This window comes from Prunus persica, chromosome G1, assembly GCF_000346465.2.
Source record: "Prunus persica cultivar Lovell chromosome G1, Prunus_persica_NCBIv2, whole genome shotgun sequence".
Taxonomy (NCBI): domain Eukaryota; kingdom Viridiplantae; phylum Streptophyta; class Magnoliopsida; order Rosales; family Rosaceae; genus Prunus; species Prunus persica.
In genome coordinates this window covers 15,008,977-15,153,155 of record NC_034009.1, presented here as the reverse complement: position 1 = coordinate 15,153,155, position 144,179 = coordinate 15,008,977, and the positions used below count along the sequence as shown (strand labels likewise).

General features: G+C 37.4%; 9 protein-coding genes across 18 annotated transcripts; 2 read left to right on the top strand and 7 right to left on the bottom strand.

Moving 5' to 3' along the window:
• On the bottom strand, positions 6,217–11,829 carry LOC18790299 (probable protein phosphatase 2C 33). 2 transcript variants are annotated; one of them, XM_020554136.1, is made up of 6 exons: positions 11,451–11,829; positions 10,909–11,315; positions 10,425–10,754; positions 10,116–10,233; positions 9,041–9,264; positions 6,217–6,879 (listed from the first exon to the last, which is right to left on the bottom strand). In XM_020554136.1, the coding sequence occupies exons 2-6, from the start codon at positions 11,212–11,214 to the stop codon at positions 6,628–6,630; spliced, it is 1,230 nt and encodes a 409-aa protein (XP_020409725.1). In that variant the 5' UTR covers positions 11,215–11,315; positions 11,451–11,829; the 3' UTR covers positions 6,217–6,627. The 2 variants fall into 2 exon arrangements, with proteins under 2 accessions (XP_020409725.1, XP_007222732.1); XM_007222670.2 differs by having other exon boundaries at positions 10,909–11,261.
• LOC18793233 (CRIB domain-containing protein RIC4) lies at positions 13,704–15,609 on the bottom strand. Its single transcript, XM_007223824.2, has 3 exons — positions 15,321–15,609; positions 15,111–15,236; positions 13,704–14,448 (listed from the first exon to the last, which is right to left on the bottom strand). Exons 1-3 carry the CDS (start codon positions 15,517–15,519, stop codon positions 14,168–14,170), a joined length of 606 nt encoding a protein of 201 aa, XP_007223886.2. The 5' UTR covers positions 15,520–15,609; the 3' UTR covers positions 13,704–14,167.
• LOC18789028 (vacuolar amino acid transporter 1) lies at positions 38,919–41,005 on the bottom strand. The gene is made up of 3 exons (XM_007226824.2): positions 40,692–41,005; positions 39,826–40,433; positions 38,919–39,656 (listed from the first exon to the last, which is right to left on the bottom strand). The coding sequence occupies exons 1-3, from the start codon at positions 40,951–40,953 to the stop codon at positions 39,117–39,119; spliced, it is 1,410 nt and encodes a 469-aa protein (XP_007226886.1). The 5' UTR covers positions 40,954–41,005; the 3' UTR covers positions 38,919–39,116.
• LOC18791763 (eukaryotic translation initiation factor 3 subunit H) lies at positions 64,438–69,851 on the top strand. The gene is made up of 12 exons (XM_007222475.2): positions 64,438–64,657; positions 64,755–64,834; positions 65,147–65,263; positions 65,357–65,460; positions 65,780–65,846; positions 67,353–67,486; positions 67,582–67,630; positions 68,258–68,329; positions 68,416–68,517; positions 68,596–68,663; positions 69,058–69,210; positions 69,544–69,851. Exons 1-12 carry the CDS (start codon positions 64,648–64,650, stop codon positions 69,599–69,601), a joined length of 1,014 nt encoding a protein of 337 aa, XP_007222537.1. The 5' UTR covers positions 64,438–64,647; the 3' UTR covers positions 69,602–69,851.
• On the bottom strand, positions 72,526–76,302 carry LOC18788734 (probably inactive leucine-rich repeat receptor-like protein kinase At3g28040). Its single transcript, XM_007225308.2, has 2 exons — positions 74,390–76,302; positions 72,526–74,289 (listed from the first exon to the last, which is right to left on the bottom strand). The coding sequence occupies exons 1-2, from the start codon at positions 75,940–75,942 to the stop codon at positions 72,813–72,815; spliced, it is 3,030 nt and encodes a 1,009-aa protein (XP_007225370.2). The 5' UTR covers positions 75,943–76,302; the 3' UTR covers positions 72,526–72,812.
• LOC18791841 (uncharacterized WD repeat-containing protein C2A9.03) lies at positions 84,483–89,751 on the bottom strand. 3 transcript variants are annotated; one of them, XM_020554038.1, is made up of 10 exons: positions 89,486–89,751; positions 88,713–88,820; positions 88,455–88,631; positions 88,270–88,356; positions 87,841–87,975; positions 87,471–87,581; positions 85,975–86,066; positions 85,788–85,893; positions 85,609–85,695; positions 84,483–85,185 (listed from the first exon to the last, which is right to left on the bottom strand). In XM_020554038.1, exons 2-10 carry the CDS (start codon positions 88,800–88,802, stop codon positions 84,772–84,774), a joined length of 1,299 nt encoding a protein of 432 aa, XP_020409627.1. In that variant the 5' UTR covers positions 88,803–88,820; positions 89,486–89,751; the 3' UTR covers positions 84,483–84,771. The 3 variants fall into 3 exon arrangements, with proteins under 3 accessions (XP_020409627.1, XP_020409626.1, XP_007222225.1); XM_020554037.1 differs by having other exon boundaries at positions 88,713–88,842; positions 89,486–89,750; XM_007222163.2 differs by having other exon boundaries at positions 88,455–88,622; positions 88,713–88,842; positions 89,486–89,746.
• LOC18791654 (protein ROOT PRIMORDIUM DEFECTIVE 1) lies at positions 92,639–97,988 on the bottom strand. Its single transcript, XM_020554798.1, is given in 5 exon segments — positions 92,639–93,125; positions 93,244–93,502; positions 93,619–96,058; positions 96,259–96,347; positions 97,617–97,988. A coding segment is annotated over 1 exon segment (1,443 nt). The 5' UTR covers positions 96,034–96,058; positions 96,259–96,347; positions 97,617–97,988; the 3' UTR covers positions 92,639–93,125; positions 93,244–93,502; positions 93,619–94,590.
• On the bottom strand, positions 98,362–109,669 carry LOC18793163 (fanconi-associated nuclease 1 homolog). Of its 7 annotated transcripts, none has more exons than XM_020554027.1 (15): positions 109,235–109,666; positions 108,935–109,124; positions 106,895–107,397; positions 106,651–106,755; positions 105,707–105,971; positions 105,545–105,607; positions 103,337–103,411; positions 103,127–103,260; positions 102,513–102,583; positions 102,325–102,412; positions 102,082–102,222; positions 101,789–102,006; positions 100,607–100,880; positions 100,256–100,483; positions 98,362–99,365 (listed from the first exon to the last, which is right to left on the bottom strand). In XM_020554027.1, the coding sequence occupies exons 1-15, from the start codon at positions 109,325–109,327 to the stop codon at positions 98,928–98,930; spliced, it is 2,886 nt and encodes a 961-aa protein (XP_020409616.1). In that variant the 5' UTR covers positions 109,328–109,666; the 3' UTR covers positions 98,362–98,927. The 7 variants fall into 7 exon arrangements, with proteins under 7 accessions (XP_020409616.1, XP_020409617.1, XP_020409618.1 ...); XM_020554028.1 differs by having other exon boundaries at positions 103,127–103,245; positions 109,235–109,531; XM_020554029.1 differs by having other exon boundaries at positions 98,597–99,365; positions 100,256–100,487; positions 109,235–109,668.
• Positions 129,936–131,219, top strand: LOC109946549. The gene has a single exon (XM_020554777.1). The coding sequence runs from the start codon at positions 130,677–130,679 to the stop codon at positions 131,091–131,093; it is 417 nt and encodes a 138-aa protein (XP_020410366.1). The 5' UTR covers positions 129,936–130,676; the 3' UTR covers positions 131,094–131,219.

The following is a 144,179-nucleotide window of genomic DNA, read 5'->3' as shown; positions in this document are numbered from 1 at the left end:
TTTTATTAAGGTTTTCATATGATGAAATACCTGATCTCTGCTTGGACTGAACCAAATTATTAAGAGAAATTAATCTCTTATGAGTTCTAATTGGAATACCTTGTCTAGATTGCAAAAGAATCTTGTTTTCTCTTTGACTGTCTAGCTTTTCTATGAGCGGGATTACTTCCTGAAGAAGATTGCTTGCTTACTTTTAGTTGTTGTCAGATTGTATGATCTTTGGTTGGTTTTGAACTGATTGTTTGTATTAAGTTTTTTGTTTAATTGGTTGGTTGGTTGGTTGGTTGGGTGTCTTCTTTTCAATCCGGCACTCTTATATTTATAGGAGTAAATGTGATGATGAATATGAAGAATCTAAAGCTGCAAAATGGTTTTGTATTGATTCATATTTCTTGTGCAGTGTGTAGTACAATATATATATATACAGCTTTAGTGACAAAATAATAAGAGGTAATAATGAGCCTACACTAATATACAAAGATCTAGTTGTCTACTTGAGATATAAAATGGATTTCGATAGAGGTGTATTAGTGGTGAGTAATTAGCTTTGTCTAGAGATATGATAGTATATGTTTAGTGGATGATGAGTGGGCATGTTTGGCAGAAGCTATGATAACTCTTTAATACGCCCCCGCAAGGTGGTGGCCCCATCGAAGACACCAATCTTGGATTTGAGTAGATGAAAATGTTGACGAGACAAGGGCTTGGTCAAAGCATCAGCTAATTGATCAATAGTAAAAACATAAGAAACTTGAAGAAGGCCACGTGTCACATGATTAGGAACAAATTGAAAATCTATTTTGATGTGTTTCATGCAGGAGTGAAGAACATGATTAGTACACTAGAAAGTAACTCCAACATTATCATAGGAAATAGTGGGACTGGTAGGAAGTGAGACACCAAGCTCACGAAGTAAGGATTGAATCCAGGCCAATTCAGCAGCAGTGTAAGCGATGGCATGATACTCAGCCTCAGTAGAGGAATGAGCAACAGATCGTTGTTTGCGAGAAATCCATGCGATTAAATTGCTACCAAGATAAATAAGATAACCAGTGGTGGAGCTGCGATCATCACGATTACCGGCCCAGTCCGCATCAGAATAGGCTTGTAAGGTGGGAGTAGACGAACGACAAAGAAATAACCCATGATAAAAAGTACACTTTAGATAACGAAGAAGTCTCTTGAGGGCTTGCCAATGAAGTTGAGAAGGTTGATGTATGAATTGAGAAAGTTGGATAACGACAAATGCAATGTCAGGACAAGTAAGGTTGGAGACCACCAACGAGTTGTCGAAACATGGTAGCATTGGTTGGAGGAGAACCATCATGAAGGGTCAGGGGATTGGAGGTGGAAATTGGGGTGCTGACCGCCTTAGCGCCATCCATACAAGTTGTAGCTAAAAGATCCTTGATGTATTTGTGCTGGGAAAGACATAATCCACTAACAATAGGCACTTCTCAACACCAAGAAAATAATGAAGATGACTTAAATCTTTGAGCGAGAACCGCTGGGCAAGGTTATGAAGAAATCGAGACAAAGTAGATGAATTATTTCCTATAACAATAAGGTCATCAACATAGATAAGTAAGTAAATAATAGCATAACTATGACGATAAATAAATAAGGAGGCATTTGAGAGGGCGTTGGTGAATCCATGAGAGAGCAAGAAAGAGCTCAATTCTTTGTACCATGCGCGCGGTGCCTGCTTGAGACCATATAATTCTTTGCAAAGTTTGCATACATGAGATGGAAAATTTGAGTCCACAAAACCAGGGGGTTGAGACATATAGACATCTTTAGAGAGTGAACTGTAGAAAAATGCATTATTGACATCAAGTTGGCGGATGGGCCATCCAGAAGAGAGAGCAAGGTGTTGAACAATTCGAATGGTAGTAGGTTTTACAACAGGACAGAAGGTGTTAGAGAAATCAATGCCAGGGCGCTGATGAAATTCTTTAGCAACTAAATGTGCCTTGTATCTGTCAATATTGTCGTCTGGGTGACGTTTGATGCGAAATACCCACTTGCAACTAATGAGGTTCTGATGAGAGGTGGCTGGAACAAGTTCCCAGGTTCCATTTCGGATTAAGGCATTAAATTCAACTGACATGGCATCACACAAAATAGGATCTCGAGTGACCTAAGAGACTAGAGACAAAGGGAGAGGGTGTTTGGTAGTGACATGAATGTGTTTGGGTGTAAAGATATGGTTTTTGGATCGGGTAATCATGAGGTAATGATTGGTAGGAGGAGATGGATGCGGCGATGGTGGAGAAGGGGAACTAGTGGGAGATGCTGGTGAGAGATCAAGCATGAGAGGACAAGGCTTATTCCAGGGAGAACAAGATGACGGAGATGAGGCACTAGCAACCGACGCAGCAGGAGCTACGGATGGTAAAGTATGGCGATGTGGTGTCGTTGCATGCATGATAGGCACATGTAGGATAAGGGGGATGAGAAAGGACCAGAGCTCAAGGCTGAAAGTGGAGACATGACGAGCAGATGGATTATGTGAAGTGGAAGACAGACTCATCAAATACAACATGTCGAGAGACAAAAAGACGCTGAGAAGAAAGATCAAGGCATTTGTAGGCGCTTTGGTTAAGGGAATAGCCAAGAAAAAGACATGGGCGAGAACACAGAACAAGTTTATGAAAGTTGTAGGGATGTAACCATGGAAAACATAAACGGCTGAAGACACGAAGTTTACAATAGTGTAAGGTGATATGTTTCCAAGAGTAGAGATGGGCATACGATTGATAAGGTATACCGCAGCTTGAAAAGCACGAGTCCAATAGGAGATAGGCATGGGGGCTTGATGAAGGAGGTTAAGAGCAGTTTCAACAACATGACGATGACGACACTTAGCTGACCCATTATGTTTAGGAGTGTAAGAAGGGGAAGTTAGGTGGTAAATACCACTAGAAGCAAGAAAATCTTTGAGTTTGACATACTCATCACCCTCATTAGAGTAAAGAGTAGAAATTTTTGTTTTGAAATAATTTTCAACAAGGAATTTAAATTTGGTAAAAATATGAAGCAAGTTAGATTGAGTTAATGGGGTAGAGCCAAATGTATTTGGTGTAATGGTCGACAAAGATAACATAATATATAAAATCATCAATTAAGAAAATAGGAGCAGGGCACCAAACATCACTATATAGGATATTAAGAGGACCTCTACTCATAAGAGATGAAACACAAAACAGGAGCCGATGCTATGAGACACACGAAGACACACTAGAGGATTTAGACGACACAGAGAGGGAGGAGGAATGGATAATTTTATGAAGAGTACAGTTATTTGGGTAACCAAGGCGTTGATGCTAGGCATGCATAAAGGTTGCTTCACCAACCATAGCAACAAGCTGAACAAAGGAACTAGTGGGAGATTGAGGCCACTCATACATGTCATTCTTATTCGGGCCTCGAAGAAGTGTTGTCCCCGTGCGTAGATCCTTCAGACAAAAGTAATAGGGGAAAAATTCAATTGAGGTATTGTTATGTTTACAGAATTTAGAAACAGATATTAAATTTTTATGTATGGAAGGAACGCAAATCACATTAGATAAGGAAAAAGTAGTAGGGGAGGAAGAAGAAAGGTGCGTAGATCCAACATGTGTGATTTCCAAACCTGATCCATTACCAATGACAGTTTCATCAGAACCTTCATATGGAGAATGGACAGAAATATTTTTCAGATTAGCAGTGACATGGTAGGAGGCACTAGAGTCGATGTTTCAGATTTGCGGAGAGATAGTGATGCCAGAAGCATAGTTTGCAACTGGTGGCTACTGCTGGACAAAACAAGCGTGGGGACAACGCTTGGTGCTATAACTTTATTAATCACAAATTTGACAGAAACCACACTAGCAAGTTCCAAAGGTATTGTGGGAGCGCTGAAATTGAGTAGTACTAGAAGGACTACGATTGAAGGAAGTAGTGCCAGAGGATTTGTGATGGGAACCGATATATGAGCCAAAGTTTGAGCGGGATTGATTGTGGAAACTTCGGCGAGGACTGCGATTCAGGGACCGAGAGGAATGGGGCTGCTGAGCAATGTTCTTAGTAATGACAGGCAATCCAGTATGGGTGTCCTCGCATTGCAGGGCAGCTTCATACTCAACAAGTTTGTCGTGAAGCTCTTCAAAGGAAATGGAGCTTTCACAAGCACGGACCACAGCGGTGAGTTCCTTGAATTCAGGACCAACACCGTTAAGAATATGGATGACAAGATCATCATCAACAACTGGAGCATCAATAGGAGCTAACTCATCAGCAATGGCTTTGACGATTTACAGGTATGCAGTGACAGGTTTGGAGTCACGACGTGTGAGGGTGAGTCTTTCTTTGAGACTCATGACATGAGATCGAGCTCGGTTGGCAAAGAGCTATGAGAGTTTGTCCCAAGCAGCCTTGGAGGTTTTTGCATAAGCAATGAAGGAGATAACTTGTTCAGATAGCGAAGCAAGGATGGCATGAAGCAACAGTTGATCTTGACTTGTCCACAGAGCGTGGGGAGAAGATGGAGAACCAGCGGTTGATGATGGTGGGGAAGTATATAGTTTAAGGGCATTGATAGTGATTAAGGAAGTAGTGTTGTCCGTGGAGCTGGAAGAGGACACAGTAAGACGGGGATTGGGAGGTTTCGGTGGTTGTGTTTAAAGGCAGGAATGAATAGAGGAAGAAAAAAAATACAATGAATAGAAAAAGATGCTCGGTGGAGCTGTTAAAGCTCTGATACCATGAAGAATCTAAAGCTGCAAAATGTTTTTGTATTATTCATATTTCTTGTGCAATGTGTAGTACAATAAATATACAGCTTTAGTGACAAAATAATAAGAGGTAATAATAAGCCTACACTAATATACAAAGATCTAGTTGTCCACCTGAGATATAAAGTGGATTTCAATGGAGGTGTATTAGTGGTGAGTAATTAGCTTTGTCTAGAGATATGATAGTATATGTTTAGTGGATGATGAGTGGGCAATTTGGCGAAAGCTATGATAACTCTTTGATAGAATAGTCCTAGATATTTTTCGATTTTGGACTGACCCTCATTAATGCACAAGTGATAAAAGATTGTGAGCCAATTGCTTTGATGATTTTTGGCTCCTTGCTCATCAATGCTCTTGAATGTCTCCTGATCATTCCTTTTGCAAAACACTAAACTGAAGTGAACGATAATACCCATATTCTTCCAATGTTGGTTCCATAAATACAAATATCCTGGTAGTAGAAATCTGGCTATCTTACAATAAATAGCCGTGATTTCCAATTAAAGCAAGTCTGACTTCAGTTTCTAGCTTTGATGGTCATCAAATTCATTTGGAGTCTAGCTACCAATGGTGAGGAGTCACTCTGACATACTTTAATAGTTAAGAAATTTGTGAGCTGGAGATGAACTAATTCAAATAATTTGATTCTTGGATTAAATTACCATTAGTGGTAACTTATTTCTCAATTATGAAAAGTGATCAAATAATTAATTTAATTCCCCTTTGTTGAATAGTATAGGCCTTCACCATTTTTGGTAAACAAAGTCCATTATCATTTTGGAAAGTGAATCCAATGGTCATTTCAGGCCAGCACACAGATTTCAGGCCCAAACAGTTGGGTAATAGAAAAACATGATGTTTGATGTGTGTGGGTGACTGTAGAGATAAAATCTTAAGAGTTGCGGTGGGCTAATTTCAACCATGAGGGGTGGGTTATTTTTAATTAACCTAGTTTTGACTTACAAAATTAACACTAATTTTTTTCATCTCCAAATTTAGCACTAGGCTAGAGCCCACTCTAGCTCAAACATAGATCAGTCCTTGATGAAAAAGGGTATTGATTTGCAGATCAATGATCTCATGTTCAAACTAACATGACCCCTTAATAATTTGCGTGCGCGTGTGAAATCCCCTATATCTAAATTAAAAGATTTATACATAGGTGTTTGAACAGATTTGACTTATTTTAAGGGAGAAATGTGGTTAAATATTGGTTCAACAAAGCTACCGTTTATTAAAATTACGGTGTTTTGGAAAGAAAAATGTAATCGTTTATTAATTTGTATGTGAGTGATGTAAGTGTTCAATGTGATTAAACAACCTGTAACAATAGCAATTAAAGCAATTATAAGTAACATACCAAAAAAAGATTAACAATTAGTATTTCCTCTACCAAACAAAAAATCAGCAAATAGAAATCAGAGGTAAGGCGACCGGAGAAGAAAAGATACATTGGAATTACAAGAAAAAACCAATACACCAAAGAAGTTAAGTGCAGAAATATAATAACAACCCATGGATAAAATTTCCAACCACCCACCAACGTATAAAATCAGGGTAGCCTTTGTAATGAAGAACAACAAGGCTTCAAGACATGTATTTACAAAAACTCCAATCGACACTGCTAAAGAGAGACAAGGAAATAACACGTCTCTCTTCCAACCAATCTAAATGAAACTCTCAAACCTTTTTCCAAGATTTTATTTAAAAAAATAAAAATCAATAAAATGGTGATAAGAAGGAAAAGAAATATAGACAATGATAACAAAACTAATGCCCTACAATCAACAGGGCTCAGGAGCAGGCAAGTCATAAAAGTATATGCCACTGCTTCTGCTGTTTCTTAATACTAACTCCCATCCTGATATTGGGAAGAATTTCCAGAGCTCATTTCCTCTCCGGTTGGTGAGAAATCGGAACTAATGTCAGATGTACTGGAGGTGAGGAAGAGGCAAACTACAGCACAATCATCAACCTTAACATACGGGTATTTTGATCTCCAAGCTCGAGTTGCTGACTCTACCAGGGCTCGAGCAGCAGAGGCTCGTGGAGCTAATGCTACTATTTTTACCACTTCTTCATTTGAGAGGACATCCCATATCTGCCAGAAAGTAAATTTATATAAGCCAATGCTAAACAATCTGTCCCATGAGTAAATTTATATAAGCCAATGCTAAACAATCTGTCCCATGATAATCTTTCATGTGCATTATGTGAAGCTGAATACTCTAAATCTATGACGTCAATTTGGATTCATATGGTCTTTCTAGTTAATCCATTCTCACAATCCACAAGAGATCTTTACATCCAATTGAATTTTAAATAAGGCTTGGTAACAATTATCAAGAAATCTCCAGAAGCGGATAAATAAACTGCACTTCTGTCCTCAAACTCACATGAAGTACATTAACAACGTCAAGGCCTTTCAAAGTTTTGGATTATCATGTTTACCAGACCAGGACCATGATACTTTCATTCAAAGAGAAACACATTAAAAGGCATAGAGAAGTGGAAGATTAACTACGCAAACGATACAATTTAAGACAGATCAGGACTGCAATAGATGAGGTTAAGCAGGAGCATTACACAGATTATGTACACATACAAAGGTCATATTTTTCTTAATTTGCAAGGAAAAAAGTGGGAAAAGAAAGATAAATGTATAAAAAGAATTTTTTTTACAATTCCATTTTCTTCACAGAATTGACAGCTTGACACAATACGTCCATACGGAAGATGAATAACGAATACACTCAGCAACAAAGAAACAACCATAGTTCCTTTCTGCATACTTAGATCCTGCACAAATATCCGTGCCATATTCTCAGAAACAAACAAACCAACCATAGTTCCTTTCTGTTTCTCTCTAGTGCGCTCCCTGTTCCCGACTCGATATTAGGTCAAGATAAAGCCTTTTCTCCTGTGTCTTGTTTTTCCTCATTCAAAATTTTCCTAACCTATATTAACTCACACAAGGAACCTTTCCTCTTTCAAATAATTTTTTTTAGTAGGGAATTTTCTTAATCCTCTTGATTACACATAAAGAACCACACACAATTTTCAGACTAGTGATATAAAAGACTCAATTCAAGCCTAAACCATGTCCACGGTGCTTCCACCGCATTTGGAAACTCATAAACAATCTTCTATTTGGATTTCGGACACATGATCCTGTCTCTAGCAAATGACTTGCATATTCCAAACACTTAAAGATAATGTTCTTATGGGCATCATTGCCACCACTCTTGCTCCCAAACCCCCTATGTGCATGACTTGCACATGTCAAACACCTCTCTCCTATTCAGTAACATTGTTACCTAATTGCTAAGTTCATTGTTAATAGAGTGAAGCAGATGCTCTTCAAACTTATCAGCCCTTATCAAAATGCCTTTGTTGTTGGGAGATGGATAGGTTGATCTGATGAAGGCCAGATGGAATGGTAGATTGAGTATCATTTTTTATACTTTTACAGCTTTCAAGTCTCTTGCTGCTTATGGTTAATTGATGAGAGTTTGCATCTCTATCTAAACATTCTCCACCTTTGTAAATGGAGAGTTGTGGGCTTTTTCCTCAAGGATGCAAGAACTAGGAGAAGTAGGGGAGCTAAGATTGCTTGGTTGATGTTTGATGTCCTAAAAAGGAAAATGAAAGGTATTTAGGGATCAAATATCTTCATCTCTGGAACAAGGCTTTTATTATGCTTAGGCACTCATGGAAGCCAGTCAAAGATGATGATATATCTTGGCTCGTGGATTAAGGAGTACCATCTGAACGGTGTAGCTTATAGGAGAGTACTCCTCAGGTTTAGAGGAAGTTGCTAAAGCTAAGAACCCTGCCATGACTCCTTAGCACAGCACATCATTGGCATACCTGAGGTGGTGAGATCCCATTACACTCAACTGAAATCCTAGAGTGATCATGACTCTGAACTGTCTACAGATGCCAAGGTCCGCACAATTGCGCAAAGAGACTGTTGGCTATGATGAATGATCCCCTGCTAACTCAAGGGGCCAAATGGATATCAGTTACTCTATGCCAACTCAACTTGAAGGGACGTTATTAAGTGGCTCCCAACCACTACAGGAACTTAGTTAGCTACCTCTATTTCGGAAAAAAAATTAGGGCTTTAGGTGGCTGCCGGCCTTGGCTCATTGAGTAACGACTCTTTCTATACCGCCCCCCAGACAAAAGAAAAATGCAGGAAAATTTGCATCATAACAAGAAGCTGTAACTCATATTATATAAACAAGTAGATTTCTCACCCCATCAGTAGCCAATACTACAAATTCATCATTCTCAGTGAGGCGACGATAAGAAATATCAGGGACAGAGATTAAACCAAAGTCCTTTAGGCAGAAATCTCCAAAAGCCCGTGCCATGGCTAGGCCAGGTGAATTACTGTTGGGCAACCAAACTCGAGCGACCTCAGGCTCGTTTTGGAGAGCAAATACTCGTCCTTTACATCGCATAATCCTCTCTGCTTCCCCTAGATGCATAAAATAATTGTGTTAAAAAATAAGATTAATCATCCCGTATTATTCAACCAAGATTCCTAACTGCATAATAAAGAACAATCCGTATTCCCAACTACTATAACACCAGATTAAAGTGCGTATGCATCAACACGTGCGTGTAGATGGGTGCTGCAAGAGTGCATGTCTGCATGTGAACTTACTTTCAGATCAATTTAAACAAAAAAGCATCTACATATCCATGCACCCAATGTTAAAACAAACTTGCAATCCAAGATCAAGAAATAGAGAAAACATGCTATGTTATTGAGATTATACAACATCTACTCGGACATATTGCATCAATTACACAAATAATGAGAAGATCTCCATTTGAACCTAGTCCATTGCAGAGAAAAAACCTTTTAAAGCACTATGCAGCTGAAGATTTTCAGCCTTGGATTTCTTTACCTCACTAAGCATCACATTAATCAAATTCTATTTACAGAAGTTTTCACAGCACTACTATTTGGTAAAAAATTAAATCCTAAATGACATAAATTTCATAGTATTAGTAGCGACAGCTATTTTATTTAGTGTGCCAGCTGTAACAATAAATTATCCTAAGGAACATAAGCTATCAATGGGGCACTGCTCCTGATTTCTAGATACTATCAAAGATAGAAATCCTCAGCTGGATTCTATTGTAAAAATTTAAAAAGTTTATTATCAATATAAAAAAGAATGAGATTGATATTAAGTCTGAACTATGCATTTGTTTCTAAGACAAGTCGTAACCAAATGCTGTGTATTTTCTGTAAAGTTGGAATCTTCATATCTTTGAACTTTAACCATTTATTATTAAGAGTGGGAGAAAGAAAGCTACTTGGAAGATTTGGTTTGAGGTCTACAGTCAACTGAACAGCAACGAGGGAGCCATCTTCATCTCTGGTGCCTAGTAGAGCTCTAGAGTCCCCAACATTTGCAATAACAAGATCCTGACCCTGTAAACAGCATATACGTATTTAAGACAAATTTACAGGTGCAATCTCGATGTACCAAAACTTAAATAATAGCATCTCAGCTCTTGCATCAGATATTGACCCACTGTAAATCTCAAGTGTCCATATTTCATACAAATACTGCAACTTTATTAGATTAAGACTCTTTGTAAGTGTTCTTGCAAATGAACTACCTGCTTGACCAAGGTAACAGCAGTTGTCCCACTGCAATAGCAATCAATACGAGGATGCAATTTGAGCTCCTTGTCCATGACCTTAAAAGCCTTCAGAAAAGAATCTTTCAATGTCACAAAAAGCTCACAGTGCTCGTTATCCTTGTGGTCTTGATATGAAGCAGCCTCGTTGGTATCATCAGCAGCCCCTTTCTTGGCGTTATTAGTCAATACCCATTGTGAAGTCAACTTCAAAGGTAGAGCATCCCTCACCTTCTTTGCAACCACATGGCCAAAAGGGCCATGCCCATCAAAAACACCACAAAATATAGTATCCGGGGAACCAAAATTCTGTAAAACACCACAAATTCTTTAGTATTGTACTACTCAATAATCCAGATTCAATTTCCATATATATATATATATATATATATAGAGAGAGAGAGAGAGAGAGAGAGAGATAAAATTGAGTAAAAGTAGAAGTTGCAGAGAGAAAGCAAAGTACCTCCCAAGCAATCATGGCGTCCTGATTGACCCCTTTCTTGCCTTGCTTGCAGAACAAGGAAGCAAAATCAGAGGAACCATTCTGGAACTGCCTGCCAGGGACTCTGTGCAGCCACATCTCCAGATTATTGGAAGGCGGCGCCACCACCGTGGCAGAGGAGTTCCCAGTCACCCTCCTCTTCCTCCTCTTGTTGCCCGCCCCCGGGGAGGAAGGGACTGGGCCGTAGGCTGACCCGCCTTCCAGGGAGAGGCAGGAGCCCATGCCGAGTGCCCTGACCAAGTCCAGAAAGCACTCCAACCCCACCATACAGTCGGGGCCCTTCCTTGGCTCCACCGGCGGATCCGTCTTGCTTTCTGTTTCGGATAATTTGGATTGATTTCGAGGATAACGGATAATTTCAGTCAGTTCTGTCAGTAAGTCACATAAAAAGCATTTCAATTTCAATCCCAATTTCCCAAATCACATCAAATTTCATATTCATAAGGATAATTCAATTCATTTTCGACCTCAATAAAAAGATAACCCATTTATGTAAAATTTACCAATTTGCCAATTTGACGTTGACGGGAAAGGAGCAGAGGAGAGAGTTGATCAGACACAACCTAAGCGCACCTTAGATTCTGGTTTCTGATTGCTGAGAGAGACGACCTTTCTATCTGAACACAAGAAAAGTATATATATTTTTTTTTTCCTCAAGTTCTCAAACTGAGGGTAGATGATGGATGTTGAAGAAAGAAGACTAACTTCACAAGCCTGTTTCGATGCTCTCTCTCACTGCACTGCCCGTTAAATAATTGGATTTGTTACTAATACCTAATACTTAACAGTAATTGTATTAGTTTATCTGTTTTAACAGATTGTTCTATTTGTTTGCCGGAACAACAAAATCCAAAATCAGTTTATGTATTTCAACCCCTAAAAAAAAAAAAAGTTGTTGATGTAATGTGGTCGCCAGCGCTATATACATGAAGAAGTGGCTTAGTCTTATCCCTTCTCTCTAACCCATCACTTACTCCAACCTAATCACATAGCGTGATTATCACATTATGACGTGATTCACGTGTTATAATTTTGGTTAAATTTATAATATACTATGACAGTTATTTGTTTATTTATTTGTTTTTTTTGTTGTTGTTTTTTTTTAAAATCAAAGAGAGAAGTTATAAATGGGAGAGGAAATGAATTGGAATTCGATCAACTGAATCCTCTAATTAATTTAATTCATGATTATTCAGGTGTTGAATTACATATTGTGATGTGAAACCTATATCTATATATATAAAGCAAAAGATAGAGAATGGTACAACATTGCAAATACTAGAAAATGTCATTGGTTAATGCAAACATTAAGAATTGAAATTATTAATTAAATGATAACATGGTAAATTCACACTTTTTATGTTAAAAAATTAAAATTAAAAGAAAAATCAGGTAATTGATCTTATTTTTATGAAATACAACTACTCATTATCTTTTCTAATTCTAAAATAAATTTAAATATTTTTTTTAAAAAAGCCTCTTACAGGTGCCGAAGTGCATGCAAAAAGGCTAATAGTTTTTAAAACGCATGAGAAATTATTAATGAAAATAATTCTAATATTCACGTGTTAGTAAAAAAAGAAAAAAGGAAAGTCAAGGATATTAATAATTCTAATACTCATCGGATCTCATTCCGTGTAAGTAAACATACCATTAATAAAACATACATACATTCCCTATTTTTATATCTAAATTCGAATCCCTCTTTTGATAATTTAAATTAAATTAAAATAAAATATCGTTTACATCCAAAATATACCGTTAATAAATAAAATATGAGTTATAAAATAAATGAATTAATAATATCACATCGCAGTATTACGGTTGAACTCGAGAATTTCTCGCATTTACCCTCTTCTGACAAAACTACGTCAAAAGGATTATTGTTGATTTTTCTTGGCTGAGAGGCTGGTCAGTTTGGTAACTTTAGCATGGGTGGGTGGCTATAAGAGGATGCACGTTCTGACGGATCTAAGCAGCGACCAAAATGTTATGAAGAACATGTGTTGGGCACAGACAAGTGGGTGCTGGATTTGGTGGGGTGGTGGTGGTGACGCCTTTAAACTATGTACAATTTCATTATTCTTTAATTTATGTTTTTTTTTTTTTTGGTTTAGAAAATGGAAAAATATTATGTTATTGGAAAGTCGGCTCAAATGGCATATGCAAATTGCAAGACCAATCAATCGCATTACAGTTACACACACAAAAGGTTCCTTTTATCCATAAGATCAGGGTCTGCACAAGGCTGACGCTGCAGGACTTATCCATTTTTTTATGTTCAATAATTGTGTTATAGATTAGATTTTGACCAACAAAAAACAAAAGATTAATAGAGACGTAAACGATATTGAGAAGGGTGGAATCGAATCTAGGACTTTAGATGTAATCATTTAAGCTACAAGTCCTCGCAAAATATAAATAATTTTTAATTCGAACGTAAGCGGGCCAACAAAAAAAAAATTAGGGTCTTTGAAGACAAGTTCAAAACTTTTCAATTTTAAGATTGGCGTTTAAAGAAATTGGTGTCCATAGACAAATTTTGGGTGTGAACGAATGCCTCTTACATTCCTCGGTCTAGTAAGCCCAAAGCTGTTCTTCAAACAAAACCTTCATGTTCATGCAAGGCAAAGTTTATAATATCCTTATAATATCCCAAGTCCAAATTCTCTTCCAAAACTACTTAACCCAATGCCACGTGGCGATAAGAGTTTGGAAGAATTGTCCGATCTCGATGTTGATATATATTAAACTAATTTTAGGTATCAACAATTTTGACTATATTATTGATGTAGAAAATTAATAATTCCGAAATTCGATTAAGTAAGTTTTACACTAAAAACTCATAATCAAATCCATAATCTTGTATCCTTACATCCAAATCAACCCTTGGGCTTTCTTAATTTCTGCAAAAACAATCCTAACACTTTGTGCGGGTGGCCAATTTAATATAGCAAAGACTACGAAAATGATTCAGTATGAATACTCTAAGCTCCACTAATGTCACTCCACGCACCCTAATCAATTTCCATCAATAAAAATTCATCATGAACTGATCTTGACATGATCATCACTCCACCCCACCTCCTCAGAAATTCAGAAGTCCAAACCATGCATGCTTAAATCTGTAATTAATTAGTTGACGTGGAGAGGCATTAACATGATGATTAAGATAATCACAACACATCACAGCATGCTCTAGCTTCAATTACTTATAAAATTAGTTAACATCTGTGGGCGTCTTTGGATCATCAACAAGGAGCGGCTGAGGCTGGTGGGTGGTCTGTGCAGCCATGGCGAACTCAAACTGCTTTAAAGAAATTGAAGGGAAAGAGAGTATTTCTGGAGCACTGTTGAAGTTTTCCCAGCTGCCTTTTATGGATCCAGTTGTATTGGTAGTTGTTGACCCATCCAATCCTATGTGTGTCACATGCTTCACATCTGTAGGCACCCCAATTTCCATCTCTCTCTCCTCTTCTTCCTCAATCTCTTCCTTGTAAACTGAACAACCATATATATATATATATATATATATATAATATAGATATTAAACAACTAATTAGAAATAAAATAACATATGTCATAATATATTTTCATATGGATATTCTTCATTGCATAAATTCCTTAGGATGAGACCAAAACAAAAAAGTTTCTTGGTACACCTAATTTTTGTTTTTGTTTTTTAATATTAGTTGATACGTACAGCTAATGGTCTCGGCCATCTCATGGTTTAATTAAGGATTTAAAACGGGTGGATGTATATGTGTGGTGTATTTGAGTACAACCATGTAGTATAACTCATCCCATATTATAATATAAGTGGATAACTATATTGTACACCCATATTATAAGACGTGAGCAAATTATACCATGTTATCGTATTCCAGTACCATATATATATGCGATCGCTTCAAAGTCAACATCCACTTTTTAAGAACATGATGGACAAAGCAACATTTTTTGAACTTGCAACGCACTCTATAATGCGATTACGGAATGTTTCATTAACACTAAAGCCTTTCTTTTTACGAATCATCTAAGGAAAAAGTAATCAAACATGTTTGGCCTTTTGATTAAACATGCATTTTGAATAAGTAGACACTATTTGAGCATGCACATCTATATCTATAATTAGGAATACTTTCAATTAATCATCGGCTTACCAAATATTTGAGACAAACTTTTGATGCTTCTGATCAATCTTTCAAATCCACTGGAAATGTGACTCTTCCTAAGATTCAGAAAACGATAAGTGTTCTTCACTTTTGCTCCTTGTGCTTTTCCATCGTCTTCCTTATCAAAACACCATATAGTCTCAAATTAGCACCAATATCAACTTGAGGGAGAGAGAGAGAGAGAGAGAGAGAACATACTTGTTACATGTGGCGGTGGGTTTTGTGTTTCTGCTTTTGATTTTCTTGTTTGATCATCACTTGTGCCTATGGCAACGCTGGACTGAGAAGTGCAGCCAATGCCAAAAGGAAGAACAGCAAATCTTTCCATGCGATCCTTCATCCCTTCATAGACAAAACTACAAAGCCTAAGCCTTGTTTTGTTGGACTCAGAAGCCATGGAAACACAATGTGGTGTATTATATTAGTTCGAAATCAGGGATGACTTTAGGAACAAGTTAAGCAAGAATGATTCAAATGTGGAAAATGTTTGATCCAATACTGTTGTTCTAGTTTGGTACGTGGGGAGAAATTTATAAGAAAAGAATGATTATGAATATGATGGAGTGGGTGTTAGAGTTGGTTAAACTGAAACTCAACCTACTTTTTGCTGATTGCAAGTCTAATTTGGAGGATTAAGCATTGAACAGCTGGTCCACAGACCAAACTTTTCTTTCATTCAAGTGTTCCTATTTGATCATTTTATGGTGGGCTCCCCTTCACTTGCCTCTCTTTGAGACCAAGCCACCTCTCTCCTTATTATCATTCCTTTTATAGGCTTTATATGCTTTGATATTTTTATTTTTTGTTTTAGTCAATTTTGTATTTTATGGGGAGGGTTGTTTGTTGGTTCAAATGTTTTTAGAAAAATTTAAAGTTAAAAATATGGGTACAATAAGGAAGTACATTGACGAAAAATATTGAATTTTTTAAACGTTTATTTACTGTAATGTCCTTAAAATTATGGTCAAATCTCACTTTATCCTCTAAAAGTTAAAGTGACCTAAAGTGTTTCCTTGACCATGTTTTGGTGGTTCACTTTGCCCCCCACTATAACTCTGTTAAAATTGTTGACTTGGAATGAATGGGTCTCACTAGTTTGCTGAAATGTATGCCACAAAAGTGCCATGTGTGAAATTTTTAAAATTTAACAAATAGGATATTTTTCTCTCCCTCTCTCTTAGACCCAAGAACCTGTAAAACAATAGATGCTCAAGAGAATGTTGGTGAGCTTTGCATACCATCTAACACGATGGAGCAGCAATATTTATATTGATATGTTCAACTAAAACCAATACATAGATTACATCAAATCCTTATTTACAAGGAAACCATCTATACATTTGAAAATCAAAAGACAACCTATCTCAACACAATTCAAAGACGTCCCAATGGACTAGGACTTCTTATCCACATCAAGTAAACATTTTGAATTTGAATGCTCATATAACATCTGTCTAACATCCCCCGCAAGCTAATAGGCCGTTGAAGAACTGGAAGCTTGGAGACCAAGTAATTAAAACGCATCATGTACAACCCTTTGGTAAACAAATCAACAATCTGATCTTGAGAACAAACACAATGAACAAGCAGTTCACCACAAGTGAATTTTTCGCGAACATATTGATAATCAACCTCCAAAGTTTTGGTTCCAGAATGGAAGACAGGATTAGAAGCCATGGCAAGCGATGACACATTGTCACACCAAATTTGAGGAGGGGGACAACTCCATATCACGAAATAAAGAGCTAAACCAAGACAATTCCGCAGCAGTATGCACAAGCTGCCTATACTCAGCTTCTATGCTTGATTGAGACACAATCTTTTGCTTTTTAGAACTCCACGAGATTATATTCTTGCCCAAATAAATGCAGAAACCACCAGTTGAGTGTCGCGAATCTGGATTGTTGGCATAATTCGCATCAGAAAAGGCATTAAGTTGCAAGTCACCATGACGATAAACCAATCCATGATCATATGTACTCTTCAAGTAACACAGAATCCTCTTCATAGTGGACCACTGAGTGGAAGAAGGATGTTGCATGAATTGACAGACCTGGTTTACAAGACATGCAAGATCAGGCCTGGTGATGATGAGGTATTGCAGAGCACCTACAACGCTTCTATAAGTCGCGGAATCTGAGCTTCTGACCTGTTGGTGTAGGTGTAGAAATCGGCTTGGCAACAGTGAACTTCGTATGAGACAACAAATCCAAAGCATACTTAGATTGAGTTAAGTACATGGAATCACAACTTCTATGCCCAAAAAATAGTGTAGCCGTCCCAAATCTTTCATGGAAAAGGAAGTACAAAGCTGCTGAATAAGAAGAGAAATTTGAGATTGATCATTATCTGTTACGAGGATGTCATCAACGTAGATCAGCAAGACTAAATAAACACCTTTCTAATTATATACAAAAATAGAGTAGTCACATTTGGATTCTTGGAAACTAAGCTCCAGCAAATAATCAGAAAAATGTTGAAACCAAGCCTTGGGCGCCGACTTAATCGATAGAGACTTCGTTGCAATTTACAAACATGGTGTGGGAATTGAAAATCAACAAAACCTACCAATTGACACATGTATACTTCCTCGACAAGATAGCCATGCAAGAAAGCATTTTGAACATCTAATTAGCGCACATGTCATCGATTGGAAACAACCAAACTCAAAATCAACCAAATAATGTTGTGTTTAACAACAGGAATAAAGGCCTGGGTGTAATCAACACCTTCTTTTTGGTGAAAACCATTTGGCAATCAATCTCGCTTTATACTGTTTGATTGAACCACCGAACTTCCTTTTCATCTAAAATACCCATTGTTGGACAGCAAATTCATACTGGATTAACATGAGATAAGAGTCCAAGTCCAATTTGTTTGCAAGACACTGAATTCTTACCTCATAGTCTGTCAGCGCCTGAAAATATTTGTATTTTTAGTTGGAGCCATCTGCATGAAAAAGAAAATTTTTGGACTCAAAATGGTGAGGATTGGAATTTTTGGAAAAATATTCTGATTGATTTTGGAGGAGAGATTGTTACATAAGAATAATAGAGGTGATGTTGAGCTCATAGCATTTTTCGGACCTCAAATAAGTTTTTGAAGTTGTTTCACTTAGGTTATGACACATTTCAGCCTCTAGTTTTCCCCCGTGTGCTGGTGTGGCAAGGATGAAGACAAGGAAAACGAGACACCTGCCTCTTTGATCTCCCACATCTGATCATGTCACATTTCGGGATCAACTCCGCCGTAGCACCATATTGTCCTCTTTGGGCCCTCCCTCTCTGCCCTCACGGTTTTGTTTCTGAGAACTCATGAGCAACTTCCCAGTGGGTCACCCATCCTGGGATTGCTCTAGCCCCAATTCGCTTAACTTCAGAGTTCCCATGACTTCGAAGTCAGTGAGCTTCCAAAAGGCCTCGTGCTAGATGGAGGCGGGCACGTACATATAAGGCACATCACCCACTCTTCGTTAGTCGATGTGGGATGTTACAATTTACACATTCTCTTCCATTTTCCAAAGAAAACTCTCTCAAACTCTTCACAGTCTTCCAAACTCGTCAATTCTGTTGCATGCTTCGAAACCCATTTCTCCTAAGCTCAAAACGAAATGCTTCCTTCTTCAGACTTGTTCATCTGCTTGTCTTCTAGAACATATAAAAAATATAGCCCAATCGAAGAAGTGTAGCTACCTCAAAAGCATGTCTATTTTCCACTGTTCGTCACAGCCTGGTACTTTGTGTAAGGCTCGGGATTGGCCTTGCATGTCTATTTTCCACTGCTCTTATGGTGAAGTAGTCTTCATAAATTTTTTTTCCTTGGTTTAATAGCCATGACATACCCAAAATTCAAGGGAATTGGAGATGTCTAGTTACCTGAGATCGTTTTCAAGGTGCTAGTCTTCTCTTTCTTTTTGTCTGCTGGTTTCACTCTAATGTTGACTTAATCACTCTTGAATATAGCTTTCCTGTGCTCTAATGACATCTCGCCCCTCATGAAAGTTGTTTATATTTGTCTTGACTATAACCTTTCAACATTTGAGCTAAATCTAAGAAGTGTAGGCATTTCAAATCGTGTTGAAGTGTCACCTACTCATTCATGTCTGTTGTATTGATGTAGGCTCCAATTCTTTCCTGCATGTCAATTTGTATTGTTTAGCGTGGTATCAGAGTGGCAATTTTGGAATTGTTGATTCTAGTTTCAAACCCCCGTCTCTGTTATGGGGGTTGATGATTTTTCCAAACTTCATGGAAGTAGCACCACCGACTTCTTCTCTCCTTCTCAACCAACCATAGCCGAGTTGAGTGCCCAGGTGGCTCAGTTCCTACAGATGCAGACTTCGACCCCTAACCCGATCCTGAATCAAGATCCTTTTTTAATGACCCCAACCCGATCCTGAATCAGGATCCTATTTTGATGACCCCGATGACGACCCCCACCCCGATCCCGAATCTGTCTATGATTTCGACCCAGATCCTGACTTCGACTCCGACTCTGACCTCGACTCAAGCTTAGATCCCAATCCGGATTCCTACTAAACCTGTATCCTATGCATCTTCTGCTGCACATATTCTTATTCTGTTAGGAAGTTGTGTTGTTGTTTCATTGTAAACTATGAGGTTTTATTGTAAATTGTTGGGGTTGTGATTTAAATTAAAGTTGTATTTTACAAATTTATTTTATGTTACTACCAAACTTCTTGCCACTAATTGGCACTTGTTTATTGGAAATTGAAAACCTAACAACTGAACTTGCTAGATGACTAAGACGAAAATGCCACTAGTTTGTAGAGACTTTTGTGCTTACAAATGTTCAAAATGGTTTATTGGAGATGCCACCAACCACTATGAAATGGATACAATCCATTGTCACATCTCCTTTGGAAAAACGCCTTCCGAGTCTTGAGGTCCTTCACAACAAAACGATCAGGAAAAATGAGAATGTAACAATGGTTGTCAGAAGTAAAGCGATGGATAGAAATTAGGTTGGTAGAAGGTGTGGGACAATGTAAGATATCATTGAGAGAAAATTTGCAAGAATCAATGTTAACAGTAGTTGAACCGAAATGAGAAATTTGTAAAGTAGAAGCATTACCTACACCTCCAACCTTTTCATTACCATTGTATTTCTTTGGATTCAAAATATTTTGCAAATATGGAGTGATGTGCGCATTTGCACTTGTTTTAAGAAGCTAGGATCCATTTGTTTGATGGGTTATAGTGCTAGGAGATAAGGCCATGGAAGTGAGGTGCTGAACCTGAATTCTACCTTCGTAAGCCATATTCATGCTCTGGAAACAGTCCACAGTAGGATGGCCATCTTTTCCACAGGTCTGACAAATAATTCTTGGGGTAGTCGAAGTAGAAGACTCTCCAAAAGGATCCGTAATCTCGAGTAGCCATACACGCCACAAGTCCATTGTTAGGCATAGGGACCACTTGTTCTAGCATTCATCGCTTAGTTGTCAAAAGAAGAGCCTCAAGAGTATCATATGTGATAAGTGTATTGTGGGAGCAAATTTTCCCACGAGAATATTCGCCCAAGATTCCTTCGTCTTCTCCACCTCTCTTTCTCCCTGCAAAACAGATCGGAGTAAAAGGACCACACCCGGGGGATGTTGGCCAAAGGCCCTCCGATGCCTAAGTTAGGTAGGGTAGTTCAAGGAAAACCTGGTGGCCGGAGCCGTGTGTAGTGGCCGGAGCCTTGTGTGTGAGAGAGAAAGAGAGGAGGTGGCTAGGGTTTTTGAGAAATAATTTATGCAGAGTTTTAGTAGGAATTTAGGCGTACCTTAACCTTTGTGTGTGGCCATCCTTTTATAGTGGTCTCAGAGGCTAGGGTTTCAGAGGAATAATTTCGTAGATGGAAAGGAATTATTCCTCCCCGATCTGGAATTGATTTGATTAATTAGGGATTTGATTCATTAGGGTAAATCAAATCCCTAATTGGGGTAGGTATCAAATCAATTCCTAACTTAAATAGGTAACTCCTCATTTAATTGGGAGTTGGGGTAGGAATAAAATTAATTCTCGACCAGATTAGGTAATATTCTATTTAATTGGGTAATCCCCAATTAAATTGAATAATTTCCAATTAGGTCAAATAATCCCCAAATGGAAGGAATTATTTGACATAGGGTTTTGATTTAATTAGGTTCCCACAAATGGCCCCCAGCTTCTGCGTGGCGTGTGACGGCATGTAGGAGATGTGGATTAACCGTTGGGCCATCCAACTGCAACTGGGCTTTCTTATTTGAATTGGGCTCCTGCGTGGAGGAGGCTTTTTACTCGGGCTGTGCAGCTGTAACTGGGCTGGAGGTGCGCGATCTGCTGCTGGAGCAAGTGGCAGTTCGGGTCATCTTTTTTGTGGCTGATCCAAATTGCTTCAATTCCTTATTCTTTTTGTGCCACGAACTAGGATCAGTATGAGTCAAGGCGATCATGTGCGGAGCAAGGATGTGATGGAGGTTAGCGGCAGATGGGAAGGGGAGTTTGGCGATGGTCCGCTCGTTCCTCTCACCTACTGCGATGGTAAGTCGCATCCCTCTGATCTGCTACTGTTGCCATGGAATTCTTTGTTGTGTCTGACTAACTTTTGTCTCATGCTTGCAGATGATGCCATCCGAAAGAAGCTCGTTCTCGACCCAGATATGACGAAGGTTCGACAAGCTTTGAGCATCCCCGCCAAGTTTCGTGAATGGCGCTGGCTGCTGAGCGAACATCGGAAGGAAGTCGGTGGCCTGCCCCTGCTGAAGATATTGAAAGGTGGAAGTCGCACTGCTTGAAGCTAAGTGACTTGCCAGTTATGCGGGAGGAGTCATCAACTGAGTCCCCCGATGGTGGGAAAACGTGCAGTAGCTCTGCTCGAGATGAAGCTGCAGTTTCACGATCAGTGGATACGTCTCCACAGCGAAGGCAGCCGAGATCTTCTCTTGCCACGAACAAGTCTTCTACAAGGGAGGTCTCGCCTGCTCAGAAGGCCCATATGGGAGTTGCTCCTGCCTCATCTGCATGGATCAAACGCTTCATCAGCGCGAATAGCAAGAAGGCCAACGGCATGCAGGAGGTTCGGGAAGTTCTGCTCAAGTCTTTGCCCGTACTGCCTAAGACCCATGATCTGCCATGCAAGGAAGCCGCTGGGAAGCAAGGATTGGGTCGTCCGTGCTGATCTGGGAATCAAGCTGAGAGGACTGTACCTCTGCCTAGCAACCACGACTCATCTGCGGGGCCACGAACAGTCAAGCGCAGGGCTGACTCAATGTTGCAAGTTGCAGCCAAAAGAGCTAAAGAGTTATCTGCTCGAGCGAAGAGTTCTCCAATTGCATGAACTGCAAGTCCGGGAACTGGTGATAGCTCTGCTGGGGGCGAGCCCATGTCTGGTCTGCTGAAAACAGGCTTTCTGTCAAGTCCATCTGCTTGCGCTAAGCTAGTTGATCACGTGTATCGAGCTGGTGACCTTTGTGCTTTCTCGAGCCTTCCCTTGGATAAGCAAGAAGAAGCTGTCATGTATCACCTTCAAAAAGGAATGGTTTTTGCTGTTGGGGCCATGCCGAACTCGCGTGATGTGGCCCCCTCTTCTGCCCTGCTCGATGAGCTGGTGAAGAAAAATGCCGACCTGACTGACAAGCTCTCGAACGAGCGGATTTGCCACGATGCGAGGATTTCCGAGATGAAGGAGAGTATGTCCGTGCTCAAGAGTTCTGTTGGCCAAAAGGATGGTGAACTCAAGTCTCTTATGGCTGCCCTGCTCGAACGCAAGGAAGCCTACTTCTGCCTCGAACGTAAGCATGCTGCTTTGGCCCAGGATCGTGACAAACTGCTGGTCAAGTTTGATACCCATGTGGAAGCCATGGAGGCATCCAAGGAAGAGATGGCTGCTAATGCGTACAAGCTGGGATACCTGGATTGCCAGAATGGTGCTTCTCCTTGCTGCCCTCTCGAAGATGATGACGGTGAGCAGTCTGGTCTTGACCTGCCCCCCGTTCAGAGTGAGCAGGTGGATGTTGTGGATGCAGAAGCAGTTGAAGAGCATATAGCAGATGAAGCTGCAATTGAGGAAGACAAACGCCAAGGTGGGTCAGCTGATGAGGCTAAGGCGGATGCGAAGGAGCAGGCAGCCGATGCGGTTGAGCAAGTTGTGCCGGTTGGGCAGAATGAGGCTGTTGCCAGTGCAGTTGAGGATGTGATCGGCTAAGGGTCACCTGCTGAAGTTCCCTAGTAGTTGTAGTTCATTTTTGCTATTTTTGAACTTTGTTATTTTCTTTCAATAAGTGGTCTTTGGTTGACCATCTTACTTCTTGTTGAACTTGGCTGATTGGCCACTTTGTTATGGAATTTTCAGTTGTCTTTCGAACTTCAATTCTCATTGTATCTTGTAAGTGTGTGTCCGGAGACATAGCACTTGGAAGATATAGCACTTGAAAGAGACTCCATTGAGTTTGTACTTGTGAAGTAGCTTGCCTGCAATGGAGATAAAGCTCGTCGCCTGTGTGTGTATGTCGGGGACATAACGCTTGAAAAAGACTCCATTGAGTTTGTGCTCCGGGGAGCAGCTTGTCTGCAATGGAGGTAAGGCTCGTCGCCTGTGTGTGTATGTCAGGGACATAGCGCTTGAAAAAGACTCCATTGAGTTTGTGCTCCGGGGAGCAGCTTGTCTGCAATGGAGGTAAGGCTCGTCGCCTGTGTGCGTATGTCGGGGACATAGCGCTTGAAAAAGACTTCATTGAGTTTGTGCTCCGGGGAGCAGCTTGTCTGCAATGGAGGTAAGGCTCGTCGCCTTTGTGCGTATGTCGGGGACATCGCGCATGAAAAAAACTCCATTGAGTTTGTGCTTCGGGGAGCAGCTTGTCTGCAATGGAGGTAAGGCTCGTCGCCTGTGTGCGTATGTCAGGGACATAGCGCTTGAAAAAGACTCCATTGAGTTTGTGCTCCGGGGAGCAGCTTGTCTGCAATGGAGGTAGGGCTTGGGCTTTTATCGCAGTCTTTGGCCGGTAGAGGAGGTCGTATTAGCTTAGCTCTATTGCCCACTTCATGAGCCGCTGAGAAGCATCAGGGCTGTGGAGGATTGATCTCAAAGGAAAGTCAGTCATAACGATGACTCAGTGAGCTTGGTAATAAGGTCGCAGCTTTCTCGCAAAACGATAAGGGCCAAAATGAGCTTATCCAATTTTGGGTAGCGAGTCTCTGCATCGAGGAGAGCTTTTGACGTATAGAATATCGGGTGTTGGGCCCCAAGTTCTTCTCGGATGAGAGCTGAGCTGACGGCCGAGTTAGACACTGCCAGGTACACGAACAAGTCTTCACCAGGAACTGGCTTTGAGAGCAGGGGAGGTGAAGTAAGGTAGGTCTTTAGACTCTGGAAAGCTACTTCGCACTCCTCGTCGCACTTGTCTTTTTGCCCCTTCTTCAAAGCTTTGAAGAATGGTTTGCACTTGTCGGTAGGCTTCGAGAGGAATCGGTTGAGGGCTGCTGCTCTGCCCGTCAGACTTTGTATTTCCTTCACTGTGGAAGGTGACTTCATCTCAAGAATGGCTTTAATTTGGCGTGGGTGTGCCTCTATACCTCGTTGTGTGACTAAGTACCCCAGGAATCGGCCGGATGATACACCGAACGTGCATTTACTTGGATTCAGCTTCATGCGGTATTGGCGGAGCAGGCTGAATGCCTCAGCGAGGTTTTTGAGGTGGTCTCCACGCTTGGGGGCTTTGACCAGCATATCATCCACGTAGACTTCCATGGTTCTGCCGATCTGCTCATTGAAAATCTTATTCACGAGCCTTTGATAGGTTGCTCTAGTGTTCTTCAACCCAAAGGGCATGACCTTGTAGCTGTAGGTCCCTCTCTCGATGATGAAAGAGATCTTCGCCTTGTCATCGTCGTACATCACAATTTGATTATAGCCGGAGTAGGCATCCATGAAGCTGAGCAACTGGTTGCCGGAAGTTGAATCCACGAGCTGGTCGATCCTCGGCAATGGGAAGTTGTCTTTAGGGCATGCTTTGTTGAGGTTGGTGTAATCGACGCACACTTTCCATTTGCCCTTTTCTTGTTTTGCCACCAGAACAACGTTGGCCAGCCATTCTGAGTAGGAGACCTTTTCAATAAATCCGGTGGCTAGAAGCTTGTCGATCTCGGCTTCAATGATCGCGACTCGCTCGGGAGCGAAGTTGTGTCTCTTCTGCACCACGGGCTTGCTGGCAGGGTTGACATGGAGGCGGTGGCAGATGATGTTTGGGTCGATGCCAGGCATGTCAGATGGTGACCACGCGAACATGTCTTTGTTGTTTTGGAGGAAGGTGGTAAGCTCCACCTTCTCGTCTGGGCTTAGGCACGAGCCGATCCGCGCTTTTTTGTCTGGCTGGTTAGGATCGAGGGGTACTAACTCAACGTCTTTCTCAGGCTTCCAACCTTCTTCACGGGAGCCTTCCGGGCGGATTCCCTTCTCTCGATCCTTCTTGTTCGGATTCTGGCGCGAGCCGATCTGCACTTCTTTGTCTGGCTGGTTAGGATCGAGGGGTACTAACTCAACGTCTTCCTCAGGCTTCCAACCTTCTTCAAGGGAGCCTTCCGGGCTGATTTCCTCCTCTCGATCCTTCTTGTTTGGATTCTGGTGCGAGCCGATTTGCGCTTCTTTGTCTGGCTGGCCAAGATCAGGGGGTACTAACTCAACGTAATCCTCAGACTTCCAACCCTTTTCAGGGGAGTCTTCCGGGCGGATTCCCTCTCCTTGATCCTGGCTCATTAATTGCTATTGTGGGGTAGCAGCTCCCTTCTCGTTCGAGCTTGCTTGTTTGCTAGGAGCGCTTCGTGCCTCGTTGGCAGCTTGCATTACTGGATAGAGCAGATGTGATGGCCTCGATCTTGCTGATCCACGGACAGCCCAAGATTCCGTTGTATGGGGAGATCTCGTCGATGACCATGAAGGTTTGCGAGCAGACCACTGGGGGTGAGTGGACGTCAAGGTCGATCGTTCCAACAGTGATTGATGTGGCCCCATTGAAGCCGGTGAGCGACCTGGCAAGTTTGCTAATCTTGGGCTTGTTGGAACCAGAAAATCTATAAGAAACTGAGTAAGAGAAAGTTTGATAGCACTTGTTTTGCAGGAAGAATATCTTATTGAATTCAAAGATAGCAATAGCTTTTAAAAGCCTTACAAAGTAACTGAATGGAAATGCAACAACCCACGATTTTACAGCTCCTTGAATCGTGGTACGTGACTAATCTTTAAACTGAACGTGCAACAATACTTGTTCCTTAGAAACAGGAATTATTAACAGCTACGTAAGTATTAGACCTGAAAAGGAAGTCTAACCTTAGTGACTAAGAAAATCCTAACAACTTTAACATTCTCCCTTAAACTGAATACCATTGTCATTCAGTTTACTACTGGATAAGAGCAGACACCCAGCAAACCTCGCAGCTTTAAGAAAACATCAAGCTTCAAAGGCTTTGTAAAAATATCTGCGACCTGCTCCTGGGTTGAATACTGAACCAACTCCACAATTCCCTCCTTTGTAAGATCACGAAGAAAATGAAAGCGAACATCAATGTGTTTGCTACGACATTGCAAGACTGGATTTTTTGAGAGTTTGATGGCTGATACGTTGTCACAATATAACACTGTAGATTTGCATTGATCATGACACAGTTCCTTTAAAATTCTCCTTAACCAGACTACTTGACAAGCACTAGATGCTGCAGAAATAAACTCGGCCTCAGTGGTGGAAAGAGTGACCACTGGCTGTTTCTTCGAAGACCAGGACACAGCACCTGAACTCATCAGAAACACATACCCCGAAGTGCTCTTTCTGTCATCCTGATCACCTGCGTAATCACTATCTGTGTATCCCAAAAACTCCTGCTTTCCTCCCTTCTTGTAAAACACCCCGAAACCAATAGTTCCCTTTACGTACCTTAATGCTCTTTTTACAGCCTGTAGGTGCATCTCAGTGGGACGCTCCATGTACCTACTAATCAAACTAACTATGAATGTCATATCCGGACGTGTAGCAGTCAGATACATAAGGCTTCCTACAATTTGTTTGTAGAGTGTACTGTCTACCCTTACTCCATCTTCGTCCTTCATGAGTTTAGACCCAAGAGCTACTGGATTATGCACTGGATTACATTGATCCATTTTGAACCTGTCAAGCACCTCCTGTGCATATTTTCGTTGCCCAATGAAAACACCATCTGGTCTTTGCAACACCTCAATACCAAGAAAATATTTCATCTTTCCGAGATCAGTCATATCAAATTCAATCATCATGGATCGTTTGAAATCTTTAAACATAACCTCATCATTTTCAGTAAACATGAGATCATCAACATAAAGACAAACAAACAAAACTTTACCTCCATCCGCTGTTTTGATGAACAAAGTATGTTCATAGGGACACTTCTTGAAACCTTCATTGTCAAAATAAGTCTCTATACGACTGTACCAAGCTCGAGGAGCTTGTTTCAGACCGTACAAGGCTTTCTTAAGCTTGTACACTTTGTGTTCATGTCCCGTTTTCTCATAGCCAGGAGGTTGGGTGACAAAAACTTCTTCATTTAACTCTCCATGTAGAAAGGCAGACTTGACGTCTAGTTGATAGATCGTCCAACCCTTTTGAGCAGCAAGTGAAATCACAACCTGAATGGTGTCAAGCCTAGCCACTGGTGCAAATACCTCAGCATAGTCTACTCCATACTTTTGACTGTACCCTTTTGCAACGAGTCGTGCCTTGTATTTATCTACTTCTCCATTCTCATTGAGTTTCATCTTGTAAACCCACTTCACCCCAATAACTTTGCTGCCAAGTGGTAACTCTGTAAGTTCCCACGTATCATTTCTTTCTATTGCCTCGATCTCGGAGTTCATGGCTTGCCTCCATTTCTCATTCTTTACTGCATCTTCAAAGAATATAGGATCACTGTCAGTGGACAAAGCCAAGTGAGCATTGTTTGATTCTTCTTCCTCAGAAAGACCTTGCCCACTCTCATAGTCTTTCATCCATGCTGGTGGTCTTCGTGTCCGTGCATCATGAGGTGAGTTCTCATTAATCTCCTCATGAGACGAGTTTTCTTGGGCAACACCATGATCCGTTTCTTCACTGTCCTCGTTTTCTTCAGTGCTGCCAGCTTCCAATTCCTCCTCATTGTCGCCAACTTCTGTTCCCTCTCCTCCATCTGTTTCACACCCAAGGTCTGCCACAATGGCTTCCTTATAACACACCTCCCAATCCCAACTTTGATCTTCTTCAAAAATAACATCTCGGCTCACAATTATTTTCTTAGAAATCGGGTCAAATAATCTGTAAGCTTTCGACTCGTCACTTACCCCAAAGAATATGCATTTGAGACTCTTGTTGTCAAGCTTTATTCTTCTCTGATCAGGTACATGAACGTGAGAGATACATCTAAAAATTCTGAAATGACCCACTGATGGTTTAACTCCACTCCATGCCTCTTCTGGTGTCTTACTTCTCACGGCAAGTGTAGGGCTTCTATTTAGAATATGCACAGTCCAGTTAACTGCTTCAGGCCAAAATGTTTTTGGAATGTGCTTTCCAGAAAGCATGCTGCGAACCATGTTCATAATTGTTCGGTTCTTCCTCTCGGCAACTCCGTTTTGTTGGGGAGTGTATGCAGCTGTTAGTTGTCTTCGAATCCCATTCACACTACAAAAATTAGTGAATTCTTGTGATGTGAATTCACCTCCACGATCTGTGCGAAGGGCCCTTATGTATGCTCCAGTTTCTTTTTCCACCATAGCTTTGTAGTTTTTAAAAACAACAAAAGCTTCAGATTTTTCCACCAAAAAATATACCCAAGTCTTTCGACTGAAGTCATCTATGAAGGTGATGAGATACCTTTTTTGCTGTTTGATGTTGGATTGATTGGCCCGCAAATATCAGCATGTACTAACTGAAGAATTCCAAATGCCCTCCATGTGCTTTCCCTTGGAATTGAGTCCCTTCGTTGTTTCCCCACCAAGCAATCTTCACAAACTTTAAGAGGAGCTTTGACTTGTGGCATACCCTCCACCATCTTCTTTTGTTGAAGAACTTTGAGACCATTCCAACTTAGGTGTCCGTATCGACAGTGCCAGAGTTGGGATTGGTCTGTGATAAGGGAGACAAGGCACCTTTGTTCCTTTGACTGACATCGAGCAATGATAATGAACATTCTGTTGTGTGACATGGCAGTTTCCATGATTAAGCCCCTGTTAGGATGAAAGATCTTGCAAGTTCCGTGTTGCATGAGAACTGCAAGACCCTTCTCTTGTAGTTGCCCAATGCTTAGTAGATTGTTCTTCAAGTCTGGCACAAAGAACACCTCAGTAACCATGTGCATGGTCCCATCTATCTCCATTCGAATGCTGCCCTTTCCCTGTACTTTCAAGCTTGCGTCATTTCCCAGTTTGACATAATCCTTGAAGCCTTCATTAAGATCACAGAAAAAATCCTTCTTACCACACATATGGTTGCTGCACCCTGAATCTAGGAACCATAGGCAATCACTTCTAGCTTTGTTGTCATCCACATACGCCATAAGCAGCATTTCTTCACTTGTCTCGGCAAAGTGTGCTTGCTTCTCCTTTTTAGGGCACTCCCATTGAAAATGGCCAAGCCCATGACAATTGTAACACTCAACCGTGGATTTGTCAAACCCAGATCGGCCTCGTCCTCTTCCTCTTCCTCGATAAGAGCCACGACCCCCACTCCATCCTCCTGGCTGAGCTTCATTCGTGACTTGCAGTGCTTGTTCTTCCACAGTATGTCTACTCATCCGTTGCTCATGAACTAGCAAACTGCTTTGAAGTTCGTCGATGGATAGAATGTCAATATCATTTGACTCCTCAATTGAGCACACAACGTAATCAAATTTTGGAATCATGGATCTTAAGATTTTCTCAATGACCACCACATCACCCATCTGTTCTCCGTGAATTCTCATTTTGTTGGCAGTAGTGAGAGTTCGTGCAAAATAATCGTTCACCGATTCTCCCACCTTCATGTGAAGCACCTCAAACTCTTTGCGAAGAGCTTGCAGCTGTGCACGTTTGACTCGGGCTGTGCCTTGATATTTCTGTTTCAAGGAGTCCCAAATATCCTTTGTTGTATCCTTCTTCAAGATCGTCTCCAAAATCGATCGATCAATGGCTTGAAACAGATAGTTCTTTGTCTTCAGGTCCTTTAGCTTGTGATCCTCAATTGTCTTCTTCTGTACCTCTGTAGAATCCACCCCTTCTGCTGCTGCAGGGATCCCAGCTTCCACCAAACCCCAGTATTCCTTGGATCGCAGAAAATTCTCCATTAGCATGCTCCAATGATCATAGTGCCCATCGAACTTGGGAATGGCTGGCTGTACAAAACTGCTTTCACCAGCCATATCGTTACCCCTTCTCACTGAACTGGTGTTTGCTTTAAGACTTTTGATCAGGCCCCGTGGTGGTGCTCTGATACCAAATGTTGGAACCAGAAAATCTACAAGAAACTGAGTAAGAGAAAGTTTGATAGCACTTGCTTTGCAGGAAGAATATCTTATTGAATTCAAAGATAGCAATAGCTTTTAAAAGCCTTACAAAGTAACTGAATGGAAATGCAACAACCCACGATTTTACAGCTCCTAGAATCATGGTACATGACTAATTTTTAAACTGAACGTGCAACAATACTTGTTCCTTAGAAACAGGAATTATTAACAGCTACGTAAGTATTAGACCTGAAAAGGAAGTCTAACCTTAGTGACTAAGAAAATCATAACAACTTTAACAGGGCTCCAATCCCATCTGTTGGATGACAGATAGTTGCAGGATGTTGGCTGCGCTGCCCTCATCCACATGAACTCGCTCGATCACAGCTTGTTCAATCTGAATGCAGATGACTAGGGCGTCATTATGCGGCAGGTCAAGCCCGATCAAGTCTTTCTTCTGGAAACCAATGATGGGTGTATCCATGATGACTGGTCGCCTGCGCGATCTTCCTCTTGCGCTTCTTGGTGGTCAGCCCGGACTCCTGGGAGTAAGCTAGAATGGTGTTGATTCGAATGACCTTTTGGGGAGGTTCCTTGGCAGCCGCATCACGATCCTTGATCTGTTGGATGGCCTTCTTTGCGACGAATTCTGTCCAATGACCTTCTCTGACCTGCTCCTCAAGATGCCTTTTCCAAGCGTTGCAGTTGTTGGTGTAATGACCGTACTCCCCGTGGAATGCGCAGTATTTACTGGTGTCCCTCTTAGAGGGGTCTCCCTTCATGGGTGGCGGTCTCCTCACCCACGGCTTGTCCTTCACTTGAGCCAGGATCTAATGAATTGGGATAGCGGACTCAGTGAAGGTCCCTATTTCTGAGCTTCCCTCTCGGGGCAGCGATCTGCGCTTATCTCGGGCTTTTTGCTCGAACTGGTTGCTTTTTTGGCTTGCCTGCTTCGTCGGGTGATCAACTTGCTTACTAGCTTTCTTTGCGGCGATTCGATCATCGTCCCAAAGTGCGTAGCGTTCTGCCGTCGCGAACACTTCTGCCAAGGTTTGACTTGGTGTTATGGCCAACTCCCGGTATAGCTCGTGCTCGGTTGGCAAGCCCTTCTTGAAAGCTGAGGATGCAACTTGGTCATTGCATCCTATGATGTTAGCCTTTTCAGCCTTAAACCGTCTCAGGTAGTCTCGTAGAGACTCGTCTGGCTTCTTGCGCAGGTTGAACAGATGGTCCGCATGCTTTATGACCATCTTGTAGGAGGTGTACTCCTTGGTGAAGATGAGGGCCAACTCCATGAAGTTTCCTATCGACGCGGACGGTAGAGTGTGGAACCAGTCTTGAGCTGCTCCTCGTAGGGTCATCGCGAACACTTTGCACATCAAGGCATCATCTGCCTTGTACAGGATCATGGTGCTCCTAAAGTGGTTCAAATGGCTCTCAGGGTCAGAGTCCCCCTTGAATGGAGTGATGGATGGCGTTGTGAACCGCTTCGGTGGAGGAGCTCGTTCCACTTTGTCGGTAAAGGGAGAGCAGTCAACTCGATCAATTTCCTTATGCAGGGCCTCCTCTGTGCTTCCTTTAAGTTGGAGAGCTTGGAGTCGGTTATTTACTAGCTTCTCGACGTCCTCTGCTCGCATGACTGGAGTCTCGGGCCGGCGTCTTCGGTGCCTCGAGCGCGACCGGCTAACTTCTTCCTCAGTTCCCAAGGGTCGATCCTCTTGGGTGTTCTGCCCGTGGGGCAGATTAGGAGATTGAGCTTGTGAGGATTCCTCTACATCTTGTCGCCGCGTGTTGGTCCTCAAGCAGGTTGGTGGGCGCCGATCATCATCTTCTGCCCGCAAGGAGGGTCGCTCAGGTCGACGTCTTTGGTGTCTCGAGCGTGACTGGCTAACTCCTTCCTCGGTTCCCAAGGGTCGATCCCCTTGGGTGCCCTGCCCGTGGGGCAGATTAGGAGATTGAGCTTGTGAGGATCCCTCTATAGCTTGCCGCCGCGTGTTGGCCCTCGAGCGGGTTGGTGGGCATCGGTCGTTGCCCTCGTCACGCGACTGCTCACGAACTCGAGCTCCTTGTGGGCCTAAGCGGGCGTGGACATTAGACTGTGGGCCTAGCCTCTCGAGCACATTGGTCTTTGGTCCTAGCCTCGAACGGCTTAGAGTACAGCTTGCGGCTGCCTGCGTCTCATCTGCTCGATCTCGATCTCTCCTCTGACGGTTTGCCTTTGTCTGACCAGCCTGGGACCTCTCGAACTGCTCGCCGACATACTGGTGTGCCCTCATCTCCTCGTCACGGGGTCCAAGGTTAGGGCCTTGATTCAAGTTGATCTGCCTGAGTAGCTGGCCAATCAGGTTGTTCTGATCATCGACCTTCTGTGTAAGTTGATCGACCCGTGAGTTAAGGTCCACCTGACTGCGCGGGTCAAGTAGAGTGCTGTGCATCGGGCCCAACGGCAAATGGGCTAGGGCTCCATTAGACGCGTACACAGGTGCATATGTCGAGTGTGATCGCAGAGGAGGGAGAGAATGGATCTGCTCCAAGACTGGGATGACGTCGGAGTAGCCATGGGGCTGAGCAGCAAATCCGGTAGTTGAGTGGTGTGGCTGCTGCTGTGCTACGACGGCAGGACAGCGAGGCAGAGCAGCTCCTGTAATCGGTGCTGGCAACTGCAAGGTTGTGGAGGTCCCGGGGTTATGTGGCGGCTGTTCTGCAATTCCAGCAGCTGAATGCGGCTGCAAAGCACTGGAGGACGATGATGTAGAACATATGGCAGATTTTATCGCGGTTGAGCTAGAAAAAGGACGTAGTGGGAATATGCAGTTTTGTCGTCCAAGCTCCGATTAGGAAACAAAATACCATTTCGGAAAGGGAACGACGCCACGAGTGTAACACACAGCTTTGCTGTGACATATGATGGATTTTTGCATTTTGAGGTCGTTTGGCCTTCCAAAACTGCAGTTAAAGTTTGGTAGTTAATTTTCCAATAAATTCTGTTTTGGACAGTTTAGGAGTTACGTTATTAAGACTCCAAATTAATCCTGTTTTTTCAGTTTTATGTAATAACTCCCCTAGTAGTTGAAGGGTTGAGGGTTGTTGAGAATTGTGTATTTAGACAGGTTTGTCTAACGTTTCTGGCAACTCAGTTTTTAATAACATTATTCCAAGAGAGCTTCTCTTAATTTTCTGGTGGAATCCAGTTTTTATTGTTACTCAAGGTTTCGCTTGAAACCTTTGTTGCTTGTGCTGCGTCAGACAACTGCAAGGCGTTGGCAGCCACGATTCCGTGCGGTTGCTTTAAGGTTTCCACCACGAAACCATGAGATGGGCCCATCGTGGTGGCGTTACTCTTCGTAAGTCTTGTATCAACCATGGTTGTTTGAAAAAAAAATGTGTGAAAGATGGATTTGGAGCACGCTTTGAATATATCTCGCGCTCTCAATGAAAGCACCAATTTGTGGGAGCAAATTTTCCCACGAGAATATTTGCCCAAGATTCCTTCGTCTTCTCCACCTCTCTTTCTCCCTGCAAAACAGATCGGAGTAAAAGCACCACACACGGGGGGTGTTGGCCAAAGGCCCTCCGATGCCTAAGTTAGGTAGGGTAGTTCAAGGAAAATTGGGTGGCCGGAGCCGTGTGTGGTGGCCGGAGCCTTGTGTGAGAGAGAGAAAGAGAGGAGGTGGCTAGGGTTTTTGAGAAATAATTTATGCAGAGTTTTAGTATGAATTTAGGCGTACCTTAACCTTTGTGTGTGGCCATCCTTTTATAGTGGTCTTAGAGGCTAGGGTTTCAGAGGAATAATTCCGTAGATGGACAGGAATTATTCCTCCCCGATTTGGAATTGATTTGATTAATTAGGGATTTGATTCATTAGGGTAAATCAAATCCCTAATTGGGGTAGGTATCAAATCAATTCCTAACTTAAATAGGTAACTCCTCATTTAATTGGGAATTGGGGTAGGAATAAAATTAATTCTCGACCCGATTAGGTAATATTCTATTTAATTGGGTAATCCCCAATTAAATTGAATAATTTCCAATTAGGTCAAATAATCCCCAAATGAAAGGAATTATTTGACATAGGGTTTTGATTTAATTAGGTTCCCACATGTATCATGAGCTTGGACTGCGCTAACTATCATATCATAGGATGAGCCAAGATTATTCATGATAATTTGGACCATTTCATCATCATTCAGTGTCTGTCCAGAGGTTATCAATAATAGCGTTCATACGATCAAGGTAGTCATTGACAGACAAATCACCTTTGGTTGTGCGCAGTAGTTCATTGTACAAATGCAAAATTCTGTTATGAGAGGTGGAAGCATAACGCCTCTCCAAAGCTAACCAAGTTGTGTGAGCATTCTGATTTGTCGACACAATTGACAAAACAGAGTGTGTAAGCGAGTTGTTGATCTAACAGAGTGTGCTTCCAGCAATAGTTGATGGTGGACAAACACTGGTGTAGTTGACAAACCCCATAAGGTCTCGACTCTTCAAAATGGGAAGGATTTGAGCTAGTCAAAGTGGATAGTTCGATCAATCAAGCTTAATATTGATGACGGTGGGCATGGTGGTATTGACTGCAGAGGGGTTAATGATAATGGAAGCATGTAGGGCATTGTTTGGAGTGGGAGTAGGGCTGTCTTTCGGCCGGATCGGATCGGAAACAGCAATTCCAATTCCAATCCAATATCTTTCGGAATTCAATATAGAGTTCCGATTCCGATTCCGAAAAAATTTGGAAATTTTCGGAAGATTCCGATTCCGAAGCCCTTAACTGACAAAAAAAATTTAAGAGATTTAAATGCCCAAACTAGCATTTTGTAAAAATCTCAACTAAACTTTAATCAAGAAAACCCAGCTTAGGGGTTTAACAACTAGTCCAACAGGAACTTTACAGGGCCAAATAGGTTGTACTTTTAAGTCCCTACACAAAATGACTGAGTTTGAAGATATTTATAAAGGACTAAACACTTGAAGTTTATTCTTGCAGTCGATATGGGACTCCAAGAAGAAATGGGAGTGCAACTTCTCTCTCCACTCTTTTCTTGATTTCTACTTGGTTACTCATCCATCACTTCTCCTCTCTCTTCCGTTTCTTCCTTTCTAATCCATGAATGCCAACCTTCATTTTCTTTCTTACTTAAAACTCTTCAGATATGGAACAATATGTACGGATCCCGTTAGGAAAAAAACAAAAACACTTCTCCAACCAAAAAAGAAATCATTCTTCAATTCTTTATCTCTACTGTTTCTTCTCTTGCATTTTTATTTTTCTGGGTTTGCACTAAATCATTTATCCGATGTATATGTTCTCCATTGAATCCTCATTGGAGCTCTCTTCCCTTGTTGCAATACCCCACACCATCCAGATTTTTTCTTTATCATTTATTTTTCTGTTTCTGCACAAATTCATTACTTTTTTGGTATTGAGATGGAATGAAAACCTTTAATTAAGAAAGAAATAAAATCAAAGAATGAGTTTTAAAAATTTAGAAATGTTTCCTTCTTTTTTTTCGTCACTTCAATTCAATGTAGGATTGGAAAAAAAACGCAGATGGTTTTTTTTAAAAGTTATAATTGCCTTGGACCTCCTCTTTCTGATTATCCTTGGAACCTATTATAATTGCCCAAGGCATAGCTTATTTTGAAAGTTATAGCATGTTTGAATTCACCTTTTATATATATATATATATATATATATATAACAATCTATTATTTTATATACAACAATCTATATAGTATATTGATTATTAATCAAAGTAATTTGTCCTACATATTATATATTTATATTTTGTTCATGTGAATCAAATTTTTTTGATTCCATGCTAAAGATGGATTCACATTCATCAATTGATGCTCAAGACTCAAGTTATAGCCGAGTGACTATCACATTGGTTTTAGATTCTAGTGGGTCATGAACATGCATAAAGAGTGTTAGATGTTAATCATGCTCTAGACAATTGTAATACTACAATTTTCAGGTTGGAATACTACAATTGTTAAAGCTCCAATTAATATACGCACATTATATGTGGTGTTTCATGTATAAAATGATTTTATAATTAAAAGTTTAATTGAAGATAGTTTATAATTTTAAAAATACATACATAAATATAAAATGAAATAGTATAATACTTCCTACATTTACCATATATGTACATAGTACTTATGGATATAACAAGCACACATATGCACCTTTTTGTTATATTAAATCAAGCATATTTGCCAAATATATATATAGTCTTAAAGTTACATACTACTATGTTTAGTTTTTTTTTTTTTTGTCAAGCCTATATTTAGTATGTACAAATATTTGTATGTGGGTACTAAAACTTAACAAATAAGAAATGAAACATATATAAGACCTATAAACTAAAAATAATGCAATTATACTTAGAAACTCGGAATTTTTCGGAAAAAAATTGGAAAAATCGGATCGGAATGGATTCGGAGAACTTCGGAATTTTTCGGATCGGAATTTCGGAATGTTTGGCATTTATTGGAATTTTCGGATTTCGGCATTTTCGGATATCGGATTTATCGGAGTCGGATTTTTTTGGAAAAAATCAGACCGGAATCGGTCGGAATCGGATTTTTCAATCCAACTTACACCCCTAAGTGGGAGAATCAGGGTTGGCTATGGAAGATAGTTGGGTGTTTGAGAAAAGGAAAAAAAAAATAAAAATGGATCAAATGTTAGACAAAAAGGCCTGATACATGTAAAACAATAGATGCTCAAGAGAATGATGTAAAACAATAGATGCTCAAGAGAATGTTGATGAGCTTTGCAATATGTAAATGTACTATTCCCGTGTTCCTCAATTAAGAAATGTATTGGGCTAAATTTGGACGTTGGAAATAGAAGAATATTTTGTTGGTGTGTGAGTTTGTGGGTAAGGGTGTGTCTCGTGGGTAGGTTGTTGTTTGGGTGGCAAGGGGTGGATATAGAGAGAGAGGGAGAGGGAGAAGAGAGAAAAAAGTAATTTTTTAAATATATATTTTTTTACTATTTATTAAAAAAATTTAAAATAAAAATATTTATTGTTTTTTCACACGTGGCTTACATTTCAGTCAAAGGGTGTGATAAATTCGTGCCATATCAATGTTTTTAACAGAATTTTTAACATAGTTAACGGTGGGGGGTAAAGTGAATCATCAAATTTTGGTCAAAGGGATACTCTAGGTCATTTTAACTTTTTAGAAAGTAAAGTAAAATTTGACCATAGTTTCAGGGAACACTACAGTAAATAAGTTTTTTTAAAATAAAGGCATCCAACTAAATAAATAGAATTTTGAAAAGTCAAAACTCATTATTGAAGAGCAACAAGCATTCATCTAAGTTTGATGCAGAAGAGGACGAATTAATAATGATGAATGTAAAAAATTGGTGGTCATATGAAGAGAACTACAATTGGTGGTGGAAGTTCACAGTAAAGCTATGGAAATGAATTGAAGGAATAATATGGTCCTTGTAACAAGAGCTTTGCATGAGTAAACTGGAATTGGGTCTCGCACAGCTCTTGCGAATGAGTGGCTGAGATATCATAGATGGGCAAGTCAGCCCCCTCCTACCTGGTTCATGTTCACTTGAGGGACAGCCTTCCTTGCCCCCCCAATGTTTGATGCGGTTACGTATTTGTACAAGTAGTTTTCTGCTGCCGTTCTTTTACTAAGGTGATCCTTGTAATGTTACTTGTTTTGCTCTCGTCTGGCTTTCAATGAAAGCATCATTTGACCCAAAAAACACATAGGGTGTATCAAAAATAGGATGTTATCTTGGTAACTAGGACTTACTGTTATCGATTTGCTGATGGAATTATGATTCAATGCTATGATTCAAGGATATTTCCATACTTTTTTGGCTTATCAAAATTAAACAAGGATTTCAGAATTGGTAAGGTTTTTTGGCTTATCAAAATAAAACAAAAAATGTTGGTATATATTTCTTGGTGAGAAATTTAATTCCCACACTCATCTTGTGTATTTTTTTTCTTCAGTTTGTTCAGGTTTATGCATTTGTTTTCATACAATTGCTTCCCCAATTGGGAAAACAATTTTTTCGTTTCCCATTTTCAGGAGTACTTATAGGAAACATCTTCTTTTTGAGTGGAGAGGTGTTAGCAACCATCAACCATATGAATATATAACCAATTACCATCTCTCATTCATTCAATCGGGCTGCTTTTTTCTGTTGTCAACAGATTTTGCATGTTGTGTGGTGCGTTGGCGAGCAAAATTTGTGTGATCTTCTGCGCAAGGCCACTGGCTTCATATATATTTATTATTTTGTTATAAAAAGTCCCCAGAAAACAAAAATTATATTGAAAAAAGAAAAAATATATATTTACTGTTTCTGAAAATATTATTCATATGATGACAACAGCAGATACATATATCACTGTAGAGTGTAATCTTCAAAAATACTACACTAAAAATAAAAAAGGTGAAAAAATAAAAACAAAATCAAAGGAGAACAGAGAAGCAACACTCATCCCAGAATGAAAAATGCAAGTCTATTTGCATATCATGGTTCATATTTTCAGCCTGAGTGAGCTCTGTTGAGGTTTTTTATGAGCAACTTTGATGAGGAAATGGTTCCAACTACTCCCAGAAGTAAGCCAAATGCAATGAGAGTGAAGTTAAGGAGCAGGAGAGGCCTTGAAATCTGACCCCAACAGATCTTGAGGTAGAAGGCACAAGGGAAAATGACACAAATGCCAATACTTACAAGGGATCCTGTGAGGCTGAGAACATACTCAAAATATGGGACAGAGAGAGCCAATGCTAGAATCACCAGAAGTAGAACTGAACCCACAGTACCCCTGATGATCAGCTTTGTTCTGGAGCTCATAGAATGAGGAAGGTTGTGCTCAAGCTGGATGGCCATTGGTGCAAATTCCAGAGCATATTTGGTCATTGGTGTCACCACAGTTGCCCACAATGCAATTTTTGTCACTATAAGATGTGGAGGCATGCTTAGAGTGATTTGAGGATTCACTTGGGGACCAAACAACTTGGCTCCCATGAAGGCTAGGGTCGCGTAAAGTATCGTCGCTAAAGTGAAGCTCACTATAGATACCTGCAGAAATTTTTAAACCAGAAAAACAAAGTTAATAACACAGAAAACAAATTGGTTTTGTTTGGAGCACATGTTCATAAAATTCCATGGTCACCAATTGTAGAACAAAATCCAATGATCAGCACTCACATGTTTCATTAGTTATTATAATTTGAGAGATGAAAAGTACCTTGGTGAACTTGGATGGATCTTTCATGGCCTTGTATAAATTGGGGAAAACGATATGTCCTGCATAGCTGAAGATATAAAGGCCAGATATTGCTGGAATATTATGAAGCCGGAGGGCTGGTATGGTGTGGTTAGCTTTCACCCCTCCGAAAATGCCGGTGCATGCCACTGATGTGAAAATGACAAGCGACATGAGAAGACCTCCGAATGAAAGGAAAGATATAGAAGAGAGATCTCTCAACCACAGACTAGGCAGAGCTACCAAGACTGCCATCAAGGTTAAGAGCTGAGATTTTGATAACTTGGCCCATGACACCTTAAATTGTGTCCCCGAGAACACTGTGTTTAGGTTGTCATGCAATGAGATGGTGTAGGATACAAGGGCCATGAAGATCTCCATGTAAATCAAGGTTGCTGCTATAAGTTTTCCTTTGGTTCCAAATGCCTGCTGTCCAATATCTGTGTAGCTTCTTGACTTGGGATTTTTGTCAAGGCATTTTCCAAGTATATGAGAACAATATGCACATATTACCCCAAGTCCTATCATTAAGAATGCAGAAGACCACCCCCCAGTTTCTAAAGCATATGGAGTTGATAACTGCCCCAAACCTGCAGCATCATACATATGCAAAAATCAATTACTTACAATTTTTTCTGAGTCATGTAAACTGTAAATAGAGATTGATGTTTTTCTGTATATAGCTGGACTGTAAATCTATACTGCTTTAAACGTGGTTCTCAGATTCACAATCTGGCAACGCATGCGCACACACATACATATACAAATGCACATGTAATACAAATGATAAAGACACTAAATATTTTTTGAATCAAACAAACTAGTACTCAAGTGTTTGAAAAAATTACCTATGAGCATCCCAGTCATGTTGATCACAGAATGAGTAAAAGAATTGTTGCCCTCTGAATGGTGCTCATCAACACCCGAGACTCTCTTGCAGCTCTCAAAGCTTTGATCACACTTACACGCTTTGTTTTCCTCCAGACAAGCATTGCAGCTCAGCTGCTGCAAAGCCAAGTTCCCACGATGCACCGAGTCACTAGCAACTTGATTTTGGTGTGAGAGGCAGTTTGATTTAAGCCACAATGATTTTCCAATGGTGTTCCACATGTTCAGGTACAAGATAGCTTAATATGGAAAATGAGGATACTCTATAAGCCAAATAAAAGCTTCCTAAGAGATACTTGGTGAACCTTGCTTCAACAATATATTTATACCTAAACAAAGCCAATATTCCTGTAGTGCTACTCACTACTATTTGACAGAATTTTGTGTTAGATAAATTGATACTTTTGCAATCTTGCAAATCTAGAAGAAAACGAGTGGGTATATTTATGACAAAATGAAATTTGTCCCTATTGTCCCTATTGAATTTAATTTTGAATTAAATTACTTTGATGCCCTATTAAGTGTTTTGGGTTTTTTTATGTAGTTTTAGGGTTGGGCTTGTTTTAAGATATAAATGGCAGTTTTGTAATTTAAAAAAAGTTAAAAGTCTCTTTGTTATATTGTAAATGAGCTTTAGGTGTGTTTCTAAAGTCTATTTCATAAAAGGTTTTTTTTTTAATTTGAGTTGCTATATTGAATATAATAATGAATCATCTCGTGGATACTCAGAGAGAGTTTTGGTGTCCACCTGGTTGATACTAGTGGGAAATTTGCTTGGGAAAGTTGGCAAATGGAACAAGTTGTTTTCATTGTAGCTAACGCAGACAGGCCAATATTGGTGTGGACACAAGTGTTGGGAGCCCAGTGACAAATAACCAACCTGACGTCATGAATATTCCCAATTCTTTTTGTTGTGTAACGGACACGCTGGGATTTACTATTAAGTCTAAGATTGCACCGATATTATCTTAAACTTAATTACTTAAATAGGCCTTGGTGCCATAGCAAATCACCTACTTTTAAGTCGTTTATTATTGTACAGCCTCGATCTTTTGGACCACAGGGGTCCAAGAGATTGTGGTTACCCATCGTTGGATGTTAATTTAACGATTCAAAAAAGTTTCTTAAAAGGAGTGCAAGAATAAGTGAACCATTGAATTTACATCCAACGGTGAGTGACCACAAATCTCTTGAACTCCTGTAGTCTAAGAAATCGAGACTGTATTATTGTAATACATCTTTGATGTGAGATTATATACTTATCCCCATCTATGCCTTCTACTAAGCCATACAACCCCAACACTTACTCAATGCATATGCTCTTGGTATTTCTGTCATATATCAAATTTTGAGAAGCTAGGAATTTTGTAGATCGAATACAATTTTTTCTCTAACATTTAGTTTATCAAGTGGAATATATATATTTTTTCATTGGGATTTTTTTAAAATAAATATCAACATAAAATTTGTGATGTTTAAGTTGAAGACAATATCGACAACCCAACTGCTACAATTAAACATGTTCAAAATATAACTTAAATGCAGAAAGACATCTGCCACCAACGCGGAGCATATGGGAAAGAAGATGTGGTTAATTTCATGTTAGAAATGCATTGCATGGCTGCTACAAAAATGGGAAAGGAATCCTACACGAATTTTCTTGTACCCTTTTATTCTCACAATGTGTTATATTCTTTTGGTATCTTTAAGACATTGAATTCCCTAAACTACTGTTGGTAGGAAAATGATACCAAACCAATGAACGGCAGTTGAAAATGTGACATGACCTCATTGGCACATATAGGGCAAAAATTTATGCCAAAAGAACCAGATGCAACTGCGCAAAAACCATCATTCCCCTTGCAGCTTGGAAAGCAAAATCAAAACAGAAAAAAAATAAAATGATACCATTGATATTACCTAAAATGCGTAGACATGGATTCTATAATATCTATTTTTTTTTGGATATGGGGGACAAATGGGTGATTTCATTTTTTTATTTGATTTTTTTTTTTTAATACAAGTAATAATCTAAACTATAAGGGATTGAGAATTTCTCACTTGCACACAACGGACCAAAGTGTTATGAGGATTTATACTTGAGATGAGATCACTGGTCTGCATGCAAGTAAATGCTCTTTTTTATTGGGCTAGACCCGGTTAACATTCCTTGTGCCTTTAATTTCTATAAATCCATTCTTAGCACTAATAATATAGATAAACCCTACACAATTTAATTTTTATAAACAAACCCCAAAAAATGACAGCTGGCTCTATTGAATTTAATTTTGATTATTAAATTACTTTGATCCCTATTGAGTGTTTTGGGCTTTTTTATGAGGTTTTGGGGTTGGGTTTGTTTTAAGAAATCAATGGCAGTTTTGTAATTGAAAAGAAGTTAAGCCTTTTTGTTATGTTGTAAATAGGCTTTGGATGTATTTCTAAAGTCTATTTCATATAGGGTTTTAAAAAATAATAATAATAATTTTTGCTCCTATATTGGGTATAATAGTGAATCTCCCCAGTTATATTTACTTATATTTTTTTTTACACACTCAAATAAAACGAAAGGGATACATTTAATAACAGTAAAAAGTTGTGCCACTGAAATATTCTCAAAGAGATCTTTAAAAAGGGACAATTTTTAAATATATTTGAAATATATATATTAATTTATGTATTTTTTCTATTGCATTGAACTATTGAACAACCATTGTGGATGCTCTTAACAACATAATGCATTAATTGTTGTATTTTTTATTAGCATGTGGGTCCCATAGTTGGCCACAATAGAGGGTTCATCACACTATTGCAAGTGAAATTTTACTATTTTAGTTCAATTTCATGCAATAAAATTGCATTGATCCTAGCCATTGCAGATGCTCTTAATTAATTATTGCATATACTTTTGGGCATTTATCGATCTAAATTCTAAATTCTAATGCATGTCAAGGCTGCTCAAGAAAAAAAGTATATGGGGATCATCGGCAGCATCACGTAAGCGAATTCATTTGGTTCAAAATGTCAATTGCCATTTATGCTAAGTGATCCTGAAGAATGAGAACCCCCATTTGCTTCGAAATGAATTCTTAAATGTATTTGAGAAAAATATATATATAATAAAAAGCTTAGATGCGATTCTTTAATTTGTACGCACTAGCTATTGTCTAAATTTTGACAATTGAAACATATCTAAATCAGACAGCAGTATTTTTAATTTTAAAAACAAAAAACAAAAGAAACATACACAAAAAAGAATCACAACGAATCCCTAAGATCGTACAAAATCTTACATTAAGTCACTGAATTTGAAAATATAGACAAGCAAGTAGTTGGTAATGCTCTATAGCTGCCAATGCATCTGTCACAAAGTTAGCTTCATGGAGAATATGTTGCGTAACATGCACCTTATGGATTCACGTTTTAATATATATCATCCACGATCAAGAAACGTCAAGGTGGAGTTCTATATTATCCATTATTCTTGTCATGTTCACATACTAGGGAGCACCTTATGGGTTCCCCTAAATCACTTTCTTAGAAATTTTAGAGAGGAATTGAAAAAATACAACTCCAATCGTGCTCCCTGTCCACCTCCTTTAAATAGGGAGACCTCTAGGAGCTCATAAATAGGAGGATAGTGAAATGACTCCTAGTAGCTCCCTATAATTTAATGTTGCATTTTTTTATACATTGTTTGGGCCAAAATTCTGCTCGCCTAGCCCAACGCTGGAGGCCCAGAACGACAAAGCAATTTCAGGATCCAAGCAGTTTGGACTTTTCGTTTGATTGAAATCAAGTGCCCAAAATCAAGAGAGCCCAAGCCCAAGTCAGATTTTTTAGGCTACCAAATAGACCCAAGATTGGAAGAAGGCCCAGTGCATGTGATTTGCTCAATCCACAGTCCCAAAACTCAAGATGGGCTTGGCATGATTGAGTGAAAATAGAGAATAGCTCAAAATTGAAGAAACCCAAATCAGTTTTATCAAAACTGCCACTTCTCTATCCAAGCGTGAAAAAAGGTCAAAATTACCACTTTGGGCAATTCAAAATTGATGCACTCAGCCTTGGATCACAAAGAAGCCCAGCCAGATTTTTCTATAAAATCTCACAATTTGATCTCAAACCCAAAAGTGCAAGTCAGCAGATTCTTTTTGGAAAGTCTATTCTCAGAAAACCCACGTGACTAACTGACTTTGAAAAGTCAACAATTTCAACTATCACAAGAGAGTGGATAGGGAATTAATGAAGGCAGGTCTTAACATGAAGATTTCTCCAGTCTTTACAGTCAAGAAAGAAGATCAAAATCCCATTCTATATACAAAAGAAATTCTGCATCGAAACAGGAATCATTTTCAAGGGATAAGCCGACTACATTTTCTAAAGAGATAAGTATGGAGCAGGGAGTTGTTCATCAGGAAAAGCAAACTAACCATCACGGCAGATTGAACTCTTATAAAAAGCAGTTAAAAGTTAAAAAGGAATAGGTTTTCTTTCAAAAAATAGAGAAGTAATAACCATAAGAACTGACTGTTGATAGCTCTTTGACAGAGTAGATAAAAATCCCATTTTTCTTGACATTTAAAAATAAAAGATCTTGCTTTTAGAAAATCTGCCGCCCATTATTAAAAATATAGGAGATACCACTCCAGCATTTTCTATAAATATGAGAGGAGGTGAACAAATCAAAGGATAGCCAAAAAACCAATCAAAAAACAAAAACTCAAAATGATCACTTGATCTCAAAAGCCTTCGAAACACTAAAGCAACCAAAGCTCATTGAGCCACAAGAAATAAGTCAGCTATTAATTCAGAATCTCTAATTTTTGTTCGTTCAGAGAAATAGTCATATAAAGTGTGATTTCTTTCGTTACAAATTTGGTTCAGCATAGCCCAAATCAAGCAGAGTCCGGATTTTTACAAATATGAAAACCTCAACAAATTTATGGAGAGCCCTGATCAAGCAGAACAGGTACTATAGTGCAGTTCCAGCTCAGTAATCATCAAATCCAGCCACTTTTGCCCGTTCAAAAAGGCTTCCAGGGCTTGAAAGATTAAAGCTTTGCCAAACTCGAACGTTGGTATCGATTTACAACTGAAGCTGGATAGTTGAATTTGTTGATAGTCTAATCCAGCACATACATACCTAGTCCAACCCAGATCAGAAACATCTATCCAGACAGAAATTGAAGTCCAACGCTCTTCTTATTTTTTTTAGAGTTGGTCTTTCCTTTTGAGCTTTGTAAAGGCAGTTCTGCTTGAAAACAGTTCACTTTCTTATCATTCATTCTGGCTAGAACTATCAGTCTTGTATTGTGAAAAATTGTGAAGTTATCACCAGTCTGAGGCAAGAAAAGAACTTACTTAGGAGATATTCCTCACATAAATTCACAATCGCTTGTTTAGAAATCAGTAACTTGGGGCGCAAATTATCCATTTTTAAAGAAGTCTGCTAAGATTTTTATTGCTAGCAGTGACACGCTCATACATGAAAGAAAGTTGACTTGTTGACCACAAATGGTTTTCAAGACAATGGGGAACTTTACCCTACAATCACAGGAACAAATCTAAAACGGGTGAACATACATATTTTAAAGTTTTAATGAATGCTAACTATTTTTTTAAATAGAAATGGACCAATTATATTGAATTAAAAATTAACTTTTTTATGTTTTAAACTAAATTTTAACTAAAAAATAGAGAGCATGATTGTATATGCTCTAAGACCATCTCCAATCATGTTAGGGCTAAACTCAAATTTTCACCCTCCAAAAAATAACTATTCATGTATTGCCGAGACTCAAACTATTTTTTTTCTCTAGCCATGCAGACTCATAATTTGAGTCCGCAATTTTTAAAATTGTTTAAGAATGGTTAACCCCAAATTTTTTTTCGTTAATTTCTCTTAACATTATTTTTGTTTCAACATTCGTGATTTAATTTTCTGAACATTTTAACTTAAAAAATTCCAAATTCCAAAACATTTTATGATTTTGTTGTAAAGAAGAATAGGTGAAGCCCACATAGCCAACTCACACCCACCAAACCAAACCACTACCCAATTGATTGAAGAATATTAATGATGTTGTCTACCAATTATATTGTGAGGTGAACCACCAATGTCTTAGGCCTATAAATAGATACCTCCATCAAGAGAAGTGTGAGCATAGAGAAGAGGAAGAGAAGGAAGAAAGAGGGTGAATGAGTTGAGAGGAAAGAGAGCAAGAGAGAAATTCTCCAAGAGAGAAAATTGAGTGAGCCATACATATTGTAAACACTAAAGTTGTAGCCCTATTATTTTACATAGTGGAAAAGTTACTACTGCTGCTCTCCGGGGACGTAGGCATAGCCGAACCTCGTTAAATACTGTGTCTCATCTACTTTACGTGCAACTCAATATTCGCACATATCCCAGTTATTTTACAGCACGTTATCAGCACGAGAAGCTCTCAGGTATAATTTTTGTGTTGTACTATTATCTATACTACTAACCATTATGTTGATGTAAGGAAGAAAAGTAGTAGAGGAGCTGTGGTCTGCTAGAGAGATATACGAGCAAACCAACTAGAAGGATAAGCTCCCTGCCTCTTACTTTTTCTATTATTTTATTATTTCTCTACACAATTTAATACTCATACTAACATCCAAAGCTAGTGAAGTTTGCAAGTGAAAAGAAGAAAAGCCAACATAATTTGTCTAGCTTTCAAACTAATGAATCATGGTGTTAATAAGATTCCAACGAAAAAAAAAAAAAAAAGGGGTTGGAAAGCTTCCTGCAACTTTTAGAATTATTGCCTAAGGTCTTCTGACCATACTAATATATTATATTCATATATATATATATAGTAATTTTATTATTAGCTTTAACGGACGGTTTCACTTTTTATATTTTTAGTGGTGGTTTTTATTCCCACATTTATTTTATTTACTGTATGGTGTAGGTTTATTACCCATACAACAGTATCTATTTAAAAGGGTGGTGCGGGTTTATCGTTCATACCTTTACTTTTATTTAAATGTATGGAGCAGAATTAGTGCCCATACAAGCACATTTACTTTATTAAAGTATGATGTGGAATTAACCCTCATACTTTATGAATTTACTTTACTGCACATTTACTTTTATTTAAATGTATGGAGCAGAATTAGTGCCCATACAAGCATGTTTACTTTATCGCAAATTTACTTTTACTTAAAAGTATGATGTGGAATTAACCCTCATACTTTATGAATTTACTTTACCGCCCATTTAATTTTATTTAAGGTATGGTGTGGGATTAACGTCCATACAGTAAGCAATTTAATTTATGAATTTATTTTACCGCACATTTACATTTATTTAAAGTATGGTGCGGGTTTATCGTCCATACCAGTAATTTATTTATCAGCAATTTATTTTATGGATTAATTGTGCTGTATGATGAGTTTTTACAGTAAGCAGATCAGGACCAGAAGTTCCTTGATCCTCATCATACAATTACATCAGGACTTGAAGATCTTTGATGATGATGTTAATATGAGAGCTGGCAGTCTCTCCGGTACTATATTTGTAAACATGTGATTGGACTTGAGGGTCCTTGATCCCTGACATGTAAATAAGGACCTGGGGTTCCTTAATAATGTACCAGTACCGTATTGGTTAATAGTGCCATACACATGAAAATAATTGTATTGGCAAATGTACTGTACACATGAATAGTGTCGTATACATGAATAGTGATGTATGCATTTTGGGTAAACTATCACTATTCAAAAGGGAACTTGCAGTTTCTTAAACTCATGGATGAGCAATTAAATGATATGCCAGAAGTTCCTCAAGATATAGACAATTATGTAAGGGCTTGAAGTCCAGAAATATGTACAGAAAATTGTAAAAATGTCCATACCATGAGAATATGTGATTTTGGCTTGAGGTTCAAAATCTAACAGTGTTGAGAACCTGAAGTTCCAACAATTAAATGAACAACCCTTGAGGTATTATTGCAAATTGTGGTACGCCACATATTTCTTTGGCATAAGAGAATGATGAATTGAGGCTCCCCACATATTTTGTTATATCTGGGCCGGAAGCTCATGAACCCAAATATATTGCGATATTATCGTGGCTTTTACTCAATTCATATTTCATGTTCATTAGAAAAAGGGCGAATAAATTCTGAGTTTTGTGTTTAGCCCAGGCCAAAAGTTCCGGACTCCCATACGTTGAAATATGAAATTTGGGAGAGTCAATGTGGTTATTTGAACCTATAAGGCACAAGGTTCCAAACCGTCATTTTGAAAAGACGTAAAAAACCACAGGTGCAAGTTTAAGAATGTGCACAATTATTATTACAGGAACATACAACAGATAGATTTTTTCCACCTGCAATGAAGGTGCAGGCCTTGTAAAATCTATAAAAATACATTATGTTCTGGAAGCCTCTAAAGGAAGAGGACGACGCCTCTTAAGCTTAGCCATGAGCCTCTCGTGGTCTCCCAAAATTCTTTCATTGGAGACCTGCAGCATGTCTAGCCTTCTCAGTGTATCAACAGAGTACGAACTCACCAGTTTCAACAAGGCATTATTCTCTCCTTTAAGTTTCTCAACCTCCTGTTGAGACTCATGAAGCATTCTTTGAAAAGACGAATTTTCAGCTGTTAGCCTCTCAACCTCGTTTGCTCTAGCACGCAAACGATCAGCCATGTTAGAAACAGAAGCAGCACTCTGAATGCTAAAAGCCATTGAGTCATCAATAGCCTCTTCCTCAGATCTCCATGTCAACAACATTTCATCCATTGGAATAATGAAATTCCTAGCTACTATGACAGCAGTAGCATCATTCATCATCACAGAATCATTAACTGTGAGATGACGATTTTGGGATACAAAGAATGGACGCCAAACTTTGGCATCATTGGTAGTTGTGGGAGCATCATTTAAATTGAAATAATTTGGGCAGGAAGAAGAGGAAGCCATTTTAAGAAGGTTTCGAAGAAAGTCTTAGAAAAACTAAAGTTTCAGAAAATGAAGGAAGTTGAGTTGAAACGCAGTTGCTCCAATCAAGTCTTGCAAAGGCAATATCTATAGGAGGAAATATGGCTACAGTTTTCAGGATCCCAATATTATCTCAGATCCCCATATTCTATTTTTCTTTTTCAGATTCCAAAACTTCACGCGGCCTCCATTAATGTTTGTCGGCACTTTCGGTGTTTTCAAGTATTATTTTCATCAAAGCCGATCTTGCTTTGTGGATTTCACGGAGCTACTTTTTCAAAAGTGCCCCGAGAATCTCGCAATTTTCCTATGGTTAATTTGAAATTCACCGGTTCTACCTATTCCTCTTATTTGTGTATAAATGTGTTACTAACGAAATTTTCTTTGCAGAAGACATCCAGTTTTCTCCATACCTAGTGATGCGATATCTACTTATTTTTCTTATCAGTGAGCACTCAATATGCCCGAGAAGCAAGACTATCTCTGATCATCCATTTAGGGAGCTTGTTGTTTGCTCCCACCAGCTTCCTTCCTTGATTGCTGAGCTTGTTGTCTGCTCCCACCAGCTTCCTTCCCTGATTGCTTACCTTACCTTGCAATCAATATCACATTTTTTTTGCATTTTTTCTCTTTTTGTAACTCTCTGTTCATAAGAGACTTTATTTCTTTAGAATGAACATCTGAAGAAAGAGTCCATGAAGTGATCCTAACTCTGAGGGTTATTTGTTTTGACAGAGGCAAAAGAGTTGTGATTTTTGCTCTTGCAGGATATAACTAGATCATCAAGCGCTACATTATATTTACTGGGCCGATACGAGCTTGAATGATACTTGAGAAAAGTTTCTCCCACCTAAGGATGTAAGCAATACTTGTATTGTTTTATGCTTATATACTTATTTGATATTTTATCTTGAAAGGTAACCAAATGGGGAGATAAGTCCGTTACAAAAGAATGGCTTGTATGTATCCATAAATTATTAACGCAAATTTTACAGATTGTAAGTTGGATACATTGATAATACACTGCACAGATTAAAGTCCCATAAGAACAGAATATGGGTATAGCAGTGATCAATATGATGCACGCCTGTTGCGTAGCAAATGATGTGGATTGAAGTCCCGAAAGGACAATCCTTTGACATGTCAATATTGATATTGTGCTCGCCTAATGCGTAGCAAATTGTATGGGTTAAAGTCCCAGAAATTAATTGACATGTATGTATTAATCTGTGGCATGCCTGCAGCATGACAGATATATGGGTTCTAAATGTTCCAACTCCCTAAATAGAGATTATCCACGCCCTACTGTAAAATAACGCTCCATTGGAGGTTATAATCCACATTCTCACATAATAAAAGCCCCATGAAGTGGCTTGGGTACCCAAAAGCAAAGAAATGCTTATAATTGATGCATGCGCATGCAAATGAGAATGGTGAGATCATGAATTGATGAATGACAATTTTTGATTTTAGAGTAGCTACTCAAATCATCAATGGGCTGTGTTAATTGGAACCACGTTCAATTATTAAATGTCGACAATATCATTGGCCAAAATGGAATGAGGTAATTCCATTATAGATGAGAATGAACGTGAAAGAACAAACCCACAGTACGAACCCCAAAAGATGTTAATACTAAAACTTATACTTGGGTGTTCGGAATAAAAGAGAATATACCTACTTTGTATGACACAATGTTTCTGGCAGAAACAAGGAATGTTGGGTTTTTTCCATATTTACAGATTCAATTGTGCCCCCTTACTGCACAATTACGGAGACCAACATATTATCTTTAAGGGTTATTAAATGCACGGAGCATATCGCCAGAAGCGATTTCCTAAAGATGTATAAATAGCTGGATTAAAGCTATATAATGTGTCATAAAGTTTAATCCCTTTTAAACAAAATCCGTTGAGAGGATTGACATTGCATAAAGCAAGTCCCTAAAGGACATATGCTTGAAGCACAAAATCTGTACTCAATATTAATATGCATAAATTACCTCAGTGAGTACATTGATTATAATGTGTTTGTAACACATTAAAGCTTCTGCAGAATTCATGTAATATTTGTCTCAACCTGAAAATCGAGCGTTATGCCAATGAGATTTTTGCTAAGAAAGTATTGAAGCATTTTTGTGTGGATTATCCGTTGGGCACTTAAATAATTTTCCGGACGTATATTAGACCGGACATTGTATATTCCAGATAGAGTTCAACTCCATCGCCATCATTTTGGGATGATGCAAGGCACACTTGGTGCTATATCCGCATAACACCATATACGGGCATATGCTTTTCGAGTAAACTTACAAATAGCCCTGATTTTGTTGAAAACGCGGACTCTGGAAATTTCTATGATTTACATAGAGATAGTTCACTAGAAATATATTTACTCACTCAACTATATGAATAGTTGATGGCTACATCCTCCACTCACTCCAAAAGATTTTCGCTCCAAAAGATAATCATGAAGATATTAGGGGGAGATATTCATCAGGGGGAGCATCCAGAACTATGCTGCACTGATTACTGTAATTTTCTTCCTTCCATCAATTTTCTACCTCACTGGGTTTTCTCCAAGCAAGGTTTTAATGAGGCAACCAATCTAGGGACATGTGGTCTCCAAGGGGGAGTGTTGTAAAGAAGAATAAGTAAAGAAGAATAAGTGAAGCCCACATAGCCAACTCACACCCACCAAACCAAACCACTACCCAATTGATTGAAGAATATTAATGATGTTGTCTACCAATTATATTGTGAGGTGAACCACCAATGTCTTAGGCCTATAAATAGATACCTCCATCAAGAGAAGTGTGAGCATAGAGAAGAGGAAGAGAAGGAAGAAAGAGGGTGAGTGAGTTGAGAGGAAAGAGAGCAAGAGAGAAATTCTCCAAGAGAGAAAATTGAGTGAGCCATACATATTGTAAACACTAAAGTTGTAGCCCTATTATTTTACATAGTGGAAAAGTTACTACTGCTGCTCTCCGAGGACGTAGGCATAGCCGAACCTCGTTAAATACTGTGTCTCATCTACTTTACGTGCAGCTCAATATTCGCACATATCCCAGTTATTTTACAACAGATGTCACTTAAAAATAAAAATAAGGACAACAACATTTTATTTCATAGACTTTGAAAGTAAAAACAAGTGGGTTTTTATTTTATTTTTTAATACCTTTTCTTTTACTTCATTGGATTCCTTTATCCACTTGCAATAACCCATGCTCACCTCCATTTGTATTCTTCAATTATTTTCTGAACCCTTTTCCATATTCTGTTGTCTTGTTTCAATCATGTTCTAAACCATGGTTTATCTTTGTTCATTTCACTTTATTGGATTATCTTATCTTTCCCCATCTTTATTCAATCATGATCAGACATGTAGGATATTTTGTTTTGTCATCTTGCCATTATTTCCTCTCATCCTCTTTATCCCTTTGTATCTTATTGTGACTTCCTCTCATCTTCCTTTCCAACCTCATACTCTTATCTAATTAAGAATAGTTATTCTACCCAATCAAACACACAATCTTCTTCAATCTTACTCTCATTCTTACAATGAATTCACGTGGGAAGGCTGTAGAAATTCTTTTTGATGATGAATATGATGATGACCTTCATCAATAGAGGGTTGCAATGGCCATTCAACACCATACGTTTCTGATGGAGCAGTATGCCCAAAAATCCAAATATGGTGGTTTTGTTGAAGGTCGTGAATACAAGAATTAGAAAAGAGAAAAACATCATAAGAATCTCATGGAAAACTACTTCCTTGAACCACCACTTTATCCCCCAATCGACTTTCGTAGGTGGTTCCGCATGCGAAAAGAGCTTTTCATTCACATCATGAATGATTTTGTTGCATATGAGCCCTACTTTTCCATGAAGGTAGACCCTCGTGGATGACAAAGTCTATCCCCAGAGAAAAAGCTAACAACCATCTTTCAAATGCTCGTATATGGAGGCTCGGCAGACTCCACTGACGAGTACTCTAGATTGGGTGAATCTACAGCCCTTGAATGTTTGTGGAAGTCTTGTTATGCTATTAAAGTCTTGTATAGCCAGTGGTACCTCTGTTCTCCAAATTCGGTCGACCTTTATAGGCTCTTGCATAAGGCTAATCATAGAGGATTCCCATGCTTGTTAGGGATGTTATATTCCTATTTAAATCGATGCACTAGATACTAAGTTATATCATGTTTAATAGGAGTTTAAATTAGATTATACCTTGGAGCCCAAGACTTTGTGAAATAAGGAAAGTTTTGAAGCCAATTAAACGTGTCCTATTCATTTCCTTCTGCATGAACCATTGCTTGATGGGCTTAGAGTGTTCGTCAAGTCGGCCCTCGGTGATGAGTAGAGACAACTTGTCCTAGCCCTATATAAGCTTAAGACCTTACTCTCATCAGATATGTTCTCTAACCCTAATCTCATCATAAAAAGAGAGCTGAAACAGTTTTTGAGAGAGAGCAGAAGTCTTAAGCCGTTCATGTCTTTTGCTCGTGCTACTACTGTTGCGATTGGATGAGTTCAAAGATCATGTACTCAAGGAAGATGAAGCTAGGTATGTCGTTTATGTATTTCAGGTTGTGTGAAAGATTATGAACACATATACAGAAAATCTAACAAGGAAGTCTTGACTGCATGCATTGGGAACGGAAGAACTGTCCCACTACTTAGGTAGGCTAGTTTAACGGTGACAAGCATAAGCCAACTGTCGTTCTAGAGGTCGTGACCTTGTATGCCACTTGGATATAGCATGCCTTTTTTGGAGCCGCCGAATTCAACAACGATATCAACACCCTAGCTCATTCCCCATTGTTCAATGACGTAGTCAATGGAGTGGCTCCTAAAATTCAATATGTTGTTAATGGAAATCAATACAATACGGGCTATTACTTGGCTGATGGGATCTACTCTCGTTGTGACACATTGGTTAAGATGATTTCCCAACTTGATACTTTATAATAATAAAAAATAACAATAAAATAAATAAATAAAGACTTTTTGCCAAAAAATAAGAGGCTTATAGGAAGGATGTCGAAAGAGCCTTCAGAATCCTTCAAGCTCAATGGGCAATTGTTAAAGGCCCTACACATATATGGTAAAAGGAACAACTTCATTCAATCATGATGACGTGCATAATTTTGCACAACATGATTGTTGAGGATGAGTATAAGGATCTAGATGTAGAATCTGATGACAATGATAATTATCCATGAACATCTAGAAGAGCGAGAGAAATAGATAGGTGTTGAGGCCCAAAAAATTCACGGGTGGGCCCAAATATATTTCTAACCCAGTATGCCAACTAACTTGGGTATGCAAGAGTTCATCATATGCACTTGCACACGTTCCATGCCAAGCAAATGAGCAACACGCCACGTTACGAGCTTAAGTGGGCCCAAGCCATGCAAATGCCCGGGGCTTGCTGAGTGGGTTGTGGTATGGATGGTAACAAGCTTTCATGAGGCCCATTGATGAGCCGAGAAATGGAAGTTTTGGGCTGCTTGGGAACCCCAAAACTCAAGCCCATTTCTTGAGCCTAAATATGTGGGTAAGCATAAAGGAGATAAAAAAGCCCAATACTTTAGAAAAAATTAGCCCATCATCTCAATAAAATAGCCTATCACTTTAGGAAATTAGCCCATTCTCTGAATGGGTTAACCCATCACCTTAGGAAGCCCCAAGCAACCAAGGAAAATATCTGCAATCTCCAGTACTTAGCTGGAAACAAGGGCAATGATGAAGGCCAAAATGTCCATATATGTAAGTTGCTGGGAGGCTCCATTACATGGGCAAAAACAAACATCAAGGTAGAACACGCAAAGAACCAGGGGGTATTAATTAGCAATCATATGTTGCTAGGAGAAGAGGCACCCTTCAAACCAGCGCCCTTACCCATTTCTTTCTCCCACGAGCTCTTGCCATGAAAAAGGGAAGGAAAGAAGGTGAGGAGGTAGCTGAAAATGAGAGTTCATTACTGAGGCAGCTGCGGGAAAGCCTTAGAGCTCCCAAAAATCTTGTCTTTGTGTGTTTGGACAGAGGAAGATTTCACAAAATGGGATGAGATAAAAGGAGAGAATAGAAATGAAAGGGAAGACTTGGGAAAATTGGAAAGAAACCATTAGGGTTTCTTGGAAAGGAGAAGCTTCAAGCGGCTATAAAAAGGGCCATCTCCTACCCATCAAACAACACACATCCAGATAGCAAGCTTCATCTCTCATCCATGAAACCTCTGCAATCTCGAGCCTCATTCATCCACCTTTTCCCATTTTCTCTTCTGGTAAATCGTTCCAGAGCTTGACAGAGCTTTCGTCAAGCTGCCGGAAACCACTCAACACATCCATTGTTATACCCCCATCTCTTTCTCTCCTCAATGAATCCTCTTAAAATTCCTTCCCCCTTGCTTTGAACCTCTATTTCTCATAAGAAATCACAGCTATCTCTCTTTCATGCTAAACTCATGAGTGCTTAGCTTCCATGCCACAAGCTTCTCAAGCCAAGCCAAGAATTTATCTGTAAGCAACTGTTGGTTTCATTGGCGAAGGAGACCAAGATGTTTCCTACGACTCACTTACCCTTTCGAAACACTATTGGGGTCTGATCCTTGAACTCAGACTCAAGAGGCAATTTCACACATTTGGCTCTTTACAGTAGCCCAAGCCCATCAGTAGCTGCCGGAAACGAAAAAGCTCCTACATTTGACAAGACCAGCCCCAGATTACTCGGAAGCCGGGACGAATCCCATCTTATTTCCGACATCACCCCGATGCCAGGCCCACTTACTAAAGACCGAGACTTTCTACTAAAATTTTGGCAGAGTCTCCCCTGTAAATTGAACATTTCCCAAAATTTCAACATGCTTAAAATTCACAATTTAAAATCTCAACCAACAACATGATTTAAAGCGAATAAACAGTTTACAACAAAGGTCACCGGCCTCATAAATCAAACCCTAGCATGGGCGATAACAGAGCATATCTAAGAAATTTGATTACAACAAAAACATAGTTCAAAGGGAATTAAATGATGAAAAAGTCCTACGAAGGCTCAAGATTTGGAAGCACACAATCTGGCTCAGCTGCGGAGCTCAGTCAACTACTGGCTGGGGGGCGTAAAACAGAAAAGTGTGAGTGGACAAAAATAATGTTCAGTTCAGTATAAACCAACATAATATAACCCCACCGTTTAGAAAACCATGCAAGAAATCCAAATGCATCCCAAAACCAACATAATCAACATAAGAGATATATATATAATATAAATATGACAAACACCTAGTTGTACCAGGGAAACATTCCAACCAGGGGATTGTTTGGCTAGTCCACATGAAAGAGTCCATATGGAAGAAATCTTCAATTAACCATGTGGCTAGGGAATGAGCCGTCTAACTTGGGGACTAACTCTCAGCCAGCACGTACAGCCGAGACCCTCAAAGCTTGTACGCTTGTGACTAGTCCTACGCGCGCAGACTACCCAATCAAGGGTCTATAGTAATACCCCATCAAGGATACCATGGGTTTCGACATTTCCAAGTTTCTCAAGTTTCCGTATCCAAGTTCCAAATCCGGAGAGGTACATTGGGTAGTGCTTATAGTACTCCAAACTGACATTCTATACTCAAATATTTCCACAATCTCATCTCAACAACCCAAGTACCCCACACATAGACAATTATAGATAGAATTTCTCAAAATTCATAAATACATACTCAAGATACTCAAAATATGTCAAAACCCAAAATATATTGCCAAAGCTTTATAAGAACATCAAATTCGACAATCGAATATATAATATATTCAATATACCATTTAAAGCATTATGCATAATTTTTCCATCAATAAAACCATGCTTAACATTTGAAGACAAAGTCCACTCATAGGTAGTCCCACGCTGTTTGACTCTGAGAGGGTCCCGCCTACTGCGTATACGTGGTCGGAGTACTTATTTCAGAATACGAATATGAGATTAATACAAAGCGTTCCAAATGAGAACTTTGAATTAAAATCCTAATTTCCCGGGTTTCTAGTGAGTGTATGAGGAACGAGACAATCTGAAAGTTCTTAAGGGTTCCACAAGGTCCGAAACAGACGATTAGATCGCTCACAATCGTACGATCGGACAGTTATCACAAAACGCAAACTTTAAGTTATTGAATCAGAACATCCGGGGCTCCGATTCACGATCCGCAAATTCCTACACGATCCTAAGAATGTCTGAAGTAACATATATTAAATTCAGGCAGATCCCACAGTTCGAGCCTATCAAACTCGAATAATGCACAATATACTATATCCGTTCGGGGTTCGAACGTCAACCAAATTGGAATCCGAAAGTACCTGCACGCTCATGAGGACCAGGAGATCACATTAGGACACAATGCCCTTTTGCTACAGTGCCCACGAGTCATCACACGCCTCGGCAGCGTACGAGTGTCCAAAGCAATAACACTTCGCCGGAAAATCTCAAAATTATAGTTCAAGACTCCTATCCTAGGTGTAACAACCTATTTGAAGTCACTTTTGTTCTTGGGCCTACCCCAAAAGTGACCGAAAATGGCCGGAATCGCGATCCCAAAATTTGCTGAACTCTAAATCCAAAATTGACCCACTTACACTAGAAATTTCTCAAATCCTACCCAACCATCAGCTAGATGACGAAAAATATGTGGAAATCCATACCTTGCACGTCAAATTTGGTGGAGAATCGAGAGAGAATGAGGGGTAGGAATTTTCTGTGAAAATCGGCTCGTTGTTTACGGATTCTGGCGGCTGGCGGGCGTCTCACGACGGGAGGTGGGCTGGGGAATGATGGTGATGTCTGGCTGGATATTTCAGTATTGGCCTTGTGGCTGGTGGTGGGTGGTGGGCGGTGGCGAAGGTGGTGGCTCGTTGAGCCACCGGCTGGAGAGAAAAATCGAAGGGGAGGGGGAAGCTCACGCAGAGAGAGAGAGAGAGAGAGAGAGAGAGAGAGAGAGAGAGAGAGAAAATCAGATTATATTAAAAACCAACTTCGAGGAAATTACGATTATGCCATTGAACTTGTTTTGATCGTAACTTCTTTGTTACAACTCCAAATTGAGCCCACTAAGTGTCTACGGACTCATCTCGGTACAATCTACCTAAAAGTACTAGCCACTGCCCCAAACTCTTTCTAAATTAAAAAATAACCAAAATACCCCTACCCCAAGGGTAAATTTGCAATTTCACACTTAAGTTTAATTTAATTCAAAATTATTAATATTATTTTCGGTCGGGATGTTACAATCTATCCACCTTATAATGGTGCTTTTTTTTCCTCTTAATTGGTGTGTTATGCAAAGGCAGAATAATGCCTTATTTATAGGCTAAGAGCATTTTCACTGTTCTCCCCCAACCGGGGCATCTTGCCCCGTAGGCCCTCAATCCCGTTTCTAGCTCCCAAATCTTGCAGGGCAAGAGCTGGGCTCCACCAACCTAGGCAAGATTTGTCTGGCCTGCTGCTTAGAGCAACGCCAGCGCAAGCCCCAACCCTGGGGAAAGGCCCCATAGGCGAGCCCAACTGAGCTCTAGCGCGAGAGAATCAACCCAGGTAGCTACTGGGTCCCACGAGCCCGGGCAGGCCCAAGGGCAAGTTCCGCCTGGGCTTCAGCCCGAGTTTTGTGACGTCAGTGCTGATGTCATGCTGACGTCAGCGCACGGTAACTCAAATTTTTTTTTACCGTTTGCGCTGACGTCAGCCCTGATAGCACCCAACGGGCAAGTGCCACGTGTCGCGACAAGGACGCTCCGATGGTTTTTTTTTTCCAGAAATCCGACGGTCCTCTTTTTTTGGCTTAAAAAATTGCAAAAAAATTCGAAAAAATTTTGAAATTTTTTTAAAAAAATACCAAAAAATTATGTATTTTTTCCCTATAAATACCTAACCATTTTATCTACTTTCTACACAAAATCTTCATACAATTCTTCTCTATCCCCATATTGTTTACTCTCCACTCACATTATTCACTTTCCTCACCAATTCTCCATACAAACTCTTCTCCTTCCAATATTTTTTACTCTCCACTCACATTTTTCACTTCCCACACCAATTCTCCATACAAACTCTTCTCCTTCCAATATTTTTTATTCTCCACTCATATTTTCTACTACTTTCCATTTGTATTAAAAAAACAAAAACAAATGGCATCTTCTGTCGAAACCGGAGGCTCGTGGTCAACTCAGGAAGATATTGCGTTGTGTCAGTCTTGGGTGAACGTTAGTCATTACCCTATAACGGGCAATGAGATGAAGTTCCATCATATGTGGAGCAAAATTCATGAAGAATTTTGTCAAAGATCGGGTTCCATTCGGACCGAAATAACGTTGTCTAGTAGATGGAAACTTCTGAATAAAGAGTTAGGCAAATGGACAAATGCCTTGACAAAAGCAAGGGAGAATATTTGAAGCGGTCAAAATCTATCCGATGAGGTAAAATATTTATAATTGCCATTTTCATCAATTTAATGTATCTTTTTTTTTTTTGCATATTCTATTTCTTTTTCTTGCATAATCTTTTTTTTTTCTTTTTGCATTTCCAATTTTTCTATATTTTCTTGCATAATCAATTTTATTCTTGCATTTCAAAATAGTTTATATTTTCTTGCATAATAATTTTTTTTTTCTTGCACTTCCAATTATTTATTTTTAATAGATCATACAAGCACAAATGTGGTTCGGTACCATGGGGCAAGGCAAAAAAAGTTTCGTGCATTTTCAATGTTGGGAAGTTGTGAAGGATTGTTCGAGATTCAAAATTATTCCCACCGGTCCGCCGGTTGTGTTGAAAGAGACGCCGCTCCACAATTCACCATCAACCGATTCGCCATTGGACTCCCCAATGGAAACGGAGTTACCACTCCCACGTCCGCCGAGACCGATTGGGAGAAAGGCGGCAAAGGCCAAGAGAGGGGGCACTTCGAACAATGAATGTGTACAATTATTGGAGCAAATAGCTAAGAACACCTCACTAAGAATTGAGAGAGACTTGAAAAGGGATGAAGTGGACAAGGCACGAGAGGAAACATTTGCAATTCAACATCAGCATGCACAAGAAAAAGACATGGATGATAAAGAGATGAAAATCATGGCCATGGATACGAGCCATATGTCTCCTGAAACAAAGGCCTATTGAAAGCATAGACGAAGGGATGTGATGAGAAGAAAACTTTTCTATGACGACGGACCTAGCAATACGGATTGGTTAAATGATGAAAACCATTATGTTGTATTGAAACACCTTTGCCATATGTTGTATTGTTGTATTGTTGTATTTTCCTTTAATTTGTTGTATTGTTTCATTTTCATTAAATAAAAAAAGCATTAAATAATATGACTATTTATTAAAAACATTTGAGCATCAAAACAAAGATTAATTAAAACCAAACCTTAATTTATTGTAAACAACACACAAAACAAACCATACATAAAAGCATAATAATAATAAATAAAAGCATAATTCCAAAAAACACCACACACAAAATAAAGCATAATTCCAAACAAAGCACTAATCTTGACTTCATCCATTGTGATTGCCTTTCATCTCCCACAAGTGCTCGATCAAGTCAACTTGACGTCTCTCGTGAACATATGAAGATTGCATTTCTTCATAACGATCAATCATGGGATTGTTGAATCGACCATCCCGAACTAACGGTTCGGGCTCCATTGGTAGTCCATTTGGTCCCATCGGCCTTTCATATATTCTTGTCAACGCTGTGTTCATGGGATCGGGTTCAAACACCTCTGGAGCATCGTAGTCATACTCATCCTCCACAATCATGTTGTGGAGGATGATGCAAGTCATTATAATACTCCGCAGCACCTCCTCGTCTAGCATCCGAGCAGTACCCCTGATAATTGCCCAACGAGCTTGCAAGATACCGAAACACCTTTCCACGTCTTTCCTGTAACCTTCTTGAAATGAAGCAAAACTTCTTTCCTTCTCGGATTGGGGATTTAGAATTGTTTTCACGAATGTCGTCCACCTAGGATAAATTCCGTCGGCAAGGTAGTACGCACCAGAGTATACAGTATTGTTGATTTGGTACATGACCTGGGGGGAATGACCTTGCAATACCTTGTCGAACACCGAGGATTGACCAAGGACATTGAGGTCATTCTGAGATCCGGCAACCCCGAAGAAGGCATGCCAAACCCAACAGTAGAATGAAGCTACGGCCTCCAAAATTATACTTTTTTGGCCCTTTCGATTCCCGTACTCTCCTTGCCAAGCAGTAGGACAATTCTTCCACTGCCAGTGCATGCAATCAATGCTTTCAATCATGCCTGGGAAACCTCGAGCCTCTATTTTTTGTAGCAGCCTTTGCAGGTCCCTCGGCATGGGTTTGCGAAGGTACTCCCTCGTGTACAAATTTTCTACTGCATCACAGAATCTCACCAAGCACTCTTGGATAGTTGATTTTCCCATCCTTGCAATCTCATCCACCTGCTCTGCAGATGCCCCATAAGCAAGCATCCGCAAAGCAGCTGCAAGTTTTTGCTCCAGGATAAGACCCAAAACTCCAACAGCATCATGCTTTTGAATGAAATATGTGTCGTAATTACAAATATCATGCATGATTTTTTGAAACAAATGTGGCTGCATTCTATATCTCTCTCGAAACTTATGAGCAGGATATAACGAATTTGGGATATAGTAATCCTCCAAGAGATTCTTACCCCGAGACTCTCTACGTCTGTCCACATTTGGGGCACGAGGACGACGGTGTTACCTTGATTGATTAAGCATACACACCGCTGCTGCAAGTATTTCTTCCTCTTCTTCATCGGCGTCCCGATCTTCTTCATCAGGTCTACGCTGGATTTCTTCCCTTTCTTTCTGTTGCATCTCTAACACCCTCCTCAAGTTTGACATTGAGAGTAGAATGTGTTTTGTAAAATCTGAGAAATGAAGAAATTGATAAGAGATGGTGTGAGAGGTATGAGTTGATGGTGTAGTTTTATAGAGGGATTCAGAAGATAGAGATGACACGTGGCACAATTTTAGAGGATGAAAATCTTATCTGAAATCTGAGATTATAATTTTAAAAAAATATCTGAAAATCTTATCTGACAGAGATGACACGTGGCACAATTTTAGAGGGTGAAAATCTTATCTGAAATATGAGATTATAATTTTTTTTTTATATCTGAAAATCTTATTTGACATGGGACACGTGACACAATTTTAGAGGGTGAAAATGTTATCTGAAATCTGAGATTATAATTTTTTTTAATGAATATCCGAAAATTTTATTTGGAATAAGACACGTGGCAATCGAGATTCTCATCCGAAAATCTTTTCTGAAAAATAATGGACACGTGACAACCAAAAATATTATTCGAAAATTTAATTACAAAAGATTATCAAAATTAATGGTTTAAAGTATTAAAAAAAAGGAAATAAAGTGCAATGAATAGTATTTGCCTTAGACTTGCCCTAGACTTAGCCTTCATGGGTGGAACCACAAATGGCAAGGCTGCCACTATTCATGTGAATAGTGGCAGCCCTTGCGTGCCCTTGCCTTAGACTTAGCCCTTATGGATGGAGTTGCTCTTAGGCAAGCCAACCTAATGTTGACATCATTGTGATATCAGCAGCCAATTTAAATTTTAAAAAAGGAAAAAAATACCATAATCTTCAGAAATTTTTTTATTTATAAATACCTAGCCATATTTTTCACTTCCCACACCAAAACTCTATACAAATTCCTTTCTTCAAATCTCATGTGAATAGTGGTTGCTCTTGAGTAGTCATGGCAATGGGTGGAAAACCAACAAAAAAATTACTATGGTAGATACTATTTATGTGAATTACTACCCTTGACTCTCCTTATTTTTTGCCATGGCAGATGGGTGGAAATGCTCTAAGTAAATTACTATGGCCACGTTTAGGATTGTTTTTGTTTGCCAAAAACCTGCTTCACTTTAAAGTTAAGTAGTTTAAGGTGTTGGTAAAAATCAAATATTCCGATTATTTTAAAAGTAGTGGCCCTTAGACAATAGCTATTAAGAGCAGGCTTTGGGTTGCTTTTGAAAAAAAAAAAAAAAAAGCAAAGATGAGCCTTTAATGAATATTTTTAATTCCCAAAATACCATCATTAATTTTTAAAAATGACACCACCTCCACATCCACATCCAACTCTGCCACCACCTTCCACCACCACCACCTTGGCGCCATCCCTCCTTCTGCTCAATCTCCACCATATCCACCACCTCTACCTTCATCACCACCTCTTTAACAATCACATTCATCTCCATCTCTTTCACCACCACCACTACTACCACCACATGATTAGCGTATAACACTTTCAACTTCATGTCTATTTTAGTCATTATTCACAGTTACAGCAGTTTCATATTAAAATTTACCAAACAGTTTTGACACTATTTCTTGTACTAATAATACAGTAAAAATATTATTTACCAAATACGAAGCTACTTTATTTTATAATTAATTATTTTTAAAACACAGCAAAAACAACTTTTTATAAAAGCGACAGTAATTCCAAAGTGGCCCTATGTGCAAGGGAGAATCCGTGAATCTGCAGTGAGCTCATGCACCAAAGTATTCAAACAAATTCATCAACAAAAATGGTATTCAAACAAATAGTAAGTGAGCTCAACTACTTTATTCTTTACAACACCGTGCAATAAATACAAATAATTGTTTCCTTTTTCTTTTTGTTTCCCTTTTTCTCTTGGTTTCCGAAAGCAGTTTGGACTTTGCGTGGCCCTTCATTTAGGCCCTACGAGCTTTAAAGGCCCAATTTTCCAGTCCTTCGACAACTAGGGTTTTTCTATCTTCTCATTCACTATACACAGAGGTTCCTCTGCGCCCGAGAGAGACAAAGCTTCACATATTATACTATTGCTCTGTCTCTCTTCTCTTCTTTTGCTCTCTCTGCGAAATTACAACATGGCAACCCGTTCGTACAATTCTCTATCTGTATTTTTATCTGTAAATTTGAATGCTTTTGTTTTTCTTCTTTGTGAAAATTTGGTTTTGTTTTGTTGATTGTACAGCGGTGGCAAGATCCTTTCTTCAGGTGGCAGCGACAGAAGAGGTTGCTTCCCCTCTCAGAGTTGTTCAGATCGAGGGATTGGTAACTCTCCATGATTCTCGACTTTTCTCTGTTTTGCTGCTTGTAAATTGCGAAAGAAAAAGGAAAACGAGCTCAATTTAATGTTACATTGTTTTAATGTCTCCCAAAATTTCAGACTAGGCACATAATTAGTACCATTCTAGAATCTTATTGTAAGCTTATGATTTTTGTTATACTGATTTTTTTTTTTTTCTCTTTTTACGAAACCCCAATTGATTGCTTTTGGAACTGGGTTTGCCGAGTTACCTTATTGTTGGTATTAATATATATATTTTTTGTGTTTTTACAAAAAAAAAATAAAAATAAAAACAGGTTATTTTAAAGATAATCAAACATTGCAAGGAGTTTTCACCGGCTTTGGTCACAGGGCAGCTTCTGGGATTAGATGTTGGCAGTGTTCTCGAAGTTACTAATTGTTTCCCCTTCCCGGTATGATGATGTGTTAGCTTCTGTTTTGTGATACTTTAATGCATTTTCCCTCCTCTTTTGTTAAAATTCCACCTTATGTGTAAAAAATTTCAGATTCGAGAGGAGGATGAAGAAATTGAAGCTGATGGCGCCAATTACCAGCTTGAGATGATGAGATGTTTGAGAGAGGTCAATGTTGACAATAACACTGTTGGATGGTAAGTTTTTTTTCTTTTTTTCTTTTGAGTTAACATGCTTTCTTAGACAAACAAAGCATGTCAAAAGATTTCAAGTTGTGTGTTTAGTAATTTTTTATTGTTTTCCTTTTCTTTCTCTACGAATTGGTTGTTTCTTTCCCAAGTTGTGTAGCTGGTAGCTCATATGCATATCCACATATTTATATTAATGAGTTCCCTAATATACACTATGATGAATGGACATCTTCGAGTAGTGTGAGTCAAGATATTGATCCAAAGTTTACCTATTTTTTTCTTTTTTCCTGTGTAATATATAACACTCCTTCCTAATATTCTTCAGGTACCAATCAACATTGTTAGGTTCTTTTCAAACCGTGGAGCTTATTGAGACATTCATGAACTACCAGGTAATGGTTTTAAAACTATTTTAGTTATGTGTAATTTCATGAAAAAGAAGATAAAATCCTTTGGTTTCTTTTTTTCACTTCTCTGATTTACCCTTTTACACACATTCTTTTATTCAGTCAAGAATATTGATGTGGTGGAACCATAATATTTGGACATGCCCATGTAAAATAGAGTGTTTACTTAAATCGAGTTCCTAAAATTTAAGAATTTGAACACATCTAGGTGACTTAGAAGTCTGCCTACCAGTTTCTTTTGTGGTTCGATTTCAAGTCTAAGAACGTGTGCTTCAAGAATTTTAGGATTTGTAAGTTAATTGAGAGTGGGCAAGCGATAGGAATGTATGGCAAAAGAAAGGTGCTTTGGTTGCATCAGGTTAAGGATTTAAGCAGCAAAGTCAGTTTATTCTCATTTTCTGCCTTTTTATACGCTAGTGTACGCCTGAGAGTTGTCAAAAGGTTGCCTTCTAGGGTGTTAAATGTAGGAGAGTATAGGATTGGATAGGGACATGAAGAAACTTTCCGTTTAGTTTGTGAATAATGCAACTTGTCTTCTTTTGAAAGAGGGGAATAGGAAGACTGCAGTAAAATAGGGTGAAGAAGCGGTTCGTGAGGAGGTTTGGTGATAGAATGAAATTGAACGGGATAATATTCAGGTGGTTAATGCTATAAAAAGTAGTTTTGTCTGCCTTAGTCCTGAAAAATTGGACTCCTTGAAGATTACAACTTCAGCTCATTAGTCTAGTCTCAAGTTTAGAAAAAGGGGCTGTCCAAGGCATTGGAAATAAGGGTGATGGTGGTGTCAAGGAGGCAATATCATATTCAAGGGTGTTCGCATGAGGGACACAGGTGTTAGTGCAATTGTAGTGGCTAATGAGATGTGGCATGTATCAAGTTATACACACACACACAAAGGCCAGTATAGGTGCAGACGTCCACAAGTCCCTTACATGTCTGCATCTGTAGTTCACGCTTGAACAATTTTCATATATATATATATGTATGTATGTATGTATGTATGTACACATATAAATACTAATTGGTGAAGTTTCAGTATATAATGTGCTACCCAAAATTGAACCAAATACTTTGGAAAATGTTGGTTTCAGTTATTTTATATTTGGATTGTGAAGAGTTGTTAACGAGAATAAATCAAAATCTACTAGAAATCAATCGATTAGGTAAAAGCCAAACCCTACTCATCTTGTTTAAAGTTTTGTAGTTGCCAAATGATACTGTACTCCATTGCATGAAAGTCAATTCAAGATGAGATAAAATGTTGATATTGGAAAAACCTATGGTGGACACTTGTGTTTGGACCAAAAGTCTTATTTTTGCATTGTAATGTACATTGCTGTAGCCTTGGGCTTCCAAAAAAGCAAAGCAGTTAAAAGTAATACTGCATGCTTTAAGTGCTACCGCATTAGATTTCATACCTTCGGATATTTTTCCCTTTTCATGTGGTTGTTGTTTTTCTCGTATATCTTTTGATAAGTATCTATTTTGCAGGAAAATATTAGGCGTTGTGTGTGTATAATCTATGATCCATTGAAATCCAATCAAGGCGTTTTAGCACTCAAGGCGTTGAAGCTTTCTGATTCATTCATGGAGCTTTACCGCACTAACAATTTTACAGGAGAGAAGTATGTTATCTTTTTGTTTCAATGCTTTTATGTTAACCTATACTTTTGCATGGAAACTCATTTGTTTTTTTGTTTTTTTTTGTTTTTGTCATTAGGTTGAGGGAGAAAAATCTATCATGGGTGGATATATTTGAAGAAATACCGGTAAGCGCTTTGAGCTTGATTATTTCTTGTACTAGCGTAATACAGTCTATGCTTGTGCCTGCTCATATCTTGGAATGCTCTTTTGTTTTTATATCATGACTTGTATGTTTTATTTCTTAATTATTTCTCTATATTATCACTCTTCAACTTGGAAATTAATGGTTACAGTTAACCATTCCGTTATTCAGTATGTAGAACTTGAGTAACCAGAATATTTATCGATGGTCATACCAATCAGCGGTACTAGAAATTAGCGACAGAATTCTAAGTAGTTCTTAAGTACGTTAGGCATAGCATAATTTCCAATATGTTTTGAAAAGTAACATGAATTTGTTATGGGGCCAAGAACTTTATCCTTTAAATTATTGACAGAAGTTTAAAGGACCAAGGAAGACGCACTACTCCAAAAAAACCATAATAAATATAAGCTTCCCAGATATGTTCATTGATTGATATGGAGTTATTTTCCTGTTAATGAAACTTTCAAACCCTCCATTTTTTCTAGTAGTTGCTGGTGAAATTTTTTATGCCTTTTTTTCCTTTAATTTGTTTTGCCTGATCTTTGTCTGAGGGTTGCACATGGGTTTACCATTTTGTTTTGATGTTTATGCTGCTTGAACTTGACAGATCAAGGTTTCCAATTCTGCACTTATTAGTGCCTTTATGACAGAGCTGGAAGCTGATACACCTGTTGTCCAGGTTTGTATTACGATCTTTTTCATGGGAAATTCTATATGAGTTTTAAAATTATTTGAGGACTTATTTTATCCATGTTGCTGTTTTAGTGTGATTATGATCGTCTGCAATTGTCAACCAGTCCTTTTCTGGAGAGGAATATGGAATTTCTTATTGAATGCATGGACGATTTGTCAATGGAACAGCAGAAGGTTTGTCCTCTCTTTACCTGAAGGCTCTCAAGTTATGATTCCTCGTTTACATATCTTGATTTGTTTCTTGTCTTCCAGTTCCAATTCTATTATAGAAACCTGTCACGTCAGCAAGCCCAACAGCAAGCATGGCTTCAAAAGAGAAGGTAATATAGTGAATTTGAAATGGATTCTTTAATCCTCACTATTTGATAGATTTGTTATTATCGGTTTTGGATTTCCTCTTTGGGGATTTTGCACGTTGATTGGTGTTCAGCTTTGCAATTTTCTTTTTTCAATACTGCTATTTATTGTTAGAGACATTGTGTGCATATAGAAGATAAAGCTAGGTGGTCAATTTTATGAACTTGGATTCTAAAATTGGAAGAAAGTCTATTAGAAAAATGTGGTCTATCATACAATCTGTTGCTTAGTTGTTTCTCTTGCAACATTTGGAGCATGATTGATTTTGTCTACTCAGGGTTGTGTTATGTAGTTTGCCTGTGTTCATTGCCTTTACTATTTTTTTGCATATTTAGTTTTCTGTTATTTGTTTTGTAGGGCGGAGAATATGGCACGAAAGGCCACAGGAGAAGAACCTTTACCTGAGGAGGATCCTTCAAACCCTGTATTTAAGCCACTTCCCGAGCCATCACGTTTGGATAGCTTTCTCATAACAAATCAAATCTCAAACTACTGCAACCAAATTAATGGGTATGTTGCAAATTCTGTCGATGGCCAATCGTATCTTACCAAGTCATTTTCGTTTGTTTTACGTTGTAAAACTTAGTTGGTGTCTTTAGATATTGGTTGTTGGGGACTTCTATTTTTCTTTTGTTATCCTCGAGTCAAGGCAAGAAACTAATGGTAGTATAGTATAACATATTCAATAGATATCTCTGCCCTTCTACAAACACGTGTACATTAAGAGGTCGTTCAGGCTGTTTTCTGCCTGTAACGGGGGATAAGGGTTTCGTTTGCACTTCTATATTGAAAATTTTGGGTTTTACTAATTTCATTTTTATGTTTGTATTGTACCATTTACAGGGTTGCTGGCCAGAGCTTCAGCAGATTATACTTGACGAAGGCTTTGCATGAGAACTGATGTAATGCTGTATTCGATTGTTAGTCGTAAGGGGAACTATCTATCCTTAGCAGTTGCTATCTGTATAAGATAATGAGTTTAGAGTTTTTGTTTTTATTCATCTTAATTTCATTTTTATGAATCTGTCAAGTTTTGAGCAATATTTTGTATGAAGTTTAATGGCAAGTTTGGATGTAAGATTATGATTCCAACATGGAATATGCCTAACCAAACAATTCCTTCTAGTCTGATAGCTCTTCATTTTCCCTCTTTTCTGGTATTATCTTCTGCTGACTTGTCAAGTAGAACTATGTTACACATGACTTGGATTACATGAAACATTTCTTGATTGTGAAATAGTATTTTTGGTGTGTTTCGTTGGATATAAGATTCAAAATGCTCTGGTGGGTTCATTTGTTCAAGCAAAGTAAATTTTAGAAAAATTCGAGTTCTGAAAAAAAGAACTCACAAGGAATTTAAAGGGGTTTTTATTTATTTTTATTTTAAATTTTTATAAAGGAACCTCAATGGTACGAGGAAATTAAAGGTTCATGTCTACATATACAAGAAACTATTTTATTTTATTTTCTGATGACCAATCCAGTCTAGTGACATTTAAATCCCTTTTAATTTGTTTTTGGTTTAGAATGATAGTTGCTTAGTTGTTTTTGACTTATGCCACCATGTGACCGAATTAGAGAAGAAATTTTTTATTTTTCTTTGCCAAAAAATAAAATAATAAAGAATGAACCTGGGATTTGTTTTTCCACTCTGCCCTGTTTATGCTACCTTAAGTTATCAATTAATTAAGTTGCAGTTCTCTGTTTGATCAGCAAAGAAGGTTTTCGGAGACTTGAAAACTCTTCTTATCTGTTGGGTGTTATTTTGTATTATTCTATTCCCATAATTTCTGAAGACCATATCTTATTTTTAATGGTTTTAGATTGTAAAGGGATAACTTTTTATATATTGATTTTTCTCCTATGCGGACGTCTGCACGTTATTATCATGTGAACGTTATGTATTTTTTATTAACACTCCATGCTTTTTTCCATGTTTACAATAGTCTCCGCATGGAAAAATAACTAATATATCATATTTGGCGTAACATAATTGAACAACCTGTCGTTATATCTCGACATTTTTTTCATAAGAAAGAATGCTAAAAAAATACTCACCCTAGGACATAAGCAAATTGGCTGGTCCTGTTTCTCTCGTTATATTCCTTCATATTATATACAATTTGATGATGTCGTTTTATGTCACAATATCCCAAGTGATTATAAGGAGACCCGTGAAACGTTCTGTCGTCTACCTCACACAGAATGGAATGCATACCAACAAACAATGTTAAAGAAGTAATCTCTCGTGTGTAGGGTCCATTTACACACGCAATTCATATTATGCAAAATCACAATCAAATTGTGATTTTTTTTAACCTACTCATCTTCAAACCCGTGAACACTTCTTTATTCCCAAGAAATTCATCTTCTTTATTTGCATTCCAACTGTACTAGATGGAGATGCTTCATATGTTCACTGTTGACGAGTCCTTATTTAGTTAGGATTTTGGTTACATACTCATGTATATAATTTTATTATAATATTAAGATTTATTTTATGTTTTATCTTTTAAGATTAACACATCTTTGTACTTCTTTATAAATACCTACATATTGGAGAACAGTACATATCAGAAAATTTCCATATACTTTGTTTGGCATGATATCAGAACCAGGTTCCGATTCTAGGACCTGTAAGATGAAGAACAACAAATTAAAACCAGCCCTGCTTAGTTCTCTCGCCGCACAACATAAGCTTGCATTAAACTCGTGTCTAGCCTTTCACCTTCATTGTAATTCCTCATAGGACGTCTTCCGCTTTCTTGTTTAGAAATTAGCTTTCGTCTAGGTTTTTTTCAATATTTGCTGCTTAACAAATATTGAAAAAGAAAGCAGCAAATACTGAAAAAGACCAAGATGAAAGCCAATCCCTAAAGAAGAAAGCAGAAGATGTCCTACGGGGAATCGGAGTAAAGGTGAAAAGAAAGACATGGGCTTAACGCAAGCTTAGCGCGAAGAGAAAATTGAGCATGACTAGTTTTAATGTGTTGTTCTCCATCTTACAGGTCTCAAGATCGGAATTTGGCTCAAATATCAGGCTAAACAAAGTATATGGAAAGTTTCTAAAATAAGACCAAGACAAAAGCCAATCCCTAAAGAAGAAAGCAAAAGATGTCCTATGGGGACCAGAGTGAAGGTGAAAAACAAGACATGCGTTTTCCCTTTATTATTTATTTATTTATATATTTTTAAAGTTTACAAGAATAATGATTTTGGAGAAAAAAAAAATTCATTTGTGCTCTTTTTTGATAAATAGTTCAAATTGTTCAATACAATCTATTAAATAGAACCAGTTTGTACTTAACTACACTAGACTGTGTTTTACGTTGCTAAGACACGACTCATGATATGATGCTTAAGACTAATTATATCATGCTTAAATCGTTCTAAAGAGTATTTAAAAGCTTCTTATATCATGCTTAAGTCATTCTAAAGAGTTTTTAAAAACTTCGTATGGTAGAATACAATCCAGTTTAATATAGCCTAATAGAGTGTACTAAACAATTCCTAAATCAGCACACAAAATTTGTAGCTCAAGTTATTATGAGCAGTTATTCGTTCAGACGACTTGTTTCGTTAATTCTCTCTATCCCCTTATATTGCTAGTTTAAAAAAACAAGTCCCATCAAATGTAAGGGATCTAAAAAGTCTCATTTTCATGACATTAATATTTGGGGCCAAGCGCACGGGAATTTTCTTTGTCCGGTACAACATTTTCTTGAGGTGCAAGAATTCTAAACCATTTTCTTGAATCATATACCTTTTCCAAAGTTTTCAAACCATTCACTTATCAGAACCACTCATCTGAAACAAATCAAATCATTCAATTTGAAAGCATATGATAGTTCCATTACCACTTTGAAAATTTGAATAAATACAAAAGTTTAAAAAAAAAAAAAAACCACAAAGAAAAAGGGATGTCACAATATATGCTCATATTCAATTTAGCACGCAGGAAAATCTGGTAACTGTTGGTGAGAAAAAACCACAATTAACAAGTAGAGCAGTTCCCTGTCAATCCACATAGAAACTAGTAAGAAATTACAACAAGTTGGAGGGCAAATCTCTTTGTTGTTGAAGTCAAGCAAACATTGAAATGCTCTTTGAAATTAGAAAGCCTCCAATGTGTGTGGAATTGGGGTCTTGATAATCTGCATAATTTGAACCACTTCTGCCATGGTAGGCCTGCATGATGGTATCTGAGAGGTGCAAACCAAGGCCAACTTGAGCACTGGTAGGACTTCATCTTCTGGATACTCACCCATGCTTAAATCAATGCACCCCAACACATTGCCTTGCTCAAGCAAAACCCTAACATGGTCAGTCAATATTACAACATTGTCCTCCCCATATTCCACAGGCCTTCTACCAGTCACAAGCTCAAGGATCAATACACCAAAACCATATACATCACATTTTTCATTGACCCTTAAGCTCTGGCATGCTAATTCTGGTGCCACATAACCCAGTGCAGTCTGAAATCTGTTACTCACTACGTGCTGGTCGATCTTTGTTAGAAGCCTTACCAGTGCAAAATCTGAAATCTTTGGGTTGTAATTCTCATCAAGCAAGATGTTACTTGGTTTTATGTTGTAGTGAATGATTGGAGGGCGGTACGAATGATGCAAGTGGGCAAGTCCCTTTGCTGTGCCAAGCAAAATTTTGAATCTATTAGCCCATGAAAGTGGTGGAGTCGAAGGAAGCCTTTCATGGAGTTTGGATTGTAGGCTGCCATTGGTGGCAAACTCTGTTACCAGAAGCTGCATCTGTGGAGTCCAATAGTATCCTTTCAGGGCTATTAGATTTGGATGCCTTGCTTTTCCCAGAATTCTAACCTCTCTGTCAAAATCTTCAAGGCATTGGATTATATTTGATGTAACCAGCTTTTTGATTGCTACTACTCTTCCCTGAACTCCAAGTGGGATTTTGTAAACTGTTCCAAAGACTCCCTCACCGATCTCCGAGGCCTTGTTAAGTAGTGATTCCGGACTGCTAATCCATTCCGGGGATGACCTTGAGTCAAATAGAATGAGCTTCCCTGAGGCCAAACTACCGGATCGCGAAGAGCTTGAACACATGCTTTCCAAGGCAGTTTCCACAAATGCAGGCCGCCTCCTTGCAGATACATTTAGAAGGCTAATAATAATTACACCAACAACAATCAGTGTAGCAGCTGAAATTGCCACAATAGCAGATATGCTCAGGAACATGTGGTGACGGTCTGTTGTTGACATTGGAGATTCATCACGGTGTCTATGACCACCCATTTGGTTGTTGTAGGCATTTGGATCAAGAACAAGGGGTTTTGGTACATTCATTGTACATGGCCCCTTTAACAATGGTGAACAAATACCCAAATTTCCTTGCAAAGCAGTTTGATCCAAGCTCTGAAATACACTCCCAACAGGAAGCCTCCCTACTAACCTGTTATAAGATATGTTAACAGCAAGAAGATTTTCCAGTCTTCCAAGCTCTTGTGGTATCTCTCCACTCAACTCATTGTACTCTAATTTAAGAATCTTGAGCTTGTTTAACTTTGAAATGGATTTAGGTATAAGACCACTTAAATTGTTGTGGGATAAGCTCCTACAACAAACAAAAAAACTATCACAATTAGTACAGTTCAAATTAATAAAACACAGATATTTGAGAAGAAATAAAAAAAAAAGGAGGTGATCGGACTTACATCAAATAGAGAGATGAGCAGTTCCCAATCTCATTAGGAATGGGGCCATTCAATGAATTTCCGTCCAATTGGAGAATTCCCAAACTTCCTGAATCACATATATCCCCTGGGATTGAGCCGAATAAGGCACTGTTTCGAAGATCTAGCACTGTTAGGTTCTGAAAGAAGCCAAGCTCTGGAGGCATCCTTGACTGAAGATTGTTCCATGACAAATTCAAATACCTCAAGTTGGAGAAAAGTCCCACTTCTGCTGGAATATTTCCCTTGAGATTGTTCCTTGACAGATCCAACATCTTCAAAGATTCAAACAGTCTACTCGAACCCGGTGGAATAGAACCTGTAAGTCCCATTTGGGAAAAGTGTATTTCTTCCAACCCCAGATCAAACAAACCCTCTGGTATGCTTCCACTGAAGCTGTTATCGCTCAACCGAATCACGGACAACGCATTGCAGTAAGCAAGAGACAATGGAATGGCACCAACAAGTTTGTTGTTGGACAAACTCAAATAACTGAGTGATTTCAGGTCACCTATTGAGGCTGGTAGGCTGCCTGTGAAGCCATTGTTTGAGAAGTCCAAATACTTGAGGCTGCTCATGTTACCAATCCATTGAGGAAAATCACCAGTAAACATGTTATCAGACAGACTGAAAAATGTCAAAGAATTTAACCTCTGAAGTGAGTCCGGTAATGCACCAGTGAAAAGATTATAGCTGATATCAACCCTACCCAAGTGGGGACATAGTCCTATATCAGCAGGGACTGGCCCAGAGAAGTCATTGCCCTGCAATAGAAGCACTTTCAAGTTGTGTAAGGCTGATATCCCTTGTGGCGCAGACCCAGAAAAAGCATTGTTTGAAAAATCTAAAGTACGCAATCTCTTCAAAGACCAAATCCCAGAAGCAAAATCCGGGTTACCAGAGAAATGGTTATTGGAGAGATTGAGGCCATTCAAAACAGAACATCTAGGCAGTGTACTAGGCAAAGGTCCTTGAAGCAAATTTCCAGATAAGGAGAGGTACCGAAGCGAAAAACAGTTATCAAACAGATTATCAGGGAGGGGTCCTGAGAGTGAATTCTCAGAAAGATCAAGAAACTTTATGGAACTCATGTTGACAAGAGCAGTGGGAAGGAGACCTGAGAGACTGTTGCGGCTCAAATTAAGGCTTTCAAGATTGGGAGGCAGAGCAAGCTTCTCTGTGCTAATGTCACCACTGAAATTGTTGTTGGACAAAGACAAGACTTTCAAATGCTGCAAGTTTTGAAGCCCCTTACCAATTCTTCCCAATAAGCCTAAGCCTTCAAGGGACAGCTGAGAGACCCTTCCAGTGGCTGGATTGCACTGTACAAAGTCCCAAGAACATGGGGAATCATCATCTTCGTTCCACGAAGCGAGGTAGGAGGAAGGGTCGTGGAGGTCGGATTTGAAGACAAGCAGGCCTAAGACGTCGTTGTTGAGTTGGGCAGGGACGGTTGTGTCTCCCATGCAGGCTTGCAGAGAAGCCAATATCAATATTGATGGCAGCATATGTTGTAGGAGTCTGAGAGAGGCCATTGTTGAGTAGAATAGTTTTACAAGTTATGGAAAATGGCTTGCTTGCTGGCTGGTTAGCTAGCTAGGCCAGAGAAACACTACTTCTGAAACACCGTACGTCACGAAAAATTTGCCATGGAAGACTGTTAGATTTTGCACTCTACAAGGACGAAAACTAATTTGTCACTGTGAGCTCACGAGAGAGAGAGAGAGAGAGAGGTTATACTAAATATCAAATCAAATGGGGTGTGTAATGTTTCCTTTGTAAAGGCAAAAAAGTGGGAGGAAATGGGGAATGGTGGGTGAAACTGGGACTTTCGTGTGTGATGGTCCTTTGTAAACGCAAAAGAGAGTGGATGGCAAAATTGTAAAGGGTGATCTTCTTTTGTCAGACTTATTTTACCACATACTCTGACAAAAATGAAACCATTGTATAAATATTTTTTTGGGAGAGGGGGCTAATAACACAATTTTTAAAATCTTGTAAACCAAATTGAAGGCTATTCAAGCCCTATGTGGAGCCATCATAGTCAAGTGTAGGGGTAGACATCTCATCTGAATTATCCGTTTATCGACTGTACCGTATCGATAGTTTGGTTTGGTTTAGTTAAATAATTATTTTTTAATTTTAATTATTTCGATCCAATTCATACCAAGATGTTTGGTTTGGTTAACGGAAATAATATTCCTAACCCGACGGAAACCCATATCGATCCGATATATACTTATTATATTATTTAAGTACAAAACAAGAAACCATAGATAACAACAATCAGCATTTTGTTCACTCCTTTATCACTGTTGTATCACTTCTTTATTACATTGTATCACTGCTTTATTACCATTCTATCACTTCTTTATCACCCAGGTACTAGCACTTTTTGGTTATAGAGGAATTTATGAATTTCCTATGTTTTCCAGTTTCAACCTTTGTCCTGTTTTTTACCTGTAATTTTCCAACCGTTGATCCAAATTTTATGTTCTTTATATGGTTGGATTCAACATAAAAAACTAAAGAACCCAACGTGGAACAAATGTCAAAATCATTTACATAAATGTATATAATTCTATAAAAATAACACTCAAATGTTCAAACAACGAACACAAATGGCTCCCAGTATATCTTAAGTATATATTGAATGATATAGTGACTAAGTTATTTGATTTCATACTTGCATGAATTAGACTATTGGATTTTTATATTTTACAAGGATAATTTGGTGTATTTGTTCAAGAACTTATGTTATGTGAAGTATTATAAATTGTATTTTTATTAGTATGTTTTTATTACGGTACTACCAGCATACCGAATCAATCTGAACCGAATATTAGGTTAACCGATTCGAAGTCTACCGAAGTCTTTGGTTTGGTTAACGGAATAGAAAATGGTCTATTGAAGTCTTTGGTTTAGTTAACGGAAGAGCCTTCTACTGTTTCGAACCAATCCGTGCCCAAGCCTAGTCAAATAAAACGATCACAGGTGGCTCGATCGCTAAGAATCAACATGATTAATGATTTAAATTCACAATCTATAACAACTTTGCATAACCATATATGTATACATTCCCTAACATGTGAAAGAGAGAATGTTGAAAAATAAATAATAAAAAAAATAAAGGGACTGAGTGTATGTGAAATCCCCCAAGCCAAGACAATTTAGCAGAAATTAATGGTCCAAAACGTGGGTGTTGGGGTCTCTACTAGCATGTGCCTGCCAACCGCACACCAAGGCAATTTTCTTTATCTTTGTCGCTTGCCACATCTTCTTGTTGCCTCGTTCCTTCACTTTCCAGTTTCAACTTTCAAATACTAATAATAATTCAGTGCAGGACCAAACCAACAGCCATTTCCAAACATAATATATTGTATGCTACGATAGGGAAAGTGAATTCCTATACATGCAAAACATCTTTCATGAAAAATAGCAAGAGTTTGAATACTACTTGGTAGAATCATTCAGTTTAATATTCCCAGCATTTCGAACTCTAATTCTCTCTGTGTCTGCATGTTGCATGGGTTGTAAAGTCTTCCTCCTCTTCATGCAACAATCATAAGAGTTGAGAGTATCCCACATCATCGAATCGAATGACAGAAATGTCAATTTAAGAGCTCCAAACATCTTAGCTCTCTCTACTCATTGCTGATTGATTTTGCGGATATTCAAATTTTAATATAATATCATAACAATCTGTCCATGCGTCAAGCTCAACGACCCCACTTGGTCCTGATAAAAATTTCCTACGTGACTAAGTGTAATTTGTTGCATATATGTTTGTATGTTACAAGAGTTCCAAAAGCTAGTAATTCATTCCTTTCTGCTTACTTAATGTTATATATAACATACACTAGTTTCTTGTTGTATTCATTTGTCATTATTACTAACTTTTAATTAACCAACTATTGATCAACCCCAGGATTCCTTTGGAAGATGCCTGTTGTCTCGGCCTGATAAAATATAGGGATGAATTACAACTTTTGACATGTACTCTGTCTCTACTTAAAACAAAGTCCTTTCAAATTTTATACAGGCACAAACGACAGATTTACTCATTTTCTTTTGTGTCCTTTCAAAATTTAAATTAATTTGAAACCCAGTTTAATAGTATAATTAAGGCTTAAATGTTGAAATGGTCCCTGTGTTTTATCTTATCGGCCAATTTAGTCCTTGTGTTATTAATTTGGCCAATTTAGTCTCTGTGTTTGTATCTGTTAACAAATTTGATCCTTTTAGTCAAAATTATGTTAAAACCTTAAAAAAGAACATTTAAAATTAATTTAAAATTTTGTAATTAATTGTAAAGATTTAAACTCAAATAATAATAATGCTAAAATGATTAAAACTCACACAACCTCAACCTCCAATGATCTCGATTCTCGTAGGAAAAAAAAAAAGGGTTCTTAGTAGAATTGATGCTTACTCTTTTCTTGCTGCAAATTTTCTTCTATCTTCTGTTTAAGATTTTCTCATACTCTACCCTTCATCTCTCTCTCCTCTCCGATCCATGGGTCTGGATGTCATCGACTTTTGCTACAGCCAGGATGATCAATTGGCGGTAGAGCCGTCAAGCTTACGGTGACTGGCTATGATGATCTTCATGATTTGTCAGAGAGAGAGAGAGAGAGAGAGAGAGAGAGAGAGTTGTTGTAGTTTAGGTGGGGTTGGAATGGTGGTGAGGGTGGCTGTGGTTTTGGGGTTGGAGTGGTGGTGGTGATGGTGGCTGGGTTTGGGAGGTGGTTGAGGTGTGTGCGCGAATTAGGGAAGGTGAAATTTAAAAGAAATATATTCCATTTTCAGTTTGAATTAAAATTTTTATCATCAATTACATTTTTTTTAAAATTAATTTTATATTTTTAAAGGAATGGACCACATTGACTAACATATACAAACACAAGGACCAAATTAGCCAAATTCATAACACGGGGACTAAATTGGCCTATGAGATAAAACACAGGGACCATTTTAACATTTAAGCCTATAATTAATTAAAAAAATCATTACTCACTAAGTTATTGAAAAAATTGGTTCATAATAGAGCTATGTTAGAATCCCATATTAAATTTGTAAGGAGTCGTTAATTGGCATATAAAGAATTAGACCACACATAATTTCAAGCCATTTATAAATGAAATCTCAAATCCGTGCAGCAAAAAGACTAAATTAAAAGGAATATCGACATGTTTAGTGAGTGTCCGTTGATGCTAAGTTACAAAATTAGGTCGCTAGGTAATTGAGTAAATCTAAAGAACGCAATGCATGGGTGGCTTGTGAGAAAGACAGCTGCCGGGCTCACATGATGAAAATTGTGGTTCACGGGGACGCCCTTGGCAGCTTGCGGACATGTTTAGGGCAAAGACAAAAGCAGTGTGGGGCCCTTCACTTTGCATTGCTAGTCTGTCAAGGCGTTCATGTCTCTAATTCCAACTCCAACTCCAACTATTGGAAATGGAAGAGTGGGGCTTCCTCTGTCTTTTACTTGAAATTGAAATCTTAGGGCTTCCACTGTGACAGGAGAGATGAATGGTACTCTTACATTACAGATAGAGTCATGCCCAATAGGGACCCTACAAACCTATTTGTTTCATCAATTTCATAAAATCACTTGTGGGAGCAGAGAGCTAAAAGAGGACCAACTGAATAATTGTCTCTTCAAATTTTTTTTTGGGCCGGTGTCTATTGAAGTCTTAATCATCTAATTTTGGATGACAACGGGGTGGTTCAGGACCACTATCGATGCCCCTTCCCTGAATTTCTTTTTTTTTTATAAATTATAAATACTTATCTTATATTATAACACTAATTGCACCTTTTTTTTTTCTTTTTTCTTTTTAAATTTTTTTTTTATAAGAAAAGGTGGTATTTTATTAAATCAAAAGGAAAATTACATGGTAAGAAAGAGCATGTTAACAGCGATCTCGTTAAAACCTTCCTAGAGAAACAAAATCTCGAGGTAGGAAATAGTACCACCCATACTATTGGCTAAACAGAAGAGTCAAACAACTTATACGAAATAAACCAACCTAAAACCCAACCACAAAACAACATCCCATCACTACGTAGGTACTGTCAAAGAAGTCCTCCTATGATCTAGAAAAAGCATCATAGTTCTTCGTACAAAGTCAAAAACGTACTATGGGTATCAAAATAGATCCAGCTAATCACCCACTCGCAAAACCATTGAATCACATCCCATCACTAAGCAGATACTGTCAAAGAAAGCCTCCTATGATCTAAAGAAAGCATCATAGTTCTTCATGCAGAGTCAAAAACGTATTGTGAGCATCATAACCAATGGCGGATCCAGGAATTTTTATAAGAGTAGGCTAAATAATTTTTTTTTTTTATATAAAGGAGATATATTATAAGCTTTTTTTTTTCTCTTGAAACTAAAATGTAAATAAAATTTTATAAATCAAACAAAGTCACATTACAAGCAAATATAACACAAAGAAGTACAAAATATAAATAAATATCAAATCAAACACTTGTCCAACTTCAAAAACACATGTTCGAATGCAAAAAAAATTTTTTTTTAAAGAGCTTGTCCTTCGAATCTCATCACGTTGATTGATTGGTCTTCACAAATTGGAATGCATTTCCTAGGATCCCGTTCTAAAGAAGCAAAATCAAACTCTTTAGATTCAACTACTTGAGATCCGAGTTCAGAAAGTTTCTTAGGAATTGAAATATCAACATTAGATGCAGAAGATGTATCATTGTTATCATTACCACTTTTTTTGAAGAATGAATAAATAATTTTTCCTCTCTTTGCCGGTCTATTATCATCATGTGACATGATATCATAACAAGAAATACTAGACACCAAAAATCATATATGCTAATTAATAATTCAAGTTGTTAAAATAAAACATACATCAAGAATCTCCAAAAAATTTCACCCAAACCCTAAATCATAAAAACTTAACAACAACAACTAAAATTGAAAATTGAATATATAAAAAAGAGAAAAACTTACCAACATTAAAGAACCCACTAAAGATAGGTTGGTACAATTTTTTTGAGGAGGAGAGTTATTTCCTCTACGCTCTCAAGGTTCAATAAGGCGTTTTGGGTGGTTAGAAGAAATCTTTTGATGTTTGCTCTCTGTGGGTGTAGCCCAATATCAATACGAATATAATAGCTCAATTTGGTAGAGCCTTAACATGAGTTCTGCTTCTAATCAAATTTATATAGGTTTGGATTGATGTTTATTATTTCCTATATGCTTTAGGAATGAGCTTATTTTAAATAGAGGACTAAGCTATTATTTACTTTACTTAGATTGAGCTATTATTAGTTTATTATATTTATTTGGTGTAGTGGGCTAATATTTATTGAAGTAGGAATAAACTTATAAAATTTAAACCACATTTAATATTAAAAATCTTCCCCTAGGTTGGAGCCCACCCCAGCCTAGACATAAATCCGCCCTTGATCATAACAGATCTAGCCAAACACCAACTGCCACCTCCAATTTTCTTGATCTAGACCCCAGCTAACAAGCAAGGTAGACCAAGATTGTCCTTTTAGCCTGAAGAAAATTTCGAAGAAAGATCTTCATAGTAGGAAAGTTCATCGGTTGCCAAGCCCACAACGTTCCATAGGAGAATTATTAGGGAGATCTTGGAGACCCCTTGAGGCTGGTCTCTTTCGCCTTGTCAACAAAATCCTCGATATAAAAACTATGCTTACTAGAAAAATCCATGCCACTAACAATCAGATGCCCAACACCAATTTTCGTACACTTCTAATTCCCACTTGGTGGCGCATATTTGTCATCCCCTTTAGCAGAAGAGGCGGTGGCCACCTCCATAGCGTTAAGATGGAGACCCCTCACCAAAGACTGGCTACTTAGGAACCTAGAAAGGAAGCCAACACAGCCACCCTACGGAGAACAAAAGAGCCATAAAAAAACGTTGTACCCAATTCAACAAGAAGAACCCAAAGAGACAATTAGAGAAGACTGAGAGAGATGGCCCAGAGAATGAGTAAAGAAAACTGGAGAAACCCTAACCATAGCCGTCAAGGCTCTCCTCACGTGAAAGAGAGAGTGACCCAAACCCTATTCGAAAAGCAACCTTGCAATCAGATTTTAACACGAATTGTACCTTAAATTATCATTCAACACAATTATATTGAAATCATCTCAATTCAACTTGACAAACTAAATAAGTAGTAAATTATATATTTATTGATCATATTATATATATATACACATATTTTAAAGTAGGATTAGCATGTATGATTAATGAACGTTGAAGTTGCCCTCTTGGGATTGGTATTTTAGATGTCTTGTTGATGTCTTTGATTGTAACATTGAAGTTTATCTAATGAAGTTTCTGTTTGATATTAAAAAAAAAAAAAAAAAAAAGAAGAAGTAATATCATCAACCTTCGAGTTTGGGGTGTGCTTGTCTATACTTAATCCCCATCTTAATTGTGAGGTTGGTCTAATTTATATGTTTAAAGCATCGAAATGTAGGGAACATTTCAAAGCTGGAAAGCTAGGGCGCTAGCGTTATACCTTGGAGCTGAATCGTCTTCCTTTTAAGACCTCTTTAATTTCTTATGTGGAGGAACATGTACATGATCACCAATGTCAAACTCTAAGGTTGTGTTGGTTTGTTGGAAAAGAGCTCGAGGATGGGAAATTACTTTTTTTCTCTTCCAATGTTTGGTAAGTCCAAGTTTGAAGATGAAGCATGTTTGGTATTATATTTGAATTCAACTTTTTAAACTTAAAAACAGAATTTGAGTCTAAAGCTTAACAAATCTGTTTGGTAGGTCTAGTTTTGAAAACCTAAACTAAAAAAGAACTTAAAACACAAAAATACTTGAAAACATAATAGTTTTGTTTTCTTAGAGTATTCTTCTAAAAATTGTTTTCAAGTTGCATGTCAAACAAGTTTTTGAATTTTTTTTAAAAAAACGTATTTTAGAACTCCTTGTTTTTAAGAAAAATCAAAGTTTTTGAGTTTACTACTTAAATAGGATACCAAACGCCACTCAACTATGTTTTTAAAATGCATTGCAAGCTCTCCAAACTAAGAAGTAAATGTGACACGATCAAATAGTATGATGCTCACTCTTTGCTAAATGCCTTTGTTGCTTTAATCGGCAGAAAGTGCGTAAGTTAATTAAGCGATTCACAAAAAACCAAATTTAATTAAGCGATTCACAAAAACCCAAATTGCATCATGGTAAAACTCTCATAAAATCCAAGGTGCGATGGTACCACTGATAGTGACTAGAGTTTAAGTAATCGTGTGAGTCTCCGGTACTCAACTTTTACTTGCTCACAAAGTGAGGCATTTCACCACAATTTTCAGGCTCAAGAATAGCACCAGCAAAAATTAAGATAAATTTTGAACGAATCAGCTTTTAGAAAAACAATCAAGCCCAAGGACCTTTTAATCCACCAAACATCATGGGTAGCCCAAAACTCCATTCCAGCTTCTAGTATACCCGGCAACAGGCACCAACCCTAATTAAAACTTATAAATAAAGAATTGGTAGGCACATGGGTGAAACTGTAATGGAAAAGTGGGTCAAACTTTCTCTCATTCTCCAAACGTATGAAACAATTTTAAGACAACCTAATATAATACTCCGCCTCCCCTCCTCAGCGAATGACAAAAAGAATATTGGTTGAAATTTAATTGTAAATAGGTTTAAACCAGTAACCCTACAACCAACTTATCCTAGGCTAGGGTTTATTTAATTATCTTTAGTTACCCTTTAATTGACATAATATCATGTGCCCACATACACCATAAGAAGTATAACCCAATTAATTAAACCGAACTTATTTAATATTCATTTATCCATCTTGGGATGCTTGAACTTATGACCTACTACACACCAAAAAATCTCGACTATCCTACGGATCATACACCATTTTTTCACTCTCAATCTCTCTCCCATAAGGCAATCTTTCTCCAATAAGGCATATGAAACATGTTATATGGAAGATTTTATGCACAAGTAAAATGAGTCAAGTGCGAGGACACCAAGTTCGCATCTGCAAAGAAAAAATGCACAAGAAACAATGGAGCCATGGGTACTTGAGGTTGAAAAGGAAGGGAATTGAAAATAGATTTATCAAGATTTTGGTTTACAAACAAAGCTTTCACATCACTGTACACATTCTAAGTTGTTCTAATCAATCATTGGCTTATTCTACTGTAAACTTGGTTTATCAAACTAACCTACAACCGAAAAAATGAAACAGAACAGAGACAACTCAAGAAAAGGTAGGCTGAAAGTTCAGAGTACCCTTTTCTCTTTTTGAGCTTTTTAACAAATAACATTGCCAAGTGCCAACACTGATAGACAGCCCTTTTGCCAAATCAATTAAAAATAGGAATCAAGATATCCATATGTATGCCTTCTGTTATACTGTAGCAAGCTTGCATATGTTCGATCCCAGATTCCTATATACAGAGACTCATCGTCTGGACTCACTGATACCCCCGAGATTTCCCCAAAGAAATCAATCTCCTGCCGCACTTTGTAATCTGCCTTTGTACTATAAATATGCACAAAATCTGCAGGTTCTGCAACGACCATGAACTGGCCATCTGATGAAAAGCGAATTGATCGAGCAGCACCCAAGTTATTCTTCAGAACTGCGATAGGTGAGGACAGATTTCTTATATCCCAAACTCGAGAAGTCTTGTCCTGATTTCCAGTGGCAAATATGCGACCATCAGGATGCCATGCAGAAGCAAAAGAGTAATCAAGATGACCAACAACCTTGGCAATAGTCTGGAAAGATCAAAAAATTACGTCTTGTCAGTGAAGGGTTCATATCTTTCAATATAAAACCTGGAATATGCTTTCTTTTAGATGCAAAATTTGGATTCGAAAGTACGACTGCTCTTCTAACTGGAAATTAAGATATTCTCGAAAACAGCAGAAAGTATATATCTCTATATGCTGGACAATCAGAAAAACAACTGCTTAGAGAAAATCAGTTATTATAGTAAGGATAACAGTTTAAAGAACTTGACAGTCATATCAATTACTTTCTCCCCTCTATCATGTCCACAAAGTCTACATGTCTCACACAAAGAAACTAAGCTCTTTTTGACCAGTTTACCTCCTCTTCTCAGCAAGGATATTTCTATTTAAAGAAACACAAAATATAAGTTGCAGACCAGAATAGCAGGCAAAAGAAAATATTGTTACCTTCCCATTCTGTGAATCCATTAGCAATGCATCTACGTGATCACCAACAACGGCAACAACCCTACGATCTGGGCTTATTGATGTATGCTGCAAAGAACATCAGCTCCACATTAAGAAATAAAGACAACTTTACCTAACAAAAATCCGCAACATGCAATTATGTTCTTAAGATGACTCACATTCACTGGCCAAGGGAATCGAAAGTGATTCAAAAGCTGAAATTTCTCCATGTCATATTCTCTTATGCCACAGTCATTATTGGATGCCATGAAATGCATTCCACCCCTGAAAAGGAGTTCCAATATCAAGTGGTGCTTTATTATAAAGAGAAAAAATTTCAGATGAACAGATTTCAGAATAATATACCCCAGCCTATCATATATTTCAACAGCATTTGTGATGGCATTGTCATCGTATGTGGTCCGGGTACAGAAACTTACTCCTTGCTTATCAAGACTCTGCAGACAATTACAAACAATATGGTAAAAGCCTTTAACAAAACTAAAGCAGTAGTTCGTATGTTAATTCAGTTATTACATAGATTAAACAAACATTATAGGCACCCAGAAAAAGCATCAACACCAAGGTATGAACCTAGAATGCCAGTAGTAGCTACCACCACCTCACGCTCACTCAATCATTTCATAAAATTAAAAAGATCATTGGAGAAAATGAAAATACAAATGCACGAAGTCAAACCATTCTTAGTACTAAAAAATGAGTAACAAAACCACTTTCCTTTTCCAAAATCCAAGCTCAGTAAATCTCCTCTTCTAATATGATTTCAGAAGAAATCCTGGATGAGAAAGCTAGCCAAGCATATGTTCCAGGTTCAATTCAAGAAGGCATCTCTTAAGCTGCCGGTGAAAAATGGGACAAATTCTATAGCCCTCAAGACTCTTCCAAAAAGCTTTCACATACCTTAACAAGACTTAGTCACCCACTATCACTGACATCCAAAAAATAGTCAGTTCTTACATCAGTCAAATACCAATCTAATCACCAGAAATTCAGACAATTCCCTGTCCAGAGTAGTATGCCACCTTCTACATGCAACAATAAATTACCTGCAAACTGCCACTCAAAATATTCCCATTCAACTCATTGGCAAAACAGAAAATGATTTCATTGAAATTATCCCCTCGCATATGTTTATTGCACTATTTTGGGTGTCTCATGCCACAAAGGTCATATGAATAGCATAGCACAACAAAAAAATTTGAACCAACACGATAGGAAGTCTACGTTCATCAACTGAAAGCTATCAGTTCTGAGGCAATGCCTAGTAGGGATGGAAAACATGGTGGGCATGCAGACTCAAATAAAAACAAATTGCCACTCATGCAGCATAGCCGGTAAAAGTAGCATGATTCTTAAATGTTGCAACTCACAAAACTAAGCTAAATGAGATTTAGCTTATTCTAGGTGGAAAATTTGTATCCTTTCCAAACTCCCTAATCTCCCCACATTCAATATGCAAAAGAAAACTTTTATAATGGAAATCAAAATTTATGCTCTTATCCAGAACATCAAAATCTGGGGAGAAAAAAACGCTCCAGTCCACCTTCTAAAAAGGTCACTTTTGATTTCAAACAAGAAATTATTGTAAGGATCATTGCATGAGAGCTAAATAGGTAGGATAATTAGAATAACCTCTTACAAAGTTACAATATCTCTTTTATTTATCAAATTTCCTTTTCATTTGTTTTCGTGGGGTATAAATTAGAATTAAAATTATCCAGACAGAAAATTAAGGGCATTACAGCCCACATAACACATAAAATGAAAACTGAGATTTTGATTTCTCCAAAGAACAACATGCACTGTCAATGTGTCAGAGAGATATAAACATAAAAACTAACCTTACAAGTAAGCTCTCCTTGGAAGCCACCAGCAACAAGAAAATTGTCCTTGACCGCCAGTGTGCTTATCTGAGTCTGCATAAAACCCTCCAATAAACTACCTGCATGTTTCTGCAAGACCATAGAAGTTGGCAAACTTGGACTATTACATAAATAAAAAAACAAGTAGCAATTGTAAAAGGACACTACATAAGTTACATAATTAGGAGAGGGAGATAAGAAAAGAGAGAGAGAGAGAGAGAGAGAGAGAGAGAGAGAAAGAGAGCATCAGCCAACAAAAATTAGAACAATAAAATGAAAGCAATCCCTTTTATTTCTTTTCTTTGAAAGAACTAAGATGATAAACTTTATGCATAGGTGGTTGTACTACCTCTGTTGGTGCTACATGCCCTGCAAAGTTGAGAACCTCAGACAAACTGCCAGATAGAGAAGACCAATGCATGACTGAATAACTGGACATGAGATAGACATCATGTTTCGAAGTAGCCCAAACCAGATTTCTGAGCTGCACGCAAAAATCAGGCAAGGTTGTCAACTACGTCATAAAAGTAAATTTTGTGAAAATACATCAGCTAACAGATGTGGGATTATTTTGCAAGAGTACTCCCTAACCTCAAAAACCCATTACTTTCCTAAAGAAAATCATTTCAGTCAACAAGTTCATACAAACAAGCCCATGTGTGTGTGTGTATGAGAGAGAGAGAGAGAGAGAGAGAGGAGGAATTAGTGATGATGAACTGTTCTATATCTTCAAAATGTAAAACTAATAAACAACTATGTCACTTGCAAGAACACAAACCTGGAAATGAAGAATTGTAGGTTTAACCAGTCTTGTATTATGGAAGAATTCATAAAAGTTGCCACCCTTCTGCATTTGTTTGCACTCCTGGTCGAAGTCAACATATATTATTAGTGGAGTCCACTAATACTGACTTGGTAGTTGGGAAAAGAAAATAAAGTAAATACTTGAGAACAAGTAGAAACCTTGTCCACAGCTTCCCCAGATGCAGGGATGTTCTCATAATTCCTGTACTGTTCTAGCCTTGTCAATCTGTACTTTTCCCTCGTTATGTTTAACCTGTCCCATGGAATACCTTGAATGTCCTTTCCCTTTCTTGCTTGTGCAGATGACGTATCAGACATCTTGGTAAGCTGCTCGAACTCAAGAAGGAATTTCATGTCCATTTAGTACAATATAAAAATGAATTAAGCAATTGAAGAACAAAATTGAGAGAAACAAACCATGTCATATTCATCAAGACCCGCATCTCCACCCTGATTTTCTTCCTCCACATCCTCGACAAAATCAGACATATCTCCCTCATCCCCCATATAATCGAATTGATAGGCCTGCTGGTAAGACATGGTCTATCTGCATTAAGTTCACAATTTCAATATCTTAAACATAATTCCAATACGTTTAATAATCACCAATTACATCCAAAGACATGCTTTATCGTAATTCCTTTTTCCAAATATACATATTAACAGATATAGAAAAGGAAAAACAAAACCCACCTTCCCACAAGATGAACAAAGAAGAATATATATTAACATATATATGGCAGCAGATACAGGAATCTCTACATGATATTGAAAATTTTATAGCTCCTCTATCTTATATTATGGGAAGCCCAACTATTAATTGTGAAACAAAATCTTGACAAACATTTGCAAAATTTTCAGCTATTCACAAGATTGTTATTACAATTTAAGAAAGGGAAAGAAAATAACAGGGACAAGCACTGACTAAAATTAAAGGCAAAGTGCGGCAGATACACAAACACACACACACCAACAAGAAAGGAGCATGACTTGAAAACATGTATCAGTGTTTTCAAATCAAAACAATAAAAACAACAGCAACAACAAGTACAAGAACCAGAACAACAACAACAACAAAACTAAATTGATTGATAAGAAATACCCAGAAAGGCAGAAACCCTAGGAATTAAAAAAGTGGGAGATAAAACGTGATATTGAGAGAAATAACAGGAGAGGGAAGAAACACCTACCTGAAAACAGAAGGTTTGTTGTGCAAATGAAAAGAATGAATTGTGCAAACAACCAATCAATCAGGCAGCAACCAAGTTGTGGTTATGATTTGCGGAGTGTGGAAAGAAAATAAAGGAGGAAAATGAAGACGCTCCTCCCTCTGCCCTTGTTTCTCTTTTCTCTCCCTCTATCTGCGTGCGGGTGTCAATTGTGTCAATTGGGAGAGAGAGAGAGAGAGATAACAATGAATAATAAATGAAATTAATAATAATTTGATATTTTCTCTGTTTTGAGTGGGGGGTGTGGGGAATGGATGGAATGCGATGATATAAATGTCACGTGTTTATTTGTCGGCAACTCTCTTCTTGTTATTGGGAAAAAGTCTCTTCTTTTGTTATAACCCATTTGCACGCTGCTAAGCTACTCACTCACCCAACTCATGTTCTTACCATGTTTCTTTGTGAAAGTGAAATCGCTTGAAATGATAAGGGAAGCCAAGTGAGGGGCTTCAAAGGGTACACACCAGAAAAAGAAAAAAAGAAAGAAAGATGGGTAGGAACACCATGAAAAGAGTTGCCCACTCACTTGATACTTCAACGTGGTGCTACTACTCAATACTTTTCGTACTTTTTGTTTGGGATATGTCCCTTAACTTATGTTCACGCAAGAAGTTTGTAACTCGAATGATTAAGAGCATTTATACATTACTTGTATTTAAAAGGAATAATCGTATGTTCATAAACCATCTTTATGAGGACCTTTCTAATATACTAAACCTACACACACAACACAGATGCTATAACTCGAACTCAAGACCTTGTTTAGGGGAGCAATTATTCCAAACTACTACACTAATGGATCCTTTGCATTCACAAAAACATATTACTCAAATAAGTTTCACATAATCAATTAGCTCTTAGTCAGTAATATTTCTCTCCTCAATTCTAATATACTAAACCTACACACACAACACATATGCTATAACTCGAACTCAAGACCTTGCTTAGGGGAGCAATTATTCCAAACTACTACACTAATGGATCCTTTGCATTCACAAAAACATATTACTCAAATAAGTTTTACATAATCAATTAGCTCTTAGTCAGTAATATTTCTCTCCTCAATATTGAAAGATGCCTAAATTTGAATACCCAATTCCCAGTGATGGAAATCAGAAACATCAATTTCACATATACAAGAGAGTGATTTGCAATATGCGATCCTCACAATGTTGCTGTTAGACAACTACTAGCCCTTATCAAAGAATAGGCCAACAGTGAAGGATAGAAAGCTGGGGTGGGTTGTAGCTCAATGCAAAGTTTGGGAAAAAAAAAAAGTATTAGCTAGGGAAATGCTTGTAGATAGCACGTTTGATACATCTACATTTCAATTAAACTGACACAAGATAAAAGAGAACATATGAACCTTTTTGTAATTGAAAGCCCAACCAAAAGCAAGGATAAGAGAGAAAGATGGATGGGGACAAAACCATGAAAGTATCCACATGGGCACTCAATACTTCCACATTGAAATATCAAAATCAAAATAGCAAAAAACAAAAAAAAACAAAAAACGAGACAATTTAGGACTCGTTTGATTATCATTTCAATTTTAGTTTTTAGTTTTTATTTGTTGTTCTAGAGTATAGAGTAAAATGAGAGTGAGGATGAGACTAAGAGAGGGGATGAGAGGGAAGGATGAAAGGGGGCAAAATGAAAACAAAAATTTGAAAGTGAAAACAATTTCAAATAGATTTTAATTTTTAGTTTTTGTTTTCACTTTTATTACTCATCTCTCTCATCCTCTCTTTTTTTCTTTTATACTCTAACACAAAAAATGAAAACTAAAACTAAAAACTAAAAGTTAAAATTGAAATGGTTATCAAACGAACCCTTAACTACTCAATTCTCATATATACATATATATATATATATATATATATATATATAAAAATCTAGAAGAAGGCTTGACAATTCGATTGAGTAGTATGTTGGAAAAAATCGAGTGAGTAGGTAAGTCCAAAGCCTAAAAATGCAAGCAAATGGACCTAATACGTCTATAACTACTTCGGATATATGTAAACGGAACTTTATAAAATAAAAAAATATAACATTTGGGCTTTCATATTATATTCTTATATAAATATAATCTTTTTCGTGTAAGGATGTCCTTGGTTAAATTGAAAATTGTTTAGTAATTTGATTATCCAAATTTTCATTTCAATTTTATTCAACGTATTACGTTTCTTTACACATTTTAAATGACGAAACAATTTCAGATCTGAAAGATCCTTTACAGGAATAATTTTTAGATAATGACTGAAAATATAGATGATTATGATCGTGGAATTGCATTCTTAGATAACGTTATAATTGATGTGTACATTTCTTTTTCAAGATAAAGACAGGCTTCCGCTGCTGGGGCCTCTTTGCTGGAATAAATTACTCAAACTTGTGTACTTTATTTACGTAATTAAAATAAAGAAACTGAATGCGGAAAATTTTCTGTACGCTTTATTAAGATATGGTTAATAGTGCGCTTTGGTCCAAAGCTGAGACAAAGCAGTTTTGTCACTTTCCTATCAATGCAATAGTGTTTCAAATTCAATCGGATAAATATGGGAAGTGGTGGAGCTGGTAGAATATTTCCGCTGTTCAATAACCGAAATGTCTATTAAGCCCTCGGATATCAGGCCGAAAAAGGAAATAAAAAAAACAACAATAATTGACTTGAATAGAGGTTCATTGGCCCCAGGGAAAATGCTCCATTATAAGGATTTCATGTTAGGGACGCTAACGCATTAGCTGGGATTAGAACTCGTTAACTCTTCTTTTAACTTAAAAATCCTTAGTTGCGAAGCTTCCCATCCCATGGCCTAGTTCAAAAGTTGCATAATAAAGTCAAATGAATTTACATTGTACCAACCAACATAGTTTGGGCCTGCTTTTTTAAGAAGTACTTTTGGCAGTAAGCGCTTTTATTATAAAAATCTTTCATTTTTATATTAAAAAAAAAATTTAAGTACTTCCTGGAAAAACACTTGAGCGTGCTTCCTGAAAAAGCATATAATAAGTGCTTCTCTATAAAGTGCTTCTATGATCCAAAAGCACTTCTAAATTTTTTTGCCAAACGCTGTCATAAGTAATTTTAATTGTCAAAATGCGCTTTTAATCTTTCCAGAAGCACTCCCAAACATGCCAACATTGTACACCAGTTCATACAAGTTTCAGGAAAATTATCCCCTGGAATATAAGAGAATATGGCCGTTTCTAACTAAAGGTTTGAAGACATGGAGACACACACATACAACTTTAATTGTTATCCAACCTAAGAAAAATCAACTATGAACTACTCAATATTCTTAATCAACTACTTTAGATGGTACACAACCATCTTCAAAGGTGAAAGCTGCATTAAGCAAATATTTATCTTCTAATTGTAGAAGCAAACGCCGGCCACAATCAACTACACTACATGCTATTCCCTCATGAAATTCCCATGAAGTGATGAGGATCTCCTCAGCCATGCCATCAAAATAAGGCTCTTTTTCACTACATAAATCTGTCAGTATCTAAATCCAGGGGAGCGATCTGCAACATAGGATTTCATTTTTTACCAAATCGATTGATGAGCAGAGTCGTGTGTATTGATGAGAAGACCCTGTGCAGGTCAAAATTATATATTATATAAATAGATATTTTATAATAAGAATAGATATGTTAATATAAAAATGAATGTGGCGTATTGAGTGAGAACAAAGACTTCTAACTTTTCTTACTTTGCCTCCTTTGTTCTCCTATTTTCTTCTTCAAATCTTATGGCCCTTTTCACACCTTTCTCAGTCTTCTTTATTTATCTTCCTGTTCGACAAACTTCATATCAGCCTTGTCATTGAACTCATAAACTTGTATCCTAAAGTACTCTTTTAGCATAAACCAAACACCTTATTTTGCTTCATGCCCTCACTTCAACAAGAGTAATATAACTCACATCGATCGAGAAAGCATTGCTACTGAGCAAACTCTAAAGTCACTAAACTGAAACCAAGTGTGCAAATACATACGTATATAAAAACACTATGTATGGATGAATGTAAATAACGTAGAACATTCCAAAAATCCCAGAGATTGGTAGCACACAAACTCAAGCATACCTGAAATCTGGTGCAGAAGACATTTGGTATATCAGAAAATATAACATCCCACTTAAGAAGGCCAAAAATAGTGAATCAAATGCCACTCTCTACATGAACACCCTGCCATACTCCTTCCCCAGCATATTGCTGCAGGGCTAGCTGCTCCACCCCACATTGCTCCCCATCTTCTCCATTAAACCTACTCTACATGCCAATCACAGAATTTAAAGGTCCCCCTTGAACATGAACTTAACTTGTCACTAAGAAAAGCCGAGTCAACAGGACAAGCGATACGGTAATATGTAAAAGAAATCAAATAATTCAACTTTCGACTTGAGAATTTAACAAGCATATTACAATTATGTGATTACCTCCATGATCTGCCACCATCTGATAAATGTTTGACCCGTATCTGTCCACACAGTAGGTCTTGTACTATGTAGTCATCGGAAGCCAATTCCTCAGTTTAGGAGCATAAACTAGGGATACAACCAACTCTAGAGTGATCCACCAAAAATGCTCCATTTCAGCAACGACAATAATTAAATGCACTGGAAAGAATTAGGGTTATACCATCGGTGAAGCAATTATAGTTCAAAGGTGTTCCGAAACTTCACAAAATAATAAAAAACAGAGCCTTCCTTTGATCCAAAAAGACAGGGTGCACAGGAACCCTGCAATGTTTAGCCCAACTAGGAAATAATGGTTTCTCGTCAGATTTTTCTTCTGAAAATTTTCTATTTAATAAATTGATTTTTACCATTATACTATTTGAAAATGAAGTTGTTATGTCTTTAGTATTTTTTTCAACTGATGATAACCAAGGTATTTTTGAAAATTTAACCTTGAAGTTAAGGGTCATTTTGCTTAATATATATGTAGATATATTGTAATACTTCATCTTTACATGCATTCATATAACTGCAAAAATAATAACCTCACCACTTTGATTATTTTCAGGTAAGATATGTACATTTTTGACATTCTCAGCTACCAAGGTTCCATAGGTTGCTTCCAGCCACCAAGAACAGAATGAGCATCAACAGTCCAAAACTGCCCATTCTCCCTGTAGTCCACTGTCTCAACCTTCTCATCACCATCATCATCCAAATACAAATCTTCAGACTCAAACAAACTCTGAAAACCATCATCATAATCATCATCATTGTCATCATACTCAAACTCATCACTAGCGTCACCAATCTCAGTGTTGTTAATGCGAGCGTTCCTCCTCTCTCTTCTTAGTCTCTTGCTTTCACTGACCAACTCCATCAACTTTTCCTTTATCACCAAAGTCTCTTTCTTCTCCAACAGCGCACCCTTATCATCAAAACCCTCCACCAAGAACACAGAATCTCTCTGCCCTTTCAAGCTCACGTAGAATAACTCTGGGTGCCGCATGATCATCCCTCTCAATTTGTTTGGCAGCACAAACTCTTTCCTAAAATGAGTCAAGTGGTCTATCAAAGTCCTCTTTTCAACCATCATTCCTAGCACTTCTCTCACCACCAAACAAGCTCTCTTCTCTGCCCCAATTGACTCTTTAGGCAAGTCCGAGACAGGGGTATTGTACGGGCACACATCTGGAATTTCTTTAAACTTGAGCAAAAAATCTTGGTGACGCCTCTTCAAATTTAGCCCCTTTCGAAGTGTCAACTGGTTAAACTTCAAAGGTCTGTCTACTATTAGCTCACGCGATTGAACTTTAGGAGATGATAAAGGCTTTGCCAAGTCTTGGTCCCAGGAGACAAGCTCAAGTGCACGGCCATAGGAGTGTCATAGTCTTGATTTATTTGGATGGTCATTGCATAAACGAGAGCGGAAATTAGGGGGAAGACCAAGATCTGGAGCTAGATGAACCAACTTTGACAGAAGTAGCCGGTGATGAGACGAGAGCATAAGAAGTTTCTGGAGTTTGGCGGCCAAAGAGTCAGAGATGGCTGATTTAAGACTTAATTCCTGAGCAGCAAGGGCTGCTGCAGCTGGGGTTAGACGGACACAGAGTTGTAATAATGACTTGGTTGCGTTGACTGGCAAGGGAGGTGTTGGGATTGAGAAGAGTTCGAAAATGGTAGGGTAACGATGGATCATTGAGAGGATGGACCGTGGCTTTGATAGGGAAAGATAGGATCGACATTTATAAAGAATATGAATTGGAATATAGCATTTTGGTTTAGAAAGGAGCAGTGTTTGTAGCTTTTGGACAAAACGTATCTTGTTCTGCTTCACGACATGTCTGTCCAGTGAAGGACAACGGACAGTTTTGACAGATGAGCACGATATTGAAAAAGAGATATTTTGTGAGATCTTGTTGATTTTACAATTCTTCTTGACCATACCTAATAAGCAAGGAGGATAGTGAGGAAGGAAGCTGGAATTGAGAGAACTGATGGGCCAATTCCTTTGCAATGAGGAAGGCAAAGACAACTCCATTTTTCACAATTACAAGATTTAAACCCTACACAAGATATATGTGTAGTGAGATTACGAAGCATATAACAATACCATCCATCTCACTATTATCCACATGGGAGTGACATAAAGAATTTCCCTTTAGTGATGAGAGTGACATAAAGAATTTCCCTTTAGTGGTTTCTTATGAGTAAAATGGTCACAAAGAAGCACAACCCTCAAAGTATGTGTAACGATGCTACTCACTTTATCTACCATGTATAATAGTGTACCAGCACCATGCTAGACCTTGTTGCAACTCTTTTTATCATCTTCACTGGAACATATAGTCGTACCTATAAACACAAATAAATAAATTCATGTCAAACAATAAGATCATGGAAAATGGTTTAGAATACATGCATCAACCCTAATTTCAGGCAAGCAAACACAATTTCAACCAAAGTGGAAATAATAGTGCGCTTAGGAAAACTGATATCTACAAATGGAAGGAGGAAACCAGCATATCCCATATTCAGATGGAGAAGACATTGTACATCTACAACTAGAAAAAAACAGCACTCTCAATTGCCAATATTTTAATTGAAGTTAAACTCAACTTAAGCACCAGAAGACAGAACTCTTCTCCATAAGGAATCCTAGTTCACTATCCAAATCCACAACATTTTCAATGGAAATGAAACCAATACTAAGCTTTCTCTAAAGAAAATTTGAAATTGCTGTTGTGTATTAAGCTAAAAATCCCAGCAGTTCAACAACATAAACCTTGCGAAATAAAAACCAAGCAATTATAATATCATATCAGCAAATGCGACAATGGCAAATCTATATTTGAGCAGGATACATATTTACATACAGAGAGAGAGAGAGAGAGAGAGAGAGAGAGAGAGAGAGAGAGAGAGAGAGGAGTGATTGCAACTCGCAAGAACTCTAAAAAGAATTCAACCAAAAACAACTATACAAGTGAAAAATGAGAAGATAAGATATCAACAAACAATCAGTTCTCTAGAGATAGAGATTGAGTAAGAAATTTAGCTCTGCAAAATTGACTTGAATACAAACTGTACACTCTAATCTTAACATCAAGTGATTGGTGATCCTATCTGAAAAGTCATGTAGAATCGCAGAAAAGAACAAATGTGTGGTTCTCTATACAGAAATCCAGAGAATGGTCTCAGAACACATCACAATTCCTTTTTCCATATATACATATTGTAATAGACATAGAAAAGGAAAAACAAAATTCAACCTCCCCAACGACGAACAAAGACAACTAGATAAATATCGCAGCAGATAGAGGAATCTCTATATGATGTTGAAAATTCTATAGCTTCTCCAATACTCACAAAGACCAGTTACAAGTACTGAAAACAAAAATATTAACACAGAAAGGAGCAACACGCCAACTAGAAAAGGAGCAATAAAAAAGGGAAGAGACTTGAAACCATGTCACAGGTGTTCAAATCAAACTATTCAAAGCAATAAAAACAACGGACACAGAATTATATTTGATCAATAAGACATACCCAGAAACCCTAGGGGAAAAACAAAAGTTGGAGACAGCATAAAATTGAGAGACATGACAGGAGAGAACAAGCACCTACCTGAAAACAGAGGGTTTGTGTTGAGAAGGAAATGACTGAAAACTTGTTGTTATGATTTGCAGAGTCTGGAAAGCAAGGAAAGGAAGAGAAAGCGCTCCTCCTCCTGCCCTTCTTCTGTTTTCTCTATCTATATCTGCGTGCGTATGTTTAAAATTGTGAGGAGTTTAGACGAAGCACATTTGCAGGGTGTTAAGCTACTCACTCATATTAACCATGTTCCTGTGCGAAAGTGGATAAGCGAGGCGAAGGCAAACGCTTCAAATCACAAGGACAAAGGTATTTCTTACAAGAGGTCATGTGAAAATTACTCATGCAAGTTCTACACTATCCGATCTTTACCACCCCTAGCTAGAAAAAGGTTTTTTTAATCGAGTTTTATTTAAGTCCTCCAATTTTTAATTGGAATGTTTCTTGAACTTGTATTGGAGTTTTATTTTGGTTCTTCAGTTAAGTTTTAGTTTTATTAGGCGTCCTCCAATTGTCCAACTAATGGTAATTTGGTCATTTTGTCAAATTTTATCAATATGTTCATGGAAAAGAATAAAGCGTGTGATTTGTACATGAATTAACGATTATGCCCCTCAAAATGATGAGAGGAGACTACAATGGGACTCGATTATAAATTCAAAGGCCATTGCAGTTAAAAATCCTAGCTATAAATTACTTTAGTACTTTAAAAAAATACTTCCGTTTTCTGCATACAAGATAGAAATTATTTCATGGGAAAGAGAGAACAATACTTCCGTTTCATTCTCAAGATTCTTGAAGAACTTTTATTTTTAAAATAAATATTTTGTTCCATGTGTAAACATGAGGACATTAGGAATACAAATATTTCATGTATATTGACGCATATGATCAACATTTGATACCGTAATAGTAAACCAGTTCCTCCAAGTTCAAGGAAAATTAACGCCTAAATCAGAGAATATGGCCTTTGTCAATGCCAACTAAGGGTTACAAATAAATGGCACAGAAGTGCCTGAGCTCATAACAGCTCAGGCAATGTCATCATTAACGAATCTCCAGAAAAGGTTGAATCCAACCGGAGAACCCTCCTCAATATTCATAATCAACTTCTTTCCATGGTACGTCTCCAAAGGTGAAATCCCCATTAGGCAAAGAAGTATCTTCAAGTTCTGGGATTGCTTGCTCCATAAATACTCTAGTGATCAAACGGTAAACTTCTGCAAAAGCCCATCAAATTGCTTTAATTTCCAATCCTTGTGAATTATTTTCTGTAGGTCTTTCATGCATCTTCAAAGTCCTCATTACATGCTTCCAATGGAGGACTGAAGCAGCACATTAAATTCACAAAAGAGGGCTCACTTTACAGACCTCAGCATTGAACCCACAGTCCATTAAAAGCAGCAGCCATGCCCGCTGCTGTTCAGAGAGTCTATCCCTGGGGCCTTTAACTTCGACAAGCTTGGCTTCACCTCTGTAATTCCCATGGAAACGCCACAACAATAAATCTGGCATTCCACTTGACCAGCTTCGATAATCTTTTGCTAGATGTCGACAGAATGAGGCCAAACAAAGGCCACCGATGCATGTAACAGCTGCCCGAAGCTCAGAGAGGGAATGCCGGTCCCAGTTAACTCCTCTACATGTGGTTCCCTCATGTAATTCCCATGAAGTGATGAGGATCTCCTCAGCCATGCCATCATGAATACTCTGTAGGTGAGATTCTATATGGCTCTTTCTCACTAGATAAAAGCTATCAGTCTCCAAATCCAAGGGAGCAGTCTGCAAATTAGGAATTTTATTTCTTCATTTTTTTTTTTCCAAAATAAGAGTCAAATATATTGAAGAAAAGACCATGTACAGAACTTTAGACATGAAAAGCGTTGACGAAAAAAGTGTTTAATCCGAGCAAGTTTGATAGTATCCGGTATTTTATTAATTTAATTGCCTTATAATGAGGCCTTACAGTTACAGGGTTATAGATATCAGACATACTGGTGAGCATGAAGCCAATATAACTTAATCATATTTTGCCGCTTTTGTTCTTCCTCTGTCTAAACCCTCTTATTCAAGCACTTATATTTGTGTTTCTCTCTCTCAACATTCTTTTATTTCTCTTCCTGTTCTACATCAACTTTGTGATAGCCTTATAATCAAAAGATTAAACTATTGAAGTTAAACTTGTATCTGATCAAATCTTGGGTGTCAGCTGGCAAACAAGATCACTCTCCCTTCTTCTCCACTCCTGCATCTATCACCTCCTATAAATTTTGAACCTATTCAAATTCTTAGGTGCAACGAGTCTACCCCCTTTAAATTCAGATTAAAGTACAACAGTAGAAACCAAACACCACCTTATGCTCTCTCTTATTGATCAGTCCCCCTCCTTGAAATTCAGACTTAAAGTATACACAGTAGCAGAAACCAAACACATATTATGCTTCATGCCGCTAGGTTCCCAGCTTCAGTTGTCACTTACCACTCCAACAAGAGTAATAAATGACATCTATAGGCCAAGCAGTGCAACTGAGCAACCTCTGAAGGACCAGGCATGAACACAACCACACCTAAGCCAAGCATGCAAATGCATATATATACATGTATGCAGGAATGTATACAAAGTAGAAAATTTCAAAAAAGTTTGAAGCTTGGTAGCACACACTCAAACATACCTGAAATCTGGTGCGGAAGACGTTTGGTATATCAGAAAATATAATATCCCACATAAGAAGACCAAAAATAGTTAACCAAATGCCACTCTCTGTATGAACACCCTGCCATCCTTCTGCAGCATAATGCTGCAGGGCTAGCCGCTCTACCCCACATTGCTGCCCATCTTCTCCATAAAACCTGCTCTTCATACCTATCACAGAATTTAGAGGTCTCCCTTGAACATGAACCTAACTTGTTGGTCAAAAAAACTGAGTCAACAGGAACAGTGGTACTGTAAGATGTAAAAACAAAATTAAATAACTCAACTTTGACTTGAGAGTTTAACAAGCATATTACAATCAAGTGATTACCTCCATGATCTTCCTCTTGACGGACTCTGCAAAACTAGGAGTTTTCCATCGCCTTGGTGGTTTTCCTAACCGAAGGACTCTCCTTTGAAGTGCCACTCTTGAACCAGCGCGTACCCATCGATCCAGTAACCCATTTTCGGCAACAGAAAGGCTGTCATTAAGATATCCCATGTGCTCCAAGTCAATCGACAACCTCAGTGTCCAATATCCTCTTCTACCATCACAAGTGAAGCACTTTAGCAGCCGCTTCAGTAGATATATTGCATCACTGTACCTGAGTGGAAGACAAAAGTTATCTCAGCCTGGGAAACATCACAACTAGACAAATGTAGGTGTAATCAACATCAGTTCTCCTTAGAACTCTATGTGCAAAGAGCTGACCAGTTACCAGTATAGTAAATAATATCATATATTTGATTCAATTTCATAGATGCTAGCAATCGTTGGTGGTTTATGCACAAAATGTGAACTCCAAAATTCAGTGTCCATCAATCGACTCTCCTTTCTCTATTTTTTTTTTAATTTCAGAACTTATTAGGGGATCTTGGGGTTTACTAGGGTAGGGTTTAAATTATGGATGGACTCTAGGGTTTAGGGTTTGGGGTTTAAGATTTAGGGCTCTTTTAGACTAAACAAATAGATAAAATAAGGTTTTTGGCATTTATTAGGGTAGCATTTAGGAAGAACTGGGATACAATATGTCAACAGTAAGTTTTATGACCTTTAAAGCACCGACAAATTGAGGCCAGAAACAAACCATTTCTGGCCACGATTAACTTTTCATTTTGCTGTGTTTCAAACTAATTGTTAAGATTTCAGAGAGACAAACCAACGGCCCACTACTACCCAGATATTGTCCCCAACTTAACCACCATCAAGGCCTCGGTGTTATTAGTAGTAGAACCACTCATTTACATATTGTGTTTATGTTGTCAAGTTTCCAATGTGGTATTTTTACATTCTTCAACAACACGTATCCACTATTCCAGAAAAGTTTATAACACAAATGTTAATTGGCCACATTAAGAAGAAACATGAAACAATTCAGAGTGAGTTATGGCTGCTCAAACATGCTTGTGAGGTCGACATAAGTTAACTTAAAAATCCCAGACAGAGAACAACATGTAATTTGCCCAGCAGAAGCATTGACGTAAATAATGACAGGTAATTCCAAGATCATACCTATGCTCGCGCTCAAGAAAGGAAATTCCAAGTAAAACCACTTTTGAGTAGACATATTTTGCAGAAAAGCGGGAAAGAAATGGAGCCATTGATTCAGAGGTTAAAGATTGAGTTGATTCACTGGATATACGGGAATCAGCAATATCAATGCATTTTATCACCAATTCAATGTTGCTTCCATCCAGAGCTTCATCTATTATCTGTGCGACTTCAATGGCCTGCAAGAAAAGACCATGAGATATGGTAATGGTGATGAAGGTCTTCAATGTTTTTGCATACATACAAAGCAACACCTCTTCATAAGCAAGCAAGCCATCTCGACCTGAGAAAATTTGTTGTGAAATTATGCACTTGTAAGTTGGATACTTGACTATTCCCAAATCCACCAGTAGAAATGCCAATAAATCCTGCTCTCCATTCAGGAAGAAAAGCCTCTGCATATAATTAAAAAGAATCACAATAAAACTATTATTCTAACCTGGCCTTTCTGGATTACTGTGGTAATATTAATTAATCATTAGAAGACATGAAAGCACCTCAGCACGCCAAATGAGGGACTCTGCTTTTAAAGATATCCTAACACAGGCACCTGTTCGATCCAAAACCATACAAGGTAGTAATGGGCTGTACATTGCAAATTAACAGGAAATAGAGAATTTAGAATTTTCTCATGAAGTCACATAATCAACATATTAAAAGGATTGCAATAGAAAACAATTAATACCATAACTCCTCTTTATACAAAGAAATAAGAGACACAATAAGATCCTGCTTTCTCATGGCACGATTGCAATTCTGTAGCATCAATAGAAGTAGCAAAGTTTCAGAGAAGGCCCATTAGATAACAAAGCAAGAAAATCGTGAGACTGGATTCCAACAATTATAGAGAGTAGCATGTGAGTCCAGTATCAACACTACTTAATTCAAGGCCAAGGATTTCTCGGCATAAAAGGGAGAAAAGAAAGAGCTGAAGATACATATAAAAGCACAGCCTTTAACTTTTAATACACATTCACTTACATCAACACACGAATATATGCATGCACAGATACACTGTCATGTAACTTCAGTCTATCACAATGAACAAAATGTTTGACCCGTATCTGTCCACACAGTAGGACTCGTACTATGTAGTCATCGAAAGCCAATTCATCACTTTAGGAGCATGCTTTAGGGATACAACCAAACTTAGAATGATCCACCATAAATGCTCCATTTATTGTCAAAGATGCATATTGATTGATTGTTATAAAATTGCGTCTATAATAAATTTATGCAAACATTATTGCGGACAGAATCAAAGCCAAAATCCCTATAGGAATATCATTATATGCTAACCTGCTTAAGCATGCATAAAATTTCACGTAGTTCAGATACAGTGAGCAAATCCAAAATCTCCTTTATATCATCATCACATAGTTCATTTGGAATTCCAAAGCAAGATACATAACCTGTTTCTGCAGGACGACAAACTAATCTGCCATCAACCTTAATCTGGAATTTTGAAGAGAAAACATACAGCATATCCAACTAAAAGTATTGGATTACCAGATAGCCCTTTCACTGCTTGCTCAGGATCCAACACTTCTGGGTATGAAATAGCTGATTGCCGAAACCATGGCCCTGAGAAAGAAGAACAACGTATAAATCACTAAATTATTTTTGGAAAGAAAAAAGGGCACGAAACGTTATAGTTTCACTTGGATTACGTAGGTGCATAACGTCTCCGAGTCTTTAACATGTTTTTAGCCAAAATATTTGGAATAGTTCTACAGTTTCTACTAGGAATAGCCTTTTTAGTGCTAGATGAATGTAAAATAATGGCTTTTGTGCAATGTTGAAAGGGTCCTGATATAATGGGATCAACCAGATTGTAACAAAGCATGAAAATCTAAAACTAAAGATGTAAAGCACATAAAATAGCAATTTCTAATCAACCGTTTCAGATAGAATAAGTCTGTAATGTCAATGTTTAAATGAGAGGTCTGCTTCACATGTATTAGCCCAAAACTATGACCTGAAATGAAAGTTCCTCAAAAAATTGAAGTGATATTCCAGAATCTAAAGCAGAAATGAAAAGGGCTGTGGAGTAGGGAAAAAGAAAGAAGCTATTATAAGCTTCAAGTTATTTATATACACTAGAGCGAAACATTTGTGATTAGCATACTTAACCAGGCAACAAAACCATGAAGCAGTACATATTGCATGAACCACAGCAACCTAGTTGCACTGATACAGATTGGGTACGGCTATACGATACGATACGATACGATACGCCAATACAGCAAATTTCCAAAAACTAGGATACAGGTACAGCACCGATACAGCGATTAAAATAATATAAATAGAAAAATTGATATTTCATCCATAATAAGTTCAAAACATTAACAAAACACATAACTTCATTGATTAAAATAATAATAATGACTAATACATATACAAAACAATTAGTAGGCTACTAGGCAGCTATTTCCAAAATATAAGTCCATTTCGACACCTTGAGGAGCTATTTCCAAAATATAAGTCCCACCCCAATATTACCCATATACCCATTATCTAATTAACAACACAGCAAGAATCAGAAGAAAACTTTGAGGAGTGACGGCGATTGTGATGGCAAAGGTGGCGAAGGCGACGGCAATTGAATCTGAGATGGCGACGGGAAGACGGCGATTGCTGGTGGTGGGTTCTTCTCTTCCTTCTTCTTCTTCTTCTTCTTCTTCTTCTTTTTTGGTTGCCGCTGAATCCCAAATGACCTAGCCTCTCGACAGAGGCAGGTCTTTAAAATTCTAAGTTATAAGTTTACAAACCCCAAATTTTCAAAATATTTTCGTTTTTACCCCTTGACGTATTGATGGAGTATCGGTGCCGTATCTGTGGAGTATCGGAGCCGTATCGTCAAGTCAACATCCCAGAAAAGTCTATGAGTGCCGTATCGTATCGGCGCCGTATCCGATACGAGCATACCCCAGAAATCTGGCCAAAGAGTAAAGAGCAAAACTACCATAAGACCCATCGATCAGACTACCATCGATCAGACTACCCAATCAATCCCAGGATCATAGCATGGAAAAATGATGCAGGTAAACAATATAGAATGCAATACAAATAGCCTGAAATGTTGAGTTATACAGGATGTACTTAAAATTACTTCTGTGCAGGTAGCAAGGGAGGGAGTGGGTAATGACTGTCTTGCGTTGGGAGTCACGGAAAAAAAGATTAGATAGTGTGCATTGCATATTCATATTATTGAGGCAGAGGAGAAAAGCATCTGTCAGCTCAATCATGTGAGGTGCTGTTCATGAACAGGAAGAAACACAAAGAGACGAAACCCTAGACTTCATGTAATCGGTAACCTCGAGGCAACTTCGAGACACACTCTGGGCATCCAAAAGGATCAATTGGATCTCCAAGAGCATATGAGAGATGAGGAGATGACGACCCTCATGGATAGTGCTAGTGGCATCAAGAGTAGTAGGGTTAGAAATTATTCCACGTGTGAAGTTTAAAACATCACTCACTATGTTGTGCTCTGTGCATGTCTTGTTAATGACCAGAATGACTAGGATTAGGAGGTACCATCGGAAACAACGTTGTGCATAACATAGAGTCTAGGCTAGCTTATGGTCAACCATGCTCACAAGATCCCTTACAGTATTCGGCACAACAAATGGAAAACAACACAACACAAAACAATAACAGCAATGCTTAAACCATGACCCGTATGAAACATAATCTGCATAGAAAAAAAAAAACCTTTCCGTGTATAGAGCCGAACAAATAGCCTCTGACTATCATCTGACAGTGAAGTAAATAACTCTGCCAACAATATACATATAACAGTCATCAGTGTTGAGAAACAGTTCAAGGAACTAATAATAAATCATCGATTCATAATACAAGCAACTGAATTGATACCTATGAAATTCTTTTCGTCTTCTGTCAAGAGGTGAGAATTGCTTTTCAAAACATCATGTATGAAAACACAAAAGTTCTCCTGATACTTTACTGCACTGGGTGGACAAGACTTTGTAGATTCAATTACTTGCTGAGCATTTTTCCATAGACATTTGAAAGCCTCGTCATTATAATATACCTTAGCACCACGCGACCCAGTCTTGTGGGACATGATCTGTATTGGGACAACATCAATAGAATTCTTTGGAACAGAGATCACAGATCCCTGAAAGAAATTCCACATGAAGGACAATCAGAACTTTATCCAGCAGGCCATTACTTAAGAAATGTCAGCTTAAGATGCTTTAAAAATCATATATAATCATAAAATGGACACGAAACTTCCACTGCCTATTCCCTGTAGACCAAGTGAGGCAGTTATCCACCTTTTGTTATCTCCCACCACTGGAATTTTACCTTATTAACGGAATGAATACCAGAAAAAAAGTTATGCTAAATAAAACTAAGCAAGCAAAATAAATGTGGCAGAGGTCACACACACACACACACATATGTTAAGTTAGCTTACACTGAGGGTGTTTGAATGTAAGAAAAATGCAAGCATCTTATCTCAGGCATGCTATCAAATGAATGGAAGTGTCTATTTTTTGGGTTATCTTTCAAGGATCATCCATGCAAAAGAACAACCAAATGAGAAATTGTTTAGCCGTTTGCTTTCCATCATTATCATTTCATCTTCCTATGACAAACTGTTTGTTTGTACAGTTTACATGATCAATACTTTCAGACAGGCTGGATTTTAAAAGGGATGACTATTGCAGAATGACCAAAAAAATAGACAGTTCTTATCACTGAACTGCATTTTGAGGTAGCCTAGGAAGGATGTTCCCATTCTTTTTAAATGAGGACATCCTCATTTGAAAATTATCCTAAATATATATTACCTCAAAGTTTAGGAAGTACTTCTCCATCAGAGGAGACAAATATTGAGCTAGCTTGCGAGGGAGAAAACCAAGCACTTTGCGGCATCCTGAATCTGAAGAAATAACCTAACCGAAAAGGACCATGTAATGCATGGAAATTAGAACTTAATAAAATTAAATCTAAACAACAGTTAATTAATATATAAATAAAGAATACACAAAACATCAAATCCTCAAAGAGAAAATCGCAAGAAAATAAATGAACCTTAATGGCATTTGGATCTTTAGGGTTATCTGGGTCTCTTAAAAGAGAAATTCTTGCCCCAAGGTCTAACTCATTTCCATCGCAAAATTTACGGCCAACAATAAAAGTTTCAAGAATGACCCCAGATATGTCGTCCAGAGTAACAGTCATCTCAACATCAGGCACCTCGTTCTTTAGGGCCCATGAGAGATCATCAACATTGGCATTGATCCTGTCCTTGAGAATTGGGTTTCCACACATACCAACTTGATTTTGCATATCATCCATTAAATTTAACGATGATCCACACACATCATCAGCACTTTCTTCAACAGCACTGATGTCAGATAATCCATGAACCACACGCTGTACATGACTGTCATCATGTGCTGCATGAAATAAATCATTTCCTAACTCTTTCGAATAACAGGTACGAATTTGAGCTTTTGAGTCTGGGCAGAAGTTTAACTCTAGGAGTGTGCGTTGGGTCAGCTTCCGTTTAGTTCCCCTTGACAGGCACACATCTGCAAGAAATTTGTAAAGGTATTCAATTCAATTCAGTTAACGGAAAGTTTAAGAAATCACAACATTAAATAAAGAAGCTGAGATTACATCATAATAAGATTCCTTAAATCCCCATAACAGAAAACTAGGGCGTATGAATCTAATTGATGTCTTTCGTGGACCATAATACACCTTACATAGTGCAGAAAATCAACAATTCAATTTTTTAATTATCTTAAGAGAATTCAAATATAACTAATACTTGCAGTATCAATACTTTGCTCTCTGCTGAGCAGTTATTATCTCATACAAGGAAAACCCTGCTGAACTTCCCGTTTTATGTGAAGAATATAGGCAAAGTCCTCTCACACAGTAAAGACTGATGATTCTCAAAACACCATTCAGAGTCTAGATTTATATAGAAAATCAAGAGACAGCGTCATTCAGAAACTGATAATATCGCCACACAAAAATTCTATAAGAAACACAAATGCTATGAGCAAAGAAAAGTGGGTTGAACTAAATGTCCATCTAAACGGTACGATCACCCGCAATCATAAATGCAAATTACAACAAGAACCAAAGGTCCTCCCTAATCAAGAAGAATAACACTTAAAATAATATCTCCAAACGATTTGGGAGAAGATGCCCAAAAAGAAACTACAAATTTGATTTTATCCCAAAGTAACTCCATCTCCTCTTCCCAGTCTTCAAAGGCCGTCTTATTTTGTTCCAACCAAACTATCCAAATGAGAGCCAAGACCGCACACCTCAAAAGAGTAACTGCTTTTTTGTTATTCAACACTAGCAAAGAACACTCAACAAACAAAAAATAACAATTTTGAGGACAAACCCACACCTTACCAAACACCTTTAATAGCCGGCCCATAATTTCCTTGTGAACAAGATGTCCATCTAAACCATGTACTATCACCTCAATAATAAATTAAAATTAAAATCAAATAAAATTCCAAGGATAACCCCACACCAGACCAAGCACCCCCAACAGTTCTCCTTCTTTTTAACACAAGGTACAGTAATGCATTGATAAGCATGAAGGGGATCTTTTTCTTTGTAGCAGTTCACACGTATTTACCTTCATGAACGGCCCACCAACAGAAACCTTGCACTTTAGTAGGAACCGCAGCCTTCCAAATCAAGTTAGATAGCTCAAAGATAGGATCTCTATTCTCTGTTATAATTAAGATTATGTCGCTTAGGTTCATTAACATCACTTTCCCAATCAAATTCAGGTTCTTCAAGTTGATGCATGGAATAGTTCCTCCTCCTTGTGACTCCATTAAAATTGGGAAGCCGAAAAGCATAATGCTAATGATGTTAACAAAGCAACGTCTTGACAAACTAATCAAGGCACCAGCTAAGTGTCTCCCTATTTAACTATACAAAGTAAACATCATTCTACACTAACACCAAAGCTTTGGGACTCTCAAACACATTCATTAGGAAGAGAACAGCCCCCTTAGTGTGAAGTCAAACCGAAATGTCAAACTCATTCTGCAAAAACAAAACAAAAAGAAAGCAGGATAAAGAAGGTACCCAGATGAGAATTGATGATGTTGCTTTGGCCACTGACTTTGTTTCCGCAAACAGGGCAAGTAACTCTCTCATCTACAAGCCCCACCGCACTATATTCAGTGTTTCCTTGTTCTTCTTGATTCGACGACCCTTCTACGTTATCAATGCTAACGAATTTTCCATTTTCATCAGCACGCAGATTCAATGAGCTCTGAAAGCAAAAAAAAACCGCAACATCAATTTAGTAATAATTCAATGATAAAATGATAAAAGTTTGAAATAAAAAATAAAAAATTTGAAGACGAAAATTAGGGACAGTGCCTGGGTAGGGGAGGAGAGGAGTGATTGGCGGTTTGGAAGGCATCGCCTACGTTTGCCCACCAATCGAATCAAGCTTTCTCTTCCCTTCAACATCTTCACATACTGACTTGAAGGGATTCGAAGCTTCAATTTTTCATTTTGGTGCCCTAATTTTTATATCCCCCTCTCTCTATCTTCTTTTTTATTGTTATTATTTTTTCGGTGAAAATCCCACTCTCAATCGCTTTCCCTCTCTTTGCTGCTTAAAATATAAAAGTCCCGCCAAATCCTTCTAGATGCCAGCTTTTCTGGTACCGTCTTTAGATAATTGAAATTTAATATTCGGATAAGATTTTTAAAAAAAAAAATTTGTCATTCCTAGAGAGGAGGAACAAGGAGAATTTGGCCCACTTTATTCACCAAGTGCAGATAATTTTTTTTTTTTTTTAAATTATAAGAGTATTTATAATCTATATATATAAAGCAAAAGGCAGGAAATGGTGAAACATTCAAAATACCAGAAAATGTCCTTTGTTAATTCAAACATTAAGAATTAAAATTATTAATTAAATGAAGATAATATCGTAAATTCACATTTTTTAATATTAAAAAAATTAAAATTAAAAACAAAATAAGATAATAGGTCCTACTTTTATGGAACATAACTACCCTGTTATTTTTTCTTAATTCTAAAAATAAAAATAAAAAAGAAAAAGAAAACCAATTGGCACTTGCGTGAGCATGTGTCAAGGGGCTAGTAAGTTTTTTAAATCACCTTCTTAACTAAAAGAATAATAATAATCTTACCACATTTTTTATACCATATGATGTGGCAGCTGATGTGTACATACCACATCATGTAAAATACTAGTTTTTATTTTTCCAATTTTATTTATTAAAATACACTTCATTCATTTGATTGATGTGGCACATGATATGGATATGTCACATCATGTGGTATAGAAATATGGGATAATAATGTGGTAAGTGTAGCATTACTCTAACTAAAATTTACGGAGGAATTGAAAAAGAGTAATGTTACTCTTACCACATTTTCATACCACCTTATGTGGCAGATGAAGTAGACAACCAAATCAATTAAAAAATGTCAATAAATCATAAAAGAAAAGAAAGTGTTAAATTAATTTTAATTGATGTGATTGTCCACCTCATTTGCCACATAAGGTGGTATGAAAATGTGGTAAGAGTAGCATTATTCATTGAGAAAACCTACCTCCAACCATGCTCCCTATCCAGCTGCTAAAATAGGAAGACCTCTAGGAGTTCCTAAATTTGAGGAGAGAGAAAGGACTCCTAGTAACTTCCTATAATTGAATGCTTCTATGTTTAATAGGCTTAATTACACCAATGCTTCCTGAAATTTCACTCAAATGCCACTTTTATCCCTTGACTGAGGTTTGGTGATCCACTTTGCCCCCTGCCATCAACTCTATCCAAAACTTTGTTAACTTTGATGACGTGACATGAGTGTTTTTGTAATTTCGTACGTATGGATCATGACCAACAATTGAATGGGTGACGTGGCAAGTAGAGCCCACCTCATAAATAAAAATATAATTAAATAGTATAATAATTAAAAAAAATTTATAAAAAAACATAAAATAAGAAACTACATTTAAACAAAATAAAATTAAAAAAGTAAACAAACCCATCCCAGCGTACACCCCCACTCCCATCCCAGCCTTCCTTACGCTCATCCCCAGCCATCCTATCCCCATCCTGACCTCTCTTTCTCTCTACTCTCTCCATCCTTCTCTTCTTCTCTCTTCCCCTCTGTTTCTGTCTCGGAATCAAGCTAATCCTTCAAAAAGCATCATCTCACTAATTTTCTCCTCATTCTATGGCCACGATGGCTGCGGCTCTGCAATCTGAGATTGTATAGCTCGGATCTGGACGGCGTGATGAGGATGAAGATGGACGATACGTCGTCGTTCTTCATGGCGCTCTAGGAGTACATCGAGACCTCGAAGAAGAGAGGGGCGGACTAGCGCGATAGATTCAATGTTATGTGTGTAAAGGAGAGAGAGTAAGAAAGGTGGAGAGATAGACATGAATAGAGTGGGGGCTGGGGGGTTGGATTAAGGGGTCTATTGGGTGGAGGGGGTGGCTGTGTTATCAATTTTTAAATTTTTTTTCTTTTTGGTTTTAACTCATGCTTGTCTTTATTTGATAGCCAAGAGAGTTATAACTCATGTTGTTCAAGTTCTTACTGGAATTAAAATGATTCTTCAGATCATATAATCATTTTCCTTGAATAAGCCTAATGGTTGTATCACTAAGCTGAGCTATATAGAGTTTCTACTAGCATGTTTATTTGTACAAAGGGAAAAGAATAATCATTAATTGGCACGGAAGTGTAGAGTAGTTGTGGGAGCGATTTTTGTCCCCAAAGAATATTCGTCTGATGATTCCACCTTCCTCTTCGCTTCTCTTTCTCCCTACAAAACAATACAGAGTGAAAAGACCACACCCGTGTTGGCCAAAGGCCTTCCGATACTTAAGTTAGGTCGAGTGTTTGTAGGAAAATAATAGCTAATAATAGGATGGAGATTTCTCTACGGTGGAAACCAGGTGGCCAAAGCCATGTGTGGTGGGCAGAGCCATGTGTGGTGGTCGGAGCCTTGTGTGAGAAAGAGAGAAAGAGTATGGCGGCTAGGATTTGTGAGAGAGAATTTCTGCAGAGTTTCAGACAGGAGTTTAGACGTCCCTCAACCCTCGAAGGCTAGGGTTTCAGAGAAATAACAGATGGAAAAGAATTATTCTTCCTCAATTTGGAAAATTGACGTAATTAAGGATCTGATTTAAATCAAATCCCTAATTAGGGTAAAAATCGAATAATTGCCAATTAAATCAAATAACTCCCAATTAGGCCAAATTATTCCCAAATTGATTGGCTTAATTATTTGATCTAGGATCCGTAGATATTTTGCTTCCACAAATGCCACCTAGCTTCTGCATGCCACAAATGACCCAACAGTTAATTCACACGTCCTCCATGCCACCACACGCCATGCAGAAGTTTGGGGGGCATTTGTGGAAGCAAAATATCTATGGATCCTAGGTCAAAAACTTAAGACAATCAATTTGAGAATTATTTGGCCTAATTAGGAGTTCTTTGATTTAATTGTCAATTATTCAATTCTTACCTTACCTTAATTAAGGATTTGATTTAAATCAAATTCATAATTACATCAATCTCTCCAAATTGGGTAAGAATAGTTCACTTCCATCTATGGAATTGTTCCTCCGAAACTCTAGTCTTTGAGGATACTATAAATACATGGCTACACCAAGGGTTGAGGGACGTCTAAACTTATGTTTGAAACTCTGCAGAAATTCTCTCTCACAAACCCTAGCCGCCATACTCTTTATCTCTCTCACACAAGGCTCCAGCCACTTGGTTCTCACCCTAGAGAAATATCCATCCCATTGTTAGCTATTGTTTTCCTATAAACACTCAACCTAACTTAGGCATCGGAGAGCCATTGGCCAACACCCCCCAAGTGTGGTCTTTTCACTTCGTATTATTTTGCATGGAGAAAGAAAAGCGAAGAGGAAGGCTGAATCTTTGGACGAATATTCTTTGGGGACGAAATTTACAAATTTGTGCTTTCATTGAGAATGGGAAATAATACTCAAAGTGTGCTCCAAATTCATTTTTCACACTTTGTTTTAAACAATCATGGTTGATACAAGTCTTACGAAGAGTAACACCACCATGACGAGCCCGTTACATGGTTTCGTGGTGGAAACCTCGCTGCAACCGCATGGAATCGTGGCTGCCAACACCTTGCAGCCGCCTCCTAGCACTTTGCAACCACCTCCAGTTGCTGGAATTGCAGAATAACCACTTCAAACAGCTCCTAGAATTGCAGAATAGTTGCCACATGGTCCCGTGACCTCCACAGCCGCAAGTGTCGACTGCCAGAGCTGCTCTGCTGGGCCATCCTGCTGTCGGAACACATCGGCAGCCGCACCAAGCAACTGCCGAATTTTCTGCACAGCCCTACGTCTACTTCAACACCAATCATACTAAAAAAAAGAACATTGCAGTCTTATAGCCTATATACATTGCACTATACTTCTTAAACGGTGCAAGTGAAGATGAGTCTCAACTAGTAACTTAAGTGTACAAAGCAAAATGAGTCCTTAGCAACTATTGTGGCCATAAGCTCATGCTAAAAAATACAACAGCTACCTCAATTTCCTCCAAAGTGTATGTAGTTACTAACCACACATGGCTTATGTCTCCATGCACTAAATCAGAATCCTACCATTTGTAAATGTTGCATTTATCGACATATCTATGAAGTTGTTGGCAAACAACTCCACAAAAAGATCCAAACCATATAGATAAGTTACCTCGTTCGAATCTTCTTCGTCGTACGCCTTTAAATTTTGTGATCATCACTTAAAGAGTTGAGCAAGACTATGGTGTTCATTTGAGAACCCCATCATTACCGATGTATTTTATATTTCCTCTCAACAAAGTCAGCTCCTCTAATTAATGGAAATCCAAAGTTAATCACCTCCACAACTACAACCCCAACCTCACTTACCTCCACATCCACAACCCTAACATCACTTACATCCTCATGAAGAAACTTCAAACCAATACATTATGAACATGGTTTTTATTTTTTGTGAAACTATGTACACATTTGGTCTCAATCACCATCAATTAGAAAGCATAGGTCTTGGGAAAAAAGATAGGTGTTTTTGTACACCCGAAAATATGGTAGTCGATGTGTTCCTTTCAACTTATGTGATAGCAACCACTGCTACTTGAGAGCTCACATTAGGCATGATCTTACTTCTATGGTTTACTCATGAAAGACATTTGCATATAATTTTATTGAGCATGTACACATTTTTGTAGGTGATGTATTGGTATATTTTAAAAGCAAGTATGACTTGCTTCTTTTTTGTACCAATGTGTTTTTGATCTCCTCTCAACCGAGTCAAGTCCACCAATTAATGGAAGTCCAATCTTAATCACTTCCACACCCACAACTACAACACTAACTTCAACCTCAATAACCTTCATATCCACAATCCAACATTACTCACTTCCACAAGACGAAACTTCAAACCAATACATTATGAACATGGTTTTCATTTTTTGTGGAACCATGTACACATTTGGTCTCTCAATCACTACCAATTAGGGAAAATAGGTTTTGGAAAGAAAGAGAGGTATTTGTACACCCGAAAAATATAGTAGTATGTGTGTTCCTTCAACTTACATAATTGCAACCATTACTACATGAGGGCCCACATTAGGCATGATTTTACTTCTATGTTCACTTATGAAAGGCATCTGCATATAATTTTATTGGGCATGTACACATTTTTGTGGGTAATTAAATGCTACATTCTAAACATTTGTTTTGGTCTTTTCTCAGTTGAGTCACCTCCTCTAATTAATGAAAATTCAAACTTAATCACCTCCTCAAGTACAACCACAACCCCAGCCTCACTCACCTTTATACCCACAACCCCAACATCACTCGCCTCTCTCAGAAGAAACTTCAAACCAATACATTATGAATATGATTTTTGTTTTTTGTGGAACCATGTACACATTTAGTCTCAATCACTATCAATTAGGAAACATAGATTTTGAGAAGAAAGAGAGGTGTATTTATACACTCGAAAAATGTGGTAGTCGATGTTTTCCTTCAACTTACGTGATAGCAACCAAGGCTACTTGAGAGCTCACATTAGGCATGATCTAACTTCTATAGTTCACTCGTGAAAGGCATCTGCAATTGTAGAAGAAAAATATGTCTAGTCAACGGAGAGCATATGTTCTTCAAAGCAAGATTGAGAGTATGGACCACACATGGTGTCCAAAAGATGTGCTTAAACTTGGCCTCAATAATATGTCTGGCTGCCTTACAAATTGGAGCATTGTGATGATCACTTGGACAACATTTTGAGGACTTATTTCCCGGATTGATTCAATAAGTAAGTTCGCCATGAAAATTTATCCTTACACTCACCTTCACAATTTATTTCCTTCAAGAACATATGCTCACTTTCATAAACGGCCATGACATTAATGAGAGGTCTTCTTTGTCCATCCAACCACCCATCACAACAAACACTTACCTATTTACTTTGTCATGCCCTCTTCATTGGTTACAAATAGGCGTGGCAATAGTTCGTGTCGTGTCGAGATTTTAAACAGGTCAGAAATGGTCAACCCAAACACGACCCGTTTAATAAACGGGTTAGAAATTGTCAACCCGAACACGACCCGTTTATAAACGGGTTGACACGACCCAACCCATGTAACCCGCCACCTGTTCATTTTTTTATTATAACTAAATTAATAATTTTAACAGTTTGATAAAACTTCCCCCAAATACAACCTAAGTAAATAATTAAATACAAATATATATTCATTAATTCAAGTTCAACTCCAAATTGAATAGAAAAGTTCAAGTTCAACTCCAAATTGAACAGAAAAGTTCAAATCAAGTTACAAAAATGAAATAATTACAACACAAAATACAAATACATATTCATCAGTTCAAGTTCAACTCCAAATTGAATAGAAAAGTTCAAGTTCAACTCCAAATTAAACAGAAAAGTTCAAATCAAGTTACAAAAATGAAATAATTACAACACAAAATACAAATACATATTCATCAGTTCAAGTTCAACTCCAAATTGAATAGAAAAGTTCAAGTTCAACTCCAAATTAAACAGAAAAGTTCAAATCAAGTTACAAAAATGAAATAATTACAACACAAAATACAAATACATATTCATCAGTTCAAGTTCAACTCCAAATTGAATAGAAAAGTTCAAGTTCAACTCCAAATTAAACAGAAAAGTTCAAATCAAGTTACAAAAATGAAATAATTACAACACAAAATACAAATACATATTCATCAGTTCAAGTTCAACTCCAAATTGAATAGAAAAGTTCAAGTTCAACTCCAAATTAAACAGAAAAGTTCAAATCAAGTTACAAGAGTGAAATAATTACAACACAAAATACAAATAAAAACCAACTTAATAATAATCAGTCTTCATCTTTCATTCAACCACATCAACTCTGTCCACCAACAGTGACAGTATTAGAGTCCCCTGCAGAATTTGTAGCATTTATTTCCATCTTGCTAATATCCTCAGTCAATTCTTCTAGGTTGGGTGCTAAAGTACAATTTTCTACAAAGTAAATAATAAGGATTAAGCTAATGTTGAAAAGAAACAGATACAAGAAATAAGAATTAAAGTTTGAGCAAATATACCTTCGCCAAATATCCAATCATGCGTACAAACTAGTGCCTCAACATTTTCAGGCTTAAGAGCACTATGATACTGATCAAGCACTCTACCACCAACACTAAATGCTGACTCATATGCAACTGTGGATATTGGAATAGACAATAAATCACGTGCCAAAATTGATAGTTCAGGATATCGAAATTGGTTCACTTTCCAGAAATTAAGAACATTCAACTTTGTCTTCCTATCAATTTTGGGCTCATTCAAATACAATTGTAACTGAGTCTTTTGGGCAGAAGTAGTAAACTCTTCACTTTCAAAGTTATCAAATTCCTATAAAAAAATAATACTAACATTAATATGAGCACAAACAGTCAAATGTATATTAAACTTTTATGTATTCCTATAAAAATAAATAGTTATTTACCTTCATAACATCCAAGCATTCTTTAGAAACCATGTCATCAACATGAGAGCGAGCACCATTTGAGGCACTTGAAGTACCAGAAACAGATTCAGAAGAAGAATATATCCGAAAATATAAATCAAAGAGAGAAAACAACATATCACGAACTTTAGTCATTTCTTCGGAGTTGTAACCATACAACCTTTTATAACAAAATTCTACAAATTGAATTTTGTATCTAGGATCCAATATTACAGCAATTGCAAGGATCAAACTACACTCTTTCCAATACCTATCGAACTTTTTCATCATTTAAGTTGCCATAGATTTCATGAAACTATCTGAATCAACCTTTGCCTTTCTCAAAGTATCTTCCACCACAAAAACTTGAGGAAAATACAGATTTGCTATTGGGTATTTAGTTCCAAAAAACAAACAAGTCACATCATAAAACACCTTAAGAAACTTGCTAAGTTTTTTCAATTTTCCCCACTCATTTTGAGGAAGAGAATGTTTGTAATTAGAATCACTCAATTGTAAATGCAGAAACGCACGTTGATAATGAAGTGCACTGTCAATCATAAGAAATGTGGAGTTCCATCTAGTGGGTACATCTTGACGCAATCCCCTTTTACATTCTAAAGAAACTTGTGCAGCACAATTTAGGAATTTCTGTTTCCTCCCTTGTGAACCTCTAACATACTTAATGCTTTCCCTAATTTTCCCTACAGAATCATCAATGTGTTTCAACCCATCTTGCACTATTAAGTTAAGAATGTGAGCACAACATCGAATATGAAAAAACTTTCCATTCATTAATAATGCATCCTTTAAATTAAGTTGCCCCTTCAACAACTCAACAAAAGTATCATTTGAAGATGCATTGTCTAAAGTCATTGAAAAAAGTTTCTTTTCCACCCCCCAATCAGTCAACAACCTATAGATTTTCTCACACAATGCAACACCAGTATGAGGAGGAGGCATAAAACTAAAATTCAATATTCTTTTCTGCAATTTCCAATTAACATCAATAAAATGGACAGTGAGACAAAGATAACCATCTGTGGTTATAGACGTCCATAAATCAGATGTCAAACAAACTCTTCCAGGAACTGAACCCAAAATTTCCTTAAGCTTAGCTTTTTCTCTATTATAAAGACTCAACACATCAGCCTTTGCAGTATTACGAGATACCAATTTAATATCAGCACAAACATAATTAAACAGTTGCCTAATTCCAGAATACTCAACAAACTGAAAGGGTAGGTCATGCATGATAATTGCCATCACTAATAATTCACGAAACTTCATAGGATCGAACTTGGAAGACCTTGTTAAGATAGCCCCATCAGATTTAGATAATAATAACTGGCCTAAATCACAAGTATCAATTTTCACACAAGATTCAATATGACGCTTCAAATTCCCAGTACCATATCTACTATCAAACAAATATTTTTGACCACATTTCATACACTTTGCTCTTTGCTCATTATTTTCATCTATATGAAGAATTTCAAAGTGAGTCCATACCGCTGATGTGAGTTTTCTACGCCGCTTACCAATCTGAGTTACCACTGCATTGTTGTTGTTTGATGGATCTAAATCAACCACATTGTTTCTAACTTCTCCAACTCCAACTCCACCTTCAGCACTTTCGGATACACCGTCAAAAGTATCCATTCCACCTATATGAAACATAATAATTTTATATTAAAAATAATAACAATCAAGCAGAATCTGTGCAACAAAACAACAACGAATTTAACAAAAAAAACACTTACAAAATTATAAATTCCAACGCCTCCAATCGAACTTGAAATGAAATACAAAAGTCTAATACCATAAATAAATTAGAAATAGAACAACAAAAAAACACTATTAATCTTGATGTTATTGTCTGCCAGTACATTATTGATAGGTTTCGCGACCTTTATTTCACCACTATCATCACATTCACAATCTAATATTATAGTAATTAGTTTCTCTTTAACAACCCTAATAAAAAAATTCAGAAAACCACCAATCTAAGATTCTAAGACAACCCAAAAAAAATAATCAGAAACCAATAGAATAAACGAAAACTAGAAAAGGAATTCCGTCAAATGCAAACTAAGCACAGGAAAAAGAACCAACCTTTGAATCTGATCTGGGTATCAAGACCAACCCTCTTGTTATTTGTTGAGAGGTAGACGAGAGAGAGTCGAGAGGTAAACGGAGATGAGACCAAAGCAGAGGGAGTAAAGAGATGAGGCTTGGATTGGACTTGGAGAGGAGGGAACTGGTTTGGTGAGCACTGAGCAGACTAAGGCTAGGCGGCTGTGTGGAAACTGGAAAGGTCGTTCGTTTGTATCCAGAGCGTATGAGTGAGAGGCTAGGGTTATGAACTTATGAATATATATGTGTGTTAATTTTTTTTTTTTAAGAGGGTATTAAATTATTAATAAATATTATGCTAGGGTTTTAGTTTTTTAGAGTTTGCAAATAAAACGGGTTAATCGGTTTGATGCGGGTTGACACGACCCGTGACACGACCCGCTAAATAAACTGGTTAGATAGGTATTATAGCGGGTTAGCGGGTTGACCCGAAACCCACCCGTTTATTAAACACCAATTTCTCGTGCGGATTTTATAACTCTGTCTACCACCCGTTGACCCGATACCTAATACCAATTTTATAAAACCGTCGTGGTGATTTACCTAATACGCCCATAAGTTGCAATTACATTTATATATACAAGACTACCTATTGTTCTGACACCTCATGCTAATATTCACCACCTCATGCTTATTGTGATTTTTGAGAACTCTAAAAAGCAACACGTCAAACTTAGGAGAAACTTTAGTAAGCAATGAAAAAACTTTTCTAAAAGCTTGTATATAAATATTAAATAAGATTGAAGTGAATTGGCATAGTTTAAACCATATAATAGATTTGATAGGTTATAGCAAAAGATTTCACGTGGCTTGCCATGCAACTTATACATATATAGTATTAAAACTATTAATTTTAAATATTTAATTTCCATGAAATATTAGTATACATATTAAAAATATATGGGGTTTTACAATCTATCCTCCTTAAAAGAAATTTCGTCCTCGAAATTTAGAAACGTACCTGATTAAAGGAAAAGTTCTGGATATTTTTCTTTCATCTCAGCTTCTAATTCCCATGTAGCCTCTTCTGTATCTCCATATAACCAAAGAATTTTGACTAGTGGAATAGTCTTCGTTCGCAACACTTGTTCTTTATGATCTAATATCGGTATTGGTCTTTCCTAAAAAGATAATTGCTCATCTATGTTTAGTTCTCCCCAATCTAAAACGTGTGATGGATTTGGTTCATATTTTAGAAGCATAGGGACATGAAACACATTATGAACATTCGAAAATTGAGGTGGTAGTGCTAACTTGTAAGCTACTTCCCCAATCCGTTGTAGTACTTCAAAAGGTCCAATAAATCGTGGGGCTAATTTTTCAGACTTTCCAAATCTTTTATCTCATTTTCAAGGTGAAACTTAAGGAATACATGATCTCTAATATTAAACTTCAATGGCCTTGTTCTTCTATCAGCATAATTCGTTTGCCAACACTGAGCTGTAAGCAAGCGTTTCACTTGCTTCTGCCCAACATCAGGTCCTAATAACACAGTTTCACTTGCTTCTGCCCAACATAAAGGTGATCTACATGGTCTACCATAGAGTGCTTCATATGGTGTCATTCCGATGCTAGATTGAAAACTATTGTTATAAGCAAATTCTGCCAAAACAAGATGATCTTCCCAAGTTTCATGAAAATCCGAAACACAAGCTCTTAGCATATCTTATAAGATCTGGATAGTCCTTTCTGATTGCCCATTAGTTTGGGGATGAAATGCACTACTAAAATTCAATTGACTTCCTAATGCTTTTTGCAAAGTACCCTAAAATTAAGAAGTAAACTTTGAATCTCTATCAGAAACAATAGAAATAGGAATTCTATGTAATCTCACTATCTCTCGAATATATAATTTAGCCAAAGTTTCTGTGGAATCTGTCGTGTTGACTGATATGAAATGTGCATACTTGGTTAAATGATCTACAATAACCCATATTCCATCTTTACCTCTTGGTGATCGTGGTAAACCTGTGACAAAATCCATTGTGATATGATCTCATTTCCATTGTACAACAGGTAAAGGTTGAAGAGGGCCAGCGGGTTTCTGATGTTCAGCTTTCACTTGTTGACAAGTCAGACATTTTGATACAAAATTTACTACATCTCTCTTCATACCATTCCACCAAAACTGACGACGTAAATCTTGATACATTTTTGTACTTCCTGGATGAATAGTGTACGATGAATAATGAGCTTCATGAAGAATTTCATTCGTTAATTCTGGAATTTCAGGTACATATAGTTTACCTAAATACCTTAAACCATTTTCTTCATGAAATGTCCAACCTTCTGTTTTATCTCTATCCAAAATATGTTCTTGAAATAATTTATTGGTGCGATCCTCTTGTTGTTTTTCATCAACTTTTTCTAGCAAAGTTGGTCTTGTTACCAAGTTATAAAGATAAGCACCATGCTCATGTACATTAACATGTAAATCATAATCTTGAATACAATTTATCATCTTTCATTTCTGAATTTGTAGTCCTTCTACAAATTCATGTGTATTCCTACTTAAAGCATCGACCACTATATTAGCCTTTCCAGGATAATAATATAGACCAAAATCATAATCTTCTAAGTATTCCATCCAACGTCTTTGTCTCAGGTTAAGCTCTTTCTGAGTGAAAAGATATTTCAAACTTTTATGATCAGAGTAACGCTCAAATCTTTCACAATACAGATAATGTCGTCAAGTCTTTAAAGCATGTACAATTGATGCTAATTCCAATCATGTGTTGGATAATTTCTTTCATGATTCTTCAGTTGACGAGAAGCTTAAGCTACTACTCTATCAGATTGCATCAAAACACATCCTAACCCTTGTTTAGATGCATCAGTGTAAACTACATACCCTATGTCCCGTTCATGAATAATCAGTATTGGTGCGGTAGTCAATCGAATTTTTAATTCTTGGAATGACTTTTCACATTCTTGAGTCCATATGAATTTCACTCCTTTTTAGGTCAGCTTGGTCATTGGTGTAGCTATTCGAGAAAAATCTTTTAAAAACCTCCTATAATAACCAGCTAATCCAAGAAAACTACGTATTTCCGAGATATTCTTTGGTTGACTCCACTTCAATACTGCCTCTACTTTAGAAGAATCAATTGAAACATCTTCATTGGAAATTACATGTCCTAAAAACTTTACTTGTCTCAACCAGAATTTACACTTACTCAACTTTGCATACAGTTGATTTTCTCTTAATGTTTGTAAAACGATTCACAAATGTTCCTCATGTTCTTCCTGAGATTTGGAATATATAAGAATATCATCAATGAATACGATGACAAATTGATCTAAATAAGGTCGGAAAATTCGGTTCATCATATCCATAAATGCTGCTAGTGTCTTTGTCAATCCAAAAGGCATAACTACAAATTCATAATGCCCATATCGAGTTTGATAAGCTGTTTTGGGTACATCTTCAGCTTTAACTCGAAGTTGGTGGTAGCCAGATCGAAGATCAATCTTTGAAAAGAAATGAGAACCTCTTAACTAATCGAATAAATCATCAATTCTAGGCAAAAGATATTTGTTCTTTATTGTGACCTATTTAATCGACGATAAATCTTTCTTTTTCACAAAGAGAGCAGGTGCACCCTATGGTGAAGTACTAGGACAGATATATCCTTTTGCTTGTAATTCTTGAAGTTGTATCTTAAGTTCTTTCAATTCAGCTGGGGCCATGAGATGAGGAGGTATAGAAATAGGTGTTGTACCTAGGTATATTTCTATAGCAAACTCTACTTCGCGCTCTGGAGGTAAGCCATGCAAATCTTCTGAAAAAACATCACTAAATTCCTTTACCACAGGAATAAGTTGTATTGGAGATTGTTCTACTTCTTTAGTTCCGATTCTAGCTATCTTACTCAAATATTTATAATCTCCAACACCATATTTCCGGCTTTCCTTTTTCACAAAGAAACTAAAAGTTTCTTCCTTATGAGTATTGATAGTAATTCTCTTTTTACCACGGTCAATTGTAACTTGGTACTGTGTAGCGAATCCATTCCTAAAATAATATCATATTCCAACATTTCCAATACCATCAAATCAAAAATAATTTTATGGTCTGACATCTCTATCATGCAAGATCTACATACTTTATCAACTTCTAGACTACCACCCAAAGGAGATCCAATTAACAAAGAAGGTTTCATATTTTCAGAGTCTAACTCAAGCATTGATGCAAAAGATGTGGATATAAAAGAGTGTGTAACTCCACAATCAAATAACACTTTAGCCCAAGAGTTGAATACCAAAAACATACCTTCTATTCAGTTTGATCTGTCATATTTCCCATAACATATACTCTTCCTTGTGTAAATTGTCCAGATTTCTTTCCAACTGCAGGGACCCTTGGTCTAATTTGAGAAGACTGTCTTCCTAAAAATTGTGGTAATTGATTAGTAACTGGCCTTGCCTAGTTAGACTGAGGTTGAAAAGTAGTATAACTTTAAGGTGGCGGTGGAGCATGAAAAGATACTTATGGAGGATGATATAATGTCTGTTGTATTTGAGGTCCTTGATATCTTTGTAGTTGTGGACAAAATCTCTTTACATGTCCCACTTGTTTACAGTAATAATATAGTGTGGTCCAAACTTTTCTTGTGATTGACACTGAGGAGTATTAAATTTTGTTTGTTTATTTATTTGTCCACTACTTGAATCCCAAGTTCTCTTAGTTTCAGGTCTTTGCTCTGCTATATGTGCTCTATCAACCATATTAGCATACTTGCTTAACTTCAAAATGTCAACCTTTTCCAAAATTGATGGTCTCAATCCTTCTTCAAATCGTTTTGCTTTTGTTGCATCATTAGGGATCATATATGGTGCAAAACGCATGAGTTCTTCAAACTTAGATTGATATTGATCAACAGTTAAGTTGCCTTGGACAAGGTTAACAAACTCTCTTGCCTTCATTGCTTTCATAGTACTTCGAAATTATTTTTCCAAGAAAACACTTTCGAATGCCTCCCAAGTTGTAATTTCAGTATCCGGCTACTCAGAATTGACTCCCACCAAAGGTATGCTTGTCCTTCCAGATAGGTACAGGCAATAACAACTCTAATGTCTTCCGGAATTCTTTGATTATCCATCTTTCTCTTAATTTGCCTCAACCATTCTTCAGCTGCCATAGGATTTGGTTCACCTTTAAATATCGTTGGTTTCATCTTACGAAATTGTCATTGTATCTTCATAACTCGATCTTCTTCAGTTTCATGATGGCAATCTTGGTTACTATTTTCTCTAATTGCTGAAGCCATATTCACTCTAGCATTTCCATTCAACTCATTTCCAGATTCAGCCATCTTTAGATGAATAAAAAGAAAATTATCTAAAAACAATATTATGAAATAGTAAAATATAAGTTTAAGAGAAAGAATAAACAAAACACTTATTTATTATATTTCACAAAATTTTTACAAAAGTACACACAATTTTACAAAAACTTAAACTTATCTTACAAAACCTAACGGTTTGTTTCTACAACTATAAACATTTATACAACTCTCCTTCTTCAGTACTAGTTTTCTTCATATGAACTGATAATAATCACTTCTATGTTCCCGAGCAAATTCCTTATTATCACTTGGAGGGTTTGGGATATGTTGTGGTTGGTAATTATATAGTGGCCACTGATTACCACTTTCCTCTAAAAGTTCTACTATTGTAGAATTATAAATATTGTCATTCTGTATGTTCTCATAGGCACCATCCCAGAATTCTCTCCTTGACCAAATACTATGCATTGCTACTTGTCACTGCATCGGGAAAGGGTAGTGATGTCTCTTTACGGCAGTACTCCTTATCTTTTCTTTCATGCAAAATTTTGAGCCATGTCTCAAGTTGCTATTATAGTTTTCTAAGTTTAATGGTAGAAGTCCTTTTGGGCACACATGGAAACCTCCAAAAGTGTCGTCACTTTCTATTGACTCCATAAAATCTATCATGACCAAAATATTAATATCTAAAATACAAATGAATGTATATTAGAAACTCAAAAGTTTTTATACTTCTAAATCTTAATTTCTAAACTAAAAATAACTTAAATGATAGCTTCTAATCTGTAGGATTGTACACCTAATGCTCTGATACCAACTTGTTACACCCCAATTTTGTTTTTTTTGTTTGTTTGTTTTTTTGTTTTTGTTTTTTTTGTTTTGGGAGTGTGAGGTAAAAGAAAAATTAATACTAAAACTAAAAATTTAAATATCAAGAAACATGAAGATTGAACATAAACTTATATTTAAGTCAAAGTAATTTACATTGTAATTTTACAAGCAAAATAGCAAGAAAGTAACAAACTTTCAACAAAATATTCAAAACTATCCACAACCCATTCTTCTTGTTTCCTCAGCAAAAACTAAACTTCATATTCAGAGCCTGCAATAGATTCAATAAGGGGTGAGCATTACATGCTCAGTAGGGGTCCTATGTTTTATGTGATTAGTGAAATTTATAATGTACAATTTATGCAATGCATGAATGAACTTCAATTCTACCCAACCCGTTAATCTATATAATAGGGCAAGCAAATCTGCACGTCCCATAACATGCATTTTACCACTGTGATTCCGAATGTCCCATTATATAAACTAACATTCATCTCAATTATCCCATAATTCCCCTTTTGCTAGTCATCTTGTCTAAACCATTGATCTCCAAGCCCAAATCACCTAATCGACAATTATACCGCTGATTTCCTAATCTACTGTGCATACGGGCTCGCCTGAACTTGGTCCCTACGTCAGACTCAACTAACAAAAGAATCTTCCCATTACCCTCTTTTCCATAATTTCTTTATCAACCCAAGAATTCCAACCACCACCGATAACATATGAACATGTCAATATTAATCAAATTATAATGATAATTGAAAATATGTAAACACCCAATATCAAAGATAATAATCAAATAATATACCAAGCATAATATAGTGTTCACAATATTTAATTAAATCAATTTATGCAAAGCCTCCCCAAGAAAAACCCCTACCTCAAATCCAAAGCTATTGTATAACTCCCAGTTGCAAGTCCAAATACTTTGAGCTTCTCCAAAATCTCACTATCCTTTAGTTATCACCTTTTTTTTTCTTTGTTCTACGATTTTAGGAAACTTAAAGCAATTGAAGAACTTATGAAACAAGGAATACTAGATGGGGCTATTTATAGTAAGCTAGAGTCGGCACAATAATATGGATGAAGCTTGATATTGTGCCACATGACTAGCCTAGGGATTTCTAGACTACATCCTAGGATTTATAGATTACATAGATGGCTTGAAAATAAACTACCACCCCCATTAATCTTAGGTGCTGGCTCGGGAGAGTGCTTAGTAAGCACTTTTCAGTTACATTTATATATACAAGACTACCTATTGTTCTTACACCTCGTGCTAATATTCACCACCTTATGCTTATTGTGGTTTTTGAGGACTCTAAAAAGCAACACGTCAAACTTAGGATAAACTTTAGTAAGCAATAAAAAAAACTTTTCTAAAAGCTTGTGTATAAATATTAAATAAGATTGAAGTGAATTGGCATAGTTAAAACCATATAATAGATTTGATAGGTTATAGCAAAAGCTTTCACATGGCTTGCCATGCAACTTATACATATATAGTATTAAAACTATTAATTTTAAATATTTAATTTCCATGAAATATTAGTATACATATTAAAAATATATGGGATTTCACAACTCCGGTACATGAACAATATTAGGTACAGTACCAATAAATTTTTGTATTGTAAAAGCTAGGAGTGAGCATTGGTAATTACAACTTGGAAAGAAATTTTTTTTTTTTAAAAAAGATAATCAATTATGTCTTAATAAAATAGAATAAAACAAAGACATAAACATAAAATTAAAGAAAAAACCAACAACAAAAAAGACTAGGGAGATTCACTATAATATCCAATATAAGAGTCTAAATTATTAAAAAAAAACCCTATATGAAATGAACTTTAAAAACACACTCAAAGCCCATTTACAACATAACAAAAATGCTTTTAACTTCTTTTAAATTACAAAACCGTCATTGATTTCTTAAAACAAACTCAACCCAAAAACCTCATAAAAAAGCTCAAAACACTCAATGAGGGCACCAAAGTAATTTAATAATCAAAATTAAATTCAATAGGGCCAGCTGCCATTTTTGGGGTTTTTTTTTGTTTGTTTATAAAAATTAAATTGTGTAGGTTTTATTTATAATTTTAATGCTAAGAATGGGTTTAGAGTTTAGGGTTTAGGGCCTTCAACATACAAGTATCGAATTTCAGTTGAAGATTTCTTGCTTATTGATATATTCCATAATGTTGATCTAGTTAGTTCAAATTAACCCAAATCCAATCTTATTGACTTTATATTTCTTCCTAGTTGTTTAGTTTAATTTATTTTCACGTTGTCTAATGTTTCCAGACAAAATATGTCACAATAGTTGTTTGTATCGGTGACCCAAGCTAGGATTATTATATGTTACTAGTTTCCAATTGTATTAAGTTTTAATGGAATATTAAGTTTCAACTGGAACGTGACAAACTAAGGGAGCACATAAGACATGCCTTCTTAAATATATTTTGTAATATGGCATCGAGCTAATATGAAAGTAAAAGTATATCAATTTTTGAAGATTAGGTTGTGTTGTTACAACTCTTTCCTCTCTAAGTCCCAAAGAAAACTCAATAGAGGAGGGAAATGGAAGAAATTTCTTTTGGGTAAATGAATAAGTCCCTTTGGCATTTTGAATAAGAAGTCCTTTGTGGTAATTTCTTCTGAGCTATGATCAGATCGAAATTTCTCATCACCTTTTTTGGGTTATGTCTTCAATCAAATCATATCTTCCATAAGCCTATCTCTAACACTTCTTATCTTTTCTAAATTTAGTTCTACATAGTATTTCAATGAGTTTGATGCAATCTACGCAATTGTTTTCTTTCCTATGATTCCTGGATTGGCATATTTTTTCGATGTCGTCGAAGGGTAATAATCATGTCAAGAATGCTCAACCCAAACTCGATCCATTGAATAAACAGGTTGTGTCGGGTTCTAGTTGTGTTAGGTTAGGTCCAAAATAGTTAACCTGTTTAACAAATCAATAAACATGTTAGATAACCTATTGACACAAAACCTATTTTTTTAAAAAATTGAAGTTAAAAATTTTGGTAGGATTTCATTTGGGTGGGTTAAACATTGATTGCCCTAGGGTACACGGTGGAATAGAATAGAACATGCAAATATATGCATGCCAAATATTTATTATTATTAATAAAACTTTAAAATTAAATAGTAAACGAGTTAAGTAGGCATTTCGTGGGTTGGTGGGTTGACTCAAAACCCACCTGTTTATTAAAAGTGTCATTACGAGTTGACCCGAATTTGATTAGAAATTTTAATCGTGTGGGTTGACGACCTTATTTTGCATGCGGGTTTCAAGTCATGTCATAAATTGCCACCCCTATGTGTAGTTAGATAGTTGGAAACCATGTTTTCCTCACATCTATCACAAGTTTTGTTTTCCCTTGAAGACTATATACATAGAGGGTGTGACCGCAACGCCGCTTTTTTATGTGGTGGTGGTGGCGTTCATTTAAGCTCTGGGTTGCTTTAGGGTAGGGCTGGGCACAATTTCAGGTCAACTCGGTTAAACCGCCCAACCCAATCATAGTGGGTTGGGTTGGCCAAAATATGAATGGGTGTTAGGTTCAAAAAATCATAAATCGCTATGTACGGTTGGGTTATTGGTTGGAATCAAAACTTAAAAGTAGGCTCAATTTAAGTTGATCCAACCAAATTGCCCAATCCGATCACAAAAAGTTTGGGTTGGGTCGGGTTGGCCTAATAATGAACGGGTCTTGAGTTCAAGAAATCATAAACCGCTATATATCGGTTTGGAACTAAAATTGACCCAACCCAACCAATGCCCACCCCTACTTTAGGGTTTCGGTTACATTAGGTTTGCCTCCTTGACTAAGGTTCGGTATTCCACGTTACCTCTACCTTTAACCCTATCCAAAATTTTATAAATTTTGATGACATGAGGGGTGTTTTAGTATATTTGTACTCATGGGCCATGCAGTGTGAGTGATGTGGCAAAGTGGAGTCCACCTCCATATAAGATAATTAAAAGATTAAAAAAAATACTTTTTAAAAAATAAAAAACTTATATATCTTTTTAAAAGCAATTAACAAAAAAAATAAAATCAAATAACATTGTTTTAGAAAAAGAAAAACTCTCTCTCATCCCTCTCCCCCTTCTCGACCCACCACTCTCTCCCCTCAAAACCACACCACCCTCCACCAAATCTCACCCCTCCCCCTCCCCTCCTCTGTTGCCTCTCATCATCTTGTCATCATCTAATAGCATCTAGATCTCATGGTAAGGGCATGGTGCTACCATTGTAGTTGCATAGACGATTCTGATTTGTTGCAAGAATAGATTTTTGGGAGAAGAGGACTCCACCATCCCAATATCACAAAGACGCTAACTTTTTTCAAAGAAGAGGCTCTAATGTCGCAATTCTCAAAATCAGCTTTGGCACCCCCTCTCTTCTATCTGGCTAACACAAATTTGCACCTAGCCAACCCAGATCTCCTACCTACCCCACACACCACTGTGACTAGATTTGGCCCCTCATTTCGCTAGCTATTACACGAGGAAGAGAGAGACACAAAGAGAGGGGCGGGGTTGGGTGTAGGGGAATGGGTGGGTGTGGAGGCTGGAGGGGCTTGAGTAGAGTTTGTACTATTTTAAAAGTTTAAGAAATGTTTTTATTTCTTAGAACATGTTGGAGGTGCTCCACTTTGCCGGATCATCCACCCAAATTGGTGGGTAAATGACCCATTGTACAAAATTACTAAAACACCCTTGTCATGTCATCAAGCTTAACAAATGGAGTTAATGGTAGATCGCAATGATTGGTGCCCCACTAGTGTAGTGGTAAGGAGATTTGTCTCCACCTAATTAGTTATGGGTTCAAGGCATATTATGACATTGTAAAGTGTGTCTGAGTTTGCACCCCGTCCTGCAAGAAACACTTACATGAAATGGATATAAAATTATTTTGCTATCCTCAGCCAATCACAATATGCCACGCGTGATAACTTTTTCACGTGGCAGTCTGTGATTGGCCGAAGATAGCAAAACAGTGACATCTTCGTTTTATACAAGTTTTTCTGCCCTCCCCCTCCTTAACTATTGGCAAAAAAATTACATTAAAAAAAAAAAAACAATAATGGGCAACATAGAACGCAAATCTTGGTCAAGGGGAAAAAGCAGGTCACTTTGACTTCCAAAGAGGAAAAGTGAGATTTGATCATAGTGTCACATAGCACTGTAGCAAAGCCCAGCCCACCTTTGAATAAGACGAGGTCACACTACTTGGGCCAAACCAAAACAGCCCAGAGTCAAATCTAGCTTAGGTCCATTTTGCAGCATTCCCCTTGCGAGTAAGAGAGCTAAATTTAATAAATGAAAATGAAAATGAAAGGATAAAAAAATAAAAGTTTAAAATGGCAACCGACTCTGCGTACTGTATATAAAGTGAAAACTTCCCTTCGTAGTTTCTGCTATTTACAACCTCATTTCATTTGATTGTCAGCTAAGTTATCAACAAACCAACATAAAATATTCATGGAGAAATCAACAGAAACCGCAGCAGCAAGTGGAAACAAGGGGAGAAAGATGAACAGCAACAATAAGGAGCAGGACCCAATTGGAAGCAGTGATTTCTCAGAGCTGGAAATGGACGCAGCGGAGCAACTCATACAACTGAGCGGATCAATATCAGATAACAATAGCGCCACAGAAGAAAGCGATGGCAAAACTGTTCATCATGGTGATCATGATCAGGTATGTTCCTCAAAATACAGAACATCAAGATTTGCAGATGAGGTGGAAGATGATGATGGTGATGATGTACTAGCAAGTTTGGGCCCAAGCAGGAAGAAAGGAAGATATCGCTCGATTTCCGAGCTGTACGAGTTGACGAAGCCTCTTAATAATCTTGTTAATGTTGTAAATTATAAGAGGAAAATGAGGGCAAATTGATTTTTTGTAAAACTTCCTAAGAGTTAGATGTTAGGTTAAGTTAAACCCTTATGTATGTGAATGAATATTGTATGACATACATGTAATTTGTAAATTAATTGTAAGCATGGTTGTGTTTCCTTGGCATATGGGTTCCTCTTTTTTCTGGCAAATATGATACGTTGATTCGGCCAGTCGTCGAAACCAAAACATGCCGACCTTTGCTATGTATATCAGATCAACAAGTTACAGAGGGATTGGCATTTGTGTCTTTTTTTTTTTTAACAAGCGAATAAATTAATCTAATCTACGAGGAGGGGGTTTCCTCTCCGTTTGATTTGTGTTGGATTTGGCATTTGTGTTAGGCGTAAATGGGTAATTTTATGGCCAAATCTTGGTTGAGGTGGAAATTCTTCCCGGGTGGAGGAGATTGCTTAATGAGAGTTTGAAGAATTTGGTGAAAGAAAAAAAAAGGAACTTGAAGCTGTTGAAGGGTTCAAGATGGCGCATAGAAAGAACAGACAAAACAACAAAAACAAAAAGAAGGGTTTCTATTTGAACAGGGAACTTTTCTTTCTTGGCGTACAAATTCTACAAAATTCCTTATAAAAGACTAAGTCAAAGCCCTCACCAAACTGCCAGTAGGTCCAGGGTTCTTTAATCTTATATGGAATGCTCGCAATTTCCTCTAAGAGCTCAAAGTTCCTTCAATGGTAGATCGCCGTGCAAGTTCGTCACATCATTCTCACAATAACTAATCATGTGATCGAGAGCTCAAAATTCATTCTATGAACGATGAATGACTACAAGAGAGGCGTTGTATACACTTGGTTTTTGCAATAATTTTTCATTTCAAGGTACCAGGTAATCAACGAACATATACTTTGCACAGGGTAAAATACAGAGCATTATCAATAAAAAGTAGTAAAACTGGGGAAGAGAATCCGCAGCTTCAGTTTGTTAAAGTCTCCATCAATACCCTAGATGGTATCCATATTCTGTCAAGCTCTGCAAATTACTGGGAACATCCGCCGCTTCTTTACAGTAAGCATTTGAGAAGCAGCTTCCGCAATCCAACGTTGCTGTAGTACGTCTCCATATGACAACTAAATCTCAAGATTTTTTTAACACATGACAGAAAATTTTATATGAAAGCAGCAAGTATGCATTTAATAGACAAGTCTTCATATACAATTTTTTGTACATAAAACACATACCCAGCAACCTTTCTAGCCAAAGGAATTGTTTTCAGAGGGAATATAAAAAAGCAATGGAACAGCGTAGTTAATCAAGGTTCCTAAATGTCTTCTACAACATTTTTACACCAAAATTTTCTTATTCATAGGTAGTGCATTTTTTATTCATGGTGTTTTAATATCACCAGCAATAAGTACAGAGCACCCAAACCCACCAAAACACGGCTTTTTATCTGCCATTACGACAACTTAGGCTCATCAAGACAGTATGATTAGGTAAGAATATTTGTATTAGACTAGAGCCAAGTCTGCAACTGCCTTTGATCCTTTTACAACCATAGATCTAGGCTCTAGGCTTGCTTAGTGACTTCCAAGTTCCAACTGGTTTGTAATTCTTGATATCTTTTTACGTTGTGAACTTCAGTATGCTAACTGTCCTGCTAGCTTTAAAATATCGGAATAGGCTCTAAATGCTTCACAACGAGTAGACTTGAACCTCCAAAGACGCTCATAGCTTCAAAGACATTTCCTACACATCAACAGAGTACAATGATATATCAACTAACTTTCCTAATAGAGAAAAAAAGAAAAGAAAAGAAAGAAAAATGTTTTCATTTTTTTTTTTAGTTGTGCAGCAATAAGCTTGATTTCTATCTGGACAAGAATTAAGATTTTTATTTTACTTTGTTATTTTTTTATCTTTGAAAAGAACCTTAAGACAGAGCAATCTAGTAACACATACAATTTGTGAAAATAGAAGCTTACAAGTTGTGGCTTCATCCTCATTCATTCCCAAAAAGAGAGACGTGTCTTATTGTAGAATAAGTAGACCACAGCAGCTGAAACATCTTCTTTGTGTAAAGATCTGCAAGAAATTTAGAACAAAATTAATGATGAGATGAACTGCACAAAACATAAGAATTAGTACACTACAAGAAAGGAGCATTTGAGTATTGATCTCCTCAAAATCAATTATTAGAAAACCGAAGAGATTATTTCCTCTTTTCAATTCAACTAGAGATTAAGTGCAGATTACACTATGCAATTCATTTCCATAGGGCTTACAAGCGTGACATGAAGATTGAGCCTGACAATATTGTCCAGATTGAAAAGTACTCGCAGACATATTTTTCTGCAGAATCAAGAGTAAATTTGCCATTCCTCATCCTGATTATCAGATGGCTAAATCAGCTAAAGCATCATCCCGAAGACATAATTAAGCACGCTAAAGATAAGTTGAATGTAATAACAATAAATATTAAAAAGTGCACGGTTGTTTCTATTTTTACTTGTTACGCTAATCTTCAGATACAATTAGACCAGTCTCAATTTCCAGCAGGGCCAAAGTGAGTGACTCCTTTAAAGAAAAAAAACCTACCATCTGAGGAAACAGAAAACCAAAGTAGAAACTAGAAATGAAAAGAAAACACTCTAAATGGTTGGATGTGAATAAAAATAAAGTGATATGCAGAGAAATTAATGCAGGCAGAAGCAAAATTGCTTCGTATTGGTGGGAAAAGATGTATTGTAATCATCATACATCAGTTACACTTTTCAAGTCATCTAAACAATAAACTTACAATCTTCAATTGATACAAGAAAGTCTAAGCAACGATTTTAGTAATCTGTTTAATGACATCCTTCTACTGATCTAGAACAGGTGCTGCTGCATATCTACCTCATTATTAAACTTTCTCTTCAAATTTTCACTTTATTGCAGATTGTTTTAATCCTGTTGAAAATTTGAAATCAATCAAAATTATGGCTGCTTTAAGTTCCATACAAGATCGGGTTTCTTTCTCCGGTAGATTGTAACTCTTTGTGATCTTATGAATTCACTTTTGTGTTTGTTTTACTAGTCTATATGATATGAACTTAGAAGACAAAATTGATGTTATTCTGAACATTCAGGATAAAATTTGTGTTCTATCAAAATTATCAGAGGTAAATATGAGCCTTTTATAATAAGGTGATTATCAGTTTTCTTGTCTAGTTTTTACTAATGCATCACTCTGGTAGACATCGTTTCTACAGTGGCTGTACATCACAATGTTTTTTATAAAATTATATCTCATAGAAAAGGAACAATAATTCTTTTGCGGACCTGGTACATGTATGCTCTGCAATGAACCATACCCAAAAAACAGAGAAAATAATTTTACATACACCAATTTGCATTCATAATCAACCATATAATAATTTCTTCTTGCTCATTGATCTACACCATGAAGGAAAATGAGGCAGTGTGTTAACACAGGCATATAACTTCTAGCACATACTGCTGACATGTATCCTTATTGGGAACTACTTTAATTGAATTGATTGTCTTATAAACAAGAAGTTCAAAAGGATTTTCGTTGAAATTCAAAGGGAAAACTTGAAAAAATACGTGGTTTGTGAATCCTTTAGATCTGTATTAGTAAGATTTTCACAGGAAAATCTGTATTTAGTACATAAGAATCTGTATACCATGATTTTTCAAATTGAAATATCAAATTGAAGTCGGTTGTTTCAGACAATTTTATGCATAAGCTCTACAAGTATGAAGTGATTCTCGTAGGTGCATTCAAATGGTTAAAAACTCATGTGTGAACATAGCCTATTATGGGAGAAAGATATAAAGCTGAGACTGTACCTTCGTATATAATGGTTCAAGTCACATTATTTTTTGTTGAAGTCATTATTGGATTTGCAACTGCTAAACTTGAACTTCACCCCCCATCTTTTTCTTGACAATTATCAGTTCCAAGAGCAAGACCCCATAAATTAGTAGGGCCGGAACTAGTTCATAAACAAAACAACAAACCAAGCCCAAGGAGCATCACTTCCAGATGAAATTTAAAATGCAGGTTTATATCATTTAAGTTTCACCAACTATAAGTCGTGTGATGCAGAACCTAGAAAATAATTAACTCTAATAGAAGAAAAAAAAAGAGTACATGATTCTATTAAGGAAAGACAGAGTGTTAGACTACAAAATTCATTATTCTCAAAATTAATTATTTTGCATTCATTCTACATGTAAAATTAATCGTATATAATGTAACCAAAAGCATTCCCCCTCAAGAAGTCCACGGGTGACAAGTATAAAGTAATGAAATAAAATCCGGAAGACTAGATTAGAAAAACACACACACACACACATTTGTGTGTGTGTGTGTGTGTGAGAGAGAGAGAGAGAGAAGATCAATCACCTTATGGAGAATGGCTTCATATTCAGTTGACCATGATTATCATACCGAATTCCAGTTATAGCCAAGAATTAATCAATGACCAAGAATCACAACTATAAAAAAAAACCACCCAGGTCCAGTTATAGCCATTGCAGCAATATGAAACAAGAATTAGAGCAAAAGCTCTATAAGATTATGAGAATTCAGCAGCAATCCTAGAACCCTTGACCCAAAGAAACAACAATTAGAGAACAGAAAAATGCACAAGTTTAAGCTATTGGTTTGACCAAAGATTGAGAATTGAAGAGTAGAAGAATTTCAAGAAATAAAATGATATTGCAAAAGTTTGCAAGTTCTCGAGTGAATGAAACAAACAAGAGAGAGAGAGAGAGAGAGAGAGAGAGAGAGAGAGAGAGAGAGAGAGAATGGCAGATTACAGAGATGATGATGATGTGCCAAAAAGAGTAATTAGAGGGGAAGGAAGGAGAAGGAGGACTGAATTGAAAGAGCAAAGAATAGTTATGTTTTGGTAGATAAGAATCATGGGTTCGAAAATCTAAAGAATCCTATAGATTGCAAGAGAAATTTAAAAGAGCGGTTGATTCTTTTGTCTGTTAAGACTATGCAGTGTTGAGTAGTGTTTTGTCTGCCAACACTATGCAGCGATGGACTCCTCCGCAGTTGGGTTCTTTTATTTTTTTAATTTCCTTTTTGTTTTTCAATTTTAAATTTAATATGATGTTTGGTTACTGAAATTATAAAATGAAACACACGTCTTATCTTTGCTGGGCCACTTTTTTATTTTATTTTATTTATTACAAATAGTTCTTGAGGTTTGCCAAATTATCACTTATCACTCTTGATCCTTTATGTTTTTTTTTTCCGAACATTTATTGATCTTTATGTTACTTTGAACACATCGGTTAAAATAATTCATATATATGAATACTTCAGGATATGTATGAATTGGAGCTCTGATAGGACAATTTTGGAGGTAGACCAGACTATCAGTGGCGACTGCATAGGCAGATTTTTGAGGGTCCGTATTAGATTCGATGTGGGACAGCCTTTGATGCGGGGAACCTTCGTGGTGTTTCCAGGGGAGGGTTCTTGTTGGATAGATTTTAAATACGAATTTCTTCTAGAATATTGCTTTGTATGTGGCTGTGTGGGTCATCCAAGCCATCTCTATCTAGAACAGCGCCATGAGGAGTATGAGAGTAGTGGTGCGTGATCTGAAGCTTTATTGGCCTTTGCTGGTTTGGCAGCTGAGGATGATCTACGAGGTCGAAAGCTTAAGGGCTCCGTGTGACGATCCCATAATAGCCAGAGTTCCGGGCATATGATATGAGTGCTAATAATGATTTGAATGGTGAGTTTACTAGGGGTAGATATAATGGCGGAGACTGTTGGGGTGGCAGAGAAGGTAGTCGTGCTGATCAAGTTGGTTCGTGGAGGGGTGGTAGGAGTCAAGAGGCTAAGCTGGAGGACACGGCTACTTCACCATGCAAATCTGGAACTCATTCTTCGAAGATGGCGAATTCGATTCGCCGATAGCAGGAAAAGGAGGAAAGGAATAAGCAACTTACGGAGCAGGCGTGGGACAATAAGGTCTTTATTAGAGGGGCAGACCCCCAGGTGGGCGACAACCCTCAGACTTTTGTCTTACGTACGTATTCTTCCAACTCTGGATAGGGTGTGAATCGTGTATTCATTAGTAGGGAAGAGCAGAGGCCGGACGAATGGGACGTAGGTTTTGGGCTGGATTTAAATGCTTTTGTTGAGAAGCAGGTGCAGGTTCTGGAAAGGGGTGACTTGTGGAGCCTCAGTTAAGAGAGGATATTGATAGGGGGAATCAGTGGAGCTTAACCCAAAATTCTGACCCATTCAATTTGTGAGCTTTGATAGTTGGCACACAATATAGGGATGAAGGTAGGTTAAAGAGGAAGGGTCTAGATAGCATGTGGGAGTAAAATAATGAAAGTGTTAGATATGATCAAAGATATCACAATGGAGACCAGGGTGTGTTTCCCAAGATGTCAAGAACACCAGGTGAGGTACGACAGTGTTTGCCTTTTGAGGAAGAACTGAATATGGCAGTAGAGACCAGCCTTAATGGGTCTCCACAGTCGCCATGAAAATCATCGTGTGGAACTGTCAGGGCATAGGAGGTCCCCTTACAGTTTCAAGTCTTAGGGAGCAAGTTAGGCTCCAGGCCCTTGACATAGTTGTGATGCTGGAAACTAAAAACAGGCATATCGCTATGGGTGGTTACAAAAATAGTTGGGGATGAATTTTATGCATATGGTGGCACCTAAGGGTCTAACTGGTGGTTTATGTAAGTTCAAGAAGGCGGCTCAGCATGTTGTTTAGGTTAAGTATGCGAATTTCCTTATTGAGATTGGAGTTCATGATATCATGCATAACTCTACTTGGCAGTTTTATACGGTGTATGCGAGTACGGATGATGGGGTTTGGAGAAAACAATTGGGGGTATTGTAGGACCGAATTAATACATTTGGTGGTCGCCCATGTTTTCATTTTGGTGGTAGGCACAGCTGATAATGTTTGCCTTGAATGGCTGTTTAATTGCCTAGCCAAGGATGTTAACTGGTCTATTCGCTTTTAATAAAGGGAGATTCACTATTATACCCAATATGGGGGCCCAAATTATAAAAATATCCTATATAAAATGGACTTTAGAAACACACCCAAAGCCCATTTACAACATAACAAAAAAGCTTTTAACTTCTTATAAATTACAAAACTGCCATCAATTTCTTAAAACAAGCCCAACCCCAAAATCTCATAAAAATACCCAAAACACTCAATAGGGCATCAAAGTAATTTAATAATCAATATTAAATTCAATAAGGCCAGCTATCATTTTTTGGGTTTTTTTTGGGTTTGTTTATAGGAATTCAATTGTGTAGGGTTTATTTATAATATTAGTGCTAGAAATGGGTATATCACTAAATATCTCTTTAATAAATTTCTCTATCGTTGACCCAAGAAAAAAAAAAAAACTTTAGGATATACTGTTTGTGTTTATGGTTTTGCATTTTTTAATGGGCCTTTTAATATAGACTTAGTCAATGACCAAAATGTTGGGAAAGTCTATTGTATTACAGTTATTGAATAAGAATCCAATTTTCATTTATTACTTAATTTTTATGATTATTTTAACTTTGAAGCTAAATAATGGAATTTTTTTTTGGGAGAAATAATGGAAACAAATTACAAGCAATGGCAGGACTAGGAATGTTTCAATGGGTGAGCTATCTAAAGTTATTAACTTAAACTCTACTGCTCATCTTTTTTTTTTTTTTTTTTTTTGTACTTACAGTTTCTATAATCTTTAAAAAATAAAATTAAACATAAATCATATGAGCCATGTTAATTCATAGTTCCATTTACTAATTTCCAATAAACTTTATCATAAAACAAACATATTAAGTGCAACTAAAGAACACATATTATCAAAATGAAAATATGTTAGACAACATAATTGAAAATGTATCTATTTTAATGTGTATTTTTATTGCTTGGATGTAACAAACTTTATAAAAAATGAACTTTTTTGGACTTTAATAACTTAACTTATACTCGCCTAATATTTAGGACAAGTGAAATATATAGGTCTGATGTTTTTTCCTCAAAAACCACATAAATAAAAAACTCGAAACTATTATAATTCACATATACTGAACGAAAAAAATAAATAAAGAACACATACGTACGTAATGAAAACATGAATGAGTATAAGATTATGCAGTCCTGATTTCTTGGACTACAGGGGTCCAAGAGATTCGTGGTCATTCACCGTTATATGTAAATTCAACGGTTCACTCATTCTTGCACTCCTTTTAAGAAATTTTTTTGAACCATTGGATTAATATCCTACGGTAGGTGACCACAATCTCTTGGACTCCTGTGGTCCAAGAGATCGGAACTGTAAGATTATGTTACTTTTGTTATTAGAAGAGAATTACCACTAGTTATCTACCAAACTTTAATTCAACTTGGTCGATTTATTTAGCTTGTAATACCACCCTGCATTTAATAAGCTCTGTGGTTATTAGGGTGGAACAAAGTTATAAAAATGAACAATGTTGAAGGGAAAAAAAACAATTCCATATATGGCTCATGACGTATTTCAAATCCCACCAAATTAAATGGAAACTCCTAGAAACATCTTAATTTAATAGAAACATCTTATCCAACATTTCTGATGATGATAGGGGAATGATTATCCTTGGCTATGGATGGGGGAATTATCTTGTAGCCAAATCATTCAAAGAATTATCCCTTTATCCAAGGAGATAGATGAAATCATGGAAATTGAATGATTCCATTATTCTTTGATTTGTGGAGATAAACTTTATTTTAGGCCTCATTAATTAGCTAATTAAATGAATACTTAATTAACATAATTAATGTGATCAAGGGCAGACTTGACCTTTACATTAATTTCTAGGCAAGGACATCCCTGGTCCCCAAGTAGTTAGGGCTGACTAGGTCGTTCCACCATGGACCATTGACCATGAGAGAAAATATGAGAGAAAATCAGAAAAATAAAAGAAGACAAAAATAGATAGAAAATAGTAGAAAGATGGACTATGGCATAAATTATGTTCATTCGCTTCATGAACCAATTCTTAGGATTTGTGCCTAATTTGAAAGGCAATCATATTAAATATTTTTATTTGCAGCTATTATTATGATAATCTGTTTATGAATTAAGCATGTAATAAACATATTGTGTGTGCCCAACCAAGTAAATGAATATCTTTCAAAAATGTTCATCCACAATTTTTACTAGACTCTTGGCACACACTCTTTCTTATTTTTTTTTTAATTTTTTAATTTTATAAATAAAAAAGATAAAATGGGTAGTTGTGTTTCATAAAAATAGGATTCATTATTTTATTTTATTTTTAATATGAAAAAAAATTACCATATTATCCTCATTTTATTAATAATTTTATTTTTTAATTTTTATATCAACAAAGGGCATTTTATGGTATTTTGAGTGTTTTAAAAAAAAAAAAAATATATATGTAAGATTATCTTTATAAAAAAATGTAGATAAGGGAAACAAATGAAATTTTTTTATACGAAAAACTTTGTCAAACATATTTGACTTTGACCCAAAAAAAAGAAAGAAAAAAAAAATTATCTGAAAAAGACTTAAAAGAGGAGAAGAGAGAGGCGGTGGTAATGAGTTTAGGACAGCTGGGGTTTTAGTTTTTTCAGTTGCTTGGGTTAGGTTATACGCAAAAATTTATTATATACATTTGGGTTTCCTAATCAACTAAGGATTAACTCTCCCTATGTCTTAAAGACTCATTTGAGTTTTCATTTCTCATCAACTCACTTCACTTGGCTTGCATTCACTCTCTCCATCAATTCACTCTCTATAGGCGTTTAGGGTTAGGGTTCTATATTTCTCTGTCTATCTCCCTTAATTCCTTACTTGCTCACTTTCTTCTATCTCATCCAAATTCAACATGCGTTTCTCTCGTACCACCAAAGCCTGGGTTGAGAGCATTCTCTCAAATCAACCGTGCAAACCATTGAAAACGAAGACTTCTGTGAATGTAATGATTGGTCATGCTAAGACTAACCCGTTCTCGTCTTCCTCAACTTTCTCTTCTTCAAGGAAAGTTGTCAGCGGCCCTCTGAAAAACCCAATTCCACCGCTTTCCGACTTCGATTCCGACATTGAAACGTGGTTTGTGGGTCAAGAAAGCAAGAGGGTAAAGAGGGAGACGATCGTACCTAAGATGGCCGATATTGACGTAGATGTTGGTTTCAATAAACATGGTCTTAGCGGTTATGGTGGTAAATTGGGCTTGAAGAAGAAACTTGAAGGTGGTTTGAAGAAGAAAGTGGACGGTGGCTTGGCTTCCAAGAAAAATAAAGTGGATTATGGGTTGGGTGTGAAGAGGAAATTTGAAGGTGCTTTGGGTTTGAACAAGGAACTTCCCTGTACCCCATCAACTTCTTGTGAGGTTTCTTCATCCCAATCCCAAAGTTGCTGTGAAACACCAGTCACAGTTCTACGCCATCATCTCTGTCGTGCCTCTCCTGTCATAGCCACCTCTGCATCGAATCAAGAGATCAATCACAATCTGTCTCCGAGAAGGGCTGCTAGGGTTGCAATGTTGAAGACTCGGTTTGCCAACACAATCCTTAAGGCAGAACATAACAGTGCTCTCTACACTACAACAATTACCACCGAAACCAAGAACGAGAGGCTTGGAGATGCAGAAGCAGAAATTATGAGAGCCAATGAGTTCATCAAAAAGCAGCGGCAGAGGGATAGAGAAGCTGCTCGCCTTGCCCTCGAAGAGATGGAGAAACATGTGGTTATTGAAGATAACTTCAAAACCATGAGAGACTTCCACATGTTAATTTCTGGGACCAAAACAATCGATTTTGGTCGCTTACTGTTAGGTGAAATTGTGTATAGTGATCATTGATTTTGAACTGAATATTTCAGGAATTTTTATGAAAAGTATATATAATTCATTCATTCATTCATTCCTTATAATGAAAGTTTTTGACAATGAAAGTAACTTGAAACAAAACAGTTAAAGTTAACTTGGGTTAGACAAGAGTACAACAAAAATCCAAGTTTCTTCCAGAGAAATTAAATCAACTCAAAATATTAAGTGCATTTACATTTAACAAAAGGGTATTTTGATTCTGTAATGTCTCTTCAGTTCTAAGCTCTTAATGCAGTTAATGATCAAAATGGGAAGCAAGAGTTGGGGTTTTGATTACCCATTGAAGTCTCAATTTTTCATTTGTTGGACTAAAATGGTGGAACCACCTACGAAGCCATGAGATTGATTGGACAAAGCTACAACCCAATTGGAATATGGGAATGTATTGGACAAATGAACCCCTCCCATTCACATAACAGATGGCAAAGCTCTACTTGCCAAATTGATGCACGGTTTGCAATCAACTCTTCTATGCTTGAAGTTTCTGGCTTGTTTTTTACTGTGACCCAGAACCTAACTAACCCATTACCCATAGTATACAGACAATTTTTCCACTTTTCAAAGCCAAGGTCGTCCTTTTGGAATTTGGATAGCACTTAACTTGCAGAATACAGATGTGTTGATAATCAAATCTCATAACATCTCTGCAAGAACAACCTATGACTTCAATCTATGCAATGAGAGCGTAGACGAAAAAGAATGGTAAGAGTAATGAGAGACCATTAGGCAGTATTAGCTAGCACAAAATAATTATTCCAAGCTTTTAGAGGTCGTATAATCATGAATAAGAAAACAGACCTCATAAATATGAAAAAGCAAATGCAATAATAGATAGAGCATATGACATCTTTCACGAACGATGTCCTATATTTGTAAAAGAACTTAACAAAATCAGGCCTCCAACAGTTTGAAATTCACATACCTTGAACAGTTTCTTGACAATCTTTGGAGAAGAATCCCAAGGTTGCATACAGAATGGCTGCTTCATCTTTATAGAATTTAGAGGAAACTTGGCCAGCAAATCTAAAATCCCAAAAATTCCTTATCCACAGCTGAAAATACAATACATGTAGACACATACATATTACAACATTTCATTTTAGCTTCCACAAGACTAGGCCTCATTTACGGTATGTTACGACCGTCGAAGTTCTGGTCGTTCATGCCTTCGGGCATCTCTCATGGCGTTCTCATTGCTGAAGGTGACGAAGCCGAAGCCCCTGGACCTCCCAGTCTCACGGTCGTTGATGATCTAGAAACACAAAAAGAAACCAAATCAAATCAGAGTCGTCCGTCAAAACGAAAACGTCAGAGTATAATCAAACAAATACACAATAATAAACAAAAAATGAAAAGGAATCTATCGATCTTCAATCTTTGGGAAAGAAAGATCAAGTAACATAGAGAAACAGAAGATCAAGTAGTAAAGGTCGAACGACCCTGCGATTCGATGATCTCACCAAATGGAGAAAGGCCTTCTCCAGTGCATCATTGTTGGTGGCCCAGGCGAGCCCTCCAACGAAGCTTAGAATGAAGAGATTGAACAAAAACTGAGGTGGAAGAACAATGATGAGATTGAAGTGGAAGAACAAAAACTGAAAATTGGGGTTGAAGATAAAGATGAGAGACTGGAGGTCGTGTAATGAGTTCTAATCTGGTGTTGATTAGAATTCCAATTTTATGTTAAAAAGGTAATAAAGGTATTTCATCTTAATAATTAAATTAAAAAATATACAGCTGTCGATTTTTGGGTTTATTTTGGGTGTGTTTATATACATTAAATAGTATAGGGTATTTTTATAGTTTTATGTCTAGGAATGGGTATTTAACTAATTTTGTAAAAAAACAATTCCATATATAGCTCATGACGTATTTCAAATCCCACCAAATTAAATGGAAACTCCTAGAAACATCTTAATTTAATAGAAACATCTTATCCAACATTTCTGATGATGATAGGGGAATGATTATCCTTGCCTATAGATAGGGGAATTATCTTGTAGCCAAATTATTCAAGGAATTATCCCTTTATCGAAGGAGATAGATGAAATCATGGAAATTGAATGATTCCGTTACTCCTTGATTTGTGGAGATAAACTTTACTTTAGGCCTCATTAATTAGCTAATTAAATGAATACTTAATTAACATAATTAATGTGACCAAGGGCAGACTTGACCTTTACATTAATTTCTAGGCAAGGACATCGATCCCTAGTCCCCAAGTAA

Excerpts from the sequence above, each read along its gene's own strand:
- LOC18793163 (XM_020554027.1), bottom strand. The coding sequence starts at position 109,327 with ATGTTGAAGGGAAGAGAAAGCTTGATTCGATTGGTGGGCAAACGTAGG. Across the intron at positions 106,756-106,894 it reads AAGATCCAAATGCCATTAAG|GTTATTTCTTCAGATTCAGG; the intron begins GTTCATTTATTT and ends CTTTTCGGTTAG. Across the intron at positions 103,412-105,544 it reads TCGGCTCTATACACGGAAAG|GGCCATGGTTTCGGCAATCA; the intron begins GTTTTTTTTTTT and ends CTTCTTTCTCAG.
- LOC18793233 (XM_007223824.2), bottom strand. The coding sequence starts at position 15,519 with ATGGCTTCTGAGTCCAACAAAACAAGGCTTAGGCTTTGTAGTTTTGTC. Across the intron at positions 15,237-15,320 it reads CCCACCGCCACATGTAACAA|ACGATGGAAAAGCACAAGGA; the intron begins GTATGTTCTCTC and ends TTGATAAGGAAG. Across the intron at positions 14,449-15,110 it reads AAGTTTGTCTCAAATATTTG|TTTACAAGGAAGAGATTGAG; the intron begins GTAAGCCGATGA and ends ATGGTTGTTCAG.
- LOC18789028 (XM_007226824.2), bottom strand. The coding sequence starts at position 40,953 with ATGTGGAACACCATTGGAAAATCATTGTGGCTTAAATCAAACTGCCTC. Across the intron at positions 40,434-40,691 it reads CATGACTGGGATGCTCATAG|GTTTGGGGCAGTTATCAACT; the intron begins GTAATTTTTTCA and ends ATGATGCTGCAG. Across the intron at positions 39,657-39,825 it reads ATCCATCCAAGTTCACCAAG|GTATCTATAGTGAGCTTCAC; the intron begins GTACTTTTCATC and ends AAATTTCTGCAG.
- LOC18790299 (XM_020554136.1), bottom strand. The coding sequence starts at position 11,214 with ATGGTGGGGTTGGAGTGCTTTCTGGACTTGGTCAGGGCACTCGGCATG. Across the intron at positions 10,234-10,424 it reads CTGTTACCTTGGTCAAGCAG|GGTCAGGATCTTGTTATTGC; the intron begins GTAGTTCATTTG and ends TGCTGTTTACAG. Across the intron at positions 6,880-9,040 it reads TAGTATTGGCTACTGATGGG|ATATGGGATGTCCTCTCAAA; the intron begins GTGAGAAATCTA and ends ACTTTCTGGCAG.
- LOC18791841 (XM_020554037.1), bottom strand. The coding sequence starts at position 88,835 with ATGTCTTACCAGCAGGCCTATCAATTCGATTATATGGGGGATGAGGGA. Across the intron at positions 88,357-88,454 it reads CTGGGGAAGCTGTGGACAAG|GAGTGCAAACAAATGCAGAA; the intron begins GTTTCTACTTGT and ends GACTTCGACCAG. Across the intron at positions 85,894-85,974 it reads GAAATATATGATAGGCTGGG|GGGTGGAATGCATTTCATGG; the intron begins GTATATTATTCT and ends ACTCCTTTTCAG.
- LOC109946549 (XM_020554777.1), top strand. The coding sequence starts at position 130,677 with ATGGAGAAATCAACAGAAACCGCAGCAGCAAGTGGAAACAAGGGGAGA.
- LOC18791763 (XM_007222475.2), top strand. Across the intron at positions 65,847-67,352 it reads AGACATTCATGAACTACCAG|GAAAATATTAGGCGTTGTGT; the intron begins GTAATGGTTTTA and ends TCTATTTTGCAG. Across the intron at positions 67,487-67,581 it reads AACAATTTTACAGGAGAGAA|GTTGAGGGAGAAAAATCTAT; the intron begins GTATGTTATCTT and ends TTTTGTCATTAG.
- LOC18788734 (XM_007225308.2), bottom strand. The coding sequence starts at position 75,942 with ATGGCCTCTCTCAGACTCCTACAACATATGCTGCCATCAATATTGATA. Across the intron at positions 74,290-74,389 it reads TGCTCATCTCTCTATTTGAT|GAGCTTATCCCACAACAATT; the intron begins GTAAGTCCGATC and ends TGTTTGTTGTAG.